The sequence below is a fragment of the Papaver somniferum genome, chromosome 7 (assembly GCF_003573695.1).
Source record: "Papaver somniferum cultivar HN1 chromosome 7, ASM357369v1, whole genome shotgun sequence".
In the NCBI taxonomy this organism is placed as follows: Eukaryota; Viridiplantae; Streptophyta; class Magnoliopsida; order Ranunculales; family Papaveraceae; genus Papaver; species Papaver somniferum.
Genome location: NC_039364.1, coordinates 103,599,866 through 103,728,490, shown reverse-complemented (window position 1 = coordinate 103,728,490; position 128,625 = coordinate 103,599,866). Strand labels below are relative to the sequence as shown.

Genomic DNA, 128,625 nt, shown 5'->3' with positions numbered 1-128,625 from the left:
ATTGAGTACAATCGTAACGGTTGGCTTGAGATTGATATCTCCGATAGGCAAGATATAAAAGTAATCACAAACATCTTCGTCTCATCGTTTGTGATTCCACAATATCTTCTTTCGCCGCGTCGATTAAGATTATTGTGAGGTGATTGATAATACTGAGCTGTTCTTCAGGAATATAAGTCTGGTTTATCAATTGGTTCATGTTCACCTTGATTTATCAAAAGACAGAACAAAACTCATAGGTATTTCTGTGGGATACAGATTTATCTATTACCTTAGACTTTTCTGTGTGATACAGATTTGTTTATTAAAGTCTTCGACTTTGGGTCGTAGCAACTCTTAGTTGTGGGTGAGATCAGCTAAGGGAATCAAGTGCGTAGTATCCTGCTGGGATCAGAGACGTAAGGAGCGCAACTGTACCTTGGATCAGTGTGATATTGATTGGGGTTCAACTACAGTCCAGACTGCAGTTAGTTTGTAGTAGGCTAGTGTCTGTAGCGGCTTAATACAGTGTGTGTTCAATCTGAACTAGGTCCCGGGGTTTTTCTTCATTTTCGGTTTCCTCGTTAACAAAATTTCCGGTGTCTGTGTTATTTCTTTTCCGCATTATATTTTGTTATATAATTGAAATATCACAGGTTGTGCGTTAAGTTCGATCAATTAGAATATCCAACCTTTGGTTGTTGATTTACATTGATTGGCACTTGGATATTGGTCTTTGGTGCCATCCAAGTTATCTCTCTTGTATTTAATTAGACTCGTATTTTTCTATTTGCTTGAGTAAGAATTAAATAGAGAGATCGAGATATTGTAACTCTTTGATATACTTTATTAAGATTGAGTCTATTTGATTCTCTTGAAAGTATATTGGAGTTAGTCCATACAGATTCCTAATCAAAATATTGGGTGTGGTTGTTGTACCCCCGCTTTTTCAATAAGATTCACTCAAACTAGATCGAAGTATCGATGGGGATCTTTAAGTCTGTTTTTATATCAAAAGACGTCTTGTGATAATCCATTGTTAACAGACTCCGCTCTGTGTTTGATTGATCACAATAGATTCAAGTTATTTGTGTGCAGGTGTTTATTGAAGATCTAATAAGATTTAAAGACAAAAAAGATTTCTTATTTGAGTTCATAATCTTTGGTGTGCACAAAACTTGATCGGCTGGGGATCCAACTATAATCAGTTTGTCTTCGTGATAACCTTGATTGCTTAGTTGAATAGACCGGCATCAATATAATTCTTTGTGATTAAGAGTACTGATTGCATAAGTCTAGACAATTACTTGGTAGTTTTTGGAGAGACAGATCTAAGAATCTGACAAAGGAATTTATTGGGATAAACGGAAGAGCCTTTTGTCAAACTCATTTCACTTGTTTGAAAAGATTTGTTACCGAAAAGATTTGTTGTTCCTTTACAGTTTGGAATACGAACCAAAAGAATTGTTCCAAGTGTGTGACTTATTGCAAGTTGGAGGCGCAGGGATACAGACGAAACTAAGTGAACTATAGGTTTAGTTGTTTGGTCTCAACTATAAGAAGTTGGTCTAGATTTTGTATAGCGGCTTAATTCTGAGAGTATTCAATTCTGGACAAGGTCCCGGGGTTTTTCTCCATTTGCGGTTTCCTCGTTAACAAAATCTTGATGTGTCTTTGACTTTTCTATTTCCGCAATTATAATTGTTTTAATTATAATTAGAAGTAAAATACAAAAATGTTACTTTCTATTTACTTGATAGCAATCCTATTGTGTTTGGTTAAGTCCGAACCTATTATCAAGTAATCATACTTTGTTGTTGTATTGTCTCGATCTTGTATCCATAGTCAATCACACAAGTTATCTTGTTGTTGTATTATCTCGATCTCATATTCATAGACAATCACACGAAGTGTGAACCGATTAGTTGTATTGTCTCGACTCAGTCCATAGACAATCACTTTCGTAGAAAGGACTTATAGGTAGAAAAGTTTAGATTGAGGTATATTTGGGTACCTTCGTCTTTTCAAAGGAATTTCCAAAACCGAAAATATTCTCAAGATATGCAATATATTTCCAAATTTGGTTTTCGTAATTCCTAGAAATGCTCTATCCAAAATTAACCGAAATCCTACTAGAAAATCTCCAATTAGTAAATGCACATTACCAATTTTTATTTTCCAGAGATATGCATTTTAATTGCTGGTAATTAAAAACATATAAAATTAACAACCTTAATTAAAAGATTCTCAACTTATTTCGGTCCGGGATCTCCTTGAGTTATTAAGGAATATATTTGAACAATAAAAGATAAGAGTTACTAAACATGTTCAAAGTATGTCGACATCTTATTTCTTTGTAAATCCTCTTTCATATTTACAATCTTGGATCCGATTATACCACACTTCCAAACAAGCTTAGAACTGGTTCATCTGATTTCCAAAAATTATGTGATTGATCAAATCAACACACTAATCATGGGTTTACGGTTCTACCAAACACAAGGATCGTTTCTACCTTGATATGGTTACTGTGACCGGTTACATTAGTTACCAAATTGGTCACGTAAATTACCAGGTTGCAGTTACCATATTCTCATGGTATTACTTGTGATCGGTCACACCAGTTACCAGGATCGGTTACACTAATTACAAGGATCGATTACACATTCTTTTGTGATTGGTCACACCAATTACTAGGATCGTTTACACCAATTACTAGGATCAGTTACACCAATTACAAATATCGATCATACCATCTTAGGTGATTACTTAGGATCAGTTACACTAATAAAAGTCATACCAGTACATTAGTCAGGTATTGTGACTAGTTTTACCAAGATACATAACAAGTTATGATCGGTTCTACTAGCTCACACATATTGGTAATCCAAAGATATGCAATGAATAACAATACCAATTTCACTTTCGATTCATAAAAAAAGTTCATGAATGTACTTCCTTTAAAAGAATGTAAACATTGTTTCCTAGGACGAAATCTTCACCCAAACCCATACACATAATCACAATAACATTCATACGATTATGTCGATGTCTTATATACGAAGTTCAAAAGATAACTTTATACTTCGTATTGTAATTCCTTAACACTATGTCTACTAGAGCAATATAACACGACTTGAAAGATACGTTGGGTGATCGCTGTCGTATGCGTCAAAAATAATTTCACTTTCCTACAGTATATGATAAGAAAGAGTTTGTTTCCACAGAGAGGCAATTGTAGTTATTATGTGTTCAATTTCCTAAGTAACCAATTGGGGGGATTTCTGATTTTGTAAAAGCAATATGAATTAAATCAAAAGAAAAGTAAATAGTAGAATGTAATCAATGAGAGAAAGATATTGGTCAAGGAGTTCATCTTCAGTCTTAAACATGTTCTTGCATACATGATTAAAATTACAATTTAATCTCTTTATCATCAAAAATCTAGAATATAAATAGAGCAAGATAATCTATTAATTTCCTAAGTTCATCAACTCACACATTAGAACTGCGTATATGAATTCTACCTAAAGAATAACCTAACGCCTTGCACTAATTAAGTTCAATTCCTAGGAGCATTAAGTTTCAGAAATAGGCTAATCAATGCAACTATCATACATTGGGCATGACAATTCGGACAATGGTCAAACTCTACATATGATCACAAGTGTGTATCACTACAAACCGTGATCATATCATGTTACTTGTATTCAGGGTTATCGCCCGATGAAAAGCCCTAAAATAACTATGGACAAGGATGCAAGTTCAATTAATTGGCCACTTAGCTAAAAAACACCTAAATACTATCACAATACATCAATCATGTGATCATAAAAACAGTAGAAGTTTGAACGATAATCAAGAGAGAAAACTAATCCATAACTCAAGCACAAGTTTTAGAAATAAGACTACATCCTTAACCAATAGTATTAAATTAGATACTCATGGCTATGGAGTTCATCACAAAAATATTAATTGAATAAAAGAAGATGAACATAAGCAAACCCTATTAGAATAGCCGCCTTCCTCCAAAGCTCCAAGAATAATACGTGATTTCCCAAAAGTTGTAGAAGTCTTCTTTTATAGCTCTCCAAAATTAGGTCTAGTCTTCAAAGTCCATTAGATAAAAATCCACCAAGACCATATGTGAGAAAATCCATGTAGAAATTCTGCCAAAAACATGTTACCGGAAAACTGGTACCATCGCCGGAAGTTGGCCGGAAGAATGTCGGAGAAGTATCTCAGGTGACCGGCAAAGTCCACCCGGTCACCGGTCAAACGGGTTAAATCGGTCAGGTCAACCGAGTCAATTGACTAACTCAGTTAGATCATGAGTCAGAACCGATTCAGCTATTCAGGTGAGCTAACTGGGTTAACTTGGTTGAGTGGCTAGTTGCCAGGCCAAAGCCATTGCACAGTATAACTCAATGTTGCACCATCATTGCATTTTCATCTCGGCTTAGTCCATCGCTCTGCCAACTTCTTCAGTCTTGTAACCCATTCCATTTTACATTCTCAACAGCTCAGTCCCTGCAATTGCAGCTCAACAACACCTCACGTCATCTCCATAAATTGCAGTCTACATCCACAAATCCATTTCCATTAACCAATGTCACCAGCGGCTGCATTCACTGTATCATCATGCCTGCAATACCTCTTCATATATTATGCAATTCATGAGTCACAACACTCCATAAACACCTGAGACTGCCATTTAAATTCCTTACCGCAACACAGCACCACCATGGACTTGACTGCAACTGCAGTTGCTTCACTTTCACCATAGGTACTACAGCTTCTGCTGCAATTTTTCTCTGAAATATTCTCAACCACTTTATCTATCTCGCAACAGACAACCATCAGAAAAGCATCTATCTCAGTCTTATCATTTCATCTCAATACTAGACTCACAGTACCCTGCAATCATCTGAGAACCTACAGCTTCACATCCAGTCACAGCAACCACAAGAACTGCAAATTCAACACCACCTGAAATTCCAATTGAACTCCATATTCTCTAGCTAACTCACTGCACCACAAACAGCTTCACCTAAATTTCCACAACAACAACAACTCCATCATCACAACTTTTACTTGCTCTTCTAGCTACAGCAGCTGCAACTGCAACCTCAGATTAACACAAGCATCTGTCACTTTAACTCCATTTGTAATCCCAGTTCTGCTCAAATCCACCAGTGCCTTCACTTCAGCTGCAATTCAGTTAAGAAGCAGACCACATCTCCCACATATAAAGCATTGCAACAGCAGGTCCATTTCCACCTGCATCATTTCCTAAACATACATCTACATTCAGTTCAACCCCCTTCTGTGCTTCTTCCATTCACTGCTCCAGTACCAACGACACAGGGCCATTTACCTGTAACGAACAAACATTCTTCTTTGTAATTTCTCATCCACGGCACCTGCAACTGCAATTGAACAAACATCATTTTGCTTCTCTTAACCTTGTTCTTCATCTCTGCATTTCAGCTCATTGCAGCACCAGAGTATACCCTTCTTGAGCAACACCATCTCCATGGCATGAACTGCATCCACCACAACAAGATACCAAACCAGCTTTTCCATGAGTTCCTATAACAACACCTCCACCTTCATTAACTGAGAACATCAATAATTTCTTCTCTGGGTTCTTCTTGTTGTGACCAGCTTCAAACCCATTAACACTTCATATTGGTTCTCACAACAACATCTCTTTTCTTCTCGATCTCCATTCCATTCTCAGGTTCAGTTTCACCCCAGTACCTGCTTGATATCAACATCATCTCAACTTCTCAATCTTTCATGTATTGCACATGGCAGCAACTCCATCCCATTCAGCTGACCTGCAACCACTTCCATCACCTGTATTTCATACATTAACAACTGCAATTTCGAATTGAGCACAAAACCATTCTCAAACACGCAAGGATTCATTCATCATCTCAGTCATAACCATCACCAATTTCCTCCATCTGAACTTCAATCTCAGATCCCCTTTTCTCATCCTTCAATCTTCAATTTCTTCAAAGTCACAGAAGCAAACCCATGAATCTCTGCACTTCCATCAACTGATTCTCCCAACTCTACTCACACCCATTCTCAACAAACTAACACAGCTCTCAAATTCTTCTTCAACTGCAATTGAGATTCATCTTCTCAGTTCATCAGCGGATTCTCATTTTTTCTCTCAACTTGAACCCTAAAAAAGTGAACCCTAGATTCTTCTCGATCTTCCATTGATCCTGAACTCACTGATTTCCTCCATCATCACTTAGCCGCAGCCATTTTTCTGTTAACGCAGAGAAAGAGAAATAAAAGCTAATGATAAGCCAAATAATTTCCCTTCTGAATTACAGGGTTTCTGTAGGAATATGTATGGATATACCCACTTAGGTGAAGTAGATAGGGGGTCAACCAATGATGTTTTTAGGCATCCACTCCTTAGATACAGGCCATCAAAGATGTCCGCCCTTGCTTATCTAGACTAAGCTGCAGTGTTTTTCCCCTATCTTCGGCTTGGCTCGGTTCCTCTCTCAGTACTAGTTGCCAATGAAATGGCGTTTTAGTCGTTCTTGCTCCAAATGAATGCTTTCTTCTTCTTTTGATCTAAATGACTCCAAAGCACCTAAACACTCAAAATCAAACATACGAGACACAATCCATAAAGACAATAGCAAAGAAAGTATAAATACTAGATATAAAATTAGGTGTTTTAGACACCTATCAAATTCCCCCACACTTAGACTTTGCTAGTCCTCGAGAAAATCAAACAAAACAAATTCTAAAACATACATACAACTCCGTGTCGTCGAGGCTATGGTCACACTTAGCATGTATAACAAGCCTTTGAACCCCTAGGTGTCCCTAGTGGACGAGTTATAGTCTCGTGAGGGTTTACTAGAGATATACCCACAAAACCTACTTTTCCAACTTACTAGTTCTCCAAAATGATAGCATCCAACGCGCTAAGAAGACATAGAGATTCTGCAAACTATTCATAAGAAGTTAGACACATATATGAACACAATCTCATCCTTAAAAGTTGAGAGAAATAACCATCCCTTATCGAAAGAAATTCGGATTCGGAGTGATCGAAAGTCTCGACGCTGCCTCACAAGAAAGGATTTTATGAAGTTGCTCTCAATAATAAACAGTTTTTTATGGGTCACAATGTGTCCAGGTAGGAATGGAGAGAGAATCCTACGACACGTTGAATGGTAGGAAGGAAAAACCCTCCGAATTGTTTTGAAAACCCACATCTTTTATAATTTTGAAAATCCTTATTTTTTGGCGATCTCTAAGAAAGGAAGTCAACCACTTAATGAAGGTGGGAATATGCTTACTTACCTCGTTATCCGTTCCACGTGCAGTTAGCACCACTCTCACAACATCGATAGAAACGTCTTCGGTCTTCAATCTTTGTCTTCAGCTTCATCTTCGGTCTTCAACTAGTGATGATAACTCTTGAACTTCGTAGAATCTTGACAATGTGATTCTTTCCTCTAATTCCTTGTTGCTTGAAACTTCATTATAGATATTTCTTCTTTCCATTGGCTTTAATTGAAAGAACAAAACTAAAAACAAACCAAAATAAGATACAACACATTTTTCTTGTCTCTTTTTTTTCTGTTCTTTTTTTTTGAGACAAGAAAAATAAAACAAATACAAAATAAAAATAAATAATAAAAACTAGTAACGAACCTAAAAATTTTCTCTTGTCTTATTTTTTTTTTCTTTTCATTCGTTTTTTTTTTTTAAGACAAGAGAAAATAAAATACAAATAAAGATAAAATAAAAATGCAATTACAAAGGCCATGGTGTAAGTACTTTACCGCTTGATTCTTCACAACTTGTATGTCTTGATATCATAAACTTCTCGAACTCTCATCCTTGATAATCTTCGCTCTTGTACATAAAGTCTTCAACTTGTAAAAAAAATTCTGCTCCGTGTCTTGTTGCTTTAGTTGAACTGACATATGCTCATTTCTGTATCGTTACTTGTAAACCTTGAACGTCTTCAACTTTCCTTCGAATTTGTGATGCTCCTCTTGTTGATGATGATGGTGTTTCTATCGACTTGTTGGTGTAGAGAGAGATAAAGTGGGTGGTGCTAACTGCGAACAAGAATACAAGTGGTATGTAAGTTAGTAATTCGATCTCACCATCATGATTGAAAAAATAGCACTCAAGAGATCAAAGTAGTGCTTCTATTGGTGGGAGGTTGGGTAGCTCATTATTCTACCCAGAATTAACGTACACTGACACACACTCTAAAAGCACATATTTAGACACGTACAAAGAATTGAAGGTCGGTGCCTCACATTATGTAACATGGGTAGTCTCCATTATAGGGGACCACAACTATAATACCGAATTCATTCTGCACCTCATTTGCCACTGGCATGGTTAAATCCAACTTTAACTCTCATACAAGTAAGAAACCCGATCACGTTCTCTGTCATCTCTAAGTTCAGTCACTCTTATGAGAATCTCGATGTAATCTTAGCGACATGTATACTATGTGACTCTAAACTAACTACAAGTTGGAGTTTTTCATTCACTATTTCACACAAAAGTTGAAAATTTATGAAACATTTACAATGCAAATGCTTAACCACTCCCTCACACTTAAAATTTACATTGTCCTCAATGTAAATTGAATCGTCCAAAGAAAGTCAAGGTGGGAAATACTACGTGATAATGTGACAAGAAATCAGAAAAAGTAAATGCAAGACAAGAAAAAACTAAAAACAAGACAAGAAAGTAAAAATAAGACAAGAAATACTCATCCTATGGGTTTCCTCCCATGTAGCGCTTGGTTTAAAGTCGTCATCCCGACTATCTCCTTGCATGCTAAGGCTCCTACAGTGGGAGTACTTCCACAAGGTTAACTCATTCCACGACATCTGAAGAGAAGTTATCATAATATGGTTTCAACCGGTGCCCATTTACTTTAAGTTCATTTCCTGTAGCTAAACTACGAATTTCCACTGCACCATGAGAAAACACATTAGTCACAATAAAAGGTCCAATCCAACGTGACCTTAATTTACCCAAAAACAATTGCAAACGAGAATTAAACAAAAGAACTTTCTGCCCAATGAAAATTTGTTTCTTTGTGATCGTTCTATCATGAAATGCCTTCGTCTTTCCCTTGCAAATCCGTGAGCTTTCAAATGTATCATTGCGAATCTACTCTAACTCTTGGAGTTGCAACTTCCTTTCCCTTCCAGCACCGTCCAACTCCATATTGCATTGCATAATAGCCCAAAACGCCTTATGCTCAATTTCCACGGGTAAGTGACAAGGTTTACCGTAAACAAGCCTAAAGGGAGACATCCCAATAGGTGTCTTGTATGCGGTTCTATAAGCCCACAAAGCATCATTGAGTCGCGAACTCCAATCCTTCCTTGTTGGATTCACCGTCTTCTCTAGAATGGATTTCACCTCCCGGTTGGAAACCTAGGCTTGTCCATTTGTTTGTGGATGGTAAGGTGTTTCAATCCTATGCGACACATTATACTTCCTTAACAAGCTTTGTAAGAACCTGTTTTTGAAGTGTGAGCCCCCATTGCTAATTATGGCTCTTGGAATTCCAAACCTTGCAAAAATATTTGCTTGAACAAAACTAAAACAACTTTAGAATCATTAGTTGGGTGGCCTTAGCTTCCACCCATTTCGATACATAATCAACAACAAGCAAGATATAATAATTCCCACTAAAATTGACAAAATGGCCCATAAAATCAATTCCCCATACATCAAAAACCTCAACAAATTGAATATAGTTTGTGGCATTTGATTTCGGGCACCTATATTGCCTGTTCTTTGGAACCTATCACATGTGGTACAAAATGCATGTGCATCCTTAAACAAAGTTGGCCAAAAGAAACCACATTCTTGTACCTTGAGAGCGTTTCTCTTGCTCCCAAAGTGTCCTCCACAAGCATATGAGTGGAAAAAAGACAAGATAGAATTAAATTCAAATCGGGAACGCACCTTCGTATCACTTGGTCACTAGAATATTTCCATAGGTATGGATCATCCCATATGTATTCAAATTAGTTGTCGTGATGAAATGTTTATGCAAAAGTACACCAGCTGATAGTGTTGATGATTACACCTGTATGGGTGCCACCACAATATACAAGTATCTAAAAAGATTTTTCCACATCGTTTGCATGACTTTTGGAGAAAGATATTTGCGTGAACCTACTCCTGAAGATGTTCAGAGGTTGCTACAAGAGAATGCGGACCGAGGTTTTTCTGGAATGCTTGGTAGTGTTGATTGTATGCAATGTCCATGGAAGAATTGTCCGTTAGCTTGGAAAGGAACTTACCGGGGTAAGGATAAAGAGAGTAGTTTGGTATTAGAGGCAGTGGTATCATAGGATTTGTGGTTTTGGAATGCTTTTTTTGGAATGCCTGGATCCAACAACGATTTGAATGTGTTGGCACATTCTCCTCTTTTTGATAACATGCTAAAGGGTGTAGCACCTCCATGCAATTATGTCATCAATGGTCACCAGTACGATATGGGTTATTTCTTAGCCGATGGTATCTATCCAAATTTGACTATAATTGTACAAGCTTTCTCTCAGACATTATTCCCGACTAAGTGAGATTCAACAAGTATCAAATGTCTAAAAGAAAGGATGTCGAGTGTGCTTTTGGAGTTCTTCAGGGTAAATTCAGAATTGTCGGATCTCCATGTAAGTATTGGCATCAATCTGACTTGAACCTAATTATGAAATGTTGTCTTATTTTACACAACATGATTATCGAGCATGAACGTCGGATATGGATTGGGGCAGAGTTGTTCCTGTTCCGCTTCCGGAACCTATCAATAATGGTCGTGTATTTATGTCATATCTGAAAAACTTAGAATTACACCTACAACTAAGAGATGATCTTGTCAAGCACATAGCTGCGCGTCCTGGTAGAGGAGGTCAGGAAGGGGACATGTCTAGTTTGGAGGGTTCAGATATGGAATACGTAGTACTTCCATCATCAGAAGGAGATTATGATGATACATACTTAGATGAAGAAGTAGTTCCTGGTCAAACAGAGGATGAAGCATTTGATTATTATGGGGATTACAAATCAAATCACAGATGACTTTGAAGTGCAGTTGAACATGTATATGGAGACGGTCATGCGGGAGACGAATATGAACATGATGGAGATGACGATTCTGGTGATGAGGAGGATTATGACGATGATGAGGACGATGACGATGATGAGGACGATGACGAGTAGGAGGATGATGATGAGGAGGACTCTGACGGTGACGATGAGGTTGCGTACGATTATGCGGGTATGTATGATGAGGATGATGTTGAGGCAGAGGATTATTTCAATGTTGTTGTGTTTTAAGATTTCCAATGTTACATGCATATGTAATACTAGACTTTAAATTTTTGTTGGGCTTCAGTTATGTATGCAAATGATTAAGGTTTATATTTGATTGCATATGGTTTAAATTTTCTAAAAGTATTGTATAGTATATGGATATGTACACATATCCATGAAATATCTTTGAACAGTATACAGATTAGTATACTTATCCGTGAAATCTCTTTGTACAATGTATCATATGTATACTCACCATGTATAAAGGATTCACATATTGTTTACCAATGAACACATTAGTTCGAGCAACTCTATTCTCTTCTCCATCTTCAAACTGTAAACACTTATTTTTGTCTAAGTTATTATCTACAACACTTTTCTTTCTTAATTATGGTCGGTTTAACTACGGAGGATGACGAATTGATAGTTACTTTATGGGTTGATGTTCATCTAGAGAATGAAGAAGAAGATGAACAACTAAATAACACAAATCTTTTAGAGCAATTGATAAAAAGGTTGACTATACATAACGGGAATCCTAATGAAAGAACGGTTAAGTATCTGAAAAGAAGGTTAAACGTTATCACTTCAGACGTGAAAGTATATGTATCGACACAGAGATCCTTATATCTATGGAGGGCAGCAGTACCATCGGAAATCGTAAGAAACTTACCAGTTACGTAGCCAACAATTTTTTGTGTATGTGTACTGAATTGTTGAATAATTGAATTGTGAATTGATATTGTTTTATTTTTTTTGTAGGAGCATTCTTCTTTGGAGAGTTACTTAAAAAAGAAGGGGAAACCTTTTACATTTTTTAACTGCTATGTGATTCTGAAAAACAATTTCTCAGAGTATATCCCTTCCCCCTTTGAATATTCATCTCTGCATCATCAGATGAAGAATAAAGAATTTAAATAATGATAGGTTTTGTGGGTATATCTCTCTGTAAACCCTCACGAGACATAACACGTCCAACAGGGTCGCCTATTGGTTTAAATGCTGGTTGCACATGCTTAATGTAATCGTTAGTCATATGAATATGAAAATAACTATTATTATTTATTGTAGAAGCACGTTACATCATGTTGATCAAATTTAAACTCTTACAAAAACACATACTAATTATAAAAAAGCACATTACATCAATTGATATTCAAACTCTTGATTAAACTAAATTGTAACAACACTTATTCAGCCCATGCCACCGTTTCACAGACAAGGCATTTCCAGTAACGTTTTCCATATGTTTTCTTTGCACTTGAACGGTGCATCTCCATAAATAGATTACAACCCTCAGTTTCACAGGGAATCCCCTTGGTGCATTCAAACTCAACCTTTCCTTTTAATTTGAAGTTCTTGCAGAGTTCGTCAAATTTTTCTTGTTTGATTGCATCTTTCATTGCATCCTCCAAACATTGTGCTTCTCCAGGACATTCAACGTACTCACATTCCAAATACCTTATCTTCTCCATTATCGACTCTTTTACCTTTCTAGTGCCAGTGCAACCTCGTTGTGGACATTTTGTATATAGCCATGGGCATTGAAGCAGATTATGATTATCCATGAAACAACATGGACAAAACTCTTTTCCTTCCACACATACTATTTGTTTTCCTTTTCTACTCGAACTGTTAGAATACATGATTGATGTTTATATTTGAGAATGAATTGAGATTTATGTTGGTTAGAAAAAATGTTCTATATTTATATAAAGAAATATATAGCCGTTGGACACCAATTCTAAGAAATAGAGCCGTTGGACACCAATTTTAAGAAATAGAGCCGTTGGACTCGGTTGTTGAGAAAAAGAGTCGTTGGGCACGACTTCTAAGGAATATAGCCGTTGGGAACGATTCTTATATAAAGAAGATAACACATTCTTCTTTCCAGCATCAATCTACCCATTCTTCTTTGCAGTATCAATCTACCCATTCTTCTTTGCAGTATCAATCTACCCATTCTTCTTTGCATTATCAATATTTGAGGTGAAATTCAAAGCTAAACATCTATTCAATGGAAAATCGATCAAAAACTACCAACTCAGTCGAAGAGATTCTTAGAAGATGCAAGCGAACCACCCAATCAATTGCTGCAATAGAAAAACAGATAAGCAAAAGAGGAGATCAAGCTACTACGAAAGCAACGTCTTCATCACCTACGAAATTTATTAATGGGATGGATGAAGTGTTAAGCATACGAAAATCCACAAAAGAAACCAAAGATTCATCATCGGTTGCGACAGAATACGAATAAAAGCTCAAGGTACATAAACGAGGTCAAGAACAAATGCAAATGAGGGCAAGGTTAAAGGATGTTGAAGAAGAGACGAAATGGATTAGAAACTTTTACCTTCTCAAGGATGAATTTCCAGAAGATTATAAAGATCATACTGTATTTTGGATTAATGTTGGTTGGGGTCCTTTCGTTAAACCGACGGGAAAACAACCACACTTTGATTATGAACCATACCACATTTGTTCAAGAAAACATCATGTTAGGAAATTATGCATTGCATACAATGAGTTTCTACATAGGCATAGAAGGGACAGGCTCGTTGCACAAGCTGCATATAAAGCCTAGAGAGGAGAACTGTTTTATCATATCGAAGCGGCATTGATCGTTGAAGAGCACACCAAGAAAATGATAACATGTAATGTATTCAAACCTATCGTGCACCACGTTAAGAAACAAGGTCAGAGAAATACCCGCATAATGAAGTGATAAAGAAGTTATTAATTTTAATCGAATGGTCTGTTGTAATTTCTTTTGTACGTTATTAATGAAACATTATTTTAATGAAGTGATAATGAAGTTATTTCTTTGGAGAATATATAAAAATCGTTTCGTTACAACACATTCAAAAATTTTATTAATTCAAAGAACAATTTAAATTAATTTAGACAACACATTTAAGATAACAACAATACTATCTACAAATTTAGGACAACACTTTTAATTTAAACCTAGATTGGAAATTAAAAAACTAAACTCAATAAAAGATAAAACAACTAGAGATGGATTACATCATCATCTTCTGAATCTTCAATGCTGATTATATTCATCCTCTTCAAGATCTCCTTTTTCTTGCGTCGATAATATCTTTTTTCGTCGGGAGCTAATCGACTAAGGTCCATAGACATTACTACATTGTCTTGATCTAAATGCATTTTTTGTTGATGCATTTTATTAGTCTGTTGATAAAGTTTTTGCAAATTGAGTTGTTCTTCCATCTGATAACTCGGTTGTTGAGTATACTCCCAAATTGTTTGGTATTTGGATTCTTGTTTCATTTTCATTTTTTTCTTTCCTTGATCGTGTTTCCTTAAGATACTCCAAAATACTAGCACTTTGTTGATAGATCCTATTGAAAAACAGGGGTACAACAACCACACCCAATATTTCGATTAGAAATTTGTATGTACAAACTCCAATATGCTTTCTAGATAATTGTAGATGGTGGATTTTCGACAAGGGAAAAATCGTAAAACCATAATTATGCATACTCCGGATCCGGCAATCAGATGAGTATTGAGACTCATGTCTCTCAAAGCGTGAAAGCTCATGCCATAAAATCTCTGACTGAGAAGGCTGCCTCTCAGAGTATCTGTAGATGTGTATCCTCCCAGCTGAAGCCACGACACATCTCATGAATACTGAGTATTTCAGTAATTATTTCTACATAGAATCGAAAGATTGGACGGCCCCTAGAAAGCATGCCTGCTAGTATAGAGCGACAACGTCTTCAGGATGCAACCAGGTTTTCCCTGACTATATAGGAGAAATATGATACTCCAGCAAGTTCATATTGCTAAACTCTCAGATAATTAATGCTCCTAGATAGGAAGCCCTACTAGTATAGAGCCATCAGTTAATTATCTCTAATCGCCTGAATATCCAACAATATTCTACGATTCTTCGTTATATTTCGTCACTTCAATTCGTGGTTCTTCCCAGCAAAATTACACGGGTTAGTGATAAATATTCAATGAAACAGGCATCTGAGCATCGAATAAGCCCTGACTAAAATGGTGCGAGTGTACTTAGCAATAATGCACAGACCATCATTTGAATGCACAAACGAGCATTTCAAGAATACGAATGAACGATGAACCTATGCAAAATAGGAAGGAAAAATAATAATAATAAAATATTAGCAAAGGCGCCAGGGACTGGGCTCACCAGCCGGCCGGCCATGCCGTGACCATTCCCACGCCCAATTTTATATTTTATCATATTTTACTATTTTTCCCTGATCTAATGAAAATTCTCTCGTTCGAGCAAATCTCCTTCGGTTCAAGGAAATTCTCTAATCTCATGATATTTCTTTATGTCAAGAAAATAATAAAATTAGGGAAAGGTGTCACGGGACCGAGCACCAGCCGGCCGGCCATGCCCTAGCAGTGGCCAGTCCCACACCTCATGCCCCCATTATTTTATTATTTCTCTCAATCCATGAAAATTCTCTGATTTCATGAATTTTCCCTAAAACCATGAAAATTCCCTGATTTCATGAATTTTCCCTAAACCCATGAAAAATATTATAAAATTAAGAAAACTCGTGGGACCAGGCCCTAGCCGGTCCCACACGCCTCTTATTTTATTATTTTTATTTGTTTTGTTTTCCTCATTCCATGAAAACTCCCTGATTTCAAAAAAATACCTTGGTTTCACAAATCTCTCTGATTTTATGAAAATTCTCTAAAATCATGAAAATTACATAAAATTGGGAAGAGTGCCCTGGGACCGTGCCCGTTGGCCGGCCGGCCATCCCTTGGCCATTGCCAGTCCCACACTCCATCATTCCCTATTCTATTATTATTTTATTTCTCACATCTCATGGAAGTTCCCTAATTTCATAAAACTCTCCGGTTTCATGGGATTTCCCTCAATTCAGAGAAAATACGCAAAATTACATAAAACTAGGAAAGTGTGGGACCGTGCTTGTCAGCCGGCCGGCCATGCCCTAGCCGTGGCCGGTCCCACACCTTGCAATTCCCTGTTTTATTTATTATTTTTTCATCATCTTATGTATTTTTCCTAGTTTCAGCAAAACCCTGGATTTTGCATATTTTCTCAAAATGTTGCTCAAACGCGCATCGGAAAATATTGAAACTCTCAGGACTGAGACATGGACACAATGGTGACATGGGAACATCCCCTTGACCGGCCAAGGGTGACCCTAATGCTTGCAAACATCCGGTCCCACACGTTTTAATGATTTTAACCTAATTTGCTCAATTGCTCATATTAGGTTCAAACTCTTTCCAAACAATTGGGGGTTTGCTCAACGACCATCAATTGGTCCCACGGCCACCAAGAGCCGGTCTCATGACCTCTTGGTCGGTCCCTCATCTTTTCATGGCTAGTTTTTATTATTTGTCGCTCACACGAGCATTATTTTAATAAATGATTAAACCAGCATTTAATCATTCTTTCACCAACTAGTCCTCAAGAGACTTTGGTATTTTGCTCATTCGAGCATCTGGGCGTTACATGGTGGAGTCATCATCCCATGTAGCCGGTCCCTGCTTCACTCTGCGGTTGATTTTCAATAAATCATCATTTCATTAAAATTAGGGTTTTTGAATCCAGGGCTCTGCAAAAACATGATTCTGAGCAGATTAAAAAACTGATAATTTTATGTTGATTCCATGATCAACATTTTTTTATTATACTCGACCCATCAGTCAGTATCTTAAATTAATATTTTATTTTGTCATGCTACCAACAATTCATCAAATGAGCAATATTCGCTCAAACCGGCAATAATTGCTCGAATTAGCAATATTTGCTCGAACCAGCAATATTTGCTCAGATTCAAGCATATTGGTTCAACTATCAATATTCATCAATTCAGCAACACAGTTTGCTTGTCTTAGGTAATCAACATAATAATACCTCGTCTCAGCAGAGATATTTAATTCATGAGTTTCAGAACATTTGAAAATCATGTTCAACTCAGCAATACATGGACTCATCGTCCCATAAAGTCAGCAACTGACTCCACAATCACGAGATATCAATCGTGTCACATGAGGGATATTAACTAGGGTTTTGGTATGGCGGTCTACGGCACATGTGTTCACCCACGACGAGAATCTGAGCAAGTTGTGCAATCAGTTGGAAGAGTCAGCAAAGAAGTGGGTGTAAAATTAACTAAGTCTCTGCACGATGAGCAACGGGTTTTAACACGATTTTCCACTTCCCCACTCTCTGATTCCAACAACTGTCACACTTCATGGGATCAGGGTGTTTTCAATTTAGCAATATAAAAAGACCTCTGAATCATAATTGAAAGGAGAAGATTCGAATAATCGAACATTCGTCTAAACAAGGAATTTCTCGGCAAGTTCATACAGACAATCTTTCGTCTACACGAACTAATCGCCTGAGCAATGACTCTCAATTGAGCAAAATTCAATCATTCAGAGCGTTCTTACGCTGAATTCACAACACACCTAAAATCTCAGATCACCATTGATCTCACACATTTCTCAGCTTCCCTCCTACAGATCAACCCATCCTCTCTTGTGACCGAATTGACTCTAGAACGACCATTGTTCTTGGTTTAGGACGGAGTCTTATAGATTTATCTCTCGAACTTAAAGAACTCCCTTCTTGCAGTGCATCCGTGTGAGGTTCAACATTTCGCTCGGTTCAAGGAGTCTCCATACGGTCGACTCTTCAATTCCGTAAAAACCAGCAAATCGTTTTTCCCCATCTATAGATTGGCGACCACAGTGGGAGGTTAATCTCTCGGTTGCAATCTCATAATTTCACAAGATGGCTAGTCTTAGGTCTGGGTTAGTTACAGGTTCCAATACAAACGACGCTAGAACTAGCAATAACAACAATGAGCATATCCCGGAAACAATTCCGGCCTCTAACACTGATGGTGGTGATGTTACTCCTCCTCACGCTAACACGGAAGGTCATCCTCTGTTCGGCCGACACCCTGAGGAAGTCAGAGAAAACCCACCACCTATCATGTCTGATCTCATCAAAGTGCAAAAAACTCTTGCAAAAAATCAAATTGATATGGCTACAACACAGAAGGAGATGTTTAATTATCTGAAGACTCTCACTGACAAGATGTCAGAGAAAACTCAAGAAAAAGGAAAGGAAAAGGAGAAATCCTCAGATGCTGATCCTGAGGTGGTTTCAATTCATACGGTGGATGACGACGAAGTCGGCAAAGCCGCAGACGATCCATCAGCAAAGGAACCATCAAATTTCATTACTCGGGAAGATTTGGAGCGCCTGGAGAACCGTGGAAAGGATGAGACATCACATATCCATCGTCACCAGCATCCATATCCTGCCGCTACGCAATGGATCCCTCTTTCGAAAGGTTATACTTCTCCGACCTTCACTCTGTATGATGGAAGCCTTGGGAGAACATGAACACAACTATGTTGTTCGCCTCAAGGAATTCTCAAAATCTTTGAAAGGCAGGGCATACACCTGGTACAACAATATCGCACAAGGGACCATCAACAATTAGGGAGAAATGATTAACGCCTTCTACAAGAAGTACTTCTTTGTGTCAGAGCAAGTCACTCTCTCTGATCTTGGAAGAATGTTTCAGAGGGTCAGTGAAAATGCTAATGACTACGTGAAAAGATTCAGAGTCCAAGCCCTGGAATGCCATGACCCAAATGTCACGGAGCAACAACTGGTAGACTTTTGCATCAATGGCATGATCCCGGTCTACAGAGCTTTATTGTAAAATATTCGTTTCCAGAGTTTCTCGGAGCTTCATGAAGCAGCGAAGAGATCGGCAACTACTGCACCTGCTCTACTGTAAAGAGCAAAATCTACAAAGTCTGAAGAATTGCGAGACACTCGAGGAAGCAGACGTCTGATCAACAAGCAGTACAACATACAACCCTCCACGAACGATGTTGCATAAGGGATCAAACGGAAAGTCGAACCTCCGCGTAAGCATACCTCAGCTCCTTCAAAAACACAAAAGAAGGATAAACAAGATGCACAAGACCCTGGACAACGTACATAGGCTCCTGATCAAGATGCACCCGACTTTCCTATTCCCATTAAAGAGGTGCTTGAACTACTGGATGCCTGGATCCAAGATGGTGCAATCAAATTGCCATATGTCAGGAAAGAGCCAACTGAGGAAGACATGGAAAATCCTCGTTACTGCTACTTCCACAGGTTCATCAATCACCCCACAAGTAGCTGCAAAGTTTTGAAACACATATTCAAGGAAAAGGTTGAGTCAGGAGAACTTAATCTGGGATCTGAAGGAGTGCACAGAGACCCCCTTTAAGTCAGGACTTTCTCCATCTCCGAATAACCAGTCAAAGAAGCAGTTCAGTCATTGATAGAACATGTCTGCGAATTACTCTATATGTCTAAAGCGCAAAGGGGAGACATGTTCACGGCTTTGAACCACATAGTGTCTGGAAAACGCCTATTGATTCCAAAAGTACCTCCTGAACCTTCAGCCACTGACAAAAAAAATAAATGACTGGAGACTGCTCACCACGGTGCATATTAAAGGAAATGAATTCAAGAGGGCATTTGTTGATGTCGGCACTGCCATCAACATCATTCCTTTTAAAACTCTCAGAGCCGCCGGCATTACTCGACAAGAGGCTACTCACGCTCCCATGGCAATCAAGGATCACGAGGGGACTTCTAGAGACGCATATGGCCACATCATCCTCAAAGTCAAAGAAAGCTCAATCTTCACTTTTACATAATCCGAGAAGACCCAGGATATGACATGATCCTTGGAAGAACTTGGATTCATGCTGGAAGGATGGGTCCAACGCCTTCAGCACATCATACTGTTGAAGAAGACTCTGACTCGGAAGAAATAGAGAATGCCCCACCATTTGAGCATCTGGAGGAAGTTAAAGCTTTGATCGAGCTCACACAGAAACCTAGAGAAAGTGCACACGCCTTTGTCAAAAGGTTCCGTACTCAGGCAAGTCTTATCCCTCTTCATGCACCAATAATACCAATGTTCAAATATTCTACTCTGGTCTTGGAACTTCTCCCTACTAACAAATTAGAGATTACTAAAAGCTACGAATGGATAGTCTCACCTCAGCAATATTACACCAAATGGTTGCGCTCAGAGCCCCTTCAAATTGATCACTCTATCGAGAGGTTTATTGTTGATGACCTGGCTAAGCATGACCGATAGTATGCTGGATACTCCCCTCTGCGTGAGTGTCCATATGTACCACAACCATGGAATCAACAGAAAATATTCAAGGCACGGGTCACTAAACCGAACAAATTCAAGGAAGGAGATTTGGTTCTCAAGGAAACTAAACTTGATCTCCATTATGCAAGGAACTCTAATTGGGAAGGACCATTTATGGTTGCTAAGTCCATAACCGGAGGATACTACAAGTTGATCAACACAGATGGAAGAACCCTGCTAGTAATTCACGAGAATTGGATTAAGACAATTGTCTGAAATTATTGAGCATTTGAGCATTCATGGCGTCTGGATTTGGAATTTAGGATTTTCTTTCATTGTATTTTAAGTTCATTTTACTTAAAAAAAATCTCTACCAAATCCAGAAACAAATCCTCAATCATCTACCCAGTCTAAAACCAATCGATATCAAAAACAAAATAAAACCTCACATCTCTCAGAAGTTCAGAAGTTCAGGATATTATGAAAATGAAATCAAAGAAAATCAGCAAAGAAAGACTTTCGCTCCTATGCATCCTTCGAGACTTGCAAGGCTGCCTTCTCCATGTTCAGCTCCTCAGTCAGCTTGGCGATCTTGTCTTCTTTCTCCAACACAGCATCATTGGGAAAGGGTATGTTATTCTCACACGAGTTCTTGATATCATTTATTTTCTTACGAAGCCACTTCACGTTGAAGCCAAGTCTTTCAAAATTCTCCAAGTTGAACTCTCAATCAAAGAGTACATCTGGAGTCACTGTATTTCTGGCCCTAGCGCATATATCACTTATGACACGCAAGACAACACTTACTTGCATTGTTAAAGCATAAGCGCGTCCAGGGTCCCTGTTAACAATGATGTGACCAAACTTCTTCCATATTTTCTCGTACAAGCCAGTATATCCAATAGGAACGCTGAACCCGCCAACTAGTTCATGATATGTGAGTGGTGCATCAATTAGAGGATCAAAAGCAACTCCTGCACTTGGATATTCATGCACCACTATAGGGTTCTCAGTTACTGGAGCAACTTCTACAGTCAAAGCAATAGCTTCTTCAGTATTCTCTACTGGTAGCTCGGTTTCTTCTATCACTGAACCAGCAACAATCGAGGTTTCCATAACTTCAGTGACAACCTTCTCATGGACTTGAAGTGCAGGGATGGTTGTCTCTTCATCAATAACTCCAGGGCAGCTCGAGTTATCCTTATTGGTTTCAGTATCCTCAACTTCGGTATTTGACACCTAATACGAAGATTACATGAGGTTAGAGCAATCTAAACATGAAACCAAATGAGATCATAAAATACAATATACAAGCAGTCTAACATCATCAAGTTTCATCATTATACACTCAAGGAAGGATCAAATAACATGAAAGTCATGAAAATTCGTTTTGCGGCAAACTCGTCTGAAGTGACTGTACTCTTCCTTGTACTAGATGACGAACTGGGAGCAATTTACAAGTAATATGAGGATGAATTATATACCATTCTCTTCGTATGGGTGTCCTCTACCACATATCAAAATTTCATAACAATCCGATGAACGATCAAAGAGATGTAGTCAAAACATCGAACAACGTACAGTCTGAAAAGTTCTGAAAATCTCCTGGAAGTTTACTGTTTCGCCTTTTTCAGGCTCTGAACGCGCTCAAAACTTAAAAATCTTATTCACTAAAGCTTGGAAATTCTGTGGTCTTAAATATACATATGCAGACCATGAATATCCGACTTCAGATGAAGGTTTTATGGTATTTTTGCTAAAAGGATGAGTTCTGAATTTTATGACGACGAATTTCGAAAAAGTTTTCGTATATGCACATGGATTATCATTCATTCATTCATTCAAAAATAAACAATTTCGTACTTTTATGAAGAGGTTACAATATATGTGCTTACTTGGGGAGTCTCCGAAGCGATCAAGGAATTGGGATTGCCCGTGTCAAAATCAAGAGACTCATTACTGCCATTCGGTTCCGAACTTTTGGAATTTTCTTCATCTCTATTCTCAGAGGATGACCGAGTATCAGCACTCTCCACCTCCATGGCGACATCCTCCTGGACATATTTTCAAACAATTAGCATTTTACATATGAAGCATTATATTTGGCTATGAGGAAGAGTACTCACGACATTTTCTTCTTCAACGCTCGAATCAGAAATTGTCTCCCCAGCAGTAGATAATTGAAGACCATCAATACTAGACGGAGCAAAATTCTGTAACCAAATAAAAAAATATTGGTTTTAAGATCCTAGTAATACAGATAGAAGAAGTCGTGACGGAAAAGTGTCGACAACTCACCAAAGAAACAACCGGGGACTTTATGGTGTTAGACAACAGCTTACAATTTTTATTCCTACCTTCTCCACCATGAATAACTGTTTCAGCTTCTGAGAAATTCACTTCAAAACGAGGTCTCACAACACGACCGTCCTACAAAATAAATTGAGGTGATAATCAAAGGCAATTATTTCAATTTACGAAGAATGTGCAAAAGATACATACTGGTGAACATCCTGGAGATGTCTTTCGATTATCGCCGCCGGAGATGTATTTCAATCTGGGTCGAGAAGCAATCATATCAGCAGAAGGAGGCTCTTTCACCAAAGGTTGACTAACCCTTACGAAATCATGTAAGCGTTCAAATTGCTGGTTCCAGAAATCTACATAACCTGGAGTTACATATGTAACTTGGTCAGCACAAGGGAACCAATAAGAGCTTCCTTCAACATGTGTACGGTCTAAACAAGTCTTAATCTGTTCCACCGATGGTTTTCTCCTCCGAAAAGTTGGAACGCGCTGATCCATACCCATCTGACGGGCTGCTCTGTCAATGTTGTATTCCTCCACCGAAAAGTCTCCATATGTTGCTGCTATTAAATAACCTGGAGTGCAACTCAACATGAAAGATCTTTCGCCATCGCTCAAGTCAGCACCAGATTTCAAAGCCATGCTTTCTCTAGCATTGACAGTTGTCAATTGGGAAACATAAGGAGGAATCAGCACCCAGGGACGGAAGTTAAACTCAGACTCGTCGTCTACAACATCAATGAAGCGCGTCTTGGATTGAGGCTGTTTTGTTGACCAACTCATAATCCTGGCGTTATCCTTCTCGGGGAAAATACGTCGAGAATCAGCAGCATTCAACCCTTGCAAGTTACTACGGGGAATAGGTGCATACTTCGCGAAGCGTTCCCACATCAAGGCCTGGAGAAATATCGTATTGGCGTAGCATTCAATATTCATAAAGCCGTTCGAAACACTGGAGTCTATAACCAAGGATTCCAGGTTAGAGTACAAAGAACCCAAGAATAAGCTACCTATGGGAATTTGTTCACCTTGAGCCATCTTAATGGCAAAAGGGATTACAAACGGCTATAGAAAAGTTCCGGCGTCTTCAAACACGTACCTGGACAGCCATAAACACAAGAAAGCATTAATAAACGATATACCGTCAGGTTCGTCGAGAGGGACATCTCGTGGCCACTAGTGTGTTAACCAGTGAGCCTGACATCCTTTTCCAGAAGCTTTGTTAATTCTCTCCATCTCAACTGTTAAGGTGTTGGAAATTTTTTTCTCCTCCATCGAAGTATCTTCAGGAAAATTACCTGTGATTGAAAGATGCAATAAAGCAACTACATCTTCCAAGGTAATAGTAAACTCTGCCCAGCTGCATATAAAGGTACGGGTTGGAATGCACTAGCGAGCGAGAAGGGCCACAATACCTCGTGCATCATAAAAAATATACAAATCTCCGGATGATTGAATAGCTCTGGTAACCTGTGCTCTATCCAGCATAGCTCTAACACGAGGAAAACCCAGCATGTGTCTTGCCCGTCCAGAAAATTTCTCTAAAGGTCGTCGAGAGAGCTTGAATTCTATAATTGAGGCAAGGAAAAGTCCTCGTTCAAGGAAAAACCGAATAGCTGCTCGAGGAGTCACCAACTTCTTTTGAATAACTGTTCTGGGTTTTATCAAAAGGCGGAATGCTGGTGTTCTGAGACTTCTTCCAGTGTCTTGCTGAACCGCGAAGAATGTACCATCTATATTGGGAACATTTTTTATTCCAGACGCTTATTCTTCTTCATCACCAATAATAGAAGTCTCGTCCATACACGTATCACCGGAAGTGTCATTTTCCTGGGAGTCATACATCCTTGCGAAGTAGCTGTAATGTGCACAAAGCATTTTATTTCAGTATATCATCATACCAGATGCAAACTTCGACAATGTGATGGGGTCATAAATCTGGCAACCGGATACGTACGGAGACATCTACAAAAGTGGTAACTCTTAACTCTTACCTCTTTACAATTCCACTAACGATAGTGATTGTGCCGCAAGAGTTAACACTCCAACATTAGTCCGTTCCTTGAAACCTACAATAACGAACGAAGCTTTATTAATTTTGAAACTGATTTTTCATAAAATCATAGACACAATTTTCATAGTATAAACATCCATAACTGAGCTATGAAATTTACACCAGGACAATATTTCATCATAAATAGATGGCCAAATTCCGAGGTTTACTCAAAACCCATGTTTCGATTTTACGAAACAATGAAAACCGTGATTAACTCACGTAAAAAAAAATTTGACGTGAGATCAGGCTCACCTGAGTTTATCAAAAAAAAAAGTCTTTGTGTAGCTCCACGGTTTCACATATATATATATATAAATCTATTTTCCTTTGTACGAGCGTTTTTCTTTAAAATGAAGGTTTATTTTGGTTCTGTGAAAGCTCACATCTTTTAAAGATAAAGTTTTGGTTTCCATGAAAGATCATAAACAAAATTTTATCACTGGACACATGTCTATTTTCCAAAGAAAACTCTCTCTCAAGTTAGGGATTGTTGCTAGTTTCTTAAACTAACGATCGAATGAACATACGTTCCTAAAAAAACTCACATCCAAAGTATGTATATGCACTTATTTTATGATGAACAACTCATGAACAAACAACAAGCTTTTGAAAAAAAATTTTGCCTACCTGACGTGCCGACCGGAAGTTGGCCGGACGGTGATCGGACGGCCGATGACGGCGACTTCCGGCGAATTTTCTCCTCTCCCTACTAATGACGTGAAGATGTGAAGGGGATGAAGCTGGTGAACGTGCGGGAAGAAATAAAAAAAAGGAATTAATCCCTTTTATACCAAATTTTATTTCCAAAACCTAATTCCATAAGGATTTCCTTTTCGGGCCCGGCCCTTGAATCCTAAACCGACCACGGTTCCACCATCGAATCAGCGGTGCTGCACCAATTTATGCTCTCTGGATGACACTCTATTATGCCACTGGGGTTTTCACTCAAACCATGGTTTGCTCATTCGGTCAAAATCCGGTAACATATTATCTTATGACTAAGTTCAATTACTTATTTTTGTCTGTACCTGAAAAATCACCATTCAATGCTGACTGAGGAACATGAATATTCCTCACTAAGCAGGGGACTTAATATAGATAGTGGATTTTCGACAAGGGAAAAATCGTAAAACTATAATTATGCATACTCCGGATCCGGCAATCGGATGAGTATGGAGACTCATGTCTCTCAAAGCGTGAAAGCTCATGCCATAAAATCTCTGACAAAGAAGGCTGTCTCTCAGAGTATCTGTAGATGTGTAGCCTCCCATCTAAGGCCACGGCACATCTCATGAATACTGAGCAATTTCAGTAATTATTTCTATGTAGAATCGAAAGATTGGACGGCTCCTAGACAGCATGCCTGCTGTATAGAGCGACAACGTCGTCAGGATGCAACCAGGTTTTCCCTGACTATATAGGAGAAATATGATACTCCAACAAGTTCATATTTCTCAACTCTCAGATAATTAATGCTCCTAGATATGAAGCCCTGCTAGTATAAAGCCATCAGTTAATTATCTCTAATCGCCTGAATATCCAGCAATATTCTATGATTCTTCGTTATATTTCGTCACTTCAATTCGTGGTTCTTCCCAGCAGAATTCCACGGGTTAGTGATAAATATTCAACGAAACAGGCATCTGAGCATCGAATAAGCCCTGACTAAAATGGTGCAAGTGTACTTAGCAATAATGCACAGACCAGCATTTGAATGCACAAACAAGCATTTCAAGAATACGAATGAACGATGAACCTATGCAAAATAGGAAGGAAAAATAATAATAATAAAATATTAGCAAAGGCGCCAGGGACTGGGCTGACCAGCCGGCCAGTCATGCCGTGACCAGTCCCACGCCCAATTCTATATTTTATCATATTTTACTATTTTCCCCTGATCTAATGAAAATTCTCTCGTTCGAGCAAATCTCCTTCGGTTCAAGGAAATTCTCTGATCTCATGATATTTCTTTATGTGAAGAAAATAATAAAATTAGGGAAAGGTGTCACGGGACCGAGCACCATCCGCCCGACCATGCCCTAGCCGTGGCCAGTCCCACACCTCATGTCCCTATTATTTTATTATTTCTATCAATCCATGAAAATTCCCTGATTTCATGAATTTTCCCTAAACCCATGAAAAATATTATAAAATTAAAAAAACTAGTGGGAAAGGGCCCTAGCCGGCCGGTCATGCCCTAGCCGGTCCCACACGCCTCTTATTTTATTATTCTTATTTGTTTTGTTTTCCTCATTCCATGAAAACTCCCTGATTTCAACAAAATACCTTGGTTTGAACAAATCTCTCTGATTTTATGAATATTCTCTAAAATCATGAAAATTACATAAAATTGGGAAGAGTGCCCAGGGACCGTGGCCGTCGGCCGGCCGGCCGTGCCTTGGACATTGCCGGTCCCACACTCCATCATTCACTATTTTATTATTATTTTATTTCTCTCATCTCATGGAATTTTCCTAATTTCATAAAACTCTCCGGTTTCATGGGATTTCCCTCAATTCAGAGAAAATACGCAAAATTACATAAAACTGGGAAAGTGTGGACCGTGCTAGTCAGCCGGCCGGCCATGCCCTAGCCGTGGCCGGTCCCACACCTTGCAATTCCATGTTTTATTTATTATTTTTCATCATCTTATGTATTTTTCCTAGTTTCAGCAAAACCCCGGATTCTACATATTTTCTCAAACGCGCATCGGAAAATATTGAAACTCTCAGGACTGAGACACGGACACTATGGTGACACGGGCACATCCCCTTGACCGACCAAGGGTGACCCTAAGGCTTGCAAACATCCGGTCCCACACATTTTAATGATTTTAACCTAATTTGCTTAATTGCTCATATTAGGTTCAAACTCTTTCCAAACAATTAGGGGTTTTCTCAAATGACCATCAATTGGTCCCACGACCACCAAGATCCGGTCTCATGACCTCTTGGTTGGTCCCCATATTTTCATGTCTAGGTTTTATTATTTGTCGCTCACACGAGCATTATTTTAATAAATGATTAAACCAGCATTTAATCATTCTTTCACCAACTGGTCCTCAAGAGACTTTGGTATTTTGCTCATTCGAGCATCTGGGCATTACATGGTGGAGTCATCATCCCATGTAACCTGTCCCTGCTTCACTCTGCGGTTGATTTTCAATAAATCATCATTTCATTAAAATTAGGGTTTTTGAATCCAGGGCTCTGCAAAAACATGATTCTGAGCATATTAAAAAACTGATAATTTTATGTTGATTCCATGATCAACACTTTTTTATTATACTCGGCCCAGAAGTCAGTATCTTAAATTAATATTTTATTTGGTCCTGCTACCAAAAATTCATCAAATGAGCAATCGCTCAAACCGGCAATATTTTCTCAGATTCAAGAATATTGGTTCAACTATCAATATTCAGCAATTCAGCAACACAGTTTGCTTGTCTTAGGTAATCAACATAATAATACCTCGTCTCAGCAGACATATTTAATTCATGAGTTTCAGAACAATTGCAAATCATGTTCAACTCAGCAATACATGGACTCATCGTCCCATAAAGTCAGCAACTGACTCCATAATCACGAGATATCAATCGTGTCACATGGGGGATATTAACTAGGGTTTTGGTCTGGCAATCTACGACACGTGTGTTCACCCACGACGAGAATGTGACCAAGTTGTGCAATCAGTTGGAAGAGTCAGCAAAGTAGTGGGTGGAAAATTAACCAAGTCTCCGCACGATGAGCAACTGGTTTTAACACGATTTCCCTCTTCCCCACTCTCTGATTCCAGCAACTGTCACACTTCATGGGATCATGGTGTTTTCAGTTTAGCAATATAAAAAGACCTCTTAATCATGATTTAAAGGAGAATATTCGAATACTCGAACATTCGTCTAAACAAGGAATTTCTCAGCAAGTTCATATAGACAATCTTTCGTCTACACGAACTCATCGTCTGAGCAATCACTCTCAATTGAGCAAAATTCAATCATTCAGAGCGTTCTTACGCTGAATTCACAACACACCTACAATCTCAGATCACCATTGATCTCACACATTTCTCAGCTTCCCTCCTCTCTTGTGACCGAATTGACTCTGGAACGACCATTGTTCTTGGTTTAGGACGAGTCTTACAGATTGATCTCTCGAACTTAAAGCACTCCCTTCTTGCAGTGCATCTGTGTGAGGTTCAATATTTCGCTCGGTTCAAGGAGTCTCCATACGGTCGACTCTTCAATTCCATAAAAACCAGCAAATCGTTTTTCCCCATCTACAAGAATCAACTAGACAGTCAGACTCAATCTAGATAAAAGTATATCAAAGAGTTTATATCCCAATCTCTCGATTTGATCTTTACTCAAGTAAATAGAAATATGCGAGTCTTTATCAAAGAGAGATAACTTGGATGGTACCAAAGACCAATATCCAAGTGTCAATCAATTTAAATCAACAACCAAAAGGTCGGATATTCTAATTGATTGAACAACGCACAACCTGTGATATTTCAATTACATAACAAAATATAATGCGGAAAAGAAATAACACAGACACCAGAATTTTGTTAACGAGGAAACCGAAAATGCGGAAAAACCCCGGGACCTAGTCCATATTGAACACACATTGTATTAAGCCGCTACAGACACTAGCCTACTCCAAACTAACTTCGGTCTGAACTGTTGTTGAACCCCAATTAATCTCACAATGATCCAAGGTACAGTTATGCTCCTACGCCTCTGATCCCAGCAGGATGCTACGTACTTGATTCCCTTAGCTGATCTCACCCACAACTAAGAGTTGCTACTGTTAGAGCACTGCTCGTTCAAACTCGCATGCGTTGCTATCTCAAGCATGATTGTCAATGTTAGTGATCAAAACTATAAGTCTTGATTTCTAGTCTCTTATAACTAAGTCTCGGACTAGGATAGTAAGTGTAGTTGAGCTCAAAGACTTCATGGCGATTCATCATACAAGTAGAAGATCTACTCAAGGAACCGGTGGAACTTCTCGACAAAAAGGTATGTGGAGACTTGAACTTATCTGTCACTCAAAAGTCTATCTATTATATCTCATACTCTTTGAGACAAAAGTCATATGCTATATATATAGACTAGACTATACACATTTGGTATTTCGAGCCGAGTATACCTCGCCTATCTATATCTCGAAATATGTGTTGGTAATGATATGTTTCAATCACTTGGTAACGAAAGTCATGATATGTTTCAATCACTTTGAAAATTGCTTTGACGAGAAATGGTGTAACAACTATATAACGTCCTCTAAGAATGTTTCAATGATTGGAATGAGAGTTTAGATTACATAACCAATGGATTTCTTGAACCGAAGTTCTCGAACTTTGTTTATCAAGAGAACCGGAAGTATGGCAAGTGCCAAGTCCGCGAACTCAGTCCGCGAGCTGCCGAAGTTCTCAAACCCGAGAATTTCTGATGGAGTTGACAAACTACTTGCGTGAGCCAAGTCCGCGAACCCAGTCCGCGAACTGGCGAAGTTCTCATCCCGAAAATTTCTGCTGGAGTTTGTAAACTCTGTCCGGTGTCTTAAGTCCGCGAACCTAGTCTGCGAACTTGAGAAGGTTATATTTCTAAAGATGATTTCTGAACTTAATCTTAAAATACTAAGGAATACATTTGCAAACCGTGGCTATTAAATTTCATGAACCGATTCGAGTGAATCAAATCATCTTTGCTTCGATTGTGTCTTGTGTAGTTACATAAGATTTCCTTGCAATTGAACAACTCTCTTAACTAGTTCATTTGAGTCATTTGAACTAGTTATGGTGAAGAAGAACATGGTTGGTATGAAACGCTCATATGGTTAACCTCTTTGGTTAGAATATTGTTGAACCAACAATGTACACATTTGGGTACGGTTAACAAACCTAGAAGCGTACAATCATTTGTGTATACCAAGCTAAGTTTTCGATCTAACGGTTTTGAAATATTAGCTTGAATCTAAATCAGATTTTCATCTAACGGTGGATATTGATTGCTTTGTAACTAAGGCAAAAGCCTGATTTGAAAGACTATATAAGGGGACATCTAGCAACTCTGCAAAACTAGTCCCCACACCTTACGTGTGATACTAGTTTGCGTGCTAGAGTCGATTCTCCTTTAACCTTTGGTTTTCTTCTTTTAAAACCAGGTTAACGACTTGAAGACTTCATTGGGATTGTGAAGCCAGACCGATACTACTTTTATCGTAGTTGTGTGATCTGATCTTACATCTTCTATCGTAACAGTACAATCATATTGATTGTCTTGAGATTGTTTGATTTCTCCGATAGGAAAGATATAAAAAGTAATCACAAACACCTTCGTCTCATTGTTTGTGATTCCGCAACATCTTTTTTCGCTACCATACGACTAAGATTGTTGTAAGGTGATTGATTAATCTAGGTTGTTCTGTGGGAATATAAGACCAGATTATCAATTGGTTCATGTTCGCCTTGATTATTATCAAAATACAGAACAAAAACTTTAGGTAATAGCTCGGTCAACCTCGCATGCGTTGCTATATCAAGCATGTTTGTCAATGTTAGTGATCAAAACTATAAGTCTTGATTTCTAGCCTACATAGATAAGTCTCGGACTAGGATAGAAAAGTATAATTGAGATCAAGGACTTCATGGCGATTCATCATACAACGACGAAAATCTATACAAGGAACCGTGGAACTTCATCAACAAAAAGGTATGTGGAGACTTGAACTTATCTATCACTCAAAAGTCTATCTATTCTATCTCCTACTTCTTATGAGACAAAAGTCGTATATAGAATAGATCATACACATTTGATATTTCGAGACGAGTATATCTCGTATATCTATATCTCGAAATCATGTGTTGGTAAAGCGTTTCGCTTTGATCAAGTTTATCTTCACCTAGTGACGAAAGTCATGAAAAGTTTCAATTACTTTGAGAATTGCTCTGACGTGAATCGGTCTGTGAATAACGGCTACATAGCGTCCTCTGAGAATGTCTGAATGATTGAAATTAGAGTTTAGATCACATAACCATGTATTCCTTGCACCTAAGTTTTCGAACTTTGTTGATCAGGAGAAATCAAAAGGATTGTGGAATTGGCGTGCCAAGTCCGCGAACTGTCAGAAGTTCTCGACCGAGAATTTTTGCTGGATTTTCCAAAACTCGTTTGTGTGCTTAGTCCTCGAACTCAGTCCGCGAACCCAGTCCGCGAACTGGCGGATGTTCTCTTTCCAAAAATTTCTGCTGAGTTTGGAAAACTCAAACGATTAACTTAATTCCACGAACTTGTTTGTGAACTCAAGAGGTTATGATCTAAAGATGTGCTCTGAACATGGAACTTAAATTACTAAGGAATGCTTTATGCAAACCGTGGATATAAAGTTCATGAGCTGATTCAATCGAATCGAATCATCTTTGTTTCAATTGTGTATTGTATAGTTACATAAGATCTCATAGCAATTGACCAACTCTTTAACTAGTTCATTTGAGTCAATTGAACTAGTTATGGTGAATAAGAACATGGTTAATATGAAATTCTCATATGGTTGACATTTTGAGTTATTATGTTGAACCAACATACAAGTACATGTTTGGGCATGGTTTTCAAGAACCCAGTAAACGTTTACCAAAGTGTGTGTGACAAGCTAGGTTTTTCGATCTAACGATTGAGAAATATTAGCTTGAATCTAAATCAGGTTTTCATCTAACGGTGAATATGGATTGCTTTGTAACTAAGGAAAAACCCCGATTTGAAGGCTATATAAAGGAGACATCTAGATTTGAGAAAAACTAATCCCCACACGTCTGTGTGATAGTAGTGCGCTCGCTAGAGTTGATTCTCCTTTAACCTTTGGTTTTCTTCTCTAAAACCAGGTTAACGACTTAAAGACTTCATTGGGATTGTGAAGCCAGACCGATACTACTTTATCGTAGTTGTGTGATATGATCTTGCATCTTCCATCGTACGAATACAATCGATTTATTGGCTTGAGATCGTGAGAGTTCTCCGATAGGCAAGATAAAGAAGTCACAAACATCTTCGTCTCATTGTTTGTGATTCCTCGACAATCCGCTTGTGTAGTCAAGAAGGATTGTAGATAGTGATTGATTAATTTAGGCTGTTCTTCGGGATTATAAGACCACATTATCAATTGGTTCCCGTTCACCTTTATTTTATATCAAAAGACGGAACAAAACTAGGGTTTATCTGTGGGAGACATATTTATCCTTTGATAGACTTTTCTGTGTGAGACAGATTTGTTTATTATCAAGTCTGTGATTTTGGGTAGCAACTCTTGGTTGTGGGTGAGATCATCTAAGGGAATCAATTGCGTAGTATCCTGCTGGGATCAGAGGTGTAGGAGTACAACTGTACCTTGGATCGGTGGGAGACTGATTTGGGTTCAACTATAGTCTAGTTCGAAGTTAGCTTGGAGTAGTCTAGTGTCTGTAGCGGCTTAATACAATATGTATTCAATCTGGACTAGGTCCCGGGTTTTTTCCGCATTTGCGGTTTCCTCGTTAACAAAAATTCTGGTGTCTGTGTTATTTCTTTTCGGCATTATATTTTAGATAATTGAAATAATACAGGTTGTGCGTTCGTGATCATCAATTGGAAATCCAACCTTTGGTTGTTGATTGATCCTTGGACATTGGTCTTTTGTACCGTCCAAGTTATCCCTCTTTGATAAAGACTCGTTATTGATTTTAGCTTGAGTAAAAATCAAATCGAGAGATTGAGATATAAACTCTTTGATATATCTTTTTATTGATTGAGTCTGACTGTCTAGTTGATTCTCATAAAAAGTATATTAGAGTTTGTCCATACAGATTGCCAAGCGGAATATTGGGTGGTGTTGTTAGACCCCCACTTTTTCAATTGGTATCAGAGCGGGCAAACACGTTTAAGACCTAATAAGTCCGTGTTTGTAGCGATCTGACTCTATGGAAAAGAGTACTATCTCTGACAACGCAACATCAGTACATGACTACTTAGATAAGTTTCAAAAATCTGAAACCACTGAGGAAAACTCCTTCTCGTCTCCTTCAACCGAATCTAAATCCAATTGGAGGAAATCTCTTGATAAACAGTTGGATGATCTCTCGGATGATAGTGATTCTGAAGAAGGACAGAGTCTTGATGAGGAAGTTTCTCAATACATCAAGTTGTTTAATTGTGAATTGAAGGAAACAAGGACAACTGCTTGCTTGAGAAAGTATATGAGTCCTCTCTGCCAAGAAAACAGAAAGTTGAGAAAACTCTTCAAAGGTTATGATGGTGGATACAAACTGTTACAATCTATCGTCAAAGATCATGAAGAAGAGGTTCGCTCAAAAAAATCTGAATGTGATAATCTTCTTCGTAACCTCTGTATATTAAAAGAGAGGCTTGTCGAAAGTGAAGCAAAATGTGAATCTCAACAGAAGTGTTTCAATGACAAAGAACGCAGTCTTCTTACCAAAGAGAAATCCTTTGAAACCAAACTCATTGCTGCTCTTAATAAGGTAAAATTACTGGAAGTGAATCTAAATAGGTTCGGTTCTAGCTCTACAAAACTGTCGTCTATGCTGGGAGATTATAAAGAACCTCATGATAAACGTGGTTTAGGATTTAAAGGAATAGACGCTCCTAACAGTGGTAATACTAAGTTTGTTAAAGCTGTTAATTTTTCTCCATGTGAAGAACCTGTGTCAGCTTGCAAAAACAAGGATTCTACCTCTTCTAAATCTTCTCAAAAGAGAATTACTATATGTAAGTCCTTCAACTGCTATTACTAAGGAAACAAAGGACACTCTGAGCGAAGGTGTCGTCTTCGGATAAGGAATGAAAAACTTCACAACATTCTTAATTGGATCTCTAAAGAAGTTGTTAAACCTATATCACATATTAGAATCAACCTTTTTCGACCTCAAGGGATATATTGTGATAAGGCGTTTCCTAATTATGTCTTCAAACCGAAGGATGCCTACAATGGTGGAAGGAAAAACAACAAAAGTGTGACAGGTGCTGTAAATCTGTCTGGAAGGAGAAAAAGGAACAGGAGAAAGAAAAACGAGTTAAGTTCCTCTAATTCTCTCAAAAAGGACTGTGAATCCAAGACTTCCAATTCAGACTTCTTACATGTCAACAATCGAGTCTCTGATCTGAAGATTCACATAAACAGACCGAGACGGAATATCAAGAAAACGTGGAATGATGTTAGCCCAGGTACCCCCAAATCTCTCTTGATAATGCTTCTCCAACTAAATTAGGTAGCTTAATAAATACCAATGAAAAAGAAAAATGCGAAGTAAATAATGATGAGCAAGATGCTCATCTTATTACGCCATGACATGTTCATGATTGCATCTCTTTTTGATGATGATTTGTTAAAAAGGGATGCTCATGATTCTCAGGATTTTCATCTTGGGAAAGCTGTCAGGATTGTATTGTGTCTGGTGTTACTTTATTCCGTTTGCTCCTCAACATCTTTTTCATTTTACTTATTGGGCTTCCTTGGGCTAACTTAGGGCCTTGTCTCTAGTTCACGCACCAACCCACACAAACGTCATGTTCCCTAGGGTTTGATGGAATTCCGTGTATATATAATGAGTTCCAGAGGTGCAAAAAGATTTTCTAAAAGTCTTTTTTGTGCACAATGGAGGGAAGCTTCAAGGTTGATGATGTTGAGTTATGTCCTATTGATATCTCATGCTCTTGATCATGAAAACGAAGACAAACTACCAGTTCAGATTTCTTCACAACTGGTAGGAAATCTTCTTGATGACTTTAAGGTCGTACGCGAACAACTTGGTATCGCAACACGAAACCTAGATTGCATAAAGGGAGAACTAAGGAAGGCAACTGAAGAACTCACTCTTGTTCAATCCCTGGTAGCAGACATGATTTAGTTTTTGTCTGATCTTGGTTCTAGTCTGTTGCCTAGTATGTCTTCTTTTTGGATTAGTTGGAAGAATAACTAGTGCTTTGAATAGCGATGATTGTGACTACACATAGCTATTTTTGTTTTCATCTTCTTATGTTATTTTTTAGGTTTATTGGTTTTAAATTCTAAAAATATTTGGAGGATGATGTTATTGCAGTATTTTAATGGTTTGATATATTGCAATATTTTTATGGGATATGTATTGTTTGCGTCCGTGAACTGGAAGGTCCCATATTGCGGTCAAAAGTAAAGTCGTTCATGAGTTGGTATTCGTATTGATAACATGACGAATGGACTTTTAACAATTACAAAATTTATGCCTATGCAATCATTTATTTGATGGAAAATAGGATGAAATCTTTTGTGTAACAAGGATAAAGTATATTATGTCGTTACGATGGAAAATAGAATAGATCCTTGTATGTTATCCACGGTATTGATCTTCATTGATCCATGTTATTATGTTTTACCGTGAAGGCTCCATTGTGTGTCTTATGTGGAGCACCTTACAACTAAGTCGATTTACCTTGGCTTTGTTGGTTGTTCTATGAAATGTTATATGTTGAGCATTAGGAACTAAATTAATCAACTAGTTTGGTTATTTAGTTTGTACTCCATAAGTTTTCTTTCTTATGTTGAGTACATGTACGGTTAAGGTTATCATATTCTATGATGAACTTAGTCGGGGTTCCATAAGTTCCCTTATGTTGAGTCTAAAATAATTAAGTTGATCACTTCGGTGATTAGTTTGGTTATTTGTATTCCAATTAGATTAATTATAGGATTTCTTGTAATTAATCTAGTTGAGTTTTCATATATTCCACAAGTTCTTGTGTTGAGTATATGAAAGGCTACACTATTATGTTCTATTGGTTAATGTAGTCATATATCCGTAAGGTTTTCCTTATGTTGAGTATTTGAACGGTTAAGTTAGTCATCTCCGTATGATTGACTTAGTCGTACCTCCGTGAGTTTACTTATGTTGAGCACTTTAAATTAAATTGATCACTTTTGTGGTTTGATTTGATTGCGTATTCCAATTAAATTAATCATGGGTTTACTTGTGGTTAATTTGGTTGAATTTTGGATATAGAAAATCATTCTCATGGTTTTTGGTGTCCAATAAAAAATCCTTCTTTTCTTTTGAAATTAAGGCCGCTCTTTTTGTTCTCTCGAGAATGACATCAAATGGGGGAGAGTTCTTTTGAACTTGTGCTTAATGGTAATATCTTGCGGGGAGTGCGCTGTGGAATTTTATAGGGGTTATCTTGTATCTTAAAACTCCTTGATGAATGATGTTAGCTTCGGCTATAAGATTGCATCTAAATTAAGATGACGTGTTTTGTTTCTTTTGGTCATGAAATGTCTCTTGTGGAAATTTCATTATGATCCTGTTCTTGTACCTTTGCCAATTTTATTGACAAAAAGGGGGATAAATATTGTAGTTCACACTACAAATACATATGGTTTTCGGATCATTGTGTAAGGGGGAGTGGTTTTCATAATCGAGTTGGAGTATTGACTAAGGGGGAGTGATACATATCACCATAGTATTATTGTTAAAGTCGTGATACAATTGGACTTTGATGTTACATAATAGTACTATGGCACTGTATAATAATGATTGAGAATCTCGATTTCTCTCATTGTTGTAGCTACGGATCTTCAACAACGGTGATGCTAAACTTACAACCTTTGGGATCATTGGAGTACTTGGAAGGACGAAGATTTCAAGGAACGTTGAAGATTAGACTACGGAATAGGAGCTACTAAAGTTTATCTTTTTTGTATTCCATATGTATTAATAGTTTTGTCACTAAAATTGAGAAAGGGGGAGATTGTTAGATCATAGTTCGGTCAACCTCGCATGCATTGCTATATCAAGCATGTTTGTCAATGTTAGTGACCAAAACTATAAGTCTTGATTTCTAGCCTACATAGCTAAGTCTCGGACTAGGATAGAAAAGTGTAGTTGAGATCAAGGACTTCATGGCGATTCGTCATATAACGACGAAGATCTATACAAGGAACCGTGGAACTTCATCAACAAAAAGGTATGTGGAGACTTGAACTTATCTATCACTCAAAAGTCTATATATTCTATCTCCTACTTCTTATGAGACAAAAGTCGTATGCTATATAGACTAGATCATACACATTTGATATTTCGAGCCGAGTATATCTTGCCTATCTATATCTCGAAATTATGTGTTGGTAAAGCGTTTCGCTTTGATTAAGTTTATCTTCACCTAGTGACGAAAGTCATGAAAAGTTTCAATTACTTTGAGAACTGCTCTGACGTGAATCGGTCTGTGAATAACGGCTACATAGCGTCCTCTGAGAATATCTCAATGATTGAAATTAGAGTTTAGATCACATAACCATGTATTCCTAGACCGAAGTTTTCGAACTTTACTGATCAAGAGAAATCATAAGGATTGTGGAATTGGCTTGCCAAGTCCGCGAACCCAGTCCGCAGACTCAGTCTGCGAACTGTCGGAAGTTCTCGACCGAGAAATTCTGCTGGATTTTCCAAAACTCGTTTGTGTGCTTAGTCCGCGAACTGGCGGAAGTTCTCTTTCCGAGAATTTCTGTTGAGTTTGGAAAACTCAACCGATTAACTTAAGTCCGTGAACTTGTTTGTGAACTGGTCTCATAAATGGTAATAGATAAACCTTAATTACTCCGATTCTATGCTCGAATCTACGATCCCATGGAATGGTAATGCTCACTTTATTATTCTGAATTCGTAGTCGAATCCTCAGCTGATCCTATGAATTAATAATAAACATCTTATTACTCAGTTTGTGAATTATTATCCACTGAATTCCACAATTAGTAATAAATAATCAACAACCGGGCGTCTGAGCTACCTCTAAGTTAGCCCCGATTCAAATGGTGAAGGTGTATTAAACGATGATACACTAACAGTCACCGCACGAACGAGTATTTCAAAATACAACGAAATAATAAACCTATGCAAAATAGAGAAGAAAATAATAAATAATTAAAAATATTGACCAGGGTGCTGGGAGCACGGACACACGACCGAACGACAGTGTCGTGGTCAATCCCACGCCAGTTTTATATTTTTAATGCATTTTTATTATTTTCCATGATTTGATGAAAATTCTCTCATTTTATGAAATCTCCTTCGTCTTGAGGAAACTCCTCGGTTTCATGGTACTTCCATAAATCTATAAAAAATAATATAAAATTAAGGAAAGGAGTGTGGGGCGTGACCATTGGCCAACCGGCCATGCCTTGGTCCCAACCGGCCCCACACCCACGGTTCCTTATTATTTTATTATTATTATTATTATTATTATTTCTCTAATTTCATGAAAAAACTCCTTGATTTCATGGTATTTTTGCACAAATCATCAAATAATAATAAAATAAAATAAATTATGAAAACTTGTGGGACAGGGCCATGGCCGGCCGGCCATGCCCTAGCCGGTCCCACATGCCCCTTTGTTTTATTATTTTATTATTAGTTTTCCTTGAATTCATCAAATTCCTTGATTTCATGGTATTTCTCTCAAATTAGGAAAAATTCCCTCAAATCATCAAAATACCTAAAAATATTATAAAATTAGGGAAACTCATGGGACCGGGCCCTAGCCGGCCGGCTATGCCTTCCATGGTCCCACACACCCTTGTTTTATTATTTTAATATCTTTTGATTCCTTGAACTCATGAAAACTCCTTCAATTAATGGAAACTCCCAAAATTCATGAATTTTTCATAAAATCATCAAAATATTATAAAATTAAGGAAAAGGCACCACGGGACCGTGGCCACGACCGTCCGACCATGCCTTGATCATGACGGTCCCACGCTTCCTCATTCCTTATTTTATAATTATTTTTAATCATCTCATGAAGGGAATATCTTCCGAAATATCATTCTGTGTCGTTGATGTAGAATCACCCTACAATGCATTAATTGGTCGACCTTGGCTACATGGGATTCTAGGTGTAGCTTCAACTTTCCATCAATGCATCAAATTCCCTCACCCCAACGGTGTAGGAATCATAAAGGGAGATTGGGTTGAAGGAAAGAAATGTTACGAAACTGAGATAGAATCTTGCGAAGGAAGAGCAAACAAGAAGGAAAAATGGCGACACAAAATCAAGGATGTACAAAGAAGTGAGAAGTTGATGGTGGATACAATCGAAAAGAAAGGAGAAGAGATGTACAAAATCAATGCTATCTCATGATAAAAATGATGAACATACTATTACCAAGGAAGCAGTAGCATAAAATCATAAAGAAGCAGAGGGGGGAAAAAGTAATAAAAGCAAGAAATGTATGAATGATTAGGTTTTTGCGATAATCTCGCAATAAGTAAAATTCTCAAAAATACATTTGATTGAACAAAAAAATTGAGATTTTGAAATTCAGATACAATATTATGAATTGCGAGACTCTCGCAGAGATAATGAATTTTACAGAAAATAATAAGAAAAGAATGACAAAAGAGAAATAGGCGAACCTTTATGGCGTACACCCTAGTTCGCGAATAAAATTTCGCAAGAGGTAAATGTAAGACCTAAAGTACGTCATATTAGGGGGTACCTGTTACATGGCTCAGGGAAAGGCTACACCGCCACCGGAACCTGAGTCATGGAGATTTGGGGTCAATAAAGCCCATCCGGGAGAGGCACCTTGGATTCTCAACTTAAGCATATGACTTAGGTTGGACGACTAAGGTAATAAGGAATCTACCAAGGAGTGCAGATTTGATCAAGGCGCCGAGGTACACGGTTGAGTCAAGAGTGCCGAGGGCGTTTGAAGCGTCCTTTCCATTCTTGACAAGTCTTGGCTTATACTGCACTCGGCCCGAAGAAAACCCCACTTAGGGTGCAGTCTCGTAACCATAAGCCCTATAGGTAAAAGGGATAAGAGGATGCGAAAACAACTAGTTGTTGTTAAGACTGGATGGGAGGAGCTAACCTTGTATGGTAGAAGTACGCCTCCTTGAAGGGGCAACCAAGGGGAAGATAAGGGCGGCACCCTCCATTAGGGAGATGATAAGTGTCTTAAGACGCAAATGTCATGAGGCTTATTATTCGCAAGGATAATTAAGGCTTGTCATATTTTTGCAACATTCCTGAAGAGGCAATAATACAAAAGAAAAAGATAAGATGAGATCAATGGATTTTCGCATGAAAGTGTGAAGACGTCCTGCGATTTCATCGCAAGACGGAAATGTCATGGGGCTTTATTTTCGCAAGAATATTTAGGCCTGTCATATTGTCGCAATATTCCTGAAGAGGCCATAATACAGAAGAAAAAGTTAAGGAAAGATCAATGGGTTATTGCACGAAAGTGCAAGGACGTCCTGCGATTTTGTCGCAATGACAAGAGGTGGCATAATAAGACCTTTAATTAGGAAGGAAAAATAAGACCACACATGAATGATATTTTGAAAAGAAACAAAATTCACTTCGCAAAAGGTTGCGAAATTATACAATAAGAAAAAGTTTATAAAATCTCTCATTTGGATTCAAATAACAGAGGCAAGTATGGGAATGTATGAAATTAGAAAATGTTATTTGTCTCCATATGAGAGATTTACTCAAAAATTCAAGAATTAATGATTATATTGATTAACTATATTGCAAAGAAGAATTGTTTTAATTTACGCAGGCCAAAATGAAAGAAACACAAATATACAGAAAGAAGAAATAAATGTACAAGTGTTACAAAGAATCAAAGAAGAAATAAAGACTATTTCTTGGTTAATCCTTCATTATTTTCATCAGACTTATTTCCTTCTTCATCTACGTCAGAATCCTCATCACCATCAGAACTTCCATCACTATCAGATTCTTCATCGTCAGCTTCACTATCAGAGATAATCAAACTGGGAGTATTCTGTGGGATTTCTTCTAAAAGACAAGGGTAATCAAAATGTGGGATATTATGGTCATCACAAACCATCTGGATGGTTTGATTGCGAAAATGCATAGCGTCATTCTTAAACTTCTCAATGGTGATTTTGATTTGATTCTTCAGTCTAGAATACTTATAGTTGCGAGAAGAAATATTCTTTGCGAGTTCCTTCTTTTCAGCTTCAAGTTCTTTCAATCTTTTCACGATATCTATTTTCAGAATCTGCGAACAAAAGACGACCAATTATTAACTTGATGAAAATCCAAAAGAATAAAAAGATTAGTAAAGAAGAGCAATTAGCAACCTTCTCTATCAGAAATCATGTCTCTAATCAAGGCTGTATGTTCAACTTGGAGACTAACATTTACGCCTAAATCTTTTCTAGCATCATCTTAAATTTTCGCAGCCCAGACAAATTCATCCTCACTACTTATGAGAAGACGAGAACGAATTTGATTTTCCCTTTCGCAGAGTTCAATATTCTTGCGGTTAACTTCATCTCGCTCAAGTTGAACTTCAAGGAGAGCCTCTTGGATTTTCGCCAGAGCCTTGGCACCTTGATCAGAGATACGATCTTTATCATATATGAGACCGCTAATCTTGGTTCTCAACTCATTGGTTTTCTCTTTGGAATCAATAAGGAGACGTTTAAATCTGTTAGCTAAGCCTAAACTGGATCTATGATCAATTTCTAAGAGGCGAAATTGTGATCTAATTTCATTTAGAGAAAGAGATGAAATTCTATCATTAGAAAAGCTATTTAAGGAATTGTTAAGACGTTCAAGAAGGGTATCATTATCCAAGGCATTAGGAAATGAACAAAGAAGGGTATCTTCATCAGAAAGACCATAAATGTCTGCAAAAAGGATTATTTAAATAATATAAAACAACAAGATGAATGAATAAAGAGAAAAGAGAAAAGTAATATACCGTAAAGCTGATTATTAGCTTGTTGAAGACTAGAAATTTTGTTCTTATAAGAGGAAGAATCAATTTCTAATTGTCTATTCTTCTCGCGAAGACCTTTAACTTCAACTTACAATTCTTCATTCCTTTTGCGAAATTGAAGATTCTTCTTTTCAAGAATTTCGCGTCTTCTCTCTAGATCTGAGGCAACCACAAAAGAAGCTTTTCCAGCCTGCGAAAAGAAAAAAAAATATTAATATAGAAAGATATTTTGAATTATAACAATGAAGAAGTAAAAAGATAAAAGTATACCAAACTATTGAGAGAATGTAAGAAGTCGGGAGTCACTGATCTAGAAACTCCGCGAAGAGAGCTATCACCATCTAGTAAAGGGACATCACAAAGGGTAGCGAGAGCTTTGCAGGTATTTGCGAACTGGATTTCTCCCATTCCTTGTAGAGAATCAGAAAAGAGGCCAGAAAGCTTAGCCATAGAAGATTCGGGTGGAGAATCTTCAGTTGCAGCGAGATCATCATTATCCTCATTATCCTTGTCACTTTCAGAATTTTCGTTAGGAAGAACATTTGAAGGATAAGAAGAACGAACTTTTCTTTTCTTTGGAGGAGGACCAGTTGATTTTTCTCTGCGAAGAGTACCTTTACCTTTATCACCAATCTTCGCAGCATCAGCAGATTCTTCTACTTCAGCAATAATCTTCGCACACAGATAGAAGTAAGAAATGGGAGCATGGGAATAACAGTACTATTCAAAGTCATAAGAGAAAATTTCTTACCTCATCTGTATATGAGCGAAGAGCTAACATAGTACTAGATTTCCCAGTCCTTTTATAACTATCTTTTAGTTTTTGGATCTGTGGAATATCGCAAGAATTAGCGAACATAATAGTAAAAATCAATAAAGAAGTATAAAATGAGTTAAAGGGGAGAAGTATACCTCTTTCTCCTTCTCGGGCCAGGAGAAAACCCAAGGTTGATATACAGCGAGATTCGCAGGAAGAACGTTTGATCCAGCAATGTAAGGACCCTTTAGCATTAAAGGAAACACACACCATTTGTCATCTTTAGATTGGCGAGGAGTTGTGTTTTTACCAGAATGCCAGTCAATATCTTGCATAAGAATTTTGGCTTCATCAATGTTATCTTTTCTGCTTAATCGAATACCCCAGCGAGTATTCTCTTTCTTCATGGAGATAAGTTCGTAGTTTTCAAAGAAATTCGCCACTGTATATTTCTCAGCAACTATCTCTAGGTCTGCGAATTTTGTATCCCTAAGTTCATTGGAGTAAAGAGATCCTCTACCAGCACCACGATTAGTGAACTCTAGCATCAGACGGATGCAATCCCCACTTCATAAAATAAGTTCATTGGCTCGCGAAAATCCCGGATGAGCGAGAATTTCATAAAATAAAGGAATGTCTGGGTTATAAAGAGGAATAGGGATACCTACGAGAATTTGACCTAGCGAAATTATGATTGATTGATCATCACAATTTTGATTGAAGAAAAGCTTGACATAAAGAATTGATTTGGCATTCACACCAGGAATGGGGGAGAGTATAAGACCTTTATTAGCAAGATATTTTTGGACATCTTGTAAATTCTTATCATATCTATGACCACTTGGATCCATGATTGAATAAAGAGTATGGGAATGTATGGAAAGTAAAAGATTTGAAGGAAGAAAAAATTACAGCAGCAGAATTTGCAGAAGAATAACAGAGTTGCAGAGATGAGAGAATAAAAATAGAAGATAAAGTAAAAAGAAAAGTGGAAAGAGTGAGGGAGAAGAGTATATAAAGAAAATTTACTTCTCGAAGAAATAAACATCATTAAGACGAAGAGACGTGAGTGGTTGAAAAGTAGCGGTTACAGAAGACGTGTCAAGAAATAATGGAAGAGAGAGTACGTGTGATAAATGTGGAATATGAAAAGATAAGTAGTTGCGGCATTTCTCACATAATTCTCTACTTTGAAGAGAAGATATGAGAAGAGGAAAGATGTAGGATCAGAATCTCGCAACAATTATGTCTCAGCGAAATTATCAATGGTATTGCACAATAGCGTCGCAGAACAATTTCAGAAACAACGTCAGCAAGGATCATGAGAAATATGTGATAGTCTTGCGAAAATTAGAGAGCTTACGAAGTTAACATTTGTAAGGTTGCGAGAATGTCGCAAACCATATCCGAAAATAAAGGACAGATTAGCTGTCATCCACTATGTATTTCCTTACAAATAGTCATTCGAGTTGTAAAGGAGGGAGAGATCTTTCTTGAGTAAGAAACAAGTAAATAGGAGAGAGAAAGTTCAGAGTAGAAATAATTCTTGACTTCTTTATCTTTCTTGTAAGAACATTCAAAAATTAATCAATAAAATTAAGAGTGTAAACCTAAAATGAGCTGATCAACAATGAAATCATATGAGGGGTGTAGTGTAGGATTGGCGACCACAGTGGGCGACCACAATAGGAAATCATTCTCTCGGTTGAAATCTCAGAATTTCACAAGATGGTTGATCTCAGTTCAGGTTCAGTTACGAATCCTAACACAAACCGTGCTAGCACTAGCAACAACAACAATCAAAATATCCCGGAGACAATTCCGACCTCCAACACTGATGGTGGTGGCACTACTCCTTCTCACGCCAAAGGTCATCCACTGTCCGGACGACACCCTGAAGAAGTCATAGGAGATCCACTGCCTACCATTGCTGATCTTATCAAAGAGCAGGAGACTCTTGCAAAGAACCAGACTGACATGGATGCTACACAGAAGGAGCTGTGTAATAATCTCAAAACTCTTACTGACAAGATGTCAGAGAACACTCAAGAGAAGGGAAAGGAGAAGGATAAATCCTCGGACGACGGTCCTGAAGTAATTCCAATCCATACAGTAGAAGACGACGAAGTCCACAAAACTGCTGCAGACAACTCATCAGCGAAGGGATCACCGAATTTCATCACTCGCGAGGATCTTGAGCGCCTCTTAGAGAACCATGGAAAAGGCAAGACATCACATGACCATCGTCATCAACCTCCTTATCTTGCCGCTACACAGAGGATTCCACTCCCCAAAGGTTACGTTTCTCAAAATTTCACCTTGTATGATGGAATTGGCAATGCTCGGGAACATGTCTCTCATTTTCTCGAAGCCTTGGGATAACATGAACATAATCATGTCGTCCGTCTCAAGGAATTCTCAAAATCTCTGAAAGGCATGGCATACACCTGGTATAACAGCATCACACCAGGGACCATCAACAATTGGGGAGAAATGGTTAACGCATTTTACAGGAAATACTTCTTCGTGTCAGAACAAGTCACCCTCTCCGACCTTGGAAGAATTTTTCAGAGGGTCAGTGAAAATCCCAATGATTATGTGAAAAGGTTCAGAGTCCAAGCCCTGGATTGTCATGACCCAAACGTCAGGGAGCAACAACTGGTGGACTTGTGCATCAATGGCATCTTCCAGGTCTACAGGGCCTTTCTAGAAAACCTTCGATTCCAGACTTTCTCAGAGCTTTACGAAGCTGCGAAGAGGTCGGCAACCACTGCACCCGCTCTTTTGGAAAGAGCAAAGTCAACAAAGACTGAAGATTCAAAAGACACTCGAGGAAGCAGGCGTCTGATCAACAAGCAGTATAACCTTCAACATATGCTATTGCGGAAGGGAGTAAGCGAAAGGCAGAACAACAACACAAGCAGACTTCCTACACACCTTCAAAGACACACAAGAAGGAGAATTTGAAAATCCCTCCTCAGCATACGGAAGATCCAGAAGCACCTGATTTTCCCTGTTCAATGTAAGAAGTTAATGAACTACTCAATGCCTGGATTCAAGACGGCGCAATCAAATTGCCTTATGTCAAGAAGGAACTAACTGAAGAGGCCATGGAAAATCCTAGATATTGTCGCTTCCATAGATACGTCATCCATCCCACGAGTGATTGCAAAATTTTGAAGCGCATATTCAAAGAAAAGGTCGAATCAGGAGAGCTCAACCTGGGGACTGAGGGAGTGCACAAAAACCCCCTCCCAGTCAGAACTTTTACCATCTCCGAACCTCCTGTCAAGGAAATGGTCCAATCTCTGATCGAACATGTCTACGATTTGTTGTATATTTCGAAAGCTCAAAGGAAAGACATGTTTGCTGCACTGAACCACATCGTATCCGGAAGACGTTCGCTGATCCAAGAGACTATCACCGGATCTTCATCCACTGACACAGAAATGTATGACTGGGGACTGCTCACCACAGTGCACATTAAAGGAAATGATTTTAAGAGGGCGTTCATCGATGTTGGTACCGCCGTCAACATCATCCCTTTGAAAACTCTCAGAGCTGCTGATATTACTCGACAGGAAGCCACCCACGCTCCCATAGCAATCAGGGATCACGAAGGAATCTCCAGAAACGCATACGGCTTCATCACTCTCAAAGTTACGGAAAGATCGATCTGCACTGAGGCCAAGTTTTTCATAATCCGGAAGACCCTGTATACGACATGGTCCTTGGGAGAACTTGGATTCATGCTGAAAAGACAACGATGCCTTCAACACATCCTGTCATCGACAAGGATTCCGAGTCGGAAGACGAAGCAGAGGACGCACCACCATTTGAGCATCTGGAAGAAGTAAAAACTCTGATGGGACTTACACATGAACTTGGAGATAATCCGCACACCTTTTTCAGAAGGTTTCGAGCTCAGGAAAGTCTTATTCCTCCTCTTGCTCCAATATTACCAATGTTCAAATACGCTGCTATGGTCCAAGGACTTCTCCCCATGAATAATTTAGTAGTCATCAAAAGCTACGAGTGGGTAAATTCACCTCAGCAATATTACACTCAATGGTTGGGTTCAGAACTTCTTCAAATCGGTCACTCCATCGAGAGGTTTATTGCTGAAGACTTGGATAAGCATGATCAACACTATGCTGGATACTCTCTTCCGTGCGGGTGTCCATACGGGCCACAATCGAGGAATTCCATCAAACAGGGAATTCCGAATCAGCGGAAGATATTCAAGGCACGATCGACCAAGCCTAACAAGTTTCATGAAGGAGACCTGGTTCTCAAAGCAGTTCAGCGCGGTCTTCATTCTACAAGGAACTCTAATTGGGAAGGACCATTCATGGTCGCTGAATCCGTCGCCGGAGGATACTACAAATTGACCAACGCAGATGGCAGAACCATACCAGTAATTCACGAAAATTGGCTCAAGCGTTTATCTGAAATTATTGGACATTTAAGGTATTGAGCGTTTGAAGCACTTATGGTGTTGGGATTTAACATTTAGGATTTTCTTTCATTTGTATTTCAATTCCTCCAAAACATTTGCAATACTTGCAATCAGTATTTGAATTCAACAATTTATCAAAATTCAGTTCATATTTCGTAAAAGAAAATCTCTATCAAATCTACAAGAAAATCCTCAACCATCAGTCAATCCAAAACCATCCAAATATCAAAAATACAAGTATAAAACTCACATCTATCAGAAGTTCAGAAGTTCAAGAGATCAGCAAGAAAAGGCTTTCGCTCATCAGCATCCTTCAAGATTTGCAAAGCCGCCCTCTCCTTGTTCAAATCCTCGGTCAGCTTGGCAATCTTGTCCTCCTTCTCCTTCACAACATCGTTTGGAAAGGGTATGTTCTTCTCACATGAATCCTTGATAACGTTTATTTTCTTACAAGCCATTTCACGTTGAGGCCAAGTCTTTCTGAATTCTCCAAGTTAAACTCCTAATCAAAGAGTATATCTGGAGTCACAGTATTCCTGGGTCTCGTATGCATATCACTCACGACACGCAAGATAACGCCTACTTGCATGGTTAAAGCATAAGCACGCCCAGGGTTCCTGTCAACGGTCATGTGGCCAAACTTCTTCCATATCGTCTCATACAAGCGTGCATATCCAATGGGAACACTGAATCCACCGATCAGTTCATGATACGGGAATGAAGTGTTAAAGGGAGGATCGAAAGTGACCCCTGCAGTTGGATATTCATACACTATTATACGGTTCTCGGTCACTGGAGTGTCTCCCACGACTAAAGCAACAGTTCCTTCAGTATTCTCCGTTGTTGTCTCGGTTTCTTCTATCACTGAGGAAACAACCATCTGGGTTTCCATAACAGCAGTAGTGACCTTCTCATGGCCTTGAAATTCAGGTATGGTTGTCTCTTCATCAATAACTCCGGAATGGTTAGAGTTATCATCGTTGGCTCCAGTATCCTCAACTTCGGTATTTAGCACCTAATACGAAGATTACATGAGGTTAGAGTCACGAATCCAAAGGAGATTATGAAACACAGTATACCAGCAAGGCAACATCATCAAGGTTCATCATACTACATTCAAGGAACGAGCAAATAACATGGAAGTCATGAAAACACATTTTACGATGAGTCCGCCTGAAGAAACTGAACTCTGCCCTGTACTAGAAGACGAACTGGGAGCAATATACAACAAATCCGAGTATGGATCATATTCCATTCTCTTCGTATGGATGTACTCTATGACATGTCAAAATTTGATGACAATCCGATGAACGAGCGAGTAGATGTGGCCAAAATATCAAGTGACGCGCAATCTGAAAAAGTTCTGGAAGTCTCCTGGAAGTTTAATATTTCTCCTTTTTCAGGCTCTGAACGTGCTCAAAACTTAAAAAACTTACTAGTTAAAGCTTGGAAATTTTCCGGGCTTGAATTTGCACATGTAGATCATCAAAATCCGACTCCGGACGAAGATTCTACAGCGTTTCTACTAAAAAGCTGGGTTCTGAATTTTCTGACGACAAAATTCGACTAAGTTTTCACATATTCACATGGGTTCTCATTCATTCATTTACAAGTCAGCACTGTTATACTTCTATGAAGAATGTACAGGATATATACTTACTTGAGGAGTCTCCAAAGTGTCCAAGGGGTTGGAATTATCCACATCAACGACAAGAGGAACATCACTTCCATCCGGCTCCGAATCTTGGGAATTACCTCCATTCTTATTCTCAGAGAATGATTGAGTTCTAGAATTCTCCATCTCCATGACGACATCCTCCTGTACATGTCCTTTACAATCAATATTTTCATCTATGAAGCACCCCATTTGAACATGTGAAGAAATACTTACAGTTTCTTCGTCACTCAAATCAACGATTGCTTGTTCAGTAGCAGAAAATTGAAGACCTTCAAGACTTGATGGAGTAAAATTCTGCAACAAAATTAACAACATTGGCTTCATGAATCTAATGCTAATAGCAATGAAAGTCACAGTGAGAAATATTGGGAACTCACCAAAGCCCCAACTGGGGACTTTACGGTATTAGGTAACAACTTATAACCTTTATGTCTGCCTTCTCCGCCATGAATAACCTCCTCAGTCTCTGAGAGATCTACACCGATTCGAGGTAGTATATTACGACCGTCCTGTGGTGAAATCCAGTAAGATAATCAGAATACAGTTCTTATAATTTCGTGAATATTATATGAAGAAACATACCTGAGAGCATCCTGGAGACGACTTTCGTTTATCACCAGAAAGATACTTCAATCTTGGTCGACTGGTAATCATCTCAGCCGAAGGAAGATCCTTGAATGGAGGTCTGGGAAATCTTACAAAGCCACGCAAACGCCCAAGTTGCTGGTCCCAGAATTCTACATAACCTAGGGTTACATAGGCGAATCTATCAGAACCAGGAAACCAGTAGCTACTCCCTTCCACGTGAGTATGATCCAAATGAGTCCTGAGTTGCTCAACTGATGGCTTCCTTCTCCGTATGGTTGGAAAAAACTGATCCATAACCATTTGTCGAGCTTCTCTATCAATATTATACTCCTCCACTGAAAGCTCTCCAAACGTGACTGATAGCAAATGACCAGGAGTGCAACTCAACATGAAAGATCTTTCGCCATCACTCAGATGCGCACCGGACGTCAAACTCGTGCCTTCTCCAGTATTGAAAGTCATCAGCTGAGAAACATAATCAGGGACTGACACCCACGGGCGAAAATTGAACTCAGATTCTTCATCTAACACATCAATAAAACGTATTTTAGAACGAGGCTGCTTGGTGGACCAACACATGATCCTAGCATTATCTTTCTCAGGGAAAGTATGACGCGCATCAGTATTCGGTCCTTGCAGAACATTACGTGGATTAGGTGCATAATTCTTAAAATGCTCCCACATCAAAGCTTGAAGAAACATCGTGTTGGCATAACACTCAATCTTCATAGATCCGTTCGACACACTGGAGTCTATAATCAAGGAGTCCAGGTTGTAATACAAGGAGCCTAAGAATAAACTACCTATCGGAAGTTGCTCACCTTGAGCCATCTTAATATCAAAGGGAATCACAAAAGGCTTCAAAAAGTTCCACTGTCTTCAAAAACGTCTCTGGACAACCATAAACATAAGAAAGCAGCAATGGGTAACATACCGTCGATGGGTTTATCAGAAACCTCGTCTTTGGGCCACCAGTGTGTCAACCAGGAAGCATGGCATCCTTTACTACCATCCTTATTCACTTTCTCCATTACAGCTTTCAAGACATGAGAAATGACAGTCTCCTCATCTGAAAGATCCCCAGGAATATTGCCCGTGATCGGGATGTGCATCAGAGCCGCCACGTCTTCCAAGGTAATGGTAAACTCTCACCATCTACATATGAAAGTGTGAGTGAGAATGCACCAGCGAGCAAATAGAGCCACAATACCACTTGCGTCATGATAAATGAACAACTCTCCAGAAGCTTGAATAGCTCTCGTCACCTGCGCCTGGTCGAGCATAGTACTCACATGAGGAAAACCCAACATATGCCTCGCCCAGCCAGCAAATTTCTCCAAAGGTCGTCGAGAAAGCTTAAACTCTATGATTGATGAGGCGAAGACCCAACATATGCCTCGCCCAGCCAGCAAATTTCTCCAAAGGTCGTCGAGAAAGCTTAAACTCTATGATTGATGAGGCGAAGACCCCTCGTTCAAGAAAAAATCGAATCACTGTCTTAGGAGCCACCAATTTCTTTTGAGTAACAATTCTGGGATTTATCAAAAGACGATATACTGGGGATTTCAAATGTTGCTCAGCTCCTGGGATATCTTTTTCAAAGAATGCATCATCTATGTTCGGGACATTCTTAATCCCAGGGATTTCGTCTTCGTCTCCCCCAACGGAAGTTTCATCCATGCATGTCTCATCTCTGGAGATACCATCATCAACGCACATCTCTTCCCTCGAGGCGTCGTCAGCTTGGGAATTGGACATCTTTGCTAAGTAGCTGAAAAGGGTCACACTATATTCTACTTCAGTATGCCGTCCAGATATAAATCAAGGAAATACAAGAAAAAATGGTAACTCTTAACTCTTACCTTTTATACTTCCACTAACAATAGTGATAGTAATGCTAGAGTTAACACCCCAAAATCGTTCGTCTTTTCGAAAACTGCAAAAACGAACGAAACTTTATTCAATTTCCGAAACTGATTTTTCATGAAATCACGGACACAATTTCCATAATGTGAAAATTCACACAACTGACCTATGAAGTTTACAACAATAAAATATTTCATCATAAATATATTGTCTATCTTCGAAGGTTCCTCAAAACCCACGTTTCTGATTTTTCGAAAAAACAGCAATTAATGCAACATTGCTTACATAAATTCTCAAGAATTTTATCTAATGAAAACAAATTCATGAAAATAAAATATACCATCATATTTTACACAATATATGTCACGGCAGCATATATATATATAAAACTATTTTTCCTTCGTATCGTCGTTATTTGTCTTAAAAACGAAGGTTTATTTCAAAAATATTGTGAAATCTCACATCTCATACATATGATAAAGTTTTGTATTTACATGAAAGATCATGAGTAAAATTTTATCACTGGACACAAATTCATCATACATATTTTCCTTCGTGTCATCGTTATTTGTCTTTAAAACGAAGGATTATTCTGATTTCATGAAAATTCACTTCTTTTATGATAAAACCTTGGTACACATGAAAACTCATAAACTAAGTTTTATCACTGAACCTAGGTTCATATACTAAAAAAAATATCTCATAAATCAGGGATTATAGTTGGTTTGCAAAACTAACGATCGAACGAACATACGTTTTCAAAAAACGAGGGTTTTTCATAAAAATCACACTAATATACACACATGTATATAACTTCATCATGATCAAAGCATGAAAAACTCATGAGGATCATAAACATCAGCAAACGAAAAAAAAATAATTTTTTTTTACCTAACGTGCGGCGGCCGGAATTCGGCCGGACGACGGTCGGACGGCGCCGACGATCGGTGGCGGCTGGCGGCTCCGGCGGGAAAACTTTCCTTCCCTGGCATGAAGGTGATGAAGGTGCTGGTCGTGTGTGAGGAAAATAATAAAAAAAAAGGAGGATTAATCCCTTTTATATCAATTTTATTTCCAAAACCTAATTTTCTAAGGATTTCCTTATTGGGCCCGACCCGCGAATCCTAACCGACCACAGACTCGTCGTCCAAACCAGCGGTTCAACACCAATTTATGCTCATCAAAAGACGCTCCAATCATGACATTGAAGTCTTCATCAAGTCGTGGTTTGCTCATGCTCTCAACTTACGACTAAGTTCAATTACTGGTATTATTATTTATGGCCGGAAAATCACCATTTAATGCTGACTGAGGAACACAACTTTCCTCAGTAAGCAGGGGACTTAATGTAGATGGTGGATTTTCGATAAAGGATAAATTCGTAAACTCATAATTATACGAATCTCTGATTCAACAATCAGACGTGAGTATCGAGACACGGGTCTCTCATCGAATTCTCAACAGAGAGTACTTTCTCTCGGAGTACATGTAGATATGTAGTCTCACGACTGGACAACGGCATATCTCATGAATACTGAATACTTTCAGTGATTATTTCTATATAGCATCACGAGATGGACGGCTCCTAGACAGCTTGCTCTGCTAGTATAGAGCGATAACGTCTTCAGGAACAAACAACAAGTTTACCCTGACTATATAAAGGATATGACTTACCGGAAAGCTCGTATCAGGATAATTAATGCTCCTAGACAGCTTGCTCTGCTAGTATAGATCCACAAAGTTAATTATTCCTAATTACGATCGCTCCTATTCCATGGTCGAATGCACGACTGGTCCCATGGAATGACAATAACAATTGTTCTGATTCTATGATCGAATCCACAACTTGATCTCATAGAATAGAAATAACCATATTATCTCATTACTCCGATTTCATGATCGAATCCACAACTGGTCTCATAAATACAATAGATAAACCTTAATTACTCTGATTCTATGGTCGAATTTATGATCCCATGGAATGGTAATGCTCACTTTATTATTCTGAATTCGTAGTCGAATCCTCAGCTGATCCTATGAATTAATAATAAACATCTTATTACTCAGTTTTGTGAAATATTCTCCACTGAATTCCACAATTAGTAATAAATAATCAACAACCGGGCGTCTGAGCTACCTCTAAGTAAGCCCCGATTCAAATGGTGAAGGTGTATTCAACGATGATACAGTAACAGTCACCGCACGAACGAGTATTTCAAAATACAACGAAACAATAAACCTATGCAAAATAGAGAAGAAAATAATAAATAATTAAAAATATTGACCAGGGTGCTGGGAGCACGGACACACGACCGACCGACCGTGTCGTGGTCAATCCCACGCCAGTTTTATATTTTAAATGCATTTTTATTATTTTCCATGATTTGATGAAAATTCTCTCATTTTATCAAATCTCCTTCGTCTTGAGGAAACTCCTCGGTTTCATGGTACTTCCATAAATCCATAAAAAATAATATAAAATTAAGGAAAGGAGTGTGGGGCGTGACCATTGGCCAACCGGCCATGCCTTGGTCCCAACCGGCCCCACACCCACGGTTCCTTATTATGTTATTATTATTGTTATTTCTCAAATTTCATGAAAAAACTCCTTGATTTCATGGTATTTTGCACAAATCATCAAATAATAATAAAATAAAATAAATTATGAAAACTTATGGGACCGGGCCTTGGCCGGCCGGCCATGTCCTAGCCGGTCCCACACGCCCCTTTGTTTCATTATTTTATTATTAGTTTTCCTTGAATTCATGAAATTCCTTGATTTCATGGTATTTCTCTCAAATTAGGAAAAATTCCCTCAAATCATCAAAATACCTAAAAATATTATAAAATTAGGGAAACTCGTGGGACCGAGCCCTGGCCGGCCGGCCATTCCTTCTACGGTCCCACACGCCCTTGTTTTATTATTTTAATATCTTTTGCTTCCTTGAACTCATGAAAAATCCTTCAATTCATGGAAACTCCCAAAATTCATCAAATTTCTCAAAATTCATGAATTTTTCATAAAATCATCAAAATATTATAAAATTAAGGAAAAGCACCACGGGACCGTGGTCACGACCGGTCGACCATGCCTTGACCACGGCGGTCCCACGCCTCCTCATTCTTTATTTTATAATTATTTTTCATCATCTCATGGTGTTTTCCTCAGTTTCGTCGAAACCCTAATTTTGGCATATTTTCTCGAATGGATGCTCAATTGCACGCCAAAAATATCAAAATTCTCAGGACTAAGACGCGGACGCCTTGGGGACACGAGCACGCTATCTTTACCGACCAAGATTGGCTCTTTGGCTCACGGAAGCCGGTCCCATCAATTTTCACAGTTTTGACCTAATTTGCACAATTGCTCGTATTAGGTCCAAAACTCTCCCAAACACTTTGGATTTTCATGAAGTGATCGTTAGGAGGTCACGGGACAACCCAGGGCCGGTTTCATGACTCTATGGTTGGTCCCTCGCCTCCTCATAATTAATTAGGTTAAGGCTCAGACGAGCATTTTCGAATAAATGATTAAACCAGCATTTAATCATTCTTTCACCAAAAAATCGTCAACTCTTCAGGAGTTCTTCGTATTTGCTCACGTGAGCATATGGACACTACATGGTTGATCCATGGTCCCATGTAGTCGCTCCCTCCTTCGTCCCATGGTTGAAATTCTGACAAACCATGAATTGATCATCAAATGATCAAATTAGGGTTTCTGAATCCAAGGATCATCATTCCAGATTCTAACCTTAATAATTTTATGACGACCTCATGGTCATTCATTTTATTAATTATGCTCGGTTCAATGACCAGTATTCTAATTAATATTTTTGGTACGCTGCCAATAATCCATCAGACGAGGAACACATGCTCAGACGATCAAATATTCAACAATTCATCACATGAGCAACACTTACTCAGATGATAAATATTTGTTCAAACTAAGGAATATTGGTTCAACAATCAATATTCAACGATCCAACGAATGAGCAATACTTGATCACTTCATCGTAAGAACTATATCTCTGTCTCATGACATGTTCAATTCACGAGTTTCTGAACATCATGTTCAACTCAACGACTACATGGACTCATCGTCCCATCAAACCACGAAGTCATCAATTGACTAACAAACCACGAGATGTCAATCGTGTCACTTGGGGGGATATCACTTAGGGTTTTGGTCTGGCGGTCTACGGCACGTGTGTTTAAACACACGATGGAATGTGAGAAAGTCGTGCAATCAGTTGAAGGAATTCACGAGGTAGTGGGTGGAAAATCGACCAAGTCTCCACATGTTGAGCAACTGGTTTCAAACACGATCTCCACTTCCCCACTCCTTGATTCCATCAACTGTCACACTTCATGGAATCATGGTGTCTACAATTCCAGCAATATAAATAAGTCTCTGAATCATGATTGAATCATCATCAGTATCATCAATCTCACGTCTCATCGACAACACGAGATAATTTACTCATTAATTGAGAAACTACTCTCAATTGAGCAATTTCAATCACTCAGAGCTTATCGTACTCAGAATTCACACACCCACAATCTTTGATTACCATTGATTCCACATATTTCTCATCTTCCCTCCTACAAATCAACCCATCCTCTCTTGTGACTGAATTTACTCTGGAACGGTCATTATCTTGATTTAGGCTGGAGTACTACAGATTGATCTCTCGAATCTAAAGCACCCCCTTCGCAGAGGTGCATTTGTGTGAGGATTAACATTTCGCTTGGTTCGAGGAGTCTCCTACGTAAGGTCGTCTCCTCAATTCCTTAAAAACCAGCAAATCGTTTTTCCCCATCTACATATGGTGAATAAGAACATGGTTAATATGAAATGCTCATATGGTTGACCTTTTGGGTTACTATGTTGAACCAACATACACGTACACGTTTGGGCATGGTTTTCACGAACCCAGTAAACGTTTACCAAAGTGTGTGTGACAAGCTAGGTTTTTCGATCTAATGGTTCAGAAATATTAGCTGAATCTAAATCAGGTTTTCATCTAACGGTGAATATGGATTTCTTTGTAACTAAGGAAAAACCTTGATTTTTGAAGGTTATATAAAGGAGACATCTAGCTTTGAGCAAAACTAATCCCCACACGTCTGTGTGATACTAGTGCGCTCGCTAGAGTCGATTCTCCTTTAACCTTTGGTTTTCTTCTCTAAAACCCGGTTAACGACTTAAAGACTTCATTGGGATTGTGAAGCCAGATCGATACTACTTTATCGTAGTTGTGCGATCTGATCTTGCATCTTCTATCGTACGAGTACAATCGATTGATTGGCTTGAGATCGTGAGAGTTCTTCGATAGGCAAGATAAAGAAGTCACAATCATCTTCGTCTCACTATTTGTGATTCCTCGACAATCCGCTTGTGTAGTCAAGAAGGATTGTAGAGAGGTGATTGATTAATCTAGGCTGTTCTTCGGGAATATAAGACCGAATTATCAATTGGTTCCTGTTCACCTTGATTTTATATCAAAATACGGAACAAAACTAAGGTTTATCTGTGAGAGACATATTTATCCTTTGATAGACTTTTCTGTGTGAGACAGATTTGTTTATTATCAAGTCTGTGATTTTGGGTCGTAGCAAATCTTGGTTGTGGGTGAGATCAGCTAAGGGAATCAAGTGCGTAGTATCCTGATGGGATCAGAGGCGTAGGAGTACAACTGTACCTTGGATCGGTGGGAGACTGATTGGGGTTCAACTATAGTCCATTCCGAAGTTAGCTTGGAGTAGGCTAGTGTCTGTAGCGGCTTAATACAGTGTGTATTCAATCTGGACTAGGTCCCGGAGTTTTTCTGCATTTGCTGTTTCCTTGTTAACAAATTTCTGGTGTCTGTGTTATTTCTTTTCCGCATTATATTTTAGATAATTGAAATAATACAGGTTGTGCGTTCGTGATCATCAATTGGAAATCCAAACTTTGGTTGTTGATTGATATTGATTGATCCTTGGACATTGGTCTTTGGTACCGTCCAAGTTATCTATCTTTGATAAAGATTCACTATTGATTTTAGCTTGAGTAAAAATCAAATCGAGAGATTGAGATATAAACTCTTTGATATATCTTTTTATTGATTGAGTCTGACTGTCTAGTTGATTCTCATAAAAAGTATATTGGAGTTTGTACATACATATTCCTATGCGAATTATTGGGTGGTGTTGTTAGACCCCCGCTTTTTCAGTTAAAGCCTGCGATTTTGGGTCGTAACAACTCTTAGTTGTGGGTGAGATCAGCTAAGGGAATCAAGTGTGCAGTATCCTGCTGGGATCAGAGGCGTAGGGAATACAACTTTACCTTGGATCAGTGGGAGACTAATTGGGGTTCAACTATAGTCCAGTCTGAAGTTAGCTTGGAGTATGCTAGTGTCTGTAGCGTCTTAATATAGTGTATATTCAATCTGGACTAGGTCCCAGGGTTTTTCTGCATTTGCGGTTTCCACGTTAACAAAATTTCTGGTGTCTGTGTTATTTCAGTTTCCGCGTTATATTGTTTATCTTTATAATTGAAATAATACAGGTTGTGCGTTTAGATCATCAATTAGATTAATCAAACCTTTGGTTGCTGATTATCATTGATTGATCCTTGGACATTGATCTTTGGTAACGTCCAAGTTATTCCTTGTATTTGATTAGAACTCGCAGGATGTGCTTGAGTAAATCAAATCAAGAGAGAGATATAAACTCGTTGATATGCTTTTAATTGATTGAGTCTTGTTGATTCTATTGAAAGTATATTCGAGTTTGTCCATACAGATTGCTAAGTGAAATATTGGGTGGTGTTGTTAGACCCCCGTTTTTTCAGCTACGACCCAAAGTCGAAGACTTTAATAAACAAATCTGTATCACACAGAAAAGTCTACAGTGATAGATAAATCCGTCTCCCATGAATATACCTATGAGTTTTGTTCCGTATTTTGATAAATCAAGGTGAATAGGAATCAATTGATAAACCAGACTTATATTCCCGAAGAACAGCCTAGTATTATCAATCACCTCACAATAATCTTAATTGACGCGACGAAAAAAGATATTGTGGAATCACTAACGATGAGACGAAGTGTTTGTGATTACTTTTCTATCTTGCCTATCGGAGATATAAATATCGAGCCAATTATTACAAACGTACTCGTAACGATAGAAACAACAAGATCAGATCACGTAACTACAAGAAAAGTAGTATCGGTCTGGCTTCACAATCCCAATGAAGTCTTTAAGTCGTTAACCTGGTTTAGAAGAAGAAACCAAAGGTTAAAGGAGAATCGACTCTATCTTAGCACAACTAGTATCACATGTAAGGTGTGGGGATTAGGTTTCCCATATGCTAAAGTTCTCCCTTATATAGTCTTTCAAATCAGGGTTTGCAATCAATGTTAGCTTGGTAACAAAGCATTCAATATTCACCGTTAGATGAAAACCTGATTAGATTCAAGCTAATATTTCTCAACCGTTGGATCGAAAACTTAGCTTGTTACACACAAATGAAATGTCCAATTTTGGGTTTATGTAGCCGTTCCCAAACATTAACATTTGTTGGTTCAACAATAGTTAACCAAATGGTTAGCCATATGATCACTTTCATATCCTCCATATTCTTCTTCACCATAACTAGTCCAAATGACTCAAATGAACTAGTTAGAGAGTTGTTCAATTGCTTAGATCTTATGTAACTACAAAAGACACAATCGAAGTAAAAACGGTTTGATTCACTCGAATCGGTTCATGAACTTTATAGCCACGGACAATTGAAGCATTCCTTAGTTTATATAAACATGAGTTCAAGAACAACCGGTTTTAAATATAACCTGCTCAAGTTCGCGGACTGATCGCGGAATTAAGCTCACGGAAGGAGTTCACAAACTCCAGCAGAAATTCTCGGGTCGAGAACTTACGATGGTTCGCGGACTGAGTTCGCGGACTTGGCTCACGCCACATTCCATTTCTCTTGATCAACAAAGTTCGCAAACTTTGGTTCAAGGAATAAGGACTTATACATATATGTGTTTCCACAATAATGCTTATATCCTACCAATGGTTATGTAATCTAAACTCTCATTTAAATCATTGAAACATTCTCAGAGGACGGATATAGCCGTAATTCACAGACCATTTTTCGTCAGAGCAATTTTCAAAGTGATTGAAACATAACATGACTTTCGTAACTAGGTAAAGATGAATTCGGCTAAAGCGAAAGCTTACCAACATATATTTCGAGAAATAGATAGGCAAGTTAAACTCGGCTCGAAATAGCAAATGCGTATAATGAAAGTCTATATATCAACACGACTTTTGTCTCAAGAACAGGAGATAGATTAGATAGACTTTTAAGTGACAGATAAGTTCAAGTCTGCACATACCTTTTAATCGATAAAGATCCATCGGTTCCTTGAGTAGTCCTTCGTCTTGTATGATGATTTCCATGGAGTCTTGAGCTCAACTACACTTTCTATCCTAGTCTGATACCTTTAGCTATATAGGCTAGAAATCAAGACTTATAGTTTGGATCACTAACATTGACAAACATGCTTGAGATAGAAACGCATGCGAGTTCGACCGAGCAATTCTCTAACACCTATCTTCTTCCATCTTAACCGAATATGTTCCCTCATCACCTTCTCTAAATATACCTTGCTCACGATCCTTCTTCTGTCTGGCTAGCATTTTGGCTTTTTTTGCTCCTATAGGACGTGCATTCTCCTTGTATTTCCAACGAGTATCTCCATTAGGAAGAACTTCAGTACCATCTTCGTGTTATAGAAAGTTACGATGATTATTAAATAACTCATTGTTTTGTCTAATATTGAGTTCAACAAGGTTCATTATTCACTAGCTTATAAATCTCTTCTGCGTTGCCGCGCGGGAGAGCGTTGCTCTTTTTTATAAACAAACTTTTTTCTGAACGATTGATTTTGGTAGTGGAGAGGAACGTGAGGGTCACTATGGTGTTAGGCGGGAATTCCAAGAGGTTTGCGGAATAGATCGCCAACGATCTCTTTGTTTCGAAGTTCCCGCTCCTCTGCGTCGCATGGCATCCAAGCGTTATTTGGCTAGTTATATTACGTTTGTTTTAATTAAATATCCAATGGTTTATCCCCTGTTATTAGACATACACATCCAATGAAATTAATACTCATAGCCCGTGGTTTTCAAACAACCTTGCTACAGCCGGGACAATAGGGGCTTGTCCAATTTTGGGACACGACGGGGCACAATCTTAATAGTGAAGAGGGGAATGATTTGAGCACTCGAACCTCAAGTCAGATATCCGGTTCAGCTAGACTGGAGTACTGTGACCAACAACATTGGATATATTTATACACTTACGAGTTGTTATCGACAGTATATGTTGTTTATAGGAAAACATCAACCATGAAAGTGATTATAGTGGGACCTCCAATTTTTCCATGGGGATCAAAAGTGATCAAGTCAAGGGCCTGATGGTGCCCCTCTTCACGTTAAGTGTCTTCTTTCTAAGGCGAAGATGCCTTTCCAGAGAAACCGCTAATAATATTGCAACACACCGAACCTGTTAGGCGGACAACCCCACCCATCCGACCCTAAAATCATTCTCACATGTTTTCTTCTTCATGAGTCAATATCAAACTTCAGTGGATATCGGCCGGGTATCGAGACACAATATTTCTGTGAATATTGGCCGACATCGGAGAACACCGATGTAATATCAGCAATATAGCCAGCACGGAAAAACACTGAAACCGAAATTATCGGCGGTATTTCGCTCGTATCAACCGAGATTGACCACATTGTTCACAACGTACCCGCATGAGTCCTGGGTAAACTAAAAAGGAAAGGATATCTACAGGTTTGGGGCCAATAATTTTTTTCAAAATTCCCGATGCTGCTACACTTCCCCCACCGCCTTCCCCCACTCCCTCCATTAGGTCAACGAGAAGCCATCTGTAACAAAAGGTGTGTTTCATTATGTGGGCTGCTATGCACAATTCAATCGAATATGCTAGATGCACTTCAGCTTCCCCACCAAAGAGTGTACCGAGTGAAGCAAAGAATAGGGACCCACATTCACCTTCACGTATCCAAATGCTGAGAGGCATTTCCCTCATCCGTCAGATATACTCTCGGTGTAAAACACGGGGTGTGTAGAATCACCTACAAGGAGTATGCTGGAGCATAGAGGAGTTGAGGTCGCTTCTCACTCTTGTCTTTTCTATAATGAAGAAGAAACAATGGATCGCTTATTTCTTTCCTGCAGTTGGGCTTCATATCTGTGGAGTTACTTTATTAAGTCCCTGCAAGTATTCTGGGTGATGGATAATAGGTTTACTTCTATGATGAGGGGTTGGAGATTAGATGTTAAATCAGTGCGTAAAAGAACTATTTGGCATATGTTGCCTTTCGCTATCAATTGGGAGATTTGGTTGGAAAGGAACAATAGAGTTCATGGAAGAAGGTGTAAATCGAAGGACGAGCTGGCTCATGCGATAATTATGGATATTTATCTTTGGAGTTCGACGAAGGAAATATTCAAAGACTACTCATTGAATCAAGTGTTATATCACTGGGAGGATTTTGTACTTATGTAATTAGTTGTTGGTTATTAACTTCCTTGGGGATCTTTTGATCCAAACCCATGTACATATTTTCCCCTTTCAATATATAACCTTTTCTTTCAAAAAAAAAAGTACCCATGGATTTGATTATACCATGGACCAATTTTAACACCATCTTATACATAATGTGCAACCGATTGCATTACACATTATCTGAAATATCTAGTGCGTCAGAAGGAAAATGCAGCAGCTGACCACTTGTCAAGGTTTAAAAATTGAATCTATTTATGAGTAAAGCACATTACACCAACTAGGGATTCTTTTTAACCGAAGAAGATGTAAATAGAACAAAATGTTGTAAACAAGGTGAATTTGGTGCCTTCATCAAAGACTTAACTAAATTTATAATACCCTTGTCTAGTCTTCTTGCTAAATAGGTCGCATTTGTCTTTGATCATGCTTGTAAGGAAGCATGAGAGCAATTAAACAGATGATTACATCCCAGATTTTTGTCTATGCGTTAAACATTATTTCAAATGGTAAGGTACCCGTCGTGATGTCAGACTATGGACATGCGAGAAGAGCTTTCAATTGCTACATGCTTTCTTACAAGCGTCATCAAAGACCAAAGCTGCTACACTTCCCCCACTCCCTTCCACCATTAGACCAGAAAAAATTCGAATCGAGTTCTTGGATAACAAGAGGTAGATCAAGATTTTCTGGCGTGTTTTCACTTTATTACGTTAGGGTTAGGATTTGAAAACCTTGGTTTAGAGTTGTTCTACTTAGAGAGAAAGAGTGTGCTGCCGATAGATAAGGAAAAAAGAAAATGAAAACCATATAAGGTTTTTGTTTTAGGTTTATATTTATAATAACGTCTCGGAATTCAAATCCAACGGCTGAGAATGAACTATTTGCATTTACACCAAGATGGTAAGCAATTTGTGGTTCAATCTGTAGATTTATAGGTCAAATGTAAATTCTAACTTCGGGTCCAAAAGAGAAAATCGAAAGAATAAATGATATATCAGCCAAAGTAGCTTTTTAGATCCATAATAATAAAGAAACGAGGAACGATACATTTAAACCTAATATAAAGATATTAACTTTGGGTTTAAACGACAACATTATTATGCAATTTAAAACTAAGGAGAGGATTCATATTTTTATGGTCATCGGAAGAGTAAGAGAGCAAGCAAAGATTACGATTAGTCGAAAAGGATGTACGCATTTTATGGTTTACTGGGTAGATTTTCAGTTCAAACGTAAATTCTAACCTGAGTTTCCCGAAAATGCAATTTAAAACTCGATAAGGATTCTGACATGACGCCCATTAGTAAAGCATCATTTTTCTTTTAAGATTATTGGAAGAGTAAGAGAGAAAACAAAGATTACGATTTTTCGAAAAGATGGTAAGTGCTTTGTGGCTTTACATGCAAATTTAGAGTTTAAATGTAACTTATGAGATCAGACCAGAAAGAAAGAATTCCCAATGCTATTTCTAAATGATATATATCAACATACGCAGTTTTTTAGATTCATAATAAATAAAGACGGGGATCGGTATATTTAAAGCTACGATGAAGATTGTTTCAGCTTAGGGTTTTTACGACGACATTATTTTGCCATTTAAAACTAGGGTGAGGATTCATATTTTTGGATCATTAGAAGAGTAAGAGAGCAAGAAAATGTAACGATTAGTCGAAAAAGATGTACGCATTTTATGGTTCAATAGGTAGATTTACAATTGAAACGTAAATTCTAACCTGAGTCTTCCCTAAAACATTATTATGCAATTTAAAACTCTGGTGAGGATTATGACATGACGCTCATTTTTCAAGCATTATATATATATATATATATATATATATATATATTAGGTCATTTAAAGAGTATGAGAGCAAGTAAGAATACGATTTGTCAGAAAGATGGTAAGTGTTTTATGGCTCAATGAGCAGATTTAAAGTTCATGTGTAAATTCGGACTTCATACCAAAAAGAATCCCTAATGTTATCTAAAGAATAAATGAAATATTAACCTACCCATTTTTTATAATCATGAAAAAAGAAAAAGACAGAATCTGTATATTTATAGCTATGATAAGGATTTCAACTTAGGATATTTAGGGTGAGGTTCATATTTTTACGATCAGAGCAAGCAGATATTGCGATTAGTCGAAAAGGATGTAAGCACTTTGTGGTTCAATAAGTAGATTTACAGTTCAGGGGTAAATTCTAAACTGAGTTTTCCCGACAACATAGGAATTATGACAAGACGGTCATTGGTCAAGCATCATTTTTTTATGATCATTGGAAGATAAGAGAGCAAGCAAGAATACGATTTGGCGAAAACGTGGCAAGTGTTTTACGGCTCAATGAGCAGATTTTGAGTTCAAATGTAAATTCTGACTTCATACCAAAAAGATAGAGTCGATATTAGCCCATGTTATCTAAAGAACCCCCAATGCTATCTAAAGAATAAATGAAATATTAGCCTATGCTATCTAAAGAACCCAATGCTATCTAAAGAATAAATGAAATATTAGCCTATGCTATCTAAAAAATAAATGAAATATTAGCCTATTCGATTTATATATATGATAAATATTTCAACTTAGGATATTTACGGCAACATTATTTGCAATTTAAAACTCCAGTGAGGATTCTAAAATGACGCTCAAAGGCCAAGCATCATATTTTTAGCTTTAGAGTTCAAACGTAAATCCTAGCTTGACATCAACAGGTGAGAATCCTCCATGAGACCGAGAGAATCAATGAAATATCGACCTACATGGGTTTTTAACCCAACTATAAAGAAAAAGACAAGTATCTATATATTTAGAGTTATATCGGGGATTTTAACTTAATGGTATTTACGATGATATTATTACGCATTTTGATTACGCATTTTGAAACCCCGGTGAGGAATATGACAAGAAGCTCGTAGGACAACAATCATATTTTTATGATCATTGGAAGGGTAAGAGAGCAAACAAAGATTACTATCCAAAGAATCAAACAGATATGTGCCTAAGCATCGTTATCCACACCAGGGTTGCTAAAAAATCCCCCAGATTTATACCCAATTTTTTACACCCTATGTGTCAACGTTTTATTGGCTCTCTTTTAAAGCGGAGCCCCTGTTTTTCCAGGTGTGTTAGGGTGAGGACGAATTTATCGTGGAAATAACTAACAAGACAATGCCACATCACGGAGAAAAGGGTGGGGGTGACAGCAAGTGTACTGCATTTGGGAAAAGAGTTAATTTCTCCTCTTAGAGCATCTCCAATGAGACTTTGGAGAATTCCAATATTTTAGGCCACATAGGATTTTTTGTGTTTTTAGGAAAAAAAACTTCTCCAATGGAAACTTTAAAGATGAATGTAAGGATGATGTGTCAGGTAGTTATTTATTCTCACATCCTCTACTCCATCCTCTGGTTTTAGAGGTTTCCTTAAAGGATGTAAACATCCTAATCATCAAAATATAAAGTTATCAATTAAGTAGTTAAATGTTTAAGTTTTTAATCAATGGTGTAAAAAAAATTCAACTAATAGGTTTGGTTTATGGTTGGAGATGGATTGTTTTTGACATCCTTAAATCAAAGAAATTTTATCTCACATTCATAAAGAAACCCTTCCACTTAGGATGCACACCAAGTTAGCATTGGATATGCTCTTATACTTGATACTTCCAAACTACATTCTTTCTCTTCTTCTCTCTCAAAGAATTCCCTTACCAAGTCCATACTCCGTAGAGTCGAAGAATGAAGAAAACTGAAACCTTACTTCAATTCATAACATCAATTTTTATTTTTATCGAAGACCTTAGGGAATAAATAATTCATAAGCTTATTAGTAGTAGGGGGATGGTTACGGAAGGTTGTTCATATGTATCCGGTGATGGCGACGTCGCTGCCGGGGTTGGTGGGAAATTGATTGACGTCGTAGGCGTCAAAAATAATTACACTTTCTTACTACTCAAAATATATTATGAAGCAAGGGTAAGAAAGGATCGTTCCCACATAGAGGTCTAGGTTGTCAATATGTTTTGGTATCTTAAGCAAACAATGGGGGGATGTTTTGTTTTTATGAAACTAAAAATAAAATAAAAGCAAGCAAAGAAATAAACAAGCAAATCAATAAGATGAGAATATTGGTTAAGGATTTCGTTTCATTCACTAACATGTTCTTGTCTTAATAACTAGAATTTTTATTCAATCTCTCATTATCAAAAGCCCAAAGATACCTAGTCGAAAGAATATCCCGCAATTTCCTGATTTCATCACACATACATGTAAAACGATGCAAATATGAATTCTACCAAAAGAATGACCAAACGCCTTGCGCTAATCAAGTTCAATTCCCATGGAGCATTAAGATTCATGAAATTAGGCTAATCATTTCAATTGAAATACATTGCGCAAACAATTCGAACAAAGGTCACGACTCACATATGATTACAAGGATATATCACTATAAGCTATAACCATATTTATGCTACTTGTGTTCAAGGATATCGCTCAATGATAAACCCTAAACTAGCAATAGATGTGATTACAAGTTCTACCAATTTTCAACTTGACAAAACAAACAATCCATCATGTTATAATACGTCAATCATATAACTATATTTCCAGAGAATCATGAACGATAATTATGAGACAAAAATAATTCATTAAACCCAAAATCATGTTATGTGAAATACAACTATTCCATAACCAATAATAAAATTAAGTACTCATGCTCAAGGAGTTCATCACAAGAAGAAAGAGAAAAGTTTTCATGTTGTAAACCCTAGAAAACAAGTAAAAGCCTCCCTAATCGAGATATCTAGGTTTAGAGAAAGAGTTTTCTATTTATATGCTTCTCCCATTCCAAAAGGATACTCTTTTCAAAATTAGGTCTTCTCAAAACCCATCTCCAATTAGTCCACCAAGCCCATGTGTGGATAATACCCGTGTGGAAATCTCTGTCCAAAAGTGTTCGCCGGGATTGCTGACGTCATCATCGGAAGGAATCCGGCCACCGTCGGTCACCTGAGGACTGCCGCCGGCTAGCTGGGTTAAACTGAAGGTCTTCATAAGTCTCTGTTATCTTTGACGGTCTTCATAACGGCACCGTCATCTTTGGATGACTAAGTCATATGAGCTGGATCGTTGAATCAACTCGCCGTACTCCGATAACGACAGAGTCTCTCTTGTTTCTGTCCATTTCCCGGCCAATTCCAGGCCATTCAAATCCCTGCATTCCTAACATACATCTATCTCTCAATTCTCTTATCCACAGCTTGTTCTCTCGGTTGAAACAGCAACAACATCATCACAAGTCCTCAGTTAAACCAATCAATTACACCTTCTCGAGATCAATTCAAACCAAACCCATTTCATTACTGACAGAACCCATTCGATTTCATCTCCAATTTCTCATCTTTTCCTGTATATCATAACAGCTCAAGAACGAGTTCGATTCTTCCTTCTCTTCTCTTCTCTGTTGAGCTCAGATTAACCATCACCAATACCAGACGAAACCAATTCTTCCTTTATCACTTTCCAATCGACAACAACAACGTCACCTTCTATGATTCAACACCAAAACCAATTTGGAACCAGCATCAACTTCTCCTGCATCTGTTCATGACTTCAACTGAGTCATACCCATCAATTCTTCTCGGATTCTTGTAATCATCCAGCTACTGATTTCTCGTCCAACATCAACACAGATCCAATTTCACCGATTTCAAATCAAACCCAACCTTCCTTGGTTTCTTATAATCAATCATCTTCTGCAATTCAAGCACCTAATTGTTGATTCAAATCCATAACAGCAGCATCAATTTCTTTTCTTGGTTTCAACAGCAGCAACCACTGCTTTTAGTTTCAGTTGAATGAATGAATGAGAGGCAGACTCCTCTCGATTTTAGGGTATAGGCATTAGGGTTGGACGACTACACCCCAGAGATAGGGAACACCCCAGTTGGGTGCTAACAGCGCATGCATTTTCTGGATAAGAGCTACCCAAATTGGCATCCCCTTAATTCTCAGCTGGCCTGTCTTTAGTGTTCTTCCAAATAGAGTTGCCCCTTAACCTTGGCTTGGCTCCAGATAATGTTCGTCCATGAAATGAAAATTTTATCCTTTTTGCTCAAATGGATCATTTCTCCTTCTTTCGCTTCAAACGACTCCATTGCACCTAAAACACTCAAAGCTAACCATTAGATACATAATTCACACGACAACAACAAATAAAGCATAAATACTAGATATAAAATTAGGTGTTTTAGACACCTATCAAATTCCCCCACACTTAGACTTTGCTAGTCCTCGAGCAAATCAAACAAAATGATAGCATCAAACGCGCTAAGAAGACATAGAAATTATGTACACTAGTCATAAGAAGTTAGACACATAAATGAAAAAAATCTCATCCTTAGAAGTTGAGAGAGAAATAACCATCCCTTATCGAAAGAAATTCGGGTTCGAAGTGATCAAAAGTCTCGACTCTGCCTCACAAGAAAGAGTTTTATGAAGTTGCTCTCAATAATAAACAGCTATTTATGGGTCATACATGTGTCCAGGTAGGAGTGGAGAGAGAATCCTGCGACACGTTGAATGGTAGGAAGGCAAAAACCCTCCGAATTGTTTTGAAAACCCACATCTTTTATTCATTTGGAAAACCCTTTTTTTCTGACGATCTCTAAGGAAGGAAATCAACCACTTAACAAAAGTGGGAATATGCTTACTTACCTCATTATCCGTTCGATGTGCAGTTAGCATCACTCTCACAGCATCCGCAGAAACGTCTCCGGTCTTCAATCAGTGTCTTCATCTTCGTCTTCGGTCTTCAACTGTCGATGATAACTCTTGAACTTCGTAGAATCTTGACAATGTGATTCTTTCCTCTAATTCCTTGTTACTTGAAACTTCACTATATATATTCCTTCTTTCCATATGCTTTATTGAAACAATAAAACTAAAAACAAACCAAAATATAATACAACACATTTTTCTTGTCTCTTTCTTTTTTTTTTCTCTAATAAAACTAATAATGAACCTAGCAAAATTTTCTCTTGTCTTTTTTTTTTCTTCAATCTTTTTTCTTTCCTTTTCAATTTTTTTTAACAAGAGACCCAGCATATTGATGACCATGTCCCAAGTTTTTTTTTTTTTTTCTTTCTTTCTTTTTTTTTTTTTTTTTGATTTTTTTTTGTGTGACAAGAGAAAATAAAATACAAATAAAGATAAAATAAAAATGCAAGTACAAAGGCCATGGTGTAAGTACTTTACCGCTTGATTCTTCACAACTTGTATGTCTCGATATCATAAACTTCTTGAACTCTCATCTTGCTAATCTTCGCTCTTGTACACAAGTCTTCAACTTATAAAAATTCTGCTCCTTGTCTTGTTGCTTTACTTGAATCTAAAATATGCTCATTTCTGTACCGTTGCTTGTAAACCTTGAACGTCTTCAACTTTCCTTCGAATTTGGTATGCTCCTCTTGTTGATGATGATTGTGTTTCTATGGACCTGTTGGTGTAGAGAGAGATAAAGTGGATGGTGCTAACTGCGAACAAGATTACAAGTGGTATGTCAGTTAGCAATTCGATGTCGCCATCATGATTGATAAAATGGCAGTCAAGAGATCAAAGTAGTGCTTCTAGTGGTGGGAGGTTGGGTAGCTCACCATTCTACCCGGAATTAATGTACGGTGACACTCACTCTAAAAGCACATATTTTTGAAGGTCGGTGCCTCACATTATGTAACATGGGTAGTCTCCACTATAGGGGACCACAACTATAATACCGAATTCATTCTGCACCTCATTTGCCACTGGCATGGTTAAATCCAACTTTAACTCTCATACAAGTAAGAAACCCGATCATGTTCTCTGTCATCTCTAAGTTCATTCACTCTTATGAGAATCTCGGTGTAATCTTAGCGACATGTATACCATGTGACTCTAAACTAACTACAAGTTGGAGTTTCTTTTATTCACTAATTTACAAAAAAGTTGAAAAATTTGAAAATTTTACAATGCAAATGCTTAACCACTCCCCCACACTTAAACTTTACATTGTCCTCAATGTAAATTGAATCGTCCAAAGAAAGTCAAGGTGGGAAATATTATAATGATATGCGACAAGAAATAAAAAATAAAATAAAAACAAGACAAAAAAAAAACTAAAAGATAAGAAATACAAAACCAGTGGGTTGCCTCCCATGCAGCGCTTGGTTTAAAGTCGTCAGCCCGACATGCAAGTTGAATTCCCCATACACCAATAATCTGAAAAGTTGGGGATCCTCCCATAGAACCTGTTTTGCAAAAACTAGTGTAGGATCAGAATTTCGCGACAATGATACGCTCGCGAAATTCTTAACAACGCATTACAAAAATATCGTAGAGCACTTTGAGAAACGACACAATAGGTTATATTAGATTAAACATAATAAAAATGTAATAACTTTGCGAAGATTGGAAGATCTGCGAAATTAACATTTGTAAGCTTGCGATATCATCGCAAGCCAAATCCGAAATTAGGGGAAATCTTAGTTGTATATGAGCTGTCATCCACTAGGTAGCATCCTATATAACGATAAAGGTAGGAGAGAGAAAAGTAACTTGTATTATTATTATCTTCTTATTCTTCCCCAAAAACCAAAGAGAGAGAGAGAGCTCCAAATACTCATTAATGGAGTCTCAATTGTAATCCGTATGTAATTACAAACAATCATAGTGAAGATCCCTAACCCCGTGGATGTAGATCATATTGATCGAACCACGTAAATCTTGTGTCTTATTTTCTATTTTCATTATCTTTATCTTTATTTTCATTTCAAATAAGTTTAGATCTAGAAATTATAGTCATGATAATACAAGAGGTGTGTTGTAGGATTTCCTGCAACTACATTTTTGGCGCTAGAAACAGGGAGGAGTAAAGGATTTATCCCTCATGTAGCTTGTTGGTTCAAAAAATTTCCATGAAGATTAGCTATTGTTCATATTTTTCTAGATCTACAAAGTTTAGGTTCAAAAATCGAAATTTTATGGACGAAATCACACTTTCAGGGAGTAAACATCATCAACAATTCAAAGACATGATAAGAGTAAGAGAAAAAATTAGTTGTTGTGGTGAAATTTAAGGAAAAAATGGAAGTTTCAGTGGAAGATTTTCATGTTCAGGAGAAGAAACAAGGGAAAGACGAAGATAAGATAAGAGGCAGGCGCTGTAATTTCTGTCACAAACAGAAATTCGCACAGATGGTTTAAGGTTGAGCGAACAACAAATATGTCACGGGTTCGAATTCACAGAGACACATATTTTTCATTTTCTTCTCATTTGCATGGGAGAATAAAAGAATAAGGAAAAAAGTTATACGTTAATTTCGCAGAGAGGTTCTTGCAAAATTGGTCCAGAGAGCAGTATGTGCGTTAGTGGTCGCAAGTTCGAATTCGCTTACGAACATAGTTTTATTCTTTTTTACAGAGAGTGAAGAAATGAATAATTTCGCAATATGGTTTCATTATTTCGCAAACAAGAGGCAGCACAATTGGTCATCTACGAAGTTAATGAGTTCATGGTCGTGTGATCAAGTCCCAATACCTGCGTATTTTTTCGCACAAATATTTCTTTGATTATTTCGCACAGAAGAGAGTTGATGATAATTTCACAGAGATATTTCGCAAAGAAGAAGCTTGCACAGTTGGTTAGGAGGCATGAATGCAAGAAGCAGGTCGCGGGATCAATTCTTGCTTCTCGCGTGTTTATTTTTGTTACGCGAAATTTATACAGAAGTGCCTCTCACACAGTTGGAATTTGATTACTTCATAAGAACTTTGATTATTTCGCAAGAGAGGCTTAGCACAGTTGGTATGGTGTGAGAATATGCAAGTAGCAGGTCGCGCGTTCAATTCTTGCCTCTCGCATTTATTTTTGCTAAGCGACACTTATACTTCATGCAACGTATTTTTCGCGCGAGATTGACAACAACAACGAATCACATAAAAGCTAAGTACCACTTTCCTTGAACATTTTACTTTATACTAGGAACGAATAAAAAGATTTTTGATTTGATTTACAAAAAGCGATTCAATCGCACGATTACAAAGATTTCAAAAATTATAAAGATTACTAAGATTTTCAAGATTACAAAGACTTCAAAATTACAGAGATTTCGAGATTTAAAAATTACAGAAAACTGAGAAAATTCAATTTATATGTTTCTCTAGAAAATTTCTTTTGCATAGAATAAAAATATTTTTGATTTGATTTACAAAACGCGATAGAATCACAGAATTACAAAGATTTCACAACTACAAAGATTTCAGAGTTACCATGTATTAGAATTTCTCTTGAATATTTATTTTGATTCAAATGATATGATATTATGAGAATGAAAGAATGAATGAAAGAGATGAAAGAAATGAAAAGATGAATGAGAGAATAAAGAAACGCGAACATTTCCCAGAAACAAAGAGACGCGAAAATTTCGCAGAAACGCGAATAAAATTTCGCAGATAGGGGCGTACCTTTATGGCGTACACTCTATTTCGCGAATACAATTTCGCAAGAGGCAAATATAAGACCTAAAGTACGTCATATAAGGGGGCGCCTGTTGCATGGCTCAGGGAAAGGTTACACCGCCCTGGAACCTGAGTCATGGAGATTTGGGGTCAATAAAGCCCATCCGGGAGAGGCACCTTGGATTCTCAGCTTAAGCTTATGACTTAGGTTGGGCGACTAAGGTAATAAGGACTCTCCCAAGGAGTGCAGAATCTGATCAACGCCCCGAGGTACACGGTTGAGTCAAGAGTGCTAGGGGCATATGGAGCGTACCTTGCCATTCTTGACAAGTCTTGGCTTATAGTGCACTCGGCCCGAAGAAAACCCTACTTAGGGTATAGTCTCGTAACCATAAGCCCTATAGGTAAAAGGGACAAGAGGCTGCGAAAAAAACTAGTTGTTGTTAAGACCGGATGGGAGGAGCTAACCTTGTATGGTAGAAGTACGCCTCCTTGAAGGGGCAACCAGGGGGGAGATAAGGGCGGCACCCTCCATTAGGGAGCTGATAAGTGTCTTAAGACGCAAATGTCATGAGGCTTTTTACTCGCAAGGGTATTAAGGCTTGTCATATTTGTGCGACAATCCTGAAGAGGCAATAATACTAGAGAAAAATATAAGACGAGATCAATGTGTCGGTACATGAAAGTATAAGGACGTCTGCGATTTCGTCGCAAGACGACAATGTCATGGGGATTTATTTTTGCAAGAATATTTAGGCCTTTCATATTGTCGCAACAATCCTGAAGAGGCAGTAATACAAAAGAAAAAGTTAAGGCAAAATCAATGGGTTTCTGTATGAAAGTGCAAACACGTCCTGCGATTTTGTCGCAATGACAAGAGGTGGCAAAATAAGACCACATAAGAAAATGAGTAAGCAAGTAAGCTTGCGAGAATGATTATATGTAAGAAAACAATCTTGCGAATGTGTACATGGAAATGAAACTGAGGCAGTGAAAATGCCGCAGACTTGATATTATGATCATACTATTATGAGATACTAATAGTGCAGGAAAAAGGAAAGATGAAACACAAGTAAGAACTTGTGAGGAACAATAACTACACGAAGAGGAATGCATACACTAAAGAAAAAGCCAAAGAAATGGAGAATGGAGGCAATTTAAAGCTACATCAATTTTAGCGTGCAAAATGAGCTAAGTAACACAAACATTAACTATACATTGCAATAGATAAACATTCTCATCATACAAGCATCATACTCGCATCATAAAAGCATTGCATAAGCATTTCATAACATAAACATCGCATACACATTTCATAACATAATTATCACATAAGCATTATATTCGCACAAGTACTTTACAAAACTGTACGGAATAATATTGCAGAACTTCGCAATAATATCGCATAATTTAGCAGAATTATTCAGGATTATTCAGAATTTCACAGGATTATTCAGAATTTCGCAAGATTATTCAGAACTTCGTAGAATGATTCAGAACTTCGCAGAATGATTCAAAATTTCGTAGAATGTGTCAGAATTTCGCAGAATGTGATTATTTCGAATAATGTGATTATATCGCTCAATTATTTCGCACAATTATAAGCAACTTGAAGAGATTATACTATCGCATGAGCACAAAACATGAGACAGAGGCAAGATAAGAATGAAGAAACCATTCGCACATTCAACATTTTCCCAAGGATTCTACCTTCATAGATAAAGAACAGAGGCAACTATGGATTACCAAGAAAACATTTTATGTTCTTTATCTTCTCGGCAAGAATCACCAAAAATGGAGTAATAATTTCGCATGAATAGAGGCAATACTTATTATTCGCATTCAATGACGGATACTTCTTATATATTTCGAGGACTGAATACTTCTTATGCTTTTCAAAGGATACTTCATACTCCATACTTCTTATATATTTCGAAGATTGAGTACTTCTTATACTTCTTCAAGGATACTTCATACTTCGCATACTTCAAGGGTTGATACTTCTTATTTACTTCGCAACGCTTCGGAACTTCACAAAAGAATAGAGGCAAGTACGTACTTTTGAAGTCCAGTATTCTTTCGCTCGTTCCTTCATCAACAAAGATCAAAGACTACTCCAAAACCACGTATCTCTCTCCAACAACTACAACAATGTATTTTTTCCTGAAGATCGATTTTCAAGCAATATTCAAGAAAAAAGAGGCAAGATGTAGGATCAGAATTTCGCGACAACGATACGCTCACGAAATTCTTAACAACGCATTACAAAAATGTCGCAGAGCACTTTGAGAAACGACACAATAAGTGATATTAGCTTAAACATAAGAAAAATGTAATAACATTGCGAAGATTGGAAGATCTGCGAAATTAACATTTGTAAGCTTGCGATATCATCGCAAGCCAGATCCGAAATTAGGGGAAATCTTAGCTTTATATGAGCTGTCATCCACTAGGTAGCATCCTATATAACGATAAAGGTAGGAGAGAGAAAAGTAACTTGTATTATTATTATCTTCTTATTCTTCCCCAAAAACCAAAGAGAGAGAGAGCTCCAAATACTCATTAATGGAGTCTCAATTGTAATCCGTATGTAATTACAAACAATCATAGTGAAGATCCCTAACCCCGTGGATGTAGATCATATTGATCGAACCACGTAAATCTTGTGTCTTATTTTCTATTTTCATTATCTTTATTTTCATATCAAATAAGTTTAGACCTAGAAATTATAGTCATGATAATATAAGGGGTGTGTTGTGGGATTTCCTGCAACTACAACTAGCTTCGCACAAATATTAGTAACATAAAACAGAAACGAAGCTATTAACCGATAAAAGCTTCCCCCACACTTATTCTTGTCCACACTTGGAAGTGTATAAATAATATAGAAGTCGGGTACTTCCACGGTTTCTTGTTCCAAAACCTGCATAGTATGAGAATCAAGTATCTCTAATGGCAGAAATCGAGAAACAAAGTCATTCAACAATATTCTCGAAGCACATACATTCAAACCAATAAGAGGTAAAGGAGAAGAATCGATATGCAAAGGGCTAGACAAACCTCGCACAATCTCTTGTAGCACGGAATCCTCTTCATCATTGAAAAATTCAAGTGAACTATTCACCTCTTGTATATCATGGTCCTCTATCAAACCCTGCAACCATTCTTCATCCGTTTATGCCTTAACCAAAATCTCGACATCAACATCATCATTACAATCATATGCAAGCTCAATTGGGTCTTCCACAATATGGTTCATATCGGTCACATTCTCAACATACTCATCATCATTAGACACAAACCTTGTTGCAAAGTTCTGTAGAACACTAGTTTCATCATACTCATGTACCTTTTGAATAGGTGCTTGATCATTATAAAGATCAAGAGTTGAGTCAACTACACTAATATCATCAAATATCTCAAAGGTTGGTCCTTTTCAACACAATTGTGCATTTCCTCTTTGTATTCATCAATGCCCTTTCTTACGTTACACCTCTTTGAAGCTCTTGGAGTGATCCATCCAAATTCTGAATATAATGTTCCATTTTTTTTGTAAAACTCGTTCGACAAGGCAAAAGTAGAATCACTTACTTCAGTATTGCTAGGCCAGTTATCTTCCCTTTGAATGGGTGAATGATCATAACTACGATCAGAATTGGGCCAAACATACTATGATTATATTCGGTCGATGAAACTTGTTCCATGCTTGGTTGTTTACAAACTGACTCCATGCTGACCATAAATTGTTGCATTCCATCTACCAAACTAGAGGAAATATTGATAGGATCACAAGTATCATCGCCTCTTTGTGGTTGCTCACTTACATACCCACCATAAAAAGGTTGGTATGTATGAGAATAACTCAAAGGGAACGTGGAATATTGACCATAACCAAAGGATTGGTTGTGATTGTATTCCTCTCAAGGCTGATAGTTGTCATAATTTTTTGAGGTTGATAACCGTACCCATTGTTCCAATATTCTCCGTCCATAGAAATTGGTACCTGAAACAAGAGTTCTCAAAACTATGTTAAAACCAGAAAATAAGAACTAAAAACAAAACCAAAAATAAAAAAAACCAAAAACAAGTGACAACCGCTGCCTCCCCGGCAGCGGCGCCAAAATTTGATCACTGTCGTAGGCGTCAAAAATAATTACACTTTCTTACTACTCAAAATATATTATGAAGCAAGGGTAAGAAAGGATAGTTCCCACAGAGAGGTCTAGGTTGTCAATATGTTTTGGTATCTTAAGCAAACAATGGGGGGATGTTTTGTTTTTATGAAACTAAAAATAAAATAAAAGCAAACAAAGAAATAAACAAGCGAATCAATAAGATGAGAATATTGGTTAAGGATTTCGTTTCATTCACTAACATGTTATTGTATTAATAAATAGAATTGATATTTAATCTCTCATTATCAAAATCCCTAAGATACCTAGTCGAAAGAATATCCCGCAATTTCCTGATTTCATCACACATACATGTAAAACGATGCAAATATGAATTCTACCAAAAGAATAACCTAACGCCTTGCGCTAATCAAGTTCAATTCCCATGGAGCATTAAGATTCATGAAATTAGGCTAATCATTGCAATTGAAATACATTGCGCAAACAATTCGAACAAAGGTCACGACTCACATATGATTACAAGGATATATCACTATAAGCTATAACCATATTTATGCTACTTGTGTTCAAGGATATCGCTCGATGATAAACCCTAAACTAGCAATATATGTGATTACAAGTTCTACCAATTTGCAACTTGACAAAACAAACAATCCATCATGTTATAATACGTCAATCATATAACTATATTTCCAGAAAATCATGAACGATAATAAAGAGACAAAACTAATTCATTAAACCCAAAATCATGTTATGTGAAATCCAACTATTCCAAAACCAATAATAAAATTAAGTACTCATGCTCAAGGAGTTCATAACAAGAAGAAAGAGAAAAGTTTTCATGTTGTAAACCCTAGAAAACAAGTAGAATCCTCCCTAATCGAGATATCTAGGTTTAGAGAAAGATTTTTCTATTTATATGCTTCTCCCATTCCAAAAGGATACTCTTTTCAAAATTAGGACTTCTCAAAACCCATCTCCAATTAGTCTACCAAGCCCATGTGTGGATAATACCCGTGTGAAAATCTCTGTCCAAAAGTGTTCGTCGGGATTGCTGATGTCACCATCGGAATCCGGCCACCATCGGTCACCTGAGGACTGCCGCCGGCTAGCTAAGTCAAACTGAAGGTCTTCATACGTCTCTGTTATCTTTGACGGTCATAATAACGGCGTCGTCATCTTTGGATCACTAAGTCATGTGAGCTGGATCGTTGAGTTAACTCGCTGTACTCCGATTCCGGCAGAGTCTCCCCTGTTTCTGTTCAGTTCCCGGCCAATTCCAGGCCATTCAAATCCCTGCATTCCTAACATACATCTATCTCTGAATTCTCTTATCCACAGCTTGTTCTCTTGGATGAAACAACAACAACAACATCACAAGTCCTCAGTTAAACCAATCAATTACACCTTCTCGAGATCAATTCAAACCACACTGTTTATGGGTGAAAACTATTCCTGACGAATTTGATAATTTGGGTGTGTGGATGAGGAATGAATCTAAACCCTAAACAAATGCACTACACGGGAGTGCTTTGTGACTCGAGAAATCAGTTTTGTACAAATCTGGCCTAAACCAAGTGGTCGTTCCAGACTTGCTTCGGTCACAAAGTGAAGGAGATGGGGTTGATCTTAGGGAGGGAAGCGAAGAAGGTGTTGAGATTGTGAAGGTGTTGGCTATGTATGACTTGTATCAGAAAGCTGAACTAGCTTGCAAAATGTAAGCTATCCATTCCGGTGTTTGAATACGGTTGTACCAACACTTGCTTCTGTTGTCTTGTCTTGTTTGAAAATAGGGAGGAGAACCTATTTCTACAAGTAATTGAGCCGAACCCACGTCTCTCATGGGAAGTGGAGAGAGTGGAGTGATGGAGTAGTGGAGTTGCGTGTGTTAGTGTTACACGATTAGTATTTCCCACTTCTCCCATCATCACTAACCGTCCATAACTTCCTGACACGTTCTTGTGATGGCGCGTTGTGCACTGCATGTTGTAAACCGCCAGACCAATACCCCAGTATGTATCCCCCAGTTTGTGACATGATTGATGTCTCGAGTATGTGGATCGTGGGATCCACAGAAAGTAGCATGTAATGCTAGATAAAATAACTAAGTTATTTAGGAAGTCGATATTTATGAATTATCGTGTGAATCCTATGCATGTAATGCATCGAATGTATTTAGCATGAGTGAAGCATCGCTGTTTTAAGGCTTAATGGAGTAAGTCACGATTAAGCGTCTTAAAATAGATGCATGTCTATCCATCTTCAAGTGATCGTTTGGGGTTGTACAGGTAAGTCCTGACTTGGCCGATCACTTGGTGTGGTAGAGTGACGGATGGTAATCACCACGACACCTCATTGACCAGTTAACTCCTGACCAGGGTTGTATAACCAAGCAGGTGAAGTTGAACGGACGAGATGATCTTTGAGATACTCATCTGCGACCGTTAGTGGAATTAGGGTTTATGAAGAGGTGCGCAAGCATCACTCTTCAGCTTGGTCGAATCCAAGCTTGGGACACGATTTTGGCAAGGCCGACTGGGCATGCGTGTAGACGGCATGCCGATATACATGTCCATACCTCATTGTCTCGTGAAAGTGTAATCTAGATCGCTCAATTTTTCCGGCAAAGAGGAGCGGCTAAGATTGATTTGTGACAAAGATTTTGTGCCGCAAAGGCCGCGCGTCATGCCAACTTTGGGCGCACGTTTCGAGACGACCAAGCCTGGTCGGTCTGGTGTGCAGACGACGGGTTGATGTACACGCCTATATTTCATTGTCCCATAGAAACGTGATCTAAGCCACTCAATTTGTCCGGCAAAGTTGAGTGGTCGAGATTAGTTTGCAATTGGGAGGTGTGACCACCCCTAGTTTGGGCACGTGAATCGAGACAACCAGGCATGATATGCCTTGGCCGATCAGGTGTGGAGATAAATGGTCCCACAGTGATCATGTTGTTGCGCACCAGACCTTCCTAGTCCATTCCTGGACCCTTCATTCGTGCAGGAGAAAATGGACGCTCGTGTTAGGGTTTCACGGCCGTGCGTCATGTCTTGTTTGGGCGTACGAACTGGAACGACCAACTATAGTTGGTCCTGACCGATCGGTCATGTATGTAGGCGGGCCCATGGTGATTGTGTTGACATTCTCTGGGCCCTTTGAATCTACATCTACACCCTCCATCTATGCCTGCGAAGATGGATGGTTGAGACTACTTTGCGATACATGTAATGTGTCGCAAACCCTAATTTAGAGTTTCTCGTCCACGCTGTTTTGGCTGGACGTATTGGCAAGCCATGCTACACTTTTGGGGAGGCCGACCATGCGGGTCCGCATTGGTCTGGTGGTGAATACTCCAATACCAGCTTGAGGGTTATGGATTCGATCTGAGCCATCCAATCATGCTGGTGAAGTTGGATGGTTGTGATCGTTTCTGAGACTGATATGGACAGTGAAGATGCTCAATCGGGCTAGTATAACACTCCGAGAGTTATAGCCTGTACGGGTATTTCGTACATTCTTCATTTTTAATGCTTGGAGATTCGTGTTGCTCTGCTGAGAGCAACACTCAGTCGTCATGTCGCACCAATGATAAGAGTGGAGCAATACAGGAAATACAAGGCTGGTCATACATTAATAATATTATAAATTCACAAGGTATATGGGATTATTTCTACATGCTCCATTTTAGGTGAATTAGTAAAGTGGAGAAGTATTCATCACTTATCAGTGGCTTTATCCTTTGCAGGATGTCAGCGCATAAATTTGGTTTTACAATTTTAGACCTGAACTAAAATCCACCATCAACATTAAGTCCCCTGCCTAGCGCATGATGGTTGCATTATTGTTGGGTAGGCATGAGATGGTGACAGTTAAAGATAAAACTTATGAGACAAAGTTAGATGTTACCAGGAGAGACGGGTCGTCTTATCCTTGGAGCATGTCACGTTCAAGTGGCGTCTAGGCGAGCGTTCCCCTAGCATGATGTCGGTCTTTCCTGCTTCGATCGACCTTGCTATGCCGGCTTCGGTCGAGGGGATATTGCGCCTGCTTGATCGAACGTGGGCTTGATGTGCCTAATCGACGGACTGTTGCGCCTGCTTCGTTTGTGGGAGTACGCCAGGTGTGACGACGACCTTGGTGGGACCGGTTTCCTCCTTCAGATATTTGAGCCAAGAAGGGAATATAACTTGTATGCTACTCTTCCCATAGACAACCGTGCATGGAACCCTGAATGGATATGGACCCCACCATGTATATGCTTCGACCAAACGTTACCCTGTTGCACCTGTTTGATAGGGATGTGGTCCCACCTACTTCGCTCAACCGTGGGACTCAACATGCGTCTGCTTGATCGAACGTGGGCTTGTTGCCTGCTTCGGTTAAACGTGGGTCCACTGTGTGCCTGCTTTGCTTGGGGCCGACTGTTGCCTCACCCAACACCAGACTTTCTCCTTGACCAACACCGGCCTTGCCTTGACGAACACCGGCCTTGCTGACGGACATCGCTGCCTCGACCGACACCGGACTTGCTGTCTTGTTTCGTTCGAACACCGGACTTGTCCCGTATACCAGCTTTGTAACTTCTACCAACACCAGCCTTGCTGCTGTAACCAACACCGGTCTTGATGACTAACACCGGTCTTGCTAACCAACATCGGTCTTCCCTTTGCTCGAACGTGGCACCAAGGCGTGCTTGCTTTGCCCAAACGTGAACCTTGTATGTTCGAACGTGGTGTGGGTCCCGCTGAGAGCGTTGAAGCAGCTTCTGGAGCGAGCAGGTCCTGGAGAGCGTTGAAGCAGCTTCGGGTGGAGGGAGCGTTGAAGCGGCTTCTGCTGGAGAGAGTGTTGAAGCGGCTTCTGCTGGAGAGAGTGTTGAAGCAGCTTCTTCAGGAGAGAGCGTTGAAGCAAGCTTCTTGTGGAAGAGCGGTGAAGCAGCTTCCTCTTTAGTTTGATTTACAATTTCGAATTACATGCTTCTTGATTGACCGTGTTGAGGAAGTCTCTGACTGACGCTGAAGGAACTTCATGCTGAGCCTCAGTCCCCAAGCGCGATTTACATGGTTCTATCTTGTATGGTCGGTGGGTTTACCATAATAAAGATGTCGTCATCTCTCCTCCGTGACTCTACTACTTCTCCGTGGGAAAATAAAATATGCAGAAGTTCGGATTACTTATGTCCGTAGTGGTTGTTTCTACGTTGAAGCTTGAACAACGGTTCTCAACTGCAGCTGCGATCAGAAGAGACTGGGAGAAAGATGGCGCGAACTTGGCGGTCTTCATATAGTGGTAGAGATCGTCTCGTTATTAGAGGGAGAAGTTAATGATGGAACCGATGGATTCTTGATGTTGCCTCATGGAATGAAGAAGAGGGGGACAGTCCCCTGCCCACGAGTATCCATTGAGCCTTTGACTTGATATATGTTGCCACGCTGGATTCATGAGACCGTCTTTACGCCTGCGTTGCGCTTTACAGACGTCCAGGAATATCACCGGCCTTTGGCAATACTTCTGCACTCTTGAGTATATATTCGTCTTTGGACATCTTGGAACGATAGCGTGCTTGCATCTCTCTAAATTCACCATCTTTGAGATGGGCAGTGCTAAGTGTCATATTCCTTTGCCATTATCATCTTAGGATAGTGTCTTTGAGGAGTAGGGAATTTCCTTCATGCGAATGACTTAACTAATGATGAAGCTCTTGACATGGAGAATCTGTATGTACCTCTTAAGACCCAGGTGCAATCTCCTTTGGTAACGCATCTACTTCTTCTATGGGAGACGAAATTCTGAAAGCGTCTCTCATTCATGTTGTTTCCGTCGATCCAGACATGGAATATCTTGGACGTTGTTTCATCATTGTGGCGGTCGTGCATGTGCTACTGGAGTTGGAGTTGGCTATCTTGGACGCGCATGATGTTGTATCTCGGTGGTTTTCCTCTTACTCCTTCAGCGGAACTTCTTACAAAGGCTGAAGATTGTATTTCCCGTTGGTGAGATATATGTTTCCACGAACATTGTGAGGCTCTTCATTACTGGCCGGCTTGTTGTTTCCAGCAGAGCAGGTGCTGTCGTAATTGCACCATGCTCATACATCCTTATCTGGTTGTAGCCGCTACATCCATCCATGGAGGATAACATGTCGTGTTCGCTGGTAGCATCTACCAACATGTCGATGTTAGGTAGAGGAAATCGTCATTGGGGCAGCATTCGTTCAAGTCTCTGGAATCCATGTAACACCTGATCTCGCGCCTGAATTGCCTCGGAGATTGTTTGACCGGCTTGGATCGGAGATTTTATGAATGCTTACATAAGGTCGAGCTGATGGAGATAGGCCTAGGAGATTCCTCATCGTCGAGCTCATAAGTTGTGGAGTTGGTACCATTTTGCAGCTGTTGTGGAGCATCCAGCACCTCTTCCTGTGGATCGTTGTTGTTGTAGCATTCCGTTGTGCGGAGAGACTGGGTAATAGTCTCCCCTGATGATTGCTAACAGAGGCGTCGGTATACAGTTTTCCCTTTCTGGTCACGGCTTGCCACGAAACATGGGTTGTGGCTTCACCGGATGAAGAGGAATGCCTTGTCAGCAAAGGTGCGTCGTGGGGATTATCCCTCAATGATGCAATTCGGTCCTCCTCCTGGATTGACGCCCACGTGGAGAATGGGATGCAATGGACTTTGTCTGATCCTTCCCGCGGAGTTTCCCTCAATTCGAACAGTTCTACTCCGCATATTGGTGCATAAGGAGACATTGATGCAAGAATACGAACGAATTCTTTATCCAGCATAGTCTTCAGGCATTGGTGATACGTTTAAGGGACGATCCCGTATGTGCTGGTCTAGTTTCCTTCAAAGTCTGTCATTGTGGTAGGATGCCATACGATCTTGCCTGAGCGAACCTTGGCCATCCTGAGGGTCTTGAGAGTAATCACATTTGAAGACGGTCCCATGTCGATGAGGGCCCTCTTGAACTCTGAATCCTTGATGCGTGCAGTAACGTGTATGGCCCGATTGTGACCTTCTTCTAGTTGATTACAGCAAAACGTCTCTTCCCATTGATTCTTCGAGAGGTGTAAAAGTTCGCATAAACTTTCCACTAGAGAAACCGCTTCCTGATCCACCGGCCTCCGTCTCATAGTGAGACTATTGACTTGAGGAGGATCGTTGTGAGGATCAGTCCCCAGTGTAGGAATCTCCATGACAGAACCGTTCATATCTGATGTCGCTTCTTTGATCAGGTCCATGTAGGTCCGCGCCGCTGAAGTACCTTCTCCGGGTGCGTTGAATGCATTTCTTGTTGTCTTAAGGGGATGTCGCGGCTCTTGTGGCAATCGATCAGTTAATGTCTTCAGAAAAGTGAGTACCTCTTTCTGAGTTGCAGCCATATCCGTTTGAGTCTTAACAAGGACTTCCTGCCTATCCATGCAATGGTATTGGGAGATGGTCCTCCTCTTTCTCCTCCATATCCTCGTTCTGATGAAGGGGTGGAAGTTGTTGCTCTGGTGACCACCGGAGGCGTTACACTTTGAGGAGATGCCGGGATTTTCGGCTTCTCTGGCTCTGGTGATGGGAGGTGTTACACTTACTGGAACATCTCCTGCTCCACTAGCGTTGGTAGTAGAGGAATCAATTCCACGAGATACATTGATGGTATTGACTGGATGCACGGTGACACCGGAGATATCAACACCGAGAGTGTGGTCAACGCTAGTCCCGTCAGGATTGGTCGCTGATCCAGACCTAAGATCCACCATTTTCAAAGTCGGTAAAATTGAATTGGTATTGAAGAAATTGACTTCACAACCGAGAGATTAATCTCCCACTGTGGTCGCCAATTGTTTATGGGTGAAAACTATTCCTGCCGAATTTGGTAATTTGGGGTGTGTGGATGAGGAATGAATCTAAACCCTAAACAAATGCACTGCACGGGAGTGCTTTGTGATTCGAGAAATCAATCTGTACAATTCTGGCCTAAACCAAGAAATGGCCGTTCCAGACTTTCTTCGGTCATAAAGTGAAGGAGATGGGGCTGATCTGAGGGACGGAAGCGAAGAAGGTGTTGAGATTGTGAAGGTGTTGGCTATGTATGACTTGTTCAGAAAGCTGAACTGGCTTGCAGAATGTAAGCTATCAGTTGCGGTGTTTGAATACCATTGTACCAACACTTGCTTCTCTTGTCTTGTCTTGTTTGAAAATAGGGAGGAGAACCTATTTATACAAGTAATTGAGCCTAACCTAGTCTTGCCCACTTCTCCCATCATCACTAACCGCCCATAACTTCCTGAGAGGTTCTTGTGATGGCGCGTTGTGCGCTGCATGCTGTAAACCACCAGACCAATACCCCAGTATGTATGCCCCAGTTTATGACATGATTGATGTCTCGAGTATGTGGATCGTGGGACCCACAGAAAGTAGCATGTAATGCTAGATTAAATAACTAAGTTATTTAGGAAGTCGATTTTTGTGAAATATCGTTTGAATCCTATGCATGTAATTCATGGAATGTATTTAGCATGAGTGAAGCATCGCTGTTTTAAGGCTTAATTGAGTAAGTCACGATTAAGCGTCTTAAAATAGATGCATGTCTAGCCATCTTCAAGTGATAGTTTGGGGTTGTACATGTAAGTCCTGACTTGGCCGATCACTTGGTGTGGTAGAGTGACGGATGGTAATCACCACGACACCTCATTGACTAGTTAATTCCTGACCAGGGTTGTATAACCAAGCAGGTGAAGTTGAACGGACGAGATGATCTTTGAGACACTCATCTGCGACCGTTAGTGGAATTAGGGTTTATGAAGAGGTGCGCAAGCATCACACATCAGCTTGGTCGAATCCAAGCTTGGGACACGATTTTTGCAAGGCTGATTGGGCATGCGTGTAGACGGCATTCCGGTGTACATGTCCATACCTCATTGTCTCGTGAAAGTGTAATCTAGATCGCTCAATTTGTCCAGCAAAGAGGAGCGGCTAGGATTGATTTGTGACAGAGATTTTGTGCCGCAAAGGCCGCGCGTCATGCCAATTTTGGGCGCGCATTTCGAGGCGACCAACCCTGGTCGGTCTTGGCCGATTAGTTTGGTGAGCAGACGACGGGATGATGTACACGCCTGTCTTTCATTGTCCCATAGAAACGTTATCTAAGCCACTCAATTTTTCCGGCAAAGTTGAGTGGTCGAGATTAGTTTGCAATTGGAAGGTGTGACCACGCGTAGTTTGGGCGTGCGAATCGAGGCAACCAGGCATGATATGCCTTGGCCGATCGGGTGTGGAGATAGATGGGCCCACGGTGATCATGTTGATGCGCACCGAACCTGCGTAGTCTATTCCTGGACCCTTCATTCGTGTAGGAGAAAATGGACGCTCGTGATGTTCAAACCCTAATTAGGGTTTCACCGGCCGTGCGTCATGCCTTGTTTGGGCGTACGAACTGGAACGACCAACTATAGTTGGTCCTGACCGATCGGTCATGTATGTAGGAGGGACAATAGTGATTGTGTTGACATGCTCTGGGCCCTTTGAATCTACATCTACACCCTCCATCTATGCATGCGAAGATGGATGGTTGAGACTACTTTGTGATACATGTAATGTGTCGCAAACCCTAATTTAGAGTTTCTCGTCCATGCTGTTTTGGATGGACGTATTGGCAAGCCATGCTACCCTTTTGGGGAGGCCGACCATGGGGGTCCGCATTGGGCCGGTGGTGAATACTCCAATACCTTCTTGAGGGTTATGGATTCGATCTGAACCATCCAATCATGCTGGTGAAGTTACATGGTCGTGATCGTTTCTGAGACTGATATGGACAGTCCAGATGCTCAATCGGGCTAGTATAACACTCCGAGAGTTATAGCCTGTAAGAGTATTTCGTACATGCTTCATTATTAATGCTTGGAGATTCGTATTGCTCTGCTGAGAGCAACACTCAGTCGTCATGCCGCACCAATGATAAGAGTGGGGCAGTACAGGAAATACAAGGCTGGTTATTCATTAATAATGTTATAAATTCACAAGGTATATGGGATTGTTGCTACATGCTCCATCTTAGGTGAATTAGTAAAGTGGATAAGTATTCATCACTTATGAGTGGCTTTATCCTTTGCAGGATGTCAGCGCATAAATTTGGTTTTACAATTTTAACCCTGAACTAAAATCCACCATCAACACAAACCCATTTCATCACTGACAGAACCCATTCGATTTCATCTCCAATTTATCCTCTTTCCCTGTATATCATAACAGCTCAAGAACGAGATCGATTCTTCCTTTTCTTCTCTTCTCTGTTGAGCTCAGATTAACCATCACCAATACCATACGAAACCCATTCTTCCTTTATCCCTTTCCAATCGACAGCAGCAACGTCACCTTCCCTGATTCAACACCAAAACCAATTTGGAACCAGCATCAACTTCTCCTGCATTTGTTCATGACTTCAACTGAGTCATACCCATCAATTCTTCTCGGATTCTTGTAATCATCCAGCTACTGATTTCTCCTCCAACATCAACACAGATCCAATTTCACTGATTTCAAATCAAACCCAACCTTCATTGGTTTCTTATAATCAATCATCTTCTGCAATTCGAGCACCTAATTGCTGATTCAAATCCATAACAACAACATCAATTTTTCTTCTCTTGGTTTCAACAGCAGCAGCCGCTGCTTTTAGTTTCAAGTGAATGAATAAATGAGAGGCAGACTCCTCTCGATTTTAGGGAATAAGCATTAGGGTTGGACGACTACACCCCAGAGATAGGGAACACCCCAGTTGGGTGCTAACAGCGCATGCATTTTCTGGATAAGGGCTACCCAAATTGGCATCCCCTTGATCCTCAGCTGGCCTATCTTTAGTGTTCTTCCAAATAGAGTTGCCCCTTAACCTTGGCTTGGCTCCAGATAATGTTCATCCATGAAATGATAATTTTATCCTTTTTGCTCAAATGGCTCATTTCTCCTTCTTTCACTTCAAACGACTCCATTGCACCTAAAACACTCAAAAGTAACCATAAGATACATAATTCACACGACAATAACAAAGAAAGCATAAATACTAGATATAAAATTAGGTGTTTTAGACGCCTATAAGAAATCAACGTCAACAACAAGTAGAAGTTTAGGATTTTCTCCTTCTAGTAAAACCTTTAATAAGTTTAATCTTAAAGCAGAATATGATGATGCGTGGTCAGCGGGGAATAATAAGAAAAATAAAGCGCAAACACGGGCAGTAGGAGGTGGTGGTGAGAAGGTTGGTGGCATAGGACTTCGTCAATTTAGTATCCAAGTGTGCAAAAAAGTTGAAAGCAAAGGTAGAACTACATATGAAAAAGCGGGGGTCTAACAACACCACCCAATATTTCTCTTAGCAATCTGTATGGACAAACTTTAATATACTTTTTATGAGAATCAACTAGACTGTCAGACTCAATCAATAAAAAGATATATCAAAGAGTTTATATCTCAATCTCTCGATTTGATTTTTACTCAAGCTAAAATCAATAGCGAATCTTTATCAAAGAGAGATAAGTTGGACTGTACAAAAGACTAATGTCCAAGGATCAATCAACAACCAAAGGTTGGACTTCCAATTGATGATCACGAACGCACAACCTGTATTATTTCAATATATAAAATATAATGCGGAAAAGAAATAACACAGACACCAGAAATTTTGTTAACGAGGAAACCGCAAATGCAGAAAACCCCCGGGACCTAGTCTAGATTGAATACACACTGTATTAAGCCGCTACAGACACTAACCTACTCCAAGCTAACTTCGGACTGGACTATAGTTGAACCCCAATCAGTCTCCCACCGATCCAAGGTACAGTTGTACTCCTACGCCTCTGATCCCAGCAGGATACTACGCACTTGATTCCCTTAGCTGATCTCACCCACAATCAAGAGTTGCTACGACCCAAAATCGCAGACTTGATAATAAACAAATCTGTCTCACATAGAAAAGTTTATCAAAGGATAAATATGTCTCCCACAGATAAACCCTAGGTTTTGTTCCGTCTTAAAATATAAAATCAAGGTGAACAGGAACCAATTGATAATCCGGTCTTATTTTCCCGAAGAACAGCCTAGATTAATCAATCACCTCTCTACAATCCTTCCTGACTACACAAGCGGATTGTCGAGGAATCACAAACAGTGAGACGAAGATGTTGGTGTCTGCTTTATCTTGCCTATCGGAGAACTCTCACGATCTCAAGGCAATCAATCAATTGTACTCGTACGATAGAAGATGCAAGATCAGATCATACAACTACGATAAAGTAGTATCGGTCTGGTTTCACAATCCCAATGAAGTCTTTAAGTCTTTAACCTGGTTTTAGAGAAGAAAACCAAAGGTTAAAGGAGAATCGACTCTAGCGAGCGTACTAGTATCACAAAAACGTGTGGGGATTAGTTTTGCTCAAAGCTAGATGTCTCCTTTATATAGCCTTCAAATCAGGGTTTTGCCTTAGTTACAAAGCAATCCATATTCACCGATAGATGAAAAACTGATTTAGATTCAAGCTAATATTTCTCAACTGTTAGATCGAAAAACCTAGCTTGTCACACACACTTGGGTAGACGTTTACTGGGTTCGTGAAAACCTTGCCAAACGTGTACGTGTATGAGCATTTCATATTAACCTTGTTCTTCTTCACCATAACTAGTTCAATTGACTCAAATGAACTAGTTAAAGAGTTGTTCAATTGCTATGAGATCTTATGTAACTACACAAGACACAATTGAAACAAAGATGATTCAATTCGATTGAATCGGCTCATGAACATTATAGCCACGGTTTGCATGAAGCATTCCTTAGTAATTTAATTTTTCATGTTCAGAGCACATCTATAGATCATAACCTCTTAAGTTCACAAACAAGTTCACGGACTTAATTTAATCGGTTGAGTTTTCCAAACTCAGCAGAAATTCTCGGAAAGAGAACTTCCGCCAGTTCGCTGACTGGGTTCGTGGACTGAGTTCGCGGACTAATCACACAAACGAGTTTTGGAAAATCCAATAGAAATTCTCGGTCGAGAACTTCCGAAAGTTCGCGGACTTGGCAAGCCAATTCCAGAATCCTCCCGATTTCTCTTGATCAACAAGGTTCGAAAACTTCGGTTCAAGGAATACATGGTTATGTAATCTAAACTCTAATTTCAATCATTGAGACATTCTCAGAGGACGCTATGTAGCCGTTATTCGTAGACCGATTCACGTCAGAGCAATTCTCAAAGTAATTGAAACTTTTCATGACTTTCGTCACTAGGCGAAGATAAACTTGATCAAAGCGAAACGCTTTACCAACACATGATTTTGAGGTATAGATAGGCGAGATATACTCGGCTCGAAATATCAAATGTGTATGATCTAGTCCATATAGAAAACGAATTTTGTCTCATAAGAAGTAGGAGATAGAATAGATATACTTTTGAGTGATATATAAGTTCAAGTCTCCATAAACCTTTTTGTCGATGAAGTCCCACGGTTCCTTGTATAGATCTTCGTCGTTGTATGATGAATCTCCATGAAGTCCTTGAGCTCAACTATACTTTTATATCCTAGTCCGAGACTTAGCTATGTAGGCTAGAAATGAAGACTTATAGTTTTGATCACTAACATTGACAAACATGCTTGATATAGCAACGCATGCGAGGTCGACCGAGCTATGCTCTAATAATCTTCCCCTTTGTCAATTTTAGTGACAAAACTATTAATATATATGAAATACAAAAAAGATAAACTTTAGTGGCTCCTATTCCATAGTCTAATCTTCAACTTTCCTTGAAATATTCGTCCTTCCAAGTACTCCAATGATCCCAAAGGTTGTAAGTTTAGCATCACCGTTGTTGAAGAGCCGTAGCTATAACAATGAGAGAAATAGAGATTCTCGATCATTATTATACAATGTCATAGTATTATTATATAACATCAAAGTCCAATTGTATCACGACTTTAACAATAATACTATGGTGATATGTATCACTCCCCCTTAGTCAATACTCCATCTCGATCATGGAAACCACTCCCCCTTACACAATGATCCGAAAACCATATGTATTTGTAGTGTGAGCTACAATATTTCTCCCCCTTTTCGTCAATAAAATTGGCAAAGGTACAATAACGGGATCATTATGAAATTTCCACACGAGACATTTCATGACCAAAAGAAAGAACACACATCATCTTAATTTAGATGCAATCTTATAGCCGAAGCTAACAACATTCATCAAGGAGTTTTAAGATACAAGATAACCCCTATAAAATTCCACAGTCACACTCCTCGCAAGATATTACCATTAAGCACAAGTTCAAAAGAACTCTCCCCCATTTGATGTCATTCCTGAGAGAACAACAAGAGCGACCTTAATTTCGAAAGAAAAGAAAGATTTTTTATTGGACACCAAAAACCATGAGAATGATTTTCTATATCCAAAACTCAACCAAATTAATCACAAGTAACCCCATGATTAATTTAATTTGGAATACGCAACTAAATCAAGCCACAAAAGTGATCAACTTAATTTAAAGTGCTCAACATAAGCAAACTCATGGAGCTATGACTAAGTCAATCATACGGAGATGACTAACTTAACCGTTCAAATACTCAACATAAGGAAAACCTTACGGAATATATGACTACATTAACCAATAGAACATGATAGTGTAGCCTTTCATATACTCAACACAAGAACTTGTGGAATATATGAAAACTCAACTAGATTAATTACAAGAGAACCTACAATTAATCCAATTGGAATACAAATAACCAAACTAATCACCGAACTAATCAATTTAATTATTTTTGGCTCAACATAAGAGAACTTATGGAACCCCGACTAAGTTCATCATAGAATATGACAACCTTAACCGTACATGTACTCAACATAAGAAAGAAAACTTATGGAGTACAAACTAAATAACCAAACTAGTTGATTAATTTAGTTCCTAATGCTCGACATATAGCATCTCATGTAACAACCAACAAAGCCAAGGTAAATCGACTTAGTTGTAAGGTGCTCAACATAAGACACACAATGGAGCCTTCACGGTAAAACATAAAAAAATGGGTCAATGAAGATCAATACCGTGGATAACATACAAGGATCTATTCTATTTTCCATCGTAACGATATAATAGACTTTATCCTTGTTACACAAAAGATTTTATCCTATTTTCCATCAAATAAATGTTGCATAGGCGTAACTTTTGTATATGTCAAAAGTCCATTCGTCCTTTCATCAATACCAATACCAATTTATGAACGAATTTACTTTTGAAAAAATATGGGACCTTCAAGTTCACGGACGCAAACAATACATATCCCATAAAAATATTGCAATATCACAAACCATTAAAATATTGCAATAATCATCATCCTCCAAAAAAATTTAGAATTTAATACCAATAAACCTAAAAAAACATAACATAAGAAGATGAAAACAAAAATAGCTATGTGTAGTCACAATCATCGTTATTCAAAGCACTAGTTATCCTTCCAACTAATCCAAAAAGAAGACATCCTAGGCATTCATGAACTTTTCCAAAGTTTCTTCAGAGAACTCCTTCTCATTATTGAAGAGTTCATTAACAAAGGGATCATACAACTCCTCCAAGTATTTTGAAAACACTGTCAACTTACTGAGACAACATTCGTTCATAGTGAATAATATCTTCTAAGGATGCAGAAATCCGAGATTTTAAGCTGTTTCTTTTGTTGATGAAATCTTTTACCAGGTTCCTGAAATTTTCATCACTTTGATACGACGACAAGAACCAGTTTAAGGAAGGATTTTTACCATTAATTGTATCCTTCACTTTCTTCAAACTTGTGGAGGGAATTCCAGTACACTGGTGTACGTTAGCTGGCAGGATTATATTCGTGCTTGTGCTGCATCTAGTAACATGTGCCATGGAATAAAAGCTTTTTGAAATACACCGTTCGTGGACCACAGAAACCCTGGACAAACAAAATCTTTTGTATTTTTAGAGATATATATATGTATATAGACAAAACAAAATAACCAAAAATACACTCCTTGTTTAGGTGCAAATCCCCATTTTCTCAAAACAAACATGGGGAAGTGAACGTCTAGGGTTAGGTAGAAACAATGGGATCAAAAATCTCCCCTTGTTTATCCCGAAGCACTTGTCATGTAGTACCTGCAATAATTATAAGTAGATTGAATAGATAAAAAGCATTCCATAGGAACAATCGTTTCTTTAGGCTCAACAAATTCAACACGTGAGTGTCCTTGAGAAATGAGCTTGAGATTATCTCTGAAGGTGTTTAAACATTCTCCCTCATTCCTGGATACCCATTTAGAACCTTCATAATAGACATTGGAATTGCATGGTACAAGGTTCCACACAACTTGTCTATGAAGTTGATCTAACTCATCAATCATCGATTTTTTCCAAGAGGAGTTGCTCAGAGTTATATCAATATTTCCTGGTTTGTGAATGAGATGAATAACAACCCATCAGAAGATGTCCTTCTGTCTTGGTTGTAGAGTCTTTTCCATGTTTGGATAAAATAGAGGATACACACAATGTGGAATCACCTAACACATGTAGAAAAGGGACACAACGACTGTCACTACACCATCGAAGAGAAGAAGTAGGACAAGAAGTAAGATTGCCTATACCATCAATACTTTTTTGTATAGAATTTCCTGATAGTATTGTACGTCCCTTTTGAGTAATGCACGGTTGCACAACATTCTTGCAAGGATTACTTTCAGTCTTCAGACTCTTTAAAGATGACATACAGGGTCGAGGAGGATGATCGGATGAGCATCCATAAAGGACATACCCTTGGCATTTGTCTGAGTGGTTCCTAGTCACATCATTTTTCTCAACAAAAGATCGTTGAACATTATCTGAAGAGTGACAATTCTTTAGACAGGAACAACTGGATTCTCTCAGATTCAACGAGATATTCTTACTAGATATCAAATCCTTAAGAGTTGCAATTTCTGCAACAAGACCAGAATAAATCCGAATTTGTTCTTCCAATCTCTTCTGAAGATTAACCAGTTTATCAGACCTTTTCCTACGATTATTTTTTAAACCTGTTGAGGCGTCAAATGAGACTTTATGGTCCATATAGTCAGATCGCTACAAACACTGACTAATGAGGTCTTAAACGTGTTTGTCTGCTTTGATACCAATTGAAAAAGCGGGGGTCTAAAAACACCACCCAATATTTCTCTTAGCAATCTGTATGGACAAACTCCAATATACTTTTATGAGAATCAACTAGACAGTCAGACTCAATAAATATAAAGATATATCAAAGAGTTTATATATCAATCTATCGATTTGATTTTTACTCAAGCTAAAACCAATAGCGAGTCTTTATCAAAGACAGATAACTTGGACGGTACCAAAGACCAATGTCCAAGGATCAATTAACTACAATCAACAACCAAAAGTTGGATTAGAGAAGTTGATGATCACGAACGCACAACCTGTATTATTTCAATTATATAAAATATAATGCGGAAAAGAAAGAACACAGACACCAGAAATTTTGTTAACGAGGAAACCGCAAATGCAGAAAAACCCTGAGACCTAGTCCAGATTGAATACACACTGTATTAAGCCGCTACAGACACTAGCCTACTCCAAGCTAACTTCGGACTGGACTATAGTTGAACCCCAATCAGTCTCCCACCGATCCAAGGTACAGTTGTACTCCTATGCCTCTGATCCCAGCAGGATACTACACACTTGATTCCCTTAGCTAATCTCACCCACAACCAAGAGTTGCTACGCCCCAAAATCGCAGACTTGATAATAAACAAATCTGTCTCACACAGAAAATTCTATCAAAGGATAAATCTGTCTCCCACAGATAAACCCTAGGTTTTGTTCCGTCTTAAGATATAAAATCAAGGTGAACATGAACCAATTGATAATCCCTATGAAGTCTTTAAGTCGTTAATCTGGTTTTAGAGAAGAAAACCAAAGGTTAAAGGAGAATCGACTCTAGCGAGCGCACTAGTATCACACAGACGTCTGGGGATTTGTTTTGCTCAAAGCTAGATGTTTCCTTTATATAGCATTCAAATCAGGGTTTTGCCTTAGTTACAAAGCAATCCATATTCACTGTTAGATGAAAACCTGATTTAGATTCAATCTAATATTTCTCAACCATTAGATCGAAAAACCTAGCTTGTCACACACACTTGGGTAGACGTTTACTGGGTTCGTGAAAACCTTTCTAAACGTGTACGTGTATGTTGGTTCAACATAGTAACCCAAAAGGTTAACCATATGAGCATTTCATATTAACCTTATTCTTCTTCACCATAACTAGTTCAATTGACTCAAATTAACTAGTTAAAGAGTTGTTCAATTGCTATGAGATCTTATGTAACAACACAAGACACAATTGAAACAAAGATAATTCGATTCGATTGAATCGGCTCTTGAACATTATAGCCACGGTTTGCATAAAACGTTCCTTAGTAATTTAATGTTTCATGTTCAGAGCACACCTTTAGATCATAACCTCTTAAGTTCACAAACAAGTTCGCGGACTTAAGTTAATCGGTTGAGTTTTCCAAACTCAACAGAAATTCTCGGAAAGAGAACTTCCGCTAGTTCGCGGATTGGGTTCGCGGACTGAGTTCGCGGACTAAGCACACAAACGAGTTTTGGAAAATCCAGGAGAAATTTTCGGTCGAGAACTTCCGACAGTTCGCGGACTTGGAAAGCCAATTCCACAATCCTCCCGATTTCTTTTGATCAACAAAGTTCGAAAACTTCGGTTCAAGGAATACATGGTCATGTATTCTAAACTCTAATTTCAATAATTGAGACATTCTCAGAGGACGCTATGTAGCCATTATTCACAGACCTATTCACGTCAGAGAAATTCTCAAAGTAATTGAAACTTGTCATGACTTTCTTCACTAGGTGAAGATAAACTTGATCAAAGCGAAACGCTTTACCAACATATGATTTCAAGATATAGATAGGCGAAATATACTCGGCTCTAAATATCAAATGTGTATGATCTAGTCTATATAGCAAACGACTTTTGTCTCATAAGAAGTTGGAGATAGAATAGATAGACTTTTGTGTGATAGATAAGTTCAAGTCTCCACATACCATTTTGTTGGTGAAGTTCCACGGTTCCTTGTATAGATCTTCGTTGTTGTATGATGAATCGCCATGAAGTCCTTGATCTCAACTACACTTTTCTATACTAGTCCGAGACTTAGCTATGTAGGCTAGAAATCAAGACTTATAGTTTTGATCACTAACATTGATAAACATGCTTGATATAGCAACGTATGCGAGGTCGACCGAGCTATGCTCTAACAACATATAATGAAGTTACGGATGAGCTTGTGGCTGAACTTTCAACAACAACACCTTATATGAAACCAAATTATAACGAGAAAAATATTCGACAGAGAGTGTATGATTCCCTGAATGTTCTTATTGCAGCGGATATCATATCAATGGATGAAAACAAAGAGATACAATGGATAGGCATGCTTCATGTTGATGGCCCAAATGATATTGAACAGCTTAAGTCTCAATACATTGGCTTAAGAAACAAAATTGCAAACAAGGTTGTGTATCTACAAGAACTTGAGGATCAATTTGTAGGCCTGCAGAATCTCGCTCAGCGGAATGAGCAACTATGTTGGTCAGGGAGGAAAGCTGCAACTTCAGGGGTGTGTCGTTGACTTTTATTATATTCCAGATACCTCCACCTGCAACAATTGAGTTAGAGATGTCAGAGGATATGCAGTTCTTACAGTTCGATTTCAATAACACTTTTCGGATACATGACGACAGCTTTGTTCTTAAGTCTATGGGATTTTGTGAAGGTTGTCCGAGCGAAAAAAACGACTTGTCAAAGGAGTCTAACCCAACAATTTGCAGGAGTGTCCACTAATCTTCCATTCTTTTCTATAAAAGTTCTGAATATACTATTTTGTCTGGTCTGTTATAGAATATTCGATACAGTTCATTTATAGTTTTTTTTTCAAGAGCAAATTATATGTTTACCGATTTTAGGTTTATACTACAAGTTTCTTCAATTTTATATCCTTGTTTCGACTCGACTAAAGAAACAACCATCGAGGAAAACTATCCTTGTTTCTATCAAAGTGCTATATCGGAACTATACACTCACTGCGGGCTCACGCGGTATGTCAGTAGCTTGGTCCACCCGGTGGTTTTGCTTTGGTGGGGCCCACCTAAAGTTGAGAAATCATGGAAACAATTTGATCATGTCCAAACAATTGACGACCAAGTCGACTTCCAATGGATGAGTTAGTTGTTAATGGAGGTTCATTAAGTTTTTTGTTTTGGAAAATAATCGAACGACTTCCACTAAAACTAACAAATCGTGGAGTGACCGAAATCAAATGTTTTTAGAAGGTCCCACCGTAGCTTTAGCATGCTTGGTTACATGGACAAATCTTTTCCCATCATTTCCTTATTTTTTTGTAAAACATTAATTAGATGTCTTTACAGGATACTGTTGACGATAAGGTTGAAGATAAGGCAGAGAGAATAAGGGGTGCTTTTTTAAGTTTACTGTTAACGATAAGGTTGAACATAAGGTAGTGAGAAGAAGGTGTGTTTACGATGCGGGTAGCTGTGTGTAGAGTCTACACTCTATAGACGTAAGTAAGGTGTTGGTCGTATTGTCTATCTGAGTAAAGGAGAGGTGTTTTTGGATTTCCTAAAAGGGCAGTGCTACCTCGCACTGTCGCGCATAATGGTTTTATAAGCTAGCGCTTTGTTACCCGTAGGATATGAAAGATCTTTTTATTTGCTTTTCCGATAGAAAATAATATTCTCTATTTTTCCCATCGTTTCAATCCTTTATGGCTTTCTGTCTTCTTCTTCTCTTGAAGCTGCGATTTCATACAAATACCACTCATATCAAAATAACATTTATCAAATCAAATGGAATGCTTCCAAAAAAAAAAAATCAAATCAAATCAAGTGGAACTTAAACTTAAAATTATGGTTTGTTCCAATTTAACACAACCTAATTAAAAATCAGACTATTAACTTCAGTCTCAAATTCGAGATGATGATTTCTTCATCTTTTAATGAAAATCAAAGATATGAGTGTATAAGATTCGACATTAATATCATCATTTGTGTGCAACAAAGAATTATGACTATGTTTTGGGATAATTTATTCATTAAAACATCAATCACAATAAAACTAGTAAACCCCTAGAGCCCAAATCAACTAGTTTTAGTTACCATTGATTTTCAACATTTTTCAATTTGATATTCAAGATAGGGAAAGAAGAACTTGGCAAGGAAAATCAAGTGAGATTAAAGAAGATTCAGAGAAAAATATAAAATGAAGGGAATTTAAATGAAGATTATTATTCTTTAACAATCTTTCCCATCATAAATGATATAACTTATAATCTAACTGGTCAAAGTAGTGGGCTAGTATATCCAAGGGTCATTATTCGCTAGTTATAAATCTCTCCTGCGCCGCCGCGCGGGAGAGCATTGCTCTTTTCTATAAACTATCTTTTTTCTGAACGATTGATTTTGGTAGTGGAGAGGAACGTGAAGGTCACTATGGTGTTAGGCGGGAATTGCAAATAGTTTGCGGAATAGATCGCCAACGGTCTCTTTGTTGCCGAGTTCCCGCTCCTCTGCGTCACATGGCATCCAAGCGTTATTTGGCTAGTTATATTACGTTTGTTTTAATCAAATATCTAACGGTTTATCACCTGTTAGTATACATATAGATCCAATTAAATCGATACTCATAGCCCGTGGTTTTCAAACGACCTTGCTACAACCGGGACAACAGGGGCTTGTCCAATTTTGGGACACGACGGGGCACAATCTTAATAGTGAAGATGGAAATGATTCGAGCATTCAAACCTTAAGTCAGATATCCGGTTCAGGAAAACAACATCGATTATATTTATACACTTACGAGTTGTTATCGACGGAATATGTTGTTTATAGGAAAACATCAACCATGAAAGTGATTATAGTGGGACCTCCAATTTTTCCATGGGGATCAAAAGCGATCAAGTCAAGGGCCTGATGGTGCCCCTCTTCATGTTAAGTGTCTTCTTGTTAAAGAGAAGATGCCTTGCCATAGAAACCACTAATAATCTTTGCAACACACCGAACCTGTTAGGCGGAAAACCCCACTCATCCGACCCTAAAATCCTTCTCACGTGTTTTTTTCTTCATGAGTCAATATCGAACTTCAGTGAATATCGGTCGGGTATCAAGACACGATATTTCTGTGAATATTGGCCGACATCGGAGAACGTCGGTGTAATATCAGGAATATAGCCAGCACGGACAAACACCGAAACCAAAATTATCGGCGGTATTTTGCCCGTATTAACCGAGATTGACCACATTGTTCACGACGTACCCGCATGAGTCCTGGGTAAACTACAAAGGAAAGGATATTTACAGGTTTGGGGTCAATAATTTTTTTTCAAAATTCCCGATGCTGCTACACTTCCCCCACCGCCTTCCCCCACTCCCTCCATTAGGTCAGCGAGAATCCATCTGTAACAAAAGGTGTGTTCCATTATGTGGGCTTCTATGCACAATTCAATCGAATACACTAGATGCACTTCGGCTTTCCCACCGAAGAGTGAACCGAGTGAAACAAAGAATAGGGACATACCTTCACCTTCACATATCCAAATGCTGAGAGGCATTTCCCTCATCCGTCAGATCTCCTCTCGGTGTCAAACACGGTGTGTGTATAATCACCTACAAGGAGTATGCTGGAGCATAGAGGAGTTGAGGTCGCTTATCACTCTTGTCTTTTCTGTAATGAAGAAGAAACGATGGATCACTTATTTCTTTCCTGCAGTTGGGCTTCATATCTGTGGAGTTACTTTATTAAGTCCCTGCAAGTGTTCTAGGTGATGGATAATAGGTTTACTTATATGATGAGGGGTTGGAGATTAGATGTTAAATTAGTGCGCAAATGAACTATTTGGCATCTGTTGCCTTTCGCTATCAGTTGGGAGATTTGGTTGGAAAGGAACAATAGAGTTCATGGAAGAAGGTGTAAATCGAAGGAAGAGCTGGCTCATGCGATAATTATGTATATTTATCTTTGGAGTTCGACGAAGGAAATATTCAAAGATTACTCACTGAATCAAGTGTTATATCACTGGGAGGATGTTGTACTTATTTAATTAGTTGTTAGTTTTTAACATCCTTGGGGATCTTTTGATCCAAATCCCTGTACATATTTTTCCCTTTCAATATATAACCTTTTCTTTCAAAAAATAAAAAGTACCCATGGATTTGATTAGACCATGGACCAATTTTAACACCATCTTATACTTAATGCGCAGCCGATTGCATTACATATTATCTGAAATATCTAGTGTGTCAGAAGGAAAATGCAGCAGTTGACCACTTGTGAAGGTTTAAAAATTGAATCTATTTATGAATAACGCACATTACACCAGCTAGGGCTTCTTCTTAACCGAAGAAGATGTTAATAGAACAAAATGTTGTAAACAAGGTGAATTTGGTTCCTTCATCAAAGACTTAACTAAATTTATAATACTCTTGTGTAGTCTTCTTGCTAAAGATGTGGCATTTGTCTTTGATAATGATTGTAAGGAAGCATGAAAGCAATTGAACAGATGATTACGTCCCAGATTTTTGTCTATGCGTTAAACATTATTTCAAATGGTAGGGTACCCGTCGTGATGTCAGACTATGGACATGCGAGAAGAGATTTCAATTTCTACATGCTTCCTTACAAGCGTCATCAAAGACCAAAGCTGCTACACTTCCCCCACTCCCTTCCACCATTAGACCGAAAAAATTTTGAATCGAGTGCTTGGATAACAAGAGGTAGATCAAGATTTTCTGGCGTGTTTTCACTTTATTAAGTTAGGGTTCGGATTTGAAAACCCTGGTTTAGAGTTGTTCTACTTCGAGAGAAAGAGTGTGCTGCCGATAGATAAGGAAAAAAGAAAATGAAAACCATGTAAGGTTTCTGCTTTAGGTTTGTATTTATAATAACGTCTCGGAATTCAAATCCAACGGCTGAGAATGAACTTTTTGCATTTATACCAAGATGGTAAGCAATTTTTGGTTCAATCTATAGATTTATAGTTCAAATGTAAATTCTAACTTCGGATCTAAAAGAGAAAATCGAAAGAATAAATGATATATCAGCCAAAGTAGATTTTTAGATCCATAATAATAAAAAAACGAGGGCCGATACATTTTAAGATAATATAAAGATATTAACTTTGGGTTTAAACGACAACATTATTATGCAATTTAAAACTAAGGAGATGATTCATATTTTTATGATCATCCGAAGAGTAAGAGAGCAATCAAAGATTACGATTAGTCGAAAAGGATGTACGCATTTTATGGTTTAGTTGGTAGATTTTCAGTTCAAACGTAAATTCTAACCTGAGTTTTCCCGATAATGCAATTTAAAACTCGGTAAGCTTTCTGACATGACGCCCATTAGTCAAGCATCACTTTTCTTTTAAAATAATTGAAAGAGTAAGAGAGCAAGCAAAGATTACGATTTGTCGAAAAGATGGTAAGTGCTTTGTGGCTTTACATGCAAATTTAGAGTTTAAATGTAACTTATGAGATCATACCAGAAAGAGAGAATTCCTAATGCTATTTCTAAATGATATTTATCAACATACGCAGTTTTTTAGATTCATAATAAATAAAGACGGGGATTGGTATACTTAAAGCTACGATGAAGATTGTTTCAGCTTAGGTTTTTTACGACGACATTATTTTGCCATTTAAAACTAAGGTGAGGATTCATATTTTTGGATCATTAGAAGAGTAAGAGAGAAAGAAAATGTAACGATTAGTCGAAAATGTAACGATTAGTCGAAAAAGATGTACGCATTTTATGGTTCAATAGGTAGATTTACAATTGAAACGTAAATTATAATCCGAGACTTCCCTAAAACATTATTATGCAATTTAAAACTCTGGTGAGGATTCTGACATGACGCTCATTTGTCAAGCGTTATATATATTTATTTTTTTGATCATTGAAAGAGTATGAGAGCAAGTAAGAATACGATTTGTCAGAAAGATGGTAAGTGTTTTATGGCTCAATGGGCAGATTTAAAGTTCATTTGTAAATTCGGACTTCATACCAAAAAGAATCCCTAATGTTATCTAAAGAATAAATGAAATATTAGCCTACCCAGTTTTTATAATCATGAAAAAAGAAAAATACGGAATCTGTATATTTATAGCTATGATAAGGATTTCAACTTAAGGTATTTATGGTGAGGTTCATATTTTTACGATCATTCGAAGAGTAATAGAGCAAGCAGATATTGCGGTTAGTCGAAAAGGATGTAAGCACTTTGTGGTTCAATAGGTAGATTTACAGTTTAGGGGTAAATTCTAAACTGAGTTTTCCCGACAATATGGGAATTAGGAAAACACGGTCATTGGTCAAGCATCATTTTTTTATGATCATTGGAAGAGTAAGAGAGCAAGCAAGAATACGATTTGGCAAAAAGGTGGCAAGTCTTTTACGGCTCAATGAGCAGATTTTGAATTCAAATGTAAATCTTGACTTCATACCAAAAAGATAGAGTCGATATTAGCCTATGCTATCTAAAGAACCCCCAAGTCTATCTAAAGAATAAATGAAATATTAGCCCATGCTATCTAAATAACTCCAATGTTGTCTAAATAATAAATGAAATATTAGCCTATGTTATGTAACGAATAAATGAAATGTTAGCGTATTCGATTTATATATTTGATAAAGATTTCAACTTAGGATATTTATGGCAACAATATTTGCAATTTAAAACTCCAGTGAGGATTCTAAAATGACGCTCAAAGGCCAGGCATCATATTTTTATTTTTAGAGTTCAAACGTAAATTTTAACTTGACATCAACAAGTGAGAATCCTCCATGAGACCGAGAGAATCAATTAAATATCAACCTACATGGGTTTTTAACCCAATTATAAAGAAAAAGACAAGTTTCTATATATTTAGAGTTATATCGGGGATTTTAACTTAATGGTATTTACGATGATATTATTATGAATTTTGAAACCTCGGTGAGGAATATGACAAGAAGCTCGTAGGACAACGATCATACTTTTTATGATCATTGGAAGGGCAAGAGAAAACAAAGATTACGATCCAAAGAATCAAACAAATATGTGCCTTAGCATCGTTATCCACACCGGGGTAGCTAAAAAATCCCCCAGATGTATACCCAAATTTTTTTACACCCTATGTGTCAACATTTTATTGGCTCTCTTTTAAAGCGGAGCCCCTGTTTTCCCAGGTGTGGTAGGGTGAGGACGAATTTACCGTGGAAATAACTAACAAGATAATGCCACATCACGGAGAAAGGGGGTTAATTTCTCATTTGGGAAAAGAGTTAATTTGTCCTCTTAGAGCATCTCCAATGAGACTTTGGAGAACTCCAATATTTTAGGCCACATAGGATTTTTTGTGTTTTCAGAAAAAAAAACTTCTCCAATGGAAACTTTAAAGATGAATGTAAGTATGATGTGTCATGTAATTATTTATTCTCACATCCTCTACTCCATCCTCTGGTTTTAGAGGTTTCCTTAAAGGATGTAAACATAAATATAAATATTTTCCCAAGTCTGATCCCATTAATTACAAGAGGAAAAATGTTAAGTCATGGGTATGGAGTAGTATATGTAAGGGTTTAGATATTATCAAAGAGAATCACTGCTGGTTAATAGGCAATGGTAGTGACATAAATATCTGGGAAGGTAAGTGGCTGCCTGAAGTTGAGTGTCCTAAACCAAAGAACAGTAATAGTTTGCACATAGTCTCAAAAGTTTCTGATATAATAGATAACAATGGTGCTTGGAACTACAGTCTGATTCAAAATATCTTTGATAATGATACTATCAGTAAGATAAGAATGATTGATATGGATAGGGATTTCACAAGAAAGGATTCCATGAAATGGATAGGTACTAGGGATGGTTCGGTCTCTGTTAAATCTGCTTATAACTTCTTATGTGATAGAAAACATGTTAATACTCCTGTTGCTTGGAAAGGTATTTGGAAACCTAATATTATGTCGAGATTTAAAATCTTCTTATGGAAAACTTTAAGTGATTGTATTCATGTTAAGGAAATTTTGGGTAGATATACCCCTATTGATATTCAGTGTCCCTTATGTAATGGTTTAGCCAGTGAAAGTATAGATCATATGTTTACTAAATGTGTTTTCACTGAAGTTATTTGGAGGGGCTTATCTATTGATCCTGTGTTTTATAAAGCTGTTAATATGTCTTACAAGGACTGGTGCCTTATTTGGATTAAAGATGGTGTTAATAGAGATTTCTACTCTTACGTTCTCTGGTATATTTGGAAATATAGGTGCAAAGTGGTTTTTGACAATGTTTATCCTAACCCTTATGATTTAATCGAATTCATTAAAAAGGACAGTCCACAATTTTTGGACAGTAAGACTACGTATTTAGACAGTAAACAAATTTCTTCTCAGTGTGATTTAATTCATCCTAGCTGTTTGCATGAAAGAAAGGATATTCTGGCGGAGGCTGTTTACATTTACTTTGATGCGGCTTTTAATATCAAGACTAAGAAATTTGCTTATGGTATTGTTGAAATGAATAATGAAGGTTACCTTCTCAATTTTGCAGGAGGTTCAGGATGGTGTTCAAGTCCATAGGAAGCTGAATCCAGAGCTTGCAGAGCAGCAACAAGATGGAGGCAGTTTACCAGAAATGAAAGACCAGTCTTCCTCAATGACAATCTGAACGTTATCAACAGTTTAAGGAAGAACGATTTTGCTGTTAATTGGATTTCGAGAGCCATTTTTCAACAAGCTCAGAAATCTATTAAGTTTCTTGCTAGTCCTTCCTTTGTTTATATTCGGAGATCGTGTAATAATCTAGCAGACAATCTTTCCAAGTTTCTTATTAAATATGCGAATGTGCATATAGATTCTTGATCATGGGAGAAATATAGAAAACAAAGTTGGTTAGAAGTTATTTGTAAGCAGAACAATGTATTTTCTTTCCTTTAATTGAATGAATCTTTCTTTTATTAAAAAAAATCTATTCTCTCCAACAAAGTAATTATTTTAGCCGACTAGTCTAAAACAGCTGAGGGGTCATATCCGTCTTTTCAATGTAAAATACAGAACATGTGTCAATAGAAGAACAACGTAGCATTTTAAAGACTTCTGATATGGGTTATGTCTTGTCGAACATCTGTATGTTATCTACAATTTGCGAAAGTGGGGGAAGATTTTCGGGATGTGTAGCAACTCCTACAGTTGTATATTATCTACAATTTACATACTTATCTTCACAATTTACGTAGATTATCCATTATTTTATATGATTTTCAATCGTGGATAATATACGAATACCAATTTATGAACGACTTTACTTTTGACAAAATATGAGACCTTCAAATTCACGGACGCAAACAATACATATCCCATAAAAATATTGCAATATCACAAACCATTAAAATACTGCAATAATCATCATCCTCCAAAAAAATTTAGAATTTAATACCAATAAACCTAAAAAAAATAACATAAGAAGATGAAAGAAAAAATATCTATGTGTAGTCACAATCATCGCTATTCAAAGCTCTAGTTATTCTTCCAACTAATCCAAAAAGAAGACATCCTAGGAATTCATGAACTTTTCCAATGTTTCTTCAGAGAACTCCTTCTCATTATTGAAGAGTTCATTAACAAAGGGATCATTCAACTCCTCCAAGTCTTTTGAAAATACTGTCAACTTACTGAGTTCTTTTTCTTGTTTTCGTACAGTGTTTGTAGATTGAGACAACATTCGTTCATAGTGAATAATATCTTCTAAGGATGCAGAAATCCGAGATTTTAAGCAGTTTCTTTTGTTGATGAAATCTTTTACCAGGTTCCTGAAATTTCATCACTTTGATACGACGACAAGAACCAGTTTAAGGAAGGATTTTTACCATTAATTGTAGCCTTCAATTTCTTCAAACTTGTGGAGGGAATTCCAGTACACTGATGTACGTTAGCTGGCAGCATTGTAATCGTGCTTGTGTTGCATCTAGTAACATGTGCCATGGAATAGAAGCTTTTTGAAATACACCATTCGTGAACCACAGAAACCCTGGACAAACAAAAGCTTTTGTATTTTTAGAGATATATATATATACAAACAAAATAACCAAAAATACACTCCTTGAGCCATAAGACGCAAACCCCATTTTCTCAAGACAAACATGGGGACGCGAACGTCTAGGGTTAGGTAGAAACAATGGGATCAAAAATCTCCCCTTGTTTATCCCATAATGGCTTTTTAAGATAAGACACTTGAGCAGAGATTATTCTTCTTTTTTTCCCCGAAGCACTTGTCACGTAGGACCTGCAGCAATTATAAGTAGATTGAATAGCTAAAAAGCATTCCATAGGAACAATCTTTTCTTTAGGCTCAACAACTTCAACACGTGAGTGTCCTTGAGAAATGAGCCTGATATTATCTCCGAAGGTGTTTAAACATTCTCCCTCATTCCTGGATACCCATTTAGAACCTTCATAATAGACATTGGACTTGCATGGTACAAGGCTCCACACAACTTGTTTATGAAGTTGATCTAACTCATCAATCATCGATTTTTTCCAAGAGGAGTTGCTCAGAGTTATATCAATATTTCCTGGTTCTGAATGAGACGAATATCAACCCATCGAAAGATGTCCTTCTGTCTTGGTTGTAGAGTATTTTCCATGTTTGGAGACGATAGAGGATACACACAATGAGGAATCGCCTAACACATGTAGAAAATGGCCACAACGACTGTCACTACACCATTGAAGAGAAGAAGTAGGAAAAGAAATAAGATTGCTTATACCATCAATACTTTTATGTATAGAATTTCCTGATAGTATTGTACATCCCTTTTGAGTAATGCACAGTTGCACAGCATTCTTACAAGGATTACTTTCAGTCTTCAGACTCTTTAAAGATGATGTACAGGGTCGAAGAGGATGATCGGATGAGCATCCATAAAGGCCAGATCCTTGGCATTTGTCTGAATGGTTCCTAGTCACATCAGTTTTCTCAACAAACGATCATTGAACATTATCTGAAGAGTGACAATTCTTTAGAAAGGAACAACTGGATTCTCTCAGATCAACGAGAGATTCTTACTAGATATCAAATCCTTAAGAGTTGCAATTTGTGCAACAAGACCAGAATAAATCCAAATTTGTTCTTCCAATCTCTTCTGAAGATTAACCAGATTATCAGACCTTTCCCTACAGTTGTTTTTTAAACCTGGTGAGGCGTCAAATGAGACTTTATGGTCCACATAGTCAGATCTCTACAAACACAGACTGATGACGTCTTAAATGTGATTTCCTGCTCTGATACCAATTGAAAAAGAGGGGGTCTAACAACACCACCTAATATTTCTCTTAGCAATCTGTATGGACAAACTCCAATATACTTTTTATGAGAATCAACTAGACAGTCACACTCAATCAATAAAAAGATATATCAAAGAGTTTATATCTCAATCTCTCGATTTGATTTTTACTCAAGCTAAAACCAATAACGAGTCTTTATCAAAGAGAGATAACTTGGACGGTACCAAAGACCAATGTCCAAGGATCAATCAACAACCAAAGGTTGGATTTCCAATTGATGATCACGAACACACAACATGTATTATTTCAATTATACAAAATATTATGCGGAAAAGAAATAACACAGACACCAGAAATTTTGTTAACGAGGAAACCGCAAATGCAGAAAAACCCCGGGACCTAGTCCAGATTGAATACACACTGTATTAAGCCGCTACAGACACTAGCCTACTCCAAGCTAACTTCGGACTGGACTATAGTTTAACCCCAATCAGTCTCCCGCCAATCCAAGGTACAGTTGTACTCCTACGCCTCTGATCCCAGCAGGATACTACACACTTGATTCCCTTAGCTGATCTCACCCATAACCAAGAGTTGCTACGACCCAAAATCGCAAACTTGATAATAAACAAATCTGTCTCACACAGAAAAGTCTATCAAAGGATAAATATGTCTCCCACAGATAAACCCTAGGTTTTGTTCCGTCTTAAAATATAAAATCAAGGTGAACAGGAACCAATTGATAATCCGGTCTTATATTCCCGAAGAACAGCCTAGATTAATTAATCACCTCTCTACAATCCTTCCTGACTACACAAGCGAATTGTCGAGGAATCACAAATAGTGAGACGAAGATGTTTGTGACTTCCTTATCTTGCCTATCGGAGAACTCTCACGATCTCAAGCCAATCAATCGATTGTACTCGTACGATAGAAGATGCAAGATCAAATTACACAACTATGATAAAGTAGTATCGGTCTGGCTTCACAATCCCAATGAAGTCTTTAAGTCGTTAACATGGTTTTAGAGAAGGAGAATCGACTCTAGCGAGCGCACTAGTATCACAACGACGTGTGGGGATTAGTTTTGCTCAAAGCTAGATGTCTCCTTTATATAGCCTTCAAATCAGGGTTTTGCCTCAGTTACAAAGCAATCCATATTCACCGTTAGATGAAAACCTGATTTAGATTCGATCTAATATTTCTCAACCATTAGATCGAAAAACCTAGCTTGTCACACACACTTGGGTAGACATTTACTGGGTTCGTGAAAACCTTGCCAAACATGTACGTGTATGTTGGTTCAACATAGTAACCCAAAAGGTTAACCATATGAGCATTTCATATTAACCTTATTCTTCTTCACCATAACTAGTTCAATTGACTCAAATGAACTAGTTAAAGAGTTGTTCAATTGCTATGAGATCTTATATAACTATACAAGACACAATTGAAACAAAGATGATTCGATTCGATTGAATTGTCTCATGAACATTATAGCCACGGTTTACATAAAGCATTCCTTAGTAATTTAATGTTTTATGTTCAGAGCACATCTTTAGATCATAACCTCTTAAGTTCACAAACAAGTTCGTGGACTTAAGTTAATCGGTTGAGTTTTGCAAACTCAACAGAAATTCTCGAAAAGATAATTTCCGCCAGTTCGGGGACTGGGTTCACAGACTGAGTTCGCGGACTGGGTTCACAAACGAGTTTTGGAAAATCCAGGAGAAATTCTCGGTCGAGAACTTCCGACAGTTCGCGGACTTGGCAAGCCAATTCCATAATCCTCCCGATTTCTCTTGATCAACAAAGTTCGAAAACTTCGGTTCAAGGAATACATGTTCATGTAATCTAAACTCTAATTTCAATCATTGAGACATTCTCAGAGGACGCTATGTAGCCGTTATTCACAGACCGATTCACGTCAGAGAAATTCTCAAAGTAATTGAAACTTTTCATGACTTTCGTCACTAGGTGAAGATAAACTTGATCAAAGCGAAACGCTTTACCAACACATGATTTAGAGATATAGATAGGCGAGATATACTCGGATCGAAATATCAAATTTGTATGATCTAGTCTATATAGCAAACGACTTTTGTCTCATAAAAAGTTGGATATTGAATAGATAGACTTTTGAGTGATAGATAAGTTCAAGTCTCCACATACCTTTTTGTTGATGAACTTCCACGGTTCCTTGTATAGATCTTCGTTGTTGTATGATGAATCGCCATGAAGTCCTTGAGATGAACTACACTTTTCTATACTAGTCCGAGACATAGCTATGTAGGTTAGAAATCAAGACTTATAGTTTTGATCACTAACATTGACAAACATGCTTGATATAGCAACGCATGCGAGGTCGACCGAGCTATGCTCTAATAACATTGTTGCAGGTGCGAGGTCGACCGAGCTTGTGGTTGAACTTTCAATAACAACACCTTATATGAAACCAAATTATAACGAGAAAAATATTCGACGGAGAGTTTATGATTCCCTGAATGTTCTTATTGCAGCGGATATCATATCTAAGGATGAAAACAAAGAGATACAATGGAGAGGCATGCTTCATGTTGATGGCCTAAATGTTGTTGAACAACTTAAGTCTCAATACATTGGCTTAAGAAACAAAATTGCAAACAAGGTTGCGTATCTACAAGAACTTGAGGATCAATTTGTAGGCCTGCAGAATATCGCTCAGCAGAATGAGCAACTATGTTGTTCAGGGAGGAAAGCTGAAACTTCAGGGGGTGTGCCGTTGCCTTTTATTATAATCCAGATGCCTCCACCTGCAATAATTGAGTTAGAAATGTCAGAGGATATGCAGTTGTTGCAGTTCGATTTCAATAACATTTTTCAGATACATGACAACATCTTTGTTCTTAAGTCTATGGGATTTTGTGAAGGTTGTCTGAGTCGTCCGAAGAAAAACGACTTGTCAAAGGAGTTTAACCCAACAATTTGCAGGAGTGTCCACTAATCTTCCATTCTTTTCTATAAAAGTTCTGAATATAATATTTTGTCTGGTCTATTATAGAATATTCCATACAGTTCACTTATAGTTTTTTTTTCAAGAGAAAATTATCTGTTTACCGATTTTAGGTTTATACTACAAGTTTCTTCAATTTTATATCCTTGTTTCGACTCGATTAAAGAAAAAACCATCGAGGAAAACTATCCCCGTTTCTATCAAAGTTCTATATCGGAACTATACACTCGCTGCGGGCTCCCGCGGTATGTCTGTAGCTTGGTCCACCCGTTGGTTTTGCTTTGGTGGGGCCCACCTAAAGTCGAGAAATCATGGAAACAGTTTGATCATGTCCAAACAATTGATGACCAAGTCGACTTCCAATGGATGAGTTAGTTGTTAATGGCGGTTCATTAAGTTTTTTGTTTTGGAAAATAATCGAACGACTTCCACTAAAACTAACAAATCGTGGAGTGACCGAAATCAAATGTTTTTAGAAGGTCTCACCGTAGCTTTAGCATGCTTGGTTACATGGACAAATCTTTTCCCATCATTTCCTTATTTTTCTGTAAAACATTAATTAGATGTCTTTATAGGATACTGTTGACAATAAGGTTGAAGATAAGGCAGAGAGAATAAGGGGTGTTTTTTTTTTAAGTTTACTGTTAACGATAAGGTTGAAGATAAGGTAGTGAGAAGAAGGTGTGTTTACGATGCGGGTAGTTGTGTGTAGAGCCTACACTCTATAGGCGTAAGTAAGGTGTTGCTCGTATTGTCTATCTGAGTAAATGAGAGGTATTTTTGGATTTCCTAAAAGGGCAGTGCTACCTCGCACTGTCGCGCATAATGGTTTTATAAGCTAGCGCTTTGTAACCCGTAGGATATGAAAGATATTTTTATTTTGCTTTTCCGATAAAAAATAATATTCTTTATTTTTTCTCATCGTTTCAATCCTTTCTGGCTTTCTGTCTTCATCTTCTCTTGAAGCCGCGATTTCGTACAAATACCACACAGATCAAAATAACGTTTATCAAATCAAACCAAATGCTTCCAAAAAAAATCAAATCAAATGGAACTTAAACTTAAAATTATGGTTTGTTCCAATTTAACACAACCTAATAAAAAATCAGATTATTAACTTCAGTCTCAAATTCGAGATGATGATTTATTCATGTTTTAATGAAAACCAAAGATATGAGTGTATAAGATTCGACATTAACATCATCATTTGTGTGCAACAAAGAATTATGACTATGTTTTGGAATAATTTATTCATTCAAACATCAATCACAACAAAACTAGTAAACCCCTAGATCCCAAATCAACTAGTTTTAGTTACCATTCATTTTAAACCTTTTTCAATTTGATATTCCAAATAGGGAAAGAAGAACTCGGAAAGGAAAATCAAGTGAGATTAAAGAAGATTCAGAGAAAAAGATAAAATGAAGGGAATTTAAATGACGATTATTATTCTCTGACAATCTTTCCCATCATAAATGATATAACGTATAATCTAACTGGTCAAAGTAGTGGGCTAGTATATCCAAGGGTCATTATTCGCTAGCTTATAAATCTCTTCTGTGCCGCCGCGCAGGAGAGCATTGCTCTTTTCTATAAACGAACTTTTTTCTGAACGATTGATTTTGGTAGTGGAGAGGAACGTGAAGGTCACTATGGTGTTAGGCGGGAATTGCAAATGGTTTGCGGAATAGATCGCCAACGGTCTCTTTGTTGCCAAGTTCCAGCTCCTATGCGTCGCATGGAATCCAAGCGTTATTTGGATAGTTATATTACGTTTGTTTTAATCAAATATCCAACGGTTGATCACCTATTAGTACACATACAGATCCAATTAAATCGATACTCATAGCCCGTTGTTTTCAAACGACCTTGCTACAGCCGGGACAATAGGGGATTTTCCAATTTTGGGACACGACATGGCACAATCTTAATAGTGAAAAGGGAAATGATTCGAGCATTCGAACCTCAAGTCAGATATCCGGTTCAGCTGGACTGGAGTACTGTGACCAACAACATCGGTTATATTTATACACTTACGAGTTGTTATCGACGGAATATGTTGTTTATAGGAAAACATCAACCATGAAAGTGATTATAGTGGGACCTCCAATTTTTCCATGGGATCAAAAGTGATCAAGTCAAGCGCCTGATGGTTCCCCTCTTCATGTTAAGTGTCTTCTTGATAAAGAGAAGATGCCTTGCCAGAGAAACCACTAATAATCTTTGCAACACACCGAACCCGTTAGGCGGACAACCCCACCCATTCGACCCTAAAATCCTTCTCACATGTTTTCTTCTTCATGAGTCAATATTGAACTTCAGTGAATATCGGCCGGGTATCAAGACACGATATTTTTGTGAATATTGGCCGACATCGGAGAACGTCGGTGTAATATCAGGAATATAGCCAGCACGGAGAAAGACCGAAACCAAAATTATCGGCGGTATTTCGCCCGTATCAACCGAGATTGACCACATTGTTCACGACGTGCCCGCATGAGTCCTGGGTAAACTACAAAGGAAAGGATATCTACAGGTTTGGGGTCAATAATTTTTTTTTTCAAAATTCCCGATGCTGCTACACTTCCCCCACCGCCTTCCCCCACTCCTTCCATTAGGTCAGCGAGAAGTCATCTGTAACAAAAGGTGTGTTTCATTATGTGGGATGCTATGCATAATTCCATCGAATACGCTAGATGCACTTCGGCTTCCCCACCGAAGAGTGAACCGAGTGAAACAAAGAATAGGGACCTACCTTCACATTCACGTATCCAAATGCTGAGAGGAATTTCCCTCATCCGTCAGATCTCCTCTCGGTGTCAAACACGGTGTGTGTAGAATCACCTACAAGGAGTATGCTGGAGCATAGAAGAGTTGAAGTCGCTTATCACTCTTGTCTTTTCTGTAATGAAGAAGAAACGATGGATCACTTATTTCTTTCCTGCAGTTGGGCTTCATATCTGTGGAGTTACTTTATTAAGTCCCTGCAAGTGTTCTGGGTGATCGATAATAGGTTTACTTATATCATGAGGGGTTGGAGATTAGATGTTAAATCAATGCGCAAAAGAACTATTTGGCATCTGTTGCCTTTCGCTATCAGTTGGGAGCTTTGGTTGGAAAGGAACAATAGAGTTCATGGAAGAAGGTGTAAATCGAAGAACGAGATAGCTCATGCGATAATTAAGGATATTTATCTTTGGAGTTCGACGAAGGAAATATTCAAAGACTACTCACTGAATCAAGTGTTATATCACTTGGAGGATGTTGTACTTATATAATTAGTTGTTGGTTTTTAACTTCCTTGGGATCTTTTGATCCAAATCCCTGTACATATTTTCCCCTTTCAATATATAACCTTTTCTTTCAAAAAAAATAGTACCCATGGATTTGATTAGACCATGGACCAATTTTAACACCATCTTATACATAATGCGCAGCCGATTGCATTACACATTATTTGAAATATCTAGTGTGTCAGAAGGAAAATGCAGCAGCTGACCACTTGTCAAGGTTTAAAAATTGAATCTATTTATGAATAACGCACATTACACCAGCTAGGGCTTCTTCTTAACCGAAGCAGATGTAAATAGAACAAAATGTTGTAAACAAGGTGAATTTGTGCCTTCATCAAAGACTTAACTAAATTAACAATACTCTTATGCAGTCTTCTTGCTAAAGATGTGGCATTTGTCTTTGATCATGCTTGTAAGGAAGCATGAGAGCAATTGAACAGATGATTACATCCCAGATTTTTGTCTATGCGTTAAACATTATTTCAAATAGTAAAGTACCTGTCGTGATGTCAGACTATGGACATGCGAGAAGAGCTTTCAATTGCTACATGCTTCCTTACAAGCGTCATCAAAGACCAAAGATGCTACACTTCCCCCACTCCCTTCCACCATTAGACCGGAAAAAATTCGAATTGAGTGCTTGGATAACAAGAGGTAGATCAAGATTTTCTGGCGTGTTTTCACTTTATTACGTTAGACTTGGTTTATAGTTGTTCTACTTCGAGAGAAAGAGTGTGCTGCCGATAGATAAGGAAAAAAGAAAATGAAAACCATGTAAGGTTTCTGCTTTAGGTTTGTATTTATAATAACGTCTCATAATTCAAATCCAACGACTGAGAATGAACTATTTGCATTTACACCAAGATGGTAAGCAATTTTTGGTTCAATCTATAGATTTATAGTTCAAATGTAAATTCTAACTTCGGATCCAAAAGAGAAAATCGAAAGAATAAATGATATATCAGCCAAAGTAGCTTTTTAGATCCATAATAATAAAAAAACGAGGACCGATACATTTTAAGCTAATATAAAGATATTAACTTTGGGTTTAAACGACAACATTATCATGCAATTTAAAACTAAGGAGAGGATTCATATTTTTATGATCATCGGAAGAGTAAGAGAACAATCAAAGATTACGATTAGTCGAAAAGGATGTGCGCATTTTATGATTTAGTTGGTAGATTTTCAGTTCAAACGTAAATTCTAACCTGAGTTTTCCCGATAATGCAATTTAAAACTCGGTAAGTATTCTGACATGACGCCCATTAGTCAAGCATCATTTTTCTTTTAAAAGAATTGGAAGAGTAAGAGGGCAAGCAAAGATTACGATTTGTCGAAAAGATGGTAAGTGCTTTGTGGTTTTACATGCAAATTTAGAGTTTAAATGTAACTTCTGAGATCAGACCAGAAAGAGAGAATTCCCAATGCTATTTCTAAATGATATTTATCAACATACGCAGTTTTTTAGATTTATAATAAATAAAGACGGGGATTGGTATATTTAAAGCTACGATGAAGATTGTTTCATCTTAGGGTTTTTACGACGACATTATTTTTCCATTTAAAACTAGGGCGAGGATTCATATTTTTGGATCATTAGAAGAGTAAGAGAGCAAGAAAATGTAACGATTAGTCGAAAAAGATGTACGCATTTTATGGTTCAATAGGTAGATTTACAATTGAAACGTAAATTATAACCCGAGTCTTCCCTAAAACATTATTACGCAATTTAAAACTCTGGCGAGGATTCTGACATGACGCTCATTTGTCAAGCATTATATATATTTATTTTTTTGATCATTGAAAGAGTATGAGAGCAAGTAAGAATACGATTTTTCAGAAAGATGGTAAGTGTTTTATGGCTCAATGGGCAGATTTAAAGTCCATGTGTAAATTCGGACTTCATGCCAAAAAGAATCCCTAATGTTATCTAAAGAATAAATTAAATATTAGCCTACCCAGTTTTTATAATCATGAAAAAAGAAAAAGACAGAATCTGTATATTTATAGCTATGATAAGGATTCAAGGTGAGGTTCATATTTTTACGATCATTCGAAGAATAATAGAGCAAGCAGATATTGCGGTTAGTCGAAAAGGATGTAAGCACTTTGTGGTTCAATAGGTAGATTTACAGTTCAGGGGTAAATTCTAAACTGAGTTTTCCCGACAACATGGGAATTATGACAAGACGGTCATTGGTCAAGTATCATTTTTTTATGATCATTGGAAGAGTAAGAGATCAAGCAAGAATACGATCTGGCAAAAAGGTGGCAAGTGTTTTACGGCTCAATGAGCAGATTTTGAGTTCAAATGTAAATTCTGACTTCATACCAAAAAGATAGAGTCGATATTAGCTTATGCTATCTAAAGAACCCCCAATGTTATCTAAAGAATAAATGAAATATTAGCCTATGCTATCTAAATAACTCCAATGATATCTAAATAATAAATGGAATATTAGCCTATGCTATGTAAAGAATAAATGAAATGTTAGCCTATTCTATTTATATATATGATAAAGATTTCAACTTACGATATTTACGGCAACACTATTTGCAATTTAAAATTCCAGTGAGGATTCTAAAATGACGCTGAAAGGCCAAGCATCATATTTTTATTTTTAGAGTTCAAACGTAAATTCTAACTTGACATCAACAAGTGAGAATCCTCCATGAGACCGAGAGAATCAATGAAATATCGACCTACATGGGTTTTTAACCCAATTATAAAGAAAAAGACAGGTATCTATATATTTAGAGTTATATCGGGGATTTTAACTTAATAGTATTTACGATGATATTATTATGAATTTTGAAACCTCGGTGAGGAATATGACAAGAAGCTCGTAGGACAACGATCATACTTTTTATGATCATTGGAAGGGTAAGAGAGCAAACAAAGATTACGATCCAAAGAATCAAACAAATATGTGCCTAAGCATCGTTATCCACACCGAGGTTGCTAAAAAATACCCCAGATTTATACCCAAATTTTTTTTACACCCTATGTGTCAACGTTTTATTGGCTCTCTTTTAAAGCGGAGCCCCTGTTTTCCCAGGTGTGGTAGGGTGAGGACGAATTTACCGTGGAAATAAATAACAACACAATGCCACATCACAGAGAAAGGGGTGGGGGTGACAGCAAGTGTACTGCATTTGGGAAAAGAGTTAATTTCTCCTCTTAGAGCATCTCCAATGAGACTTTGGAGAATTCCAATATTTTAGGCCACATAAGATTTTTTGTGTTTTTAGAAAAAAACTTCTCCAATGAAAACTTTAAAGATGAATGTAAGGATGATGTGTCAGGTAGTTATTTATTCTCACATCCTCTACTCCATCCTCTGGTTTTAGAGGTTTCCTTAAAGGATGTAAACATCCTAATCATCAAAATCTAAGCTTATCAATTAAGTAGTTAAATGTTTAAGTTTCTAATCAGTGGTTTAAAAACTTTTCAACTAATAGATTTGGTTTATGGTTGGAGATGGATTGTTTTTGACATCCTTAAATCAAAGAAATTTTATCTCATATTCATAAAGAAACACACTAAGGATGCACACCAAGTTAGCATTGGAGATGCTCTTATACTTGATACTTCCACACTACATTCTTTCTTCTCTTCTCTTCTCTCTCAAAGAATTCCCTTACCAAGTCCATACTCCGTAGAGTCGAAGAATGAAGAAGACTGAAACCTTACTTCAATTCATAGCATCAGTTTTTATTTTTATCGAAGACCTTAGGGAATAAATTATTCATAAGTTTATTAGTAGTAGGGGGATGGTTACTGAAGGTTGTTCATATGTATCCGGTGATGGCGACTTCGCTGCTGGGCTTGGTGGGAAATCAACTTCAACAACAAGTAGAAGTTTAGGATTTTCTCCTTCTAGTGAAACCTTTAATAAGTTTAATCTTAAAGAAGAATATGATGATGCGTGGTCAGCGGGGAATAATAAAAAAAAAGAGTGCAAACACGGGCAGTAAGAGGTGGTGGTGAGAAGGCTGGTGGCATAGGACTTCGTCAATTTAGTATCCACTTGTGCAAAAAAGTCGAAAGCAAAGGTAGAACTACATATAATGAAGTTACGGATGAGCTTGTGGTTGAACTTTCAACAACCACACCTTATATGAAACCAAATTATAACGAGAAAAATATTCGAAACCAAATTATAACGAGAAAAATATTCGACGGAGAGTGTATGATTCCCTGAATGTTCTTATTGCAGCGGATATCATATCTAAGGATGAAAACAAAGAGATACAATGGACAGGCATGCTTCATGCTGATGGCCCAAATGTTGTTGAACAACTTAAGTCTCAATATATTGGCTTAAGAAACAAAATTGTAAAAAGGATGCGTATCTGCAAGAACTTGAGGATCAATTTGTAGGCCTGCAGAATCTCTCTCAGCGGAATGAGAAACTATGTTTTTCAGGGAGGAAAGCTGCAACTTCAGGGGGTGTGCCGTTGCCTTTTATTATAATCCAGACGCCTCCACCTGCAACAATTAAGTTAGACATGTCAGAGGACATGCAGTTGTTGCAGTTCGATTTCAATAACACTTTTCAGATACATGACGAAAACTTTATTCTTAAGTCTATGGGATTTTGTGAAGGTTGTCCGAGTCGTCCGAAGAAAAGCGACTTGTCAAAGGAGTTTAACCTTACAATTTGTAGGAGTGTCCACTAATATTCCATGTTTTTCTATAAAAGTTCTAAATATACTATTTTGCCTGGTCTGTTATAGAATATTCGATACAGTTCACTTATAGGTTTTTTTTTTCAAGAGCAAATTATATGTTTACCGATTTTAGAGAAAGAAGAACTCAACAAGGAAAATCAAGAGAGATTAAAGAAGATTCAGAGAAAAAGATAAAACGAAGGGAATTTAAATGACGATTATTATTCTCTAACAACTTTCCCATCATAAATGATATAAATTATAATCTAACTGGTGAAAGTAGTGGGCTAGTATATCCAAGGGTCATTATTCACTAGCTTATAAATCTCTTCTGCGTTGCCGCGCGGGAGAGCATTGCTCTTTTTTATAAACGAAATTTTTTCTGAACGATTGATTTTGGTACTGGAGAGGAACGTGAGGGTCACTATGGTGTTAGGCAGGAATTGCAAACGGTTTGCGGAATAGATCGCCAACGGTCTCTTTGTTGCCAAGTTCCCGCTCCTCTGCGTCGCATGGCATCCAAACGTTATTTGGCTAGTTATATTACGTTTGTTTTAATCAAATATCCAACGGTTGATCACTTGTTAGTAGACATACATATCCAATTAAATTCATACTCATAGCCCGTGGTTTTCAAACGACCTTGCTACAGCCGGGACAATAGGGGCTTGTCCAATTTTGGGACACGGCGGGGCACAATCTTAATAGTGAAGAGGGGAATGATTCGAGCATTCGAACCTCAAGTCATATATCCGGTTCATCTGTACTGGAGTATTGTGACCAACAACATCGGCTATATTTATACACTACGAGTTGTTATCGGCGGAATTTGTTGTTTATAGGAAAACATCAACCATGAAAGTGATTATAGTGGGACCTCCAATTTTTCCATGGGGATTAAAAGTGATCAAGTCAAGGGCCTGGATGGTGCCCCCTCTTCACGTTAAGTGTCTTCTTGTTGAGGCGAAGATGCTTCCCAGAGAAATGGACCTTGCTACGGCCGGCACAACAGGGGATTGTCCAGATTTGGGACATGACGTTCCACAATTTTGAAGGTGAAGAGGGGAACACTTCCAGTATTGGGATTGGTAGTGGGGTGAAGATGGAATAATCAAAGGTATGGATTGATTGTGCTATATTTGTTATATAAAACCGGTAGATGGGAAGCATTTTCTTAATCTTTGCAACACACCAAACCTGTTAGGGGGACAACCCCACCCATTCGACCTTAAAATCCTTCTCACCTGTTTTTTTCTTCATGACGTACCTGCATGGGTCCTGCGTGAGCGACGGAGCCAAGGCTCGTTCTAGGTGGGGTCTAAGAAAAATTTCTTTCTCACTTGTACTCATCTAACCTTAGAAAATGACATAATTATCAATCTAACCATTCAGTTTTTGCCCCCATAAGAAACTAAATTTTCAAGAAAACCATGCAATTTTACACTAGGAACCAGAAATAAGTGGGGTCTAGAGACCCATTTGTCTCTATATGCCTCCGTCCCTGATTGGTGACATAAGCTCAACCCAATCTGCTTCGGCTCCCATGACAGAGAAAGTTTAATGGTGTACGAAAAATGGTGCACCAATTGTGGACCATTAAATTCTAACCATTGGATGGTGTTTTCGGGTCCTATTAGGGTGTTACAAAAACCCAACCCCTACCAATCCTGTTAAGGAAGCAGATCCACCAATTGGTATACCCCTAGACAAGCCGCCCTTGACAGAATCACAACTTGTTCACACAATTAATGTAGTAGTACGATGTTGCAGCTTAGCTTGTTAGGCTTCAAACTAGTTTTTGTAATAATACTCTTAATTAAGTAATATTTCTCTAAAATAATAGGATTACTGTATGTCATAGGATGGTCCTTTACCCGATTGTTTAAAATTTGGACCCTCGTTACATAAGTTACAAAACTAAGTCAGTGATTGCAGAGTAGGAGGTCACGTGCACACTCGTTAGTAAGCGTGCATAGTATCGGATTAAGAACACCCGAGGAATGATTGATACATATAAATACAGTATTGTTTGATATATTTATGGGTTATGTTCTTCGCCACAACGCCGTTTTCTTCGGACTGCGAAAGCAATCGCATGGCTTCAGGAAGTACCCATCATGAATAGAGGACTTGATAAAGCCATCCATAAGTCGCAGAAATCATCGATAACCTATGTAACTCCAATCCAGGAGCATGGTAAAAATTCACAGAGCATGAGTAGAGGTGAACTCGATGTACAAGAGCCAGAGATTTTTTCTCTCACTGAGCTCTCCAACGTTTGGCAGGGGAAGAAGAACACCACTACATATTTTTTTTTTCTACAGGAGCCAGCATCAAGGTAACCAATTTGCGTAGAGGAATCGATGGACCTGATTATCGCGACGAGTGGTACTAACTTATAGAACAGTGTAATCGCAATCGAGAGGAGTGCAACAGGTTGGGTATCTCATTTTTATTACCAACTTCCGAAAGATTGCATGAGTCTAAGTATAGTGAGGATGACTTGTTCGTCAATCTAATCTTGTTGGACATGGAAAATTTTCATTTGAAGACTAAACTCGTTATTCATCATATCGAAAACCGGCGCAACTAGTATTTCCTAATGTGTCATTAAGTCGGTTCAATACCTATGAACCGAAGTTATTTTCTGAGATATCCTGGTATAACTCTTATCAGAGGTCGTACGTATATGTCTAATTGTCATTATAGAGGTCTAGTTATTTTCAATGCAATTTATTCATATAAATTTCAATCTTTGTTTGGCTTGGTGAACCCAATATTTTTACACCAAAAGTTGACACCGATTATGTGTCAATTTTTTGGTTGGCTCATTCTTTAAAACAGGCCCCCTGTTTGGTTACCAGTTTCCATTTTTTAGTAGACGTGCTTTTCTTGTTCAAATATTTCTACCTTTTTTATCAAACTACTGTTAGCCGTAAATAAGTATGGGTAGAATAGTTTGTTGGTTAGGTGGGAAACATGTATTTAAACTCTCTTGACTTTCTCTTCTTTTGTACAAGATAACACGTTTGAGTGTTATAGTCTAACAACACGTCTTCCATTCCTATTGTAATATATACCCTCCTCTGTGAGGTAAAATGATTATACGAAATTAACTTAGGACCTTAAGTTTGAGTTTTTTTTCCTCTTTAGGATTTCTTTGAGTTCTTTTTTATCTCATCCACACAGCTGCGGACAGAAATTTCAGTCTCATAAATATTTTCAATCTCAATTGATATTAATTACTTGCATTTCATGAATATACTTACTAACTCAAGAGTCAATATTCGTCATCAGCTTTACTTGATCCCTGAGATAAAATTTCTTTAAATATTTTTTATCAAAACTTTTCGATGAAATTTTACCAATGAAATCAGTATTTTTGAATTCCTAATAGGGTATAGTCTGTAAGATGATCATAATCATCATCCCTATTATACCATGTATTCATTAGCATAACTTTAACATGTCTGTATCATCTGCTAATATAACATCATCCATCTCCGAATATACCCCTTAGTTGAGAAAAGATTTTAATAGAATACATCATTAATTCATCATCACTGTCACGTAATAATATCCTTGAGATTCTCGAAAAGTCATCTCTTTTTCCATCCAAAAATGCTACACTTCCCCACTCCTTTCCCCCTCCTATGTGTCAAGCATTTATTGGTCAAATTCAATAATAATGGGACCCCTACTAATCTCAATCCAGGAATTAAGAGCTAAGATAATGACACGTACTAAGGCTTGCAATTGATTTTATTTTTTTAAATTTGCGAAAGTTATAATTAGGATTGCAATAGCTTGCAAGTACTAAGGCTGCACAAGGGTCGGTTCAGTCTGGTTTTCTGCACAAGGATCGGTCTCTGTACCTGGTGTTGACTGGTACCTCATTTTGAGGACCTGTACCTGTTAGACCGGTCTAATACAAGTATGGTACCAGGCTTTTACCACAAACTTTGATAAAGAAGTAGTAACATAATTGAATTGCTCTTAAAAAAAATCGACGCAACAATAAAGGCTAAGGTTTAATTTATTCATCTGAATAGAAAAGATGGTGATGGTGGAGAAGAAGAGGTGGAGGTGGTGGTGAAGAAGAAGCCGCAACAAAGGCTAAGGAATTTTTTTGAAAGAAAAAAGAAACGAAGAACGAGTGAAAATGTGGAACTGAAAAGATAAGTTGGTATATATAACCTAACATAGATAGCCAGGATTAAGTTACATCAAAGGCTATTAGACATCGGTACATATGGTCCGGAACAGGCCGGGAATTTGCTGAGAACCGGTCCCTGTACCCATCACACACCGGTTCTCATCCATTTCCGTTCCTTGTACCTACTACACCGGTTCTGGTACAGTACCGATCTTTTTTTTCCGGTTCCAGTCCGGTACAGGGACAAGAGACCGGTTCTTGTGCAGCCTTAGTTGCAACAGATATCCATCTAAAAAGAATTTCTGATTCTTGTTTGTTGGATATCGACCGTGGATTTGAGTTTTTTATAAATAAATTATTTATTCCATTGATTCCAGATCTAGGCTTAAACCTTTTATTTTGCCTCTTTTTATCTATTCTCTCTTTATGGATTCAGAAAGTCTTTAAGGAAAAAAGATTTAATCAAACAATAAACCATTCTTATATTACTCTTGTCCCGAAAACTAAAGCTCCTAAGAATCCTAGTGATTTTAGGCCTATTAGTCTTAGTAATGCTCTCTATAAGATTGTTACTAAGATTATTGCTAATAGGATCAAACCTTTATTAGATAAAATAATATCTCAAAACCAATCTGCGTTTATTCCTAATAGATAGATTACGGATAATATAGTTATAGCGCATGAAATTCTTCATACTATGAAAATTAGTAAAAGGAAAAGTGGTCACATGGCTCTAGAACTTGATCTATCAAAAGCCTTTGATAGGCTTGAGTGGGACTTTGTGATTTTCGTTTTTAAAAAATTTGGCTTTTCAAGCGAATTCTGTGTCTTATATATAATTGCATCTCCACTGTTTATGCTTCGGTCGTTGTGAATGGCTTGCCAGGTGAAAAATTCTTCCCCACCAGGGGAATTAGACAGGGTGACCCTATGTCGCCTTATATTTTCATCATTTGTATGGAAGCTTTATCGCAATTACTCTTTCATGCTGAATCTAGTGGTAAATTATCTGGTGTTAAAGTTACCAAAAAGAGTCCGCCAATCTCTCATTTATTCTTTGCGGGTGACTCGTTTCTATTCACTGATGCTAGCATAGTTCAATCTAGGAATTTGCTAGATATCCTTAAAAATTTTAGTGATTCATCGGGTCAAGTCATAAACTATCAGAAATCTGGAGTGTACTTTAGTAAAAAAGTTGAAAACAAGTATTGCAAATTACTAGCTAGGATTCTTAAAGTAGGCAGAATTACTAAGAATGATACTTATCTAGGGACACCCTTATTTTTTAATAGATCCAAGAGTTTTAACTACCAGAACTTATTAGATAGAGTGTATAACAGGGTGCAAGGATGGAAAGCTAAGTTTTTATCACAAGCAGGTAGGACTAATTTAATTGGTTCAATGACCAGTGCTACGCCCATGTATCAAATGATGTGTTTTTTGCTTCCTAAAAAAACTCTTGATAAGCTTGATGTTATCCAAAGGGATTTTTGGTGGAAAAAATGTAGAAGTAATAGATGTCTACTCATTAAGGCTTGGAGTTTCATTTGCTCTAGCAAAACTAGTGGGGGGTTAGGTATCAAGAATCCTCATAAATTTAACTTGGCTTTACTCACTAGGCTAGCATGGAGATTGATAGAAAATCCTGATAAACTCTGGTGCATCATTTTAAAACATAAATATTTTTCCAAGTCTGACCCCATTAATTACAAGAGGAAAAATGTTAAGTCATGGGTATGGAGTAGTATATGTAAGGGTTTAGATATTATCAAAGAGAATCACTGCTGGTTAATAGGTAATGGTAGTGACATAAATATCTAGGAAGGTAAGTGGATGCCTGAAGATGAGTGTCCTAAACCAAAGAACAGTAATAGTGTGCACATAGTCTCAAAAGTTTTTGATATAATAGATAACAATGGTGAACTACAGTCTGATTCAAAATGTCTTTGATAATGATACTATCAGTAAGATAAGAATGATTGATATGGATAGGGATTTCACAAAAAATGATTCCATGAAATGGATAGGTACTAGGGATGGTTCGGTCTCTGTTAAATCTGCTTATAACTTCTTATGTGATAGAAAACATGTTAATACTCCTGTTTCTTGGAAAGGTATATGGAAACTTAATATTATGCCGAGAGTTAAAATCTTCTAATGGAAAACTTTAAGTGATTATCAATCTGTTAAGGAAATTTTGGGTAGATATACCCCTATTAATATTCAGTGTCCCTTATGTAATGGTTTAGCCAGTGAAAGTATAGATCATATGTTTACTAAATGTGTTTTCACTGAAGCTATTTGGAGGGGCTTATCTATTGATGTTGTGTTTTATAAAGATGTTAATATGTCTTACAAGGACTGGTGCCTTATTTGGCTTAAGGATGGTGTTAATAGAGATTTCTACTCTTACGTTCTCTGGTATATTTGGAAATATAGGTGCAAAGTGGTTTTTGACAATGTTTGTCCTAACCCTTATGATTTAATCAAATTCATTAAAAAGGACAGTCCACAATTTTTGGGCAGTAAGACTATGTATTTAGACAGTAAACAGATTTCTTCTCAGTGTGATTTAATTCATCCTAGCTGTTTGCATGAAAGAAAGGATATTCTAGAGGAGGCTTTTTACATTTACTTTGATGCGTATTTTAATATCAAGACTAAGAAATTTGCTTATGGTATTGTTGAAATGAATAATGAAGGTTACCTTCTCAATTTTGCTGGAGTTTCAGGATGGTGTTCAAGTCCATAGGAAGCTGAATCCAGAGCTTGCAGAGAAGCAACAAGATGGAGACAGTTTACCAGAAATGAAAGACTAATCTTCCTCAATGACAATCTGAACGTTATCAACGGTTTAAAGAAGAACGATTTTGCTGTTAATTGGATTTCGAGAGCCATTTTGCAACAAGCTCAGAAATCTATTAAGTTTCTTGCTAGTCCTTCCTTTGTTTATATTCGGAGATCGTGTAATAATCTAGCAGACAATCTTGCCAAGTTTCTTATTAAATATGAGAATGTGCATATAGATTCTAAATCATGGGAGAAATCTAGAAAATAAAGTTGGTTAGAAGTTATTTGTAAGCAGAACAATGTATTTTCTTTCCTTTAGTTGAATGAATCTTTCTTTTATCAAAAAAAAAAATATATTCTCTCCAACAAAGTAATTATTTTAGCCGACTAGTCTAAAACAGCTGAGGGGTCATATCCGTCTTTTCAATGTAAAATACAGAACATGTGTCAATAGAAGAACAACATAGCATTTAAAGACTTCTGATATGGGTTATGTCTTGTCGAACAACTATATATTATCTACAATTTGCGAAAGTGGGGGAAGATTCTCGGGATATGCAGCAACTCCGACTGTTGTATATTATTTACAATTTACGTATTTATCTTCACAATTTACGTATATTATCCATTATTTTATCTGATTTTCAATCGTGGATAATATACGTAAATTGTGAAGATAATTACGTAAATTATAAATAATATACAGTTGTCGGAGCTGCTACATATCCCGAGAATCCTCCCCCACTTTTGCAAATTGTAGATAATATACAGATGTTCGACAAGACACATCCCATATCATAAGTCTTTAAATGCTACATTGTTCTTCTATTGACACATGTTCTGTACTTTACAATGAAAAGATCGATATGTTCCGTCAGCTGATTTAGTAGAGAAGAATAATGGAGAGTGATGAGTGATGTAAGATAGTGTTAGTTGATCTAGTCAAATCTTTCAATAAATTAATGGAAATTTATTCGTCACCTCTCTAGTGTAGTATTATTTGTTGGAATCATGTTTAAGTAATTGTATGCGATTGATGCTAAGGTTAGAATCTGGTACTCGGATCCAAGATTTGGATTTAGCATAAGTCCAATGGTAAGTATGTTGCATCTCTTAGAAGAACAACGTTGAAGCTACATCTTCTTGAGGAATCTGTCATCATAAGTTAAATAATTCATGGGATTAAGTTTTTTCATTTTTCTGGTTAGAAATTATTGTTAAAAGAGCAATAGTATTGTATTCCCACTGACAAACTCATAATGTTACAAGTATCTTGCCTGAACACCTTACAAATGTTTTTTTCCGTTTGAAGCTTTTACAAATGTAATTGATTGTTAATAATCAATAAAATGAAATTGTTTAGCAATTATATTTGTCAATAGACTAGAAATGTAATTGATTGTTAATTAGAAACTGAATTTCTTTTAGTAGTTCTTTGTCCCTGTTACGAAATCAAGCTTATGGTTGGATTCGTCGCTTGTTCTTCCTCAGGAACTCTATTTCCTGTCAAAATTTCTAAGCAGTACCTTGCTTTTGAGACTTAAGTATCTTGCCTGAACAACTGAATCAGGGAGTCACGCTATCACCAAATTTCATTAAAAGCAAAACTATACACCAAAATCAATTCTCAACGGATTTTACGTGGGATCTACAATCCCGAAGTAATAATTATCACCACGTCTACAACCTATGGAAGCCTCCCCTCAGTAAAATCTAACCTAACTGCGGCAATACCGACAAAGCAAAAAAAACAACTACTACCCAACTGACTGAGACTAATTATGACACCGTACGCGTGGGAGCTTGATATTAGGCCGCTGACTCTCAACCTGGATAAAAATGTCATTAATTTGTTCCACAACAGATTTGTAATGCTTTTCTACGATCGATTCTCGTGCTTTTAGGGCCGCTTCTCGTACAACAAAGTGTGCATTTTTATTCCTAACTTCGCCAATTTCGTCCCGTAAAAGCCGTGCCTCCACCTCAGCTTTCGTAGCAAGAGTCTGATAATTCTTCGCCAAGTTGGTTTGCTTTATTACATATGCGTTAAGATCATTTATCTTCTTCTTCAGACTCGCAACCAGCTCTTGAATCTCTGAAATACAAACATACTGGTTATAACTCAAGGGGTTAAAAGGAGCACCAAAAAAGGGAAATTATTCACCGCTACTTAATATTCTTCTAAGTTGTTCTCGGCAAGAACCGACGTTGCATCAACCTGATTAAAATCCTCGACAAGTTTACCAGAATTGGATTTTTTTTATTGCTATCCCGTTTGCTTAAAATACTTTTTTAATTAAGAAAAAAAATTTAAGAATTTTCATAAATCCAAACAAACAAATACTTTGTCCTCCAACGATGGAAACACAAGAGGTGATAAAATATTTTTTGCTTTTAGCCACGATCCCCATCTCAGATTTTAACTTGTATCTAAACCCACTGATTCCCAGGTCACTAGATTTAGGATGCATCATAGACGGGAGTTGGAATTAATAAGCAAACCTATTAAGTTCGTAGCCTCTCTCGCGAAAGAAGTATCCACAGCGGAATGCGCTTGCTCAGCCAGTTCATGGGCTCTCATAGCTTCATCACGGGACAATTCGGCAGCGGCAGTGGACTCCTGGCTCAGTGTCAACTGCAGATGCAGCCTCTCTATCTCCTCACTGAAGGAGATTGTACCGATGGTGACTTGCTTTTTAAGATCCTCGATCTGAGTAATCAATAGGTCACCATGATCTGTGACTTTCCCTAGAAGGAAAGACAACTTAGCAGCCTTGAGACGGTTAAGCTTCAACAATTTATAACAACAATTTTGCTGCTGGGCCAACTGTGCGTTATGAGAGAGGTCATTTCACAATTCACGGGAAATAGTAACAACGGAGAAGCTGCAATTTAGAGATATAACTTACCGTGAAAAGAGTGAGTCGAGGTAGAAAATTCGAATACCCATCAACGAACGCATTCATAGCTTCGACATCCATGGGCGGGACTTCTCCCAAATACGCACTAGCAGAAAATCGTTCCGCATTAAAATATAAGTAAGAAATTTGGCCAAAATCCACTTGTTGTATTCTTTCATTTGC

At 38.0% G+C, this 128,625-nt stretch overlaps 1 protein-coding gene and 1 pseudogene across 1 annotated transcript; both read left to right on the top strand.

Moving 5' to 3' along the window:
- The first annotated feature begins 23,862 nt into the window (after positions 1 to 23,862).
- LOC113295028 (transcription factor-like protein DPB) lies at positions 23,863 to 110,617 on the top strand. The gene is made up of 4 exons (XM_026543389.1): positions 23,863 to 23,968; positions 88,388 to 88,538; positions 96,559 to 96,611; positions 110,079 to 110,617. Exons 1-4 carry the CDS (start codon positions 23,863 to 23,865, stop codon positions 110,615 to 110,617), a joined length of 849 nt encoding a protein of 282 aa, XP_026399174.1.
- Positions 110,618 to 117,696: 7,079 nt separating this feature from the next.
- On the top strand, positions 117,697 to 118,605 carry LOC113295027 (annotated as a pseudogene).
- Positions 118,606 to 128,625: the final 10,020 nt, after the last annotated feature.

Bases quoted from the DNA above. Each gene is read 5' to 3' on its own strand.
- LOC113295028 (XM_026543389.1), top strand. From the start codon at position 23,863: ATGGCAAAAGGGATTACAAACGGCTATAGAAAAGTTCCGGCGTCTTCA. The intron at 23,969-88,387 runs GTTCGTCGAGAG...ATCTTAAAGCAG, and splicing joins AATAAACGATATACCGTCAG to AATATGATGATGCGTGGTCA. The intron at 88,539-96,558 runs ATATGAAAAAGC...TGCTCTAACAAC, and splicing joins GAAAGCAAAGGTAGAACTAC to ATATAATGAAGTTACGGATG.